The 144,179-nt window shown below is 43.8% G+C and overlaps 1 long non-coding RNA gene across 2 annotated transcripts; it reads right to left on the bottom strand.

Moving 5' to 3' along the window:
* Nucleotides 1-61,687: 61,687 nt before the first annotated feature.
* Nucleotides 61,688-126,368, bottom strand: LOC132828734 (uncharacterized). 2 transcript variants are annotated; one of them, XR_009646148.1, is made up of 8 exons: nucleotides 126,235-126,368; nucleotides 107,679-107,772; nucleotides 101,543-105,707; nucleotides 100,723-100,830; nucleotides 93,970-94,155; nucleotides 66,807-66,860; nucleotides 63,152-63,875; nucleotides 61,688-62,158 (listed from the first exon to the last, which is right to left on the bottom strand). It is a non-coding gene; the product is annotated as an uncharacterized LOC132828734 (long non-coding RNA). The 2 variants fall into 2 exon arrangements; XR_009646147.1 differs by having other exon boundaries at nucleotides 101,833-105,707.
* Nucleotides 126,369-144,179: the final 17,811 nt, after the last annotated feature.

Genomic DNA, 144,179 nt, shown 5'->3' with positions numbered 1-144,179 from the left:
ATTGACTGAGAGTACGTGATATTGTGTCACACTGTGTCACAATGTCACTCATGTTGTTCAAGCACCCTGTACTTACACTGTTAAAGATCATCTCACATCCCTGTAACAGAATTATATAAAATCGATCTTACGTTATAAAAGTTGCTAAGATTTAATATTTTGCCATGATGTTTGAATTGATTTCCAGTTTTTTCTCCTTAACCTATGAAATGCCACCCTTTCAAGTTCTCCCTAAACCACTCAATAATGCTCAATAGATTAGGCATTCTACTAACTCGGAAAGTGTGGAATTTTATTAATCATTGAGTTTTTCTTTTTGGTTTCCTGGTGGTAATTGTACATAACATCCTTAATATCCTCTATTTCCGTCTGACAGGACGTCCTGAACTTGTCAAATATATCAAAGATTAATAACCATATGCAAAAAATATCAAAGCTGTTGAATCACGATTATGAAATGATAATTTAACATGAGAAAGGGTAACAGTTGGTGATTGGACCATGCATTATTGTTTGACATGTGCAGCCCACAGGGGAAGACTGATAACTCAATTTTTAGTTTTGCTGCCTCACAGCACCAGCGACGCATTTTTCATTCCTCTGCCATGTGACTCTCTGTGTGCAGTTTGAACATTCTCCTTCTGTTGCGTGGGTTATCTCTTAGTGTTCTGGCTTATTCTCACAATCTGAAGATGTACACATTACGTGAAGTGGGTATGCTAAATTGCCCATAGTGTCCACGGATGTGCAGGATACTTGAATTAGCCAAGAGTGATGCAGGGTTCTGGGGATAGTGTAGTAGGTCTGGATGGGATTCTCTTTTGAGGTGCGTGTGACATGATGGACCGAATAGCCTGCTTGAACACTGTAGAAATTTTATGATTCTATAAAGCAGGAGCACTTTCATGAAAGATGCCAGGAATGTTTAATTCTCTGGATAATTGGAAACCTTTGGTATGTCAAATATGTCACATATATGAGGAAAGTAAGTCTCAGCATGAACCGTGTTTTACTGTTAATATATTCAGAAATGTTGATGACTTTATTTCATTCTGCCTAGTTCCTTGCAAATGTCTATTTCACAAGCAATGCACATTAAATAGCTTCTTGTTAAGACCGACGTGTCTTCTTCATTCCAGATTCAATGAATAACAGTTGTTCATACATATACGCACAGAAAAAAAAACACACCTCTTCAATTGTGACAGAATGAAGCAGGTTGATGGACTTTGCAATCAAGGTCTTCGAAGAATTCTAGATTGTAGCTGAGCAGCTCTTCTGAACCCTTGCAAATCTTTTGGTAAGATCATGGAAATCCGATGCTCAATTGTCTGTAAAACGGATGCTATTGCTTTTGGAGTTATTATTTGTTGGGAAATGTAATGGCTACGTCATTGCCACAGAACGTGAACTGCCAGGAAATGGAAACATTTCTTTCTTTGGTGGAGGCAGATCATGCGAAGTGAGCATTGATTTTTTCTTTTGTTTGTTTCCTTTTCGGTACAGGAATATATCATAAATTGTGTTGCACGATCAAGTCTATGTTTGCATGCTCAATTAATGCACAACTATCAAACGAAAATACAACAAACAAAACTAATCGTCGTTTTCGAATATTTAAGGCTGACAAGGGAGATTCAGTGACTTTTTGTTGTTTCATTGTTTGAGCAAGTTACGCATTAGAGTCAGTGGACTTTGTAACGTGGTAATTAACTGCTCCCTGAATTTACTCTGAGTCACAGCATAAATAAAAGTGTTCGTACAACAGCTCAAAAGCTGGAGCATATTTGCACATTCACGAAAAATGAACTTGGGGTCAGTGAAACCATTGATTTTATTGTCAGTTGTCAATCGGTCGTATATAAAGCGTATAATGTATGTCAGCCACAATAGGATGAAACTGCCAGAGATGGCAAAGAGTAAAACGATGGACTTTCTCCTGCTCTCAATCTCAGGATCATTTTGGCTACATTCATTTTTGTGGAAGATGAGCCTTTTTCGGGCTCTGTTGCCCGCAAGAATATGCCTGACAGTGAGAGCATTGAATAGAAGAATCAGAAGAAATGGGAGACATGGAGTTAAAATACGGTCAGCCCAATCAAATATTTTCCATGCAACTGAAGTATAACGTATATTTTTTATTCTACAATACCAGGGGACAGTTCCAATTGTGTAGATAGGTTCATGAATAAAATACCAAGGGATATCTTTTACACAACTCAGGACACAGACCATTACTATCACAAAAATTGCCATCTTTTCTACGTAATATTTTATTTTCAGCTTTTGATAACAAATTGCTATGAACCGGTCAAAACTGAAAGTGACTGTTAGCCACACAGAAGAGTCTCTGGAGGCATAAATCAATGTGGTACTCATACTGCACACAGGAGTAATAGACAGAAAACTGCCTGGAAAATAAATACCCGGAATACGATTTAATAACACAGCAGTGATAATAACCAGAAGATCTGTAATCGCCATAGATACCAGGTACTGAGTGATACATTTAGAGAGACCACATCTTCCTTGGGAGAGGATCACAATTGCGACAACATTTACTGTAATATTAAAGAGACAAACAGCTAAGAGATTTCAAGATTAAGCATTATTTGTGATCTGCATTACGTAACGTTTCAACGCATCATAATTAGCTTCATTCACTGGGGACTGAAAATAATCAACTTCTTACTTTACTATATCAGATGTTACAATAGTAGCATTAGAAACATCAGAACTACGGTGAAATTGAAACAGACTAAATAAGACAGTTCAATGAAAACCATGTTAAAACTCCTGCAGACAAGAAAATACATTATTGCATGGACATTTCAAATTATTTGAATCAATTAGTCAAGATAAGTTCAATTCAACAAATCGCTGATTATTCCCCACACAGCTAAAGAAAAGACTTGGAATCTGTATTAATATGAGACAATGGGCAAAATCTCAATATATTCGAAATCAGTTGCACTGACAGATCTCGACATAAAACTGAGTGATCCTGTTTCTTATGGCAGGCGTTCATAAATGCATTTATGAGTTGTCATAATAGACAGATTGATTACAATGCAAGGTAACACCTACAACCTTCAGTTTTAATACCACGTATGCACAATAGTAGAAATGTTTACCCTCTACAATGTCCATTGAAACAACTCACTAAGTCTCCTCAGCCTGTTCTATAAAACACAGTAAACGAGAAGAGGAAATACAATAGGTAAATGTGAAACCAGTAACTGCAAGGTCCTTCTAAAGCCACAGAAAATCCTAACATTAAACTACACGAATGTGTCGTTATAATTCGAGAAGGTATTCATGGCCGTCACTTTGGATGTATCAAAACCGCAGAGATTCCAATAGTTCAATGTAGCAGCTCAGCAACACCTACTCCAAGGCCATTAGGAAAGAGTAACAAATGGTACTCTCGCCAGTGACACGTGCATTCAAGATTTTTTAAAAAGACAATTCACAACTAATGTGCACTTGCATCCCTATATTGGAGGAAATCTATATGTCATGCTATGACATTCATTCAACTATTTTGAACACCTTGACAATTTATCTTTCCAATGCAAGACGTCCACAATTAAAGGAAATCTCACAGATGGAGTCCAACTAATAAATTATACAAGTATAGCACAACCTCAACATCTCTGTTATCTAGTCCACAGTCCTTTACCTGTTGTGTGAGCCAAGGTACTTTACCTGGGACCGCAATAGCTGCAAGCAATGTGTAAAAAATAGCATATTCGAGACCTCTTGGCGGTACATGCATTGCTCTGCCTGAGTTAGTGATGTCTGTTCCTGATTCTGCATGCAATCTATTTATAGTCTTCTTTTAATCCTCAATTATCTTTGAAGTTAACACACCAGGGCCATAATTAGGTGGCTTCACAAGTAGTTATAGTCATTGAACAAACAGATTCCATTATGTCACTGTTCCTCTTGGGCACAATTACTGTACAAAAAAAAGATTTAACTACCTCTTTTTTAACTTTGCTGTTGATCAAATTAACTCACTTAATAACTATTGATATTGACTTCAAAATTTTCAATATGCTTGGCACATCATTTCAAGTCGGACAAGAAGGTTCTGCACAGACCACATTGTTCGACTGATAATTTATACTAATAGTAATAAAAAGATAATTTCTGCACATGCCATATTGGGTGATGAATTTTATCCTAACTGTTCAATCAACTTATTTATTTTCCCGCTTTGCTGTAAATTAAATATTGCAACAATTTGTCCATATTGGACAATTATAATTGCATTCATTTAATTTCTTGATCATGTATTATTCAAAAAATTGCCAGAAACATGGTGTGTAGAGAGAAGAGGTCTGCAAGATGCAAAACCATGCAATTGATTACACATATCTGAACAGGGGTAGTCTGAAATTTATTGATAAGTTTTGCTCAAATGTTTGTATTTCTCAATAAGACAAAAGAAAACTAAAGTCCGATAGCTCAGATTACTAGACAGCTGGTTCATGCACGTCATGTCAACAATCTAAGTCCAATGCCTTCACCAGCTGAATTGCCTATAATGGACATTCCAACTCACTCTTTCCCTCGCTTGAGCTGTGACAACCTTCAACTTAAGCCACCATTGATGGTCTCCCACCTTCATTTTGCTAGGGAAAAGACAAATGTAGCATTTTCAATGATGTCAGTCGACGCTCTGGCAATGTCACTGAGACTATACCTGAGCGAAGTGTTGTGGCAGAATTGCATTTGCTGGGAACAAACAACAGGTCCAGCAACAACCGTGAATGAAAGATAAGTACTGTTTCAAGTTGAATGTCAAAGAACAAAGAAGACAACAAAGAAAATTTACAACTCATGCACAGGCCCTTCGTCCTTTGAAGCCTGAGCCGATCCAAATGTATTGGCTAAACCTGTCCGCCAATTCCGAAGCATTTGTATCCCTCTGCTCCCCACCTACTCATGCATCTGTCCAGACGCATCTTAAATGAATCTACCGTGCCTGTCTCTATCACCTCTGCTGGCAACGCGTTCCAAACGCCCACCACCCTCTGTGTGAAGTCTTTCAGGAACAGAAATCATTCAGTACCTTTTTTTTTTCAAATAAGCACATACAGTCTACAAATAGATTGAAAGCTTGAGAGGTAGATAGAAAGATAGTTGGACAGATACATAGATGGATAAATTGTGAACAGATCAATTTAAAGGAGGTGATTGCATAGATCTAAATATTCAGCTACACGCTTATCACAAGTGTCAGGACACCTTTGGGCAGACATCAATCATTGCCATTATCAGACATCATAACAAACATCAAAGCAGAAATAAAGAACCCATCACAGCAGTTCCTAAGAAAATTAAAAATCACCGACTTCAACGTATAGAAGAATTGCATTATGATTAGATTACTAACAGAATGGAAACAGGCCCTTAGGCCCAACAAATTTACACCGACCCGCCGAAGCGTAACCCACCCAGACGCATTCCCCTACATTTATCCCTTCAACTAACACTACGGACAATTTACCATGGCCAATTCACCTAACCTGCACGTGTTCGGACAGTGGGAAGAAACCCACACAGATACGGGGAGAATGTGCAAACTCCACACAGTCAGTCGCCTGAGGCGGGAATTCAACCTGGGTCTCTGGTGCTGTGAGGCAGCAGTGCTAACTGCTGTGCCACTTACAAAGGCCCTTCATCTGAGACTGTTTTGATCAGGTTCCAAGAAATATAGCTTGGTCATTGTGCTTGCTGGAGAAATTGACTGATAGAGACTGGGGAACAATTGCAAACAACCTCCTCTGGATGACTATACTGTACCGTGAGAGGTGATCCTTTTTTTTTCCCCCAGTACAAGATTATCATTCCACATGCTCCTCATCTTCCAACATCACAGATTGAGAACATCCTTAATCTGTTAATATTGTAACCTCCTAACTTGCTGCTGCTGCCCTATAGGAATAAACTTTATCTTCGCAGTATATGGTTTAAGAAGATCTTTTACTTCCTCCTGAGCCATCCTACGGCCAGCTTGTATATCCTGGTGCAGGGTTTTAATCTCCATTGTATTTTCTGTTAATACTCCAACAAAATTCACTGCCTTATCCTGTTTTCGTACATCTGGCTTTGCAGTGCTTCGCCTAACAGCCAACACTGACTTCATTTGGCCTACATTATTGCAGTGAAAATACCAGATCTTTTTAACTTCTCTTTTCCCTTCAAGCGTTTCCTTTTTACCTTGTGCAGAACCCCAAACTCACTTCTTTCACCAGCAGAAAAATCTTGGTGACTGAAAAAGCTATTGCTGTCCCAAGCACTGTTTAAACAAAACCGAATTCAACACCCAGAACAAAAGACACTAAATACATGCCAGTCGCTGCCTTGGAGTCCAACAACCGTAACCCTAATTTGGAACTACAGAACAAGTCCCGCAAAGAGCCCTCAGTCTGTTATGAAGTAAGCCAGGCCATCTCAAAACTCTTCAAGAAAGTAGCCCAGACCCTACCTTTGACAGTCATTTTAAGCAGGTGTAACACAGATAGTCCAACAGAAACACAGCTGGTCAAACCACTTAGTTTTAAACAAAACAACATTTATTTACAAGATTACAGAATGAAATACAAACAAAAGAGAACAGATTGTCGAATAACTTAACCTATCCGAAAACCCACCAGACTTTACCAGCTTAATGATGCTCTTCCAAACACTTGGAACTCTCCTGATAAACACCAATTAGCACTAAAGGGAAAATCACACCCAGGGTCTTTAAGGAGAGATGTCAGAGAGAGAGGGAGAGAGGAGGAGGATCAGCCTGCATCCTTGAGATTCAGCAACACTACTGTTCTAAAATCAAACCAGGGAAAAATCAAGCACAAATTAACCTTGCGAAAGGAGCAGCTTCGGTACAAATGTACGTTTTAATTTGGACTGATGTCCCTGTCATCTCTGTGAGCCGAAAAATATTCTGTTTGTGACCTGTGTCACTGGTATTTATTACTGTGACACTAGTTAAGTTGCCACACACCCCTGCCCTTGCACAATGTTCCCAATGCCTCTGTCCGATGAACAGCTGGTGTCCACATGGAGAGCTGCAAGGATTTGGATGTCAGGAATCACATTACTGATCACCGGCTCCGTTTTGGCTTTGAGTCATACACTTGTACAGCACAGAAACAGACCCTTCAGTCCAATCAGTCAGTCAATGCTGACCACAGCCACAATCTGGACTTACCCCAGCTGCCTGCACTTGGCCTACAACTCTCCAAACAATTCCTTAAATGTCGTTTAAACATTGTAACCGTACCCGCATCTATCACCTCCTAAGGAAATTCATTCCTCACATTCTAGAAAAAATGTCCATTATGTTTTTTTTTTATCTTTCTCCTCCCATCTGAAAAATATGCACCCTAGATTTGAAATTTCCAATTCTTAGGAAAAAGCCTTTCATCATATCTGTTCCCTCGGGATTTTATTGAACTTCTGCAAGATCATCCCTCAACTTCCTACACGCCAGAGAAAATTATATCGGCCTATCTAGCCTTCCCTTATAATTCAAACCCTCCATTCCTGACAACATTCTTCTGAACTCTGTCTGGCTTATTAATATCCAATAACAACTCGCATCGCTGCCTCACAGGGCCAGAGTAGCAGGTTCAATTCCAGCCTCGGGCGACTGTCTGTGTGGAGTTTGCACACTTTCCCAGTGTCTGCGTGGGTTTCCTCCTAGTCCTCCGCTTAACTCCCAATGTGCAAAGATGTGCAGGTCAGGTGAATTGACCATGCTAAATTGCCCATGGTGTTAGATGCATAAATCAGAGGGAAATGCGTCTGGGTGGCTTACTCTTCGGAGGGTCGGTGTGGACTTGATGTGCTGAAGGGCCTTTTCCCATAGTGTAGGGAATCTAAACAAGACAAACAGAATTGGACACAATCCTTCAGAAGAGGCCTTTTCAAATTCTTGTACAACTTGAACATAATGTCCCAACTTATATCCTCAAAGGTCTGAGCAATAAATGCACGTGAGCTAAACACTTTCGTAATACCCTGTCTATGTATGTGATGCAAACTTCAAGTAATTGTGTACGTGAATTCTGAGGTACCTCTGTTCTACAGCACTATACTATGTTCGATTTTTTAATTGTATACATCCTGTGCTTGTTTGTTTTATGAATATAGAATATCTCTCATATATGCAAATTAAAGTCCATTTGTCACTCCTCAACCCATCGACCCAATCAGTAAGAACCTCTTTGTAACTTTAGACGACCTTCCTCATTGTCTGCCAATTTTGGTGTCATCCGCAAACTTATTAACCATGCCTTCTATACTCCCATCTGAAGCATTTATATACCCGGCACCGATCTGAAACATGGCTGGTCACAGACCTCCAGCCTGAAAACAACCTTCCACCATTGCATTCTCTCACCTGCCGTTAAGCCAATGTTGTACACATTTGGCAGGATTAGCTTGATTGCCCTGTGATCTAACTTTGCAGAATAGTCTATCATAAAAAAACCTTGCTGAAGGTTTTACTAAAGTTTGAGTAAGCAATTACTAATTCAAGAAGTTCAAGGACAGACAATCTGCAACATGAGAAGATTCTTCTCATTGCCGAATCCCAATTGTGTAGTGACATGCACATTTTAAAAATAATCACTTTGGACAAGCCCTGTGTTAAGTGGAAAAAAAAATAGAAACAATTATTGTAGTTCTTTTATAACTTCACTGTGACTTGGAATCTCTGTCAAATCACGTTGTCAGTTACTTGTTTTCTTCATAAACCATTTCTTTTTAAAGTTTCATCCGCTTACGAGTGAGAGTACAAGCAAGGTGGCATGATTTACAATTGGATTAGTTTTTTTTAACTGTTTTAAATACAATGTTGCCAAGTATGATCTGAACCATACCTCAAGCTGTACAATTTTACGTTGTTTATTAAGAGTAAGGGAAGACTTCTAACCAAGCTGTTCAACAAATCAAATATCCTAATACAGATAAATGTCCATATTGAAAAACAATCTGGTGCAACTATGCATAAACCCATGGAGAAATTGAATAGAAAGGAACTAAAGGACAGTACAGATTAGGAACAGGCCTTACAGCCCACCAAGACTGCACTGACACATGATGACTCTTTACACTAGAAACCTTTTTTGCCTCTGTGCAATCCTTTTCCTTATATTCCGTGCCTATCCATACATCTCTCAAGATGCCTCTTTAACGTAACTATTGTATCCGTCTCTATCACCCTCTTTGGCAGTGCATTCCCTTCACGTATCACCCTCTGTGTGATAACTTCATCTCTCATATCTCCATTAAATGTTCTCCCTTTTTATCTTAAAGCTATGTCCTGTATTAATTGGCATTTCCTCCTTTGGAGGGGGTTGGGGGGGTGGAGAGAAAAAAGACTTTGACTGTCCATTCTATCCACGTGTCTCATCATTTTGTACATTTCTATTAGGTCACCCCTCATTCTTCAAAGTGATGTGAAAACAAATCAAATTTGCCCAACCTCTCCTCACAGCTAATGCACTCCAAAGCAGACAATGTCACAGTGAAACTATTGCTGAACCCTCTAGACAGCCCTTACATCCTCCTGGTAGTAAGGCGACCAGAACTGCAAACAATATTCCAAAGGTGCTCTAATTAAAATTTGTTACAGCTGCAACATGACTTTCCTAATCTTACAGGAGAAAGTGAGCACTGCAGATGCTGGGGATCAGAGCTGAAATTGTGTTGCTGGAAAAGTGCATCAGGTCAGGCAGCATCCAAGGAGCAGGAGAATCGACGTTTGGGGCTTAAGCCCTTCTTCAGGAATGAGGAAAGCGTGACAAGCAGGCTAAGATAAAAGGTAGGGAGGAGAGACTTGGGGGAGGGGCAATGGAAATGCGATAGGTGGAAGGAGGTTAAGGTGAGGGTGATAGGTCGGAGTGGGGGTGGGGGCGGAGAGTTCAGGAAGAAGATTGCAGGTTAGGAGGGCGGTGCTGAGTTTGAGGGTTGGGACTGAGACAAGGTGGGGGGAGAGGAAATGAGGAAACTGGAGAAATCTGAGTTCATCCCGTGTGGCTGGAGGGTTCCTAGGCAGAAGATGAGGTGCTCTTCCTCCAACCGTCGTGTTGTTATGGTCTGGCAATGGAGGAGTCAAGGGCCTGCATGTCCTCGGTGGAGTGGGAGGGGGAGTTGAAGTGTTGAGCCACGGGATTGGTTGCCTCTTCTTATACTTGATCCGCCGATAGGTGAAGGAAAGCTGACCTTATTCACTTGAGTTGGAACCGTGGACATGTCCTCCTCAGTCCCTCTGTGTTTTGCTGCTACAAAGGAGTCTGCCATTTATTTCCCTCCAGCATTAGACCTTCCAAATTGCACCACCTCACATTTGCTTAGATTAAACTCCATTTGCCATTTCTATAGCGAAACCTATCTAGTCTCCTCTGTAAATTGTCCTCACACTATGTGCAGCTTTCCCAATCATTGTGCCATCGACAGACTTACTAAATACGTCACCTACCTTCTCACGTCACACAAACACCTGGGGTCTTGGTACTGAACCCTGGAAAACGACACTCATCACAAATGAAATAAAAAAAAACCTCCTACAGCTAGTGTCTGCCTGATGTATCCATCCTAGACCTCACTGTGGATCTGATGTGATATCTGCATTTAAGTTAGTTTGCCATGAGCGGACTTGTCAAAGGCCTTGCTAAAGATCGCGAAGTCAATATCCACTGCACTGCCCTCATCATTCACTTTGTCACTTCCAGAAAAAAAACTCAATCAAGTTTGGGAGACTTGACTTTCCTTGCACAAAACAATGTTGCTTATGGCTAATAAGTCCATAATCGTGGAGTCCCTGAGTAAGACTGGAAATAATGTATTATACAATATAATATAGAATTCACTTTATTTGTACAACTTTCATCATTTAAATAGTCAAGCAGTTACAACCAGAGGCGATTTTACCCTATATAAGCTGTCCTGTCAATTTATGTTGTGTCCTGTAATAAAGGAACAGGTTGCTGCAGGAGCTCAAAAACTGAAATATATGACCGTTTTTCTTCAGACTAAATGTTAAATCACAAAAATCTGAACCTTTAAAAGAGGTTACATTCATAATTTGGATATTCAGGATCATTGCAAAGATTAATAATATAACAAGATTATACTGCCTGAAATTGCAAAGAGTGATCAAACTGACTTTTTTTCCTTTTCACCATCATCGGATTACCCCCATTCTCCCCATTGCTCAGGGCTCCCAATCTTCTGTCGGCTCCATTGGCACAAAGCTAGGACTGAATATTGGAGTATTAAGCTGTAAAATCAGAATTAATGGGGAAAAAAGTATGTTTTTTTTTACCAAAATCTAGTTATTTTCAGTCCATGCTGGTGATGTATAGTGTTTTAATTTAATCTCCAGAACCAGATTACATTGATGAAATCCCCAAAAGTGTAGAAACAGGCCATTGAGCGAAACAAGTCCACACTCACCCCTGACTAATACATCCAACACTATGCGTAATTTAGCATGGTAAAAACAATAGCTGCAGATGCTGGAAACCAGATTCTGGATTAGTGGTGCTGGAAGAGCACAGCAGTTCAGGCGGCATCCAAAGTGCAGCAAAATCGACGTTTCGGGCAAAAGCCCTTCATCAGGAATAAAGGCAGTCAGCCTGAAGTGTGGAGAGATAAGCGAGAGGAGGGTGCGGGTGGGGAGAATGTAGCATAGAGTACAATGGGTGAGTGAGGGGAAGAGCTTCAAGACAGAGGAAATGACCTGGGAATTGCAGTGGGAGAGGGACTGAGATTTTTGTAGAAAGAGGAGGAAAACTTCTTCAAGGCAGGCATCCTTGCAAGAGGATTCGCAGTAGGGTTAAAATCAACGAGGTAAAAACAATGACTGCAGATGCTGGAAACCATGGCCAATTAACCTGGCCTGCACATTTTTGGATTATGGGAGGAAACCAGAGCACCTGGAGGAAGACCACGCAGACACAGGCAGCAGTGCTAACCACTGAGCCACCATGCCACCCCTATAGAATCCTGACAGTATGGATACAGGCTATTTGGCCCATCAAGTACGCACTGACTCTCCAAGGTATAACCCACCCAGACTCATTCCCCTAACTAACCTAACCGACACAACCTTGAATACTACAGACAATTTAGCATGGCCAGTTCACCTCACTTGCATATCTTGGAACTGTGGGAGGAATCCCATACAGACATGGGGAGGGAATGAGGAGACAGTGATCTGAGGCAGGAATTGAACTTGGGTCCCGTGTGTTGTGAAGCAGCAGTACTAACCACTAAGCCATCATGCAATTTCAACATCCCATTCCTATTTTCTCTCCATATGCCTTTACCTCTTTGGCTACAAGCTCCACATCCAGCTCTTGAATCTATCAATGGACTGGCCCCAAGATCTTTCTATTGTAGAGAATTCCACAGCTTCACGTTCTACAAGTTTGGAGATATTGCATTCAATTCCTTCATCCAAATCTTAAATGTCTGTTGTGAATAGTTGGGGTCCCAGCACTTGCTGCAGTACCCCACTTTTCACTGTCTACCACTCTGAAAATGATATGCTTATTCTAACTCTCCACTTCCTGTCTGCTAACTGATCTTGCTATATCTTTCCAAATGTTCAGTTATCACATCCTTAGTAATTGATTCCAGCCTTTTCCTCACCACTGATGCCAGGCTAAAAAGGCGATCATTTCTGTTTTCTCTCTCTTTCCTTTGGTACAAAGTGGAATCACAACCTCCAGTTCACTGGAAGTCTTCAAGAGTCTATATAATGCTGGAAAATGATCAACAATGTGTCTGACATTTCTCGGGCCAATTCCTTTAGTATTCTGGATGCAGAGCATCAGACCCTGGGGACTTACTGGCTTTTAATCGCATCAATTTCCCCAAAGCCATTTCCTGACTAATAATGATTTCCTCTTTCACCCTTGACTCTCAAGCTTCTTACCATCCTCCTTGGAGATGACAAAGTGAAAGTATTTGTTCAACTGATCTGCCATCTCTTCATTGTTGGTTATGAATTTACTTGATTCTGACTGTAAGGGGCCAACATTTATCTTCAATAGGATTTTTCTCTTTACATATCTCCAGAAGCTTTTTTAAGCATTTTCTAAAAGCTTATTTTTGTATTCTATTTTCCCCTGCCAAGTTAAAATCTTTATCCCCTTCTGCTAAATTTTAAATTTCTCCCAGTCCTCCATTTTACTGGGTTTCTCTTTCTGACCAACTTATATGTCTCCTCTTTGACATTAACACTATCTCTCACTTCTTATCTTAGGCATGATTGAAACATCTTCTCTGTTCTATCATTAAGCCAGACAGTTGTTGAAGTTCACGCAATTGCTCTGCTGTTGCATATCCACCGCCAATGTCTTAAGTATCCTTGACCACCTTATTCGAGCCAGTGCATGCTTCTGTCAAATGTAGTTATCTTTATGTTCAGGATCCTAATCTCAGATTTGAGTGTGTTACTCTCCATCTTAATGAAGAATTCTACCATGTTAAAGTCACTCTTCCCCAAAAAAGCTTGTACTACCAGATTACTAATTAATCCTGTCTCATCGCGCAATAGCGTGAGACTATACTCTCTTGCATTATACAGCAGTGAAAGGCATGGCACAAAATCAACGGCACAGCGATTATAATGCTGTGTCGCAGTAATAATGTGCTAATCCATGCAACATACTATGAAGGAATCACTTTGATATAGAGAGTACAATGAAATAACTGACCCACAGGTGAAGTGTATACAGAATGTGTTTTTGAGGTGTGAGGTGCAAATAGAAAATTAAACGAAGTGTGCATATGGATGACGTTGTACTTGTGATGTGAAACATTCAGTGCTGTTTAATGTGGGAAAAAAAATAAAATCTGCATGTAATTGTGGTGAATCATATAATTACCAGCAAAATTGAAACTAAGAAAACTATTTTAATGAAATAATTCATACATAATATGGAGAACAAATTAAGAGATTCTATATAGATTTTTGGTGATAGGTTAACATCCAGTATGTACTAATCCATTTCAGTATCTTTATGGGCAGAACAAAATTCTTGAGGGCAGTCAGATTATGTTTTTGGTTAACATAATTAGTCACATTTGTTCTACACATTAACATTGAATGTTGACAAGACCAGTTCAGTATACGTAGTGTATGTGGTCTTATTCATCAGTTGGATTAGGTTTAGTCAAGCCCAGCTCAAAATAATTACATTCCACTTTCACAGTATAAGTTCAGTACAGTTATATTCTGTCTACTGTAATATGCTTTTTGTTGGCAAGATTCTATTCAGCATGATTACCTATAATGTGTATGTATGCAAGCTGAAACATCCGCTGTCAGCGTGAACAATGCGACTTCTGTGAGATTATAATTACAGTGAAATGAAAATGCAAATAATGGGAGTACTTTAATGTGTCCTCAACTATCTATAGCCATATCTGATCCTAAGCTTTCCAGGTTTTTTTGTCATTTGAGCTGTTTTTGCTTTAATATTTCAAACAATCAATGCATTATACTTTTTGTATTCAGTTGTCTTTATATTCGATAAATCTATATATCTATTTATTTCAGTTGATTGTTGTTTCTCTAATCAACCGATGAGCTTTTGTTGCATGAAATATGACCAGAACCAAACAATGTCCTTTCTTTTTCATTTGCATGTGAAACAGAAGTTATTTGTTAAGAAATAACACATTTGTTTCAAAGTCAATTCAAGACACACAACGTGTATGCGGCTTACAGCAGACAAGTGGAATTCCTTAGCAATAGTTTGTTGATTGTTGCAGTGCCATGTACACTTACGTTCTTATATCCTACCATTCATTGTTCTCCACAGACTTTCAGATTTCACGCTGCAAAGTGTGCCAATGCAAGAAATGTTTCGTAATAATTCTGTCATTAGACCATTAACTATACTCTCACATGGGTGCTCCAAGCATGTTACCGGAAAGAATTAAATAATTGATTCTTCATTCAGACAATTCTCCAAATGCACAAGTTGATGACTTTTTTTTTCATATTTCGCAGTGATTTCTGTGCAAAAATATGTCCAATGTTAGACTTACCCTACTTTCGCATTATGAAATAGATTTCAAAGGTTCTATGACATTAATTAACATGGATAACAAACATAGTTATCCAAACTCCTGAACCAGTCTTTAATATTTTGTTGAGAGAATTTAAAGCAAAATCTTCATTTTTGGTTAAAACATGGAAACGCGTCCGTATTTGGATGCGTCAGAAAGGAAAAGACACCTTCATGTTAAAAGTTCAAGCTGTTTCAGAGATAAGTAATTTTTGACTATTTGCCTTCAATTTGGAGCTTGCAGTTCTCTGTCCTGTTATGTATGAGAGGGGCTCAGGCTGCGAGGTTGGTGTGACTCCTGTGCTATTAATCTGAATCCATGTCGACCCTCGGCCCTATCTCTCTTCTGGATCAGTGGTGCTGGAAGAGCACAGCAGTTCAGGCAGCATCCAATGACCAGCGAAATCGACGTTTCGGGCAAAAGCCCTTCATCAGGAATAAAGGCAGAGAGACTGAAGCGTGGAGAGATAAGCTAGGGGAGGGTGGGGGTGGGGAGAGAGTAGCATAGAGTACAATGGGTGAGTGGGGGAGGACTTGAAGGTGATACGTCAGGGAGGAAAGGGTGGAGCGGATGGGTGGAAAAGGAGCTAGGCAGGTCGGACAAGTCGGACAAATCATGGGGACAGTGCTGAGCTGGAAGTTTGAAACTAGGATGAGGTGGGGAAACGGGAAATGAGGAAACTGTTGAAGTCCACATTGATGCCCTGGGGTTGAAGTGTTCCGAGGCGGAAGATGAGGCGTTCCTCCTCCAGGCATCTGGTGGTGAGGGAGCGGCGGTGAAGGAGGCAGGAGAGGCAGCTTCATTAAATACATAGAAGATACAGTTGGGTGGGTTTTGTATGGTAGAGGAATTAAGGATTCTGATGATCATATAGGTACGAGGAGCTGAGACAATGCATAGATCAGTCATGATCTGAATGAATGTGAAGCTGGATCAATGGGTCAAATGGTGTACTCCTGCTTCTATTACTATGATACTATGCGAAATGTGATATAACGCAGGAACACATGAAATTGTCCACTTCGGCAATAAGAATGGAAAAGTAGTTTATTTAAATGAACAGAAACTGGAAAAAGTATAAGGCTCACAGGATCTGAGTGCCTTAGTACATGCATCACAAAAACATCAGCCCAATGCCTGACAATTTTGTATCATCGTTAGACATGGGTTACCGCTCAGAAGACTGGAGGGTAGAAAATCTTCTGCCGCTATTCAAGAAGGCCTGCAAAGAAAAATTTGTGACCTTTAGATCAGTGAGGCAGCAACTTGAGAAGAATCTGAGAAATAATATATCCCTCCATCAGGGAAGACAGAGTGGTATGATGATAAGTGAGCGTGGCTTTGTGCATGGAAGAATATGCCTGATAAATTTGTCAGTGTCCTTTGATGAAGTGACTGGGAAGGTTGACGAGGGCAGGACGCTGGATGTGGTCTCCATGAATTTCAAAAGGCCTTTGATAAGGTTCCACATTGTAGAAACTCTTGAAGGTGAGATCGCCTGGAATCGTGGAGAACCGGCGAAATGGATACACAATTAGCTTGATAGTAGGAAACAGCGGGCAACATTGGAAAGATACATGCCGGACTGGAGGTCTCCAACTAGTTGAGTGTCTCAAGGGGCGGTGCTGGGCCCATTACTGTTTGTTATCCACAACGATGATTTTGATGAAAATGTAAAATGCATGATTAGTAAGTTTGCAGATGACACTAAAATATGGTGGACTGTGAGGAAGGTTATCAGAAATTGTTCAGAATCTTGATCACCTGGGGACGTGGATCGATAAATGTAAAATTGAGCTTAATATAAATACGTGCAAGGTCTTGCTTTTATTAAGTCAAATCAAAGAAGGAGTTTTGTGAATGGTAGAACATTAAACAGTGTAGTGTCCAGAGAGATCATGACGTTCAGATATACAATTCGCTGAAACTGGATTTATATGTCGACAGGACAGTGAAGAAATCTTTTGGCACATTAACTTTCATCAGTCAGATCATTGAGTATAGAAGTTGGAAATTTATGTTGCAGTTGTACAGGACTTTGGTGAGACTGCATTTGGAGTACTGTGTTCATTTTTGTTTAACTAGTTGTAAGAAGGATGGTACTAAACTGGAAAGAGTGCAGAAGAAATCTACAAAAATGTTGCCAGGACTCAACCGTTGGAGTAACAGGGAGAGTTTGGACAAGCTAGGGCTTTTCCTTTAGAGAATAGGAGTCAGAGGGGGAATCTTATGGGAGGCATAATAGTGCAGTGATAGGGCGGCACGGTGGCTCAGTGCTTAGCACTGCTGCTTCACAGCGCCAGGACGTCGGTTCACTCAGGCGACTGTCTGGGTGGAGTTTCAACATTGTCACCATGTCTGCATGGGTTTCCTCTGGGCCTCTATTTATCTCCCACAATCCAAAGATGTGCAAGTTAGGTTAATTGGCTGTGCAGTGTTCAGCGATGTGTGTGTTAGGTGCATTAGTCAGGGTAAATATAAAGTAATAGTGTAGGAAATAGGACTCGGTGTACTACTGTTCGGAGGGTTGGTGTAGGCTCATTGTGCCAAATGGCTGTTTCCACAAAGTAGGAATTCTATGAAATGAATTCTAAGAAGTGAGTTGTATAAGATCGTAACTGGCATAGATACGGTGTATCCACTCAGTATATCTCTCACGTTTTGAGAATGGAGGACTAAAGCCCGGTAAGTGGAGAAAGAGTCAAAGGGAACCTTAGGGGCAACTTTTCTTACACAGAGGGTGGAAGGCACATGGAATGAGCTGCCATGAAAGTGTTTGAGGCGGTGCATTAAAACATTTAAAAGCCATTTGGACAAATATGTGGCTAAGAATGGTTTGTTAGAATATCAGCCAATTGCAGGGAAATGGTGTAAGAGTGTATGGATGCTTAGATTGGCGTGGATATGTTTGAGCCAAAGAACCTGTTTCAGTGTTGGTGGAATCTATGACTCTATGGGTCAGCCACTTTTGCTCTGGGTGATTTCAGTCCATGAGCTTTAACGTTGCTTGCAAGTTTGGCGTGAGGGTCTATATCAGATGCCATGACTAATTCTATGTAAACTGCATCAACAGAATTGCCCTGATTAAGCATTTCCATTTGTGATTATCACCATCTCTGCAATAGCAACCAGCCTTCAGTCGTCTTTCCTAGAAGTAGTGCATCTCTGTCACTGAGTTTATTCAATGTAGCGTTCGATCACTTTTCAGTTATTAGCGCCATCAATGACTATGGTAAAAGGCAGGAAAATTAGACTGAGACCATTGAATGGTAGAGGAGGTTAAAAGGCCTAATTTCCAATAACGACGTCAGATTTTTAATTGATTGTAAGCAGTGGCTCAGACCTAAATTAACTGATTATGCGTGACCATTCTCACTCCTAATTCTCTATACTGACGGTTTTCCATTCCCCTGACATGCATTTTGCTGTGTAAGTTAAACTAGCATTGGGAAACTCCAATTACGAAAATAAGCAAACTGATACTTTTAAGAAGAGTCTCGCAGCTGTTTGTAAACGTCAAAACTTTACCATCTTAAAATAAAATGCCTTTTTTACTCTCCAAAAAATATTTAGAATCTTGACTTAAAATACTACTATCTCATTTGTTCTCCTAACTGTTTGCTATTTCCAGAGGTTATACTTTGTTGTTTGAACAAACGCGAATCAAAGTGGCCATGATTACCAATATTGTTTTGCACCTGAAGTATCAGAATTTGACTTCCTTTCTTTTGCAGCAACATCTGAATTGGTCCAAATTCCATTTAATCTAACAATTGTAAATAATTAAGCATTGGACCCATTTCTCTTGCCAATATATCTTTGTTACTTCAAGAGGCAACTATCCCCAGATGAGATACATTTAAAGAGCACTGACACATCATTTTCCAGGCATGACATATGTCAAACCATATCTGAATGCACCTACACGCAAATACAGAATATATGAATAGAGTGTAAGTAAATCAAAATATCCGCAAGTGCAATCTGTTGTATTGGGTTACATGTACAACATCATAGGAAATGAGAACGTTGGATAAGAGTCATTGTGGAAGTTGGATAACCCTCCTCTAAATAGTAGTATTCCCTCCGCGAGAAGCATTGTCCCTCGTTGGTCATTTCTCTGGTTCAAGTGAAGACCGTCCTGTTTGCACTAGTCGCACCTTCTCCAGAATGAGCCCGAATTATCCAAGTACCTGAAACCCTCCCTCCTGCACCATCTTCGTAGCCACGTGTTCAGGGCAGGGAGCAGAGGGATATGGATCTTTGCAAAATGGGAAACAGGTTTCGATGGAGGATCTGGATCAGCGCAGCCTTGGAGAGCAAAAAGGCGTGTTCCTGTGCTGTATTTTTTTTTGTTCTTTGTTCTTTTAACTGATGAAGGAGCAGTGCTCCGAAAGCTAGCATTTCCACCTAAACCTTTTGGATTCCAAACTGATGTCGTGCAATTTTTATCTTTGTCTACCTGAGTCCAAAACCAGCTGCTACACATAGTCAGCGAGAAGATCAGGCTTGTGGGAAGACGTGCCAGAGGTGGATCATATAGTTAATGACCCTGTCAAACATTTGGTGGCGAGCCCTTGTGTGAAGATGTGGTGTGACTATTCCTTGAAGAGATATGATCTGTCCTGTGTCTTTTACAGAAGCGTATTGCCACCTGGCTGGACTGGAGCGTATTTCAGGAAAGCAGAGTCAATAACGTTGCTTATCTTAGAGAAAAAAATCCGACTATGGAAGCATGGGGTGGGTGTAGTCAGGCAAAACCCAAGGGTTCTTGGGTTTTGCTTTCAGTTTGATTTTCAGTTGGTAACTGCTGGAGTAAATAGGCAGAGCTGTCTCTTCCTTCTGCTCGTGAAGAGTTAGAAAGATTTTCCTCTGAAATAACAGAAGTGACTTTGTTTCCTCAGTATTATTTTCCACCTGCCCTGGAGAAAGTCAGCACTGGAAGTAAAAACGTGATTTTCTGCATTGCCATGCCAAGGCTGTGTTTAAGGAGCAGTGTTTACATTAGAGCAGTTAATGATTGGTGGTTAAATTATATATTATATTGGTAAGTATTTCAATCAAGTTATATTTTAACTATGTTGAAAAAATAAAGTGTGTTTTGTCTGTACCTAGCGGTTTTATCGAAATCATGAACATCGAACATAGAACATAGGACATAGAACAATCCAACACAGAACAGACGCTTCAGCCTACGAGGTTGTGTTGAGCATTTTTCCTAGGCTAAGTACCTATCAGTGTACCTATCCAATTGCTGCTTAAAGGTCACCAATGGTTCTGACTCTGCCATTCCCAAAGGCAGCGCATTCCATGCCTCCACCATTCTCTGGATAAAGAACCTATCCCTGACATCCCCCCTATACCTTCCACCCTTCACCTTAAATTTATGTACCCTTTTAACACTCTATTGTACCCGGGGAAGAAGTCTCTGACTGTCTACTCAATCTATTCCCCGATCATCTTATAAACTTCTATCAGGTCACCCTCTCATCCTTCGCCGTTCCAATGAGAAAAGGCCTAGCACTCTCAACCTATCCTCGTAAGACCTATTCTCCATTCCAGGCAACATTCTGGTAAATCTCCTCTGAACCCTGTCCAAAGCTTCCACATCGTTCCTAAAATAAGGCGACCAGAACTGCACACAGTACTCCATATGTGACCTTACCGAGGTCCTGTACAGCTGCAACATCACTTCACGACTCCTGAATACAATCCCTCTGCTAATGAACGCTAATACACCAGAGGCCTTCTTACAAGCTCTATCCAACTGAGTGGCAATTTTCAAAGAGCTATGAACATAGACCCCAAGTTCCCTCTGCTCCACCACCTTACTAAGAACCCTACTGTTAACCCTGTATTCCGCATTCTTCCAGAATGGACAACCTCACACTTGACAGGGTTGAATTCCATCTGTCACTCCTCAGCCAGCTCTGCATCATATCTAAGTCCCTTTGCAGATGACAACAGCCCTCCTCACTATCCATAACTCCACCAATCTTCGTATCATCTGCAAATTTACTGACCCACCCTTCGACTCCCTCTTCCAAGTCATTAATAAAAATTACAAACAGCAGAGGACCCAGAACAGATCCCTGCAGAACTCCATTTGTAACTGGGCTCCAGGCTGAATATTTACCATCTACCACCACTCTCTGGTTTCAACCGGTTAGCCAGTTCTCTATCCAACTGGCCAAATTTCCCACTATACGGATGGAAAGGAGACGTTGCAGGAAGCAGCGTGTGAGGGTGTACTGTCAAGTTAACTGTGGGAATAAGTAGTTTTGTCTTGCCTATCGGTTACCACCCTTTTACCAGAAATGGAAATAGAGATGGTGAGGAAGGGGAGGGAGGAATCAGTGATAGACTAGTTAAAGGTGAGAGCAGGTGAAACTTGGAAGCAAGATTGTAAACTCTTTTTCCAACTGTGGGAAAGACAGGGAAGTAACACCAACAATGTCATTAATGTAGCTATGCAAGAGCTATGAAGGAGAGGGACCAGAATAGGACTGCAATAGGACAAGTATCATACAAAAAGACACTTATTACTTTGAGCCATGCGTATTCCATGTTCATATCTTTGATCTGGTAATAGTGAGAGGCATTAATGAAGAAATTGTCCAAAATGAGAGCAGTTTGGCCTGTCGGAGGAGGGCGGTAGAAAACAGGGCTGGTTCCGGCTACATTTCAACTAGTCTTCTTTCACATCACCTCTTTCGATCTTTGACAATCTGTCATCTCAATCGTGCTCATGTCTTTTCTTTTACAATTAAAGAAAAAAGAAGGAGATTCGCCAGACGTGATCCAGGTCGTTTTTTTTTCCTCATCTCATTGTTAGTTGTTCCTCTTCCACTACCATGAAGACCAATGCGAAGTGATCACTGCAGCCGAACTGCCTACCTCTACTTAGAATTGCAGACACATTGTCCAGGTCAAATCCAAAATATGTGTATGAATTACAAATGGAAATTAACATCTTGGATTTTTCACGATCACTGCAGTGTTTATTCCCTTTTTTAATTGCATACATCCAGAGGTCTCCATGTCACATTACTTAATTTCGTCAATGGCATCTGTTTTTGTCAATATTGAAGAGGTTCTGATTGACTGAGAGTACGTGATATTGTGTCACACTGTGTCACAATGTAACTCATGTTGTTCAAGCACCCTGTACTTTCACTGTGAAAGGCCATCTCACCTCCCTGTAATGGAATTATATAAAATCGATCTTACGTTATACAAGTTACTAAGATTTAATATTTTGCCATGATGTTTGAATTGATTTCCAGTTTTTTTCTCCTTAACCTATGAAATGCCACCCTTTCAAGTTCTCCCTAAACCACTCAATCATGCTCAATAGATTAAGCATTCTACTAACTCGGAAAGTGTGGAATTTGATTAATCATTGAGTTTTTCTTTTTGGTTTCCTGGTGGTAATTGTACATAACATCCTTAACATCCTCTATTTCCGTCTGACAGGACATCCTGAACTTGTCAAATATATAAAAAATTAATAACCATATGCAAAAAATGATAATTTAACATGAGAAAGGGTGATTGGACCATGCATTATTGTTTGACATGTGCAGCCCACAGGGGAAGACTGATAACTCAATTTTTAGTTTTGCTGCCTCACAGCACCAGCAACGCAGTTTTCATTCCTCTGCCATGTGACTCTCTGTGTGGAGTTTGAACATTCTCCTTCTGTCTGCGTGGGTTATCTCTTAGTGTTCTGGCTTATTCTCACAATCTGAAGATGTACGCATTACATGAAGTGGGTATGCTAAATTGCCCATAGTGTCCACGGATGTGCAGGATAGTTGAATTAGCCAAGTGTGACGCTTGATTCCGGGGGTAGAGTAGTAGGTCTGGATGGGATTCTCTTTTGAGGGGCGTTTGACATGATGGACCGAATAGCCTGCTTGAACACTGTAGGAATTTCATGATTCTCTCAAGCAGGAGCACTTACATGAAAGATGCTAGGAATGTTTAATTCTCTGGATAATTGGAAACCTTTGGTATGTCAAATATGTCACATATATAAGGAAAGTAAGTCTCAGCATGAACCGTGCTTTACTGTTAATATATTCAGAAATGTTTATGACTTTATTTCATTCTGCCTAGTTCCTTGCAAATGTCTATTTCACAAGCAATGCACATTAAATAGCTTCTAGTTAAGACCGACATATCTTCTTTATTCCAGATTCAATGAATAACAGTTGTTCATACATATACGCACAGAAAAAAAAACGCACCTCTTCAATTGTGACAGAATGAAGCAGGTTGATGGACTTTGCAATCAAGGTCTTCGAACAATTCTAGATTGTAGCTGAGCAGCTCTTCTGAACCCTTGCAAATCGTTTGGTAAGATCATGGAAATCCGATGCTCAATTGTCTGTAAAAAGGATGCTATTGCTTTTGGAGTTATTATTTGTTGGGAAATGTAATAGCTACGTCATTGCCACAGAACGTGAACTGCCAGGAAATGGAAACATTTCTTTCTCTGGTGGAGGCAGATCATGTGAAGTGAGCATTGTTTTTTTTTGTTTGTTTCCTTTTCGGTACAGGAATATTTCATAAATTGCGTTGCACGATCAAGTTTATGTTTGCATGCTCAATTAATGCACAACTATCAAACGAAAATACAACAAACAAAACTAATCGTCGTTTTCGAATATTTAAGGCTGACAAGGGAGATTCAGTGACTTTTTGTTGTTTCATTGTTTGAGCAAGTTACGCATTAGAGTCAGTGGACTTTGTAACGTGGTAATTAACTGCTCCCTGAATTTACTCTGAGTCACGGCATAAATAAAAGTGTTCGTACAACAGCTCAAAAGCTGAAGCATATTTGCACATTCACGAAAAATGAACTTGGGGTCAGTGAAACCATTGATTTTATTGTCAGTTGTCAATCGGTCGTATATAAAGCGTATAATGTATGTCAGCCACAATAGGATGAAACTGCCAGAGATGGCAAATAGTAAAACGATGGACTTTCTCCTGCTCTCAATCTCAGGATCATTTTGGCTACATTCTTTTTTGTGAATCATGAGCCTTTTTCGGGCTCTACTGGCTGCAAGAATATGCCTGACAGTGAGAGCATTGATTAGAAGAATCAGAAGAATTGGGAGACATGGAGTTAAAATACGGTCAGCCCAATCAAATATTTTCCATGCAACTGAAGTATAAAGTATATCTTTTATTCTACAATACCAGGGGACAGTTCCAATTGTGTAGATAGGTTCATGAATAAAATACCAAGGGATATTTTTTACACAACTCAGGACACAGACCATTACTATCACAAAAATTGCCATCTTTTCTACGTAATATTTTATTTTCAGCTTTTGGTAACAAATTGCTATGAACCGGTCAAAACTGAAAGTGACTGTTAGCCACACAGAAGAGTCTCTGGAGGCATAAATCAATGTGGTACTCATACTGCACACAGGAGTAATGGACAGAAAACTGCCTGGAAAATAAATACCCGGAATACGATTTAATAACACAGCAGTGATAATAACCAGAAGATCTGTAATCGCCATAGATACCAGGTACTGTGTGATCCATTTAGAGAGACCACATCTTCCTTGGGAGAGGATCACAATTGCGACAACATTTACTGTAATATTAAAGAGACAAACAGCTAAGAGATTTCAAGATTAAGCATTATTTGTGATCTGCATTATGTAACTTTCCAACGCATCATAAATAGCTTCATTCACTGGGGACTAAAAATAATCAACTTCTTACATTACTATATCAGATGTTACAATAGTAGCATTAGAAACATCAGAACTACGGTGAAATTGAAACAGACTAAATAAGACAGTTCAATGAAAACCATGTTAAAACTCCTGCAGACAAGAAAATACATTATTGCATGGACATTTCAAATGATTTGAATCAATTAGTCAAGATAAGTTCAATTCAATAAATCGCTGATTATTCCCCACACAGCTAAAGAAAAGACTTAGACCCTGTCTTAATATGAAACAATGGGCAAAATCTCAATACATTCGAAATCAGTTGCACTGACAGATCTTGACATAAAACTGAGTGATCCTGTTTCTTATGGCAGGCGTTCATAAATGCATTTATGAGTCGTCATAATAGACAGATTGATTACCATGCAAAGTAAAACCTACAATCTTCAGTTTTCCTACCACGTATGCACAATAGTAGAAATGTTTACCCTCTACAATGTCCATTGCAACAACTCATTAAGTCTCCTCAGCCTGTTCTATAAAACACAGTCAACGAGAAGAGGAAATGCAATAAGTGAATGTGAAACCAATAACTGCAAGGTCCTTTTAAAGCCACTGAAAATCCTAACATTAAACTACACGAATATGTCGTTATAGTTCGAGAAGGTATTCATGGCCGTCACTTTCGATGCATCAAAACCGCAGAGATTCCAATAGTTCAATGTAGGAGCTCAGCAACACCTACTCCAAGGCCATTAGGAAAGAGTAACAAATGGTACTCTCGCCAGTGACACGTGCATTCAAGATTTTTTAAAAAGACAATTCACAACTAATGCGCACTTGCATCCCTATATTGGAGGAAATCTATATGTCATGCTATGACATTCATTCAACTATTTTGAACACCTTGACAATTTATCTTTCCAATGCAAGACGTCCACAACTAAAGGAAATCTCACAGATGGAGTCCAACTAATAAATTATACAAGTATAACACAACCTCAAAATCTCTGTTATCTGGTCCACAGTACTTTACCTGTTGTGTGAGCCAAGGTACTTTACCTGGGACCGCAATAGCTGCAAGCACTGTGTAAAAAATAGCATATTCGAGACCTCTTGGCGGTACATGCATGTCTGTTCCTGATTCTGCATGCAATTTATTTATAGTCTTCTTTTAATCCTCAATTATCTTTGAAGTTAACACACCAGGGCCATAATTAGGTGGCTTCGCAAGTAGCTATAGTCATTGAACAAACAGATTCCATTATGTCACCGTTCCTGTTGGGCACAATTACTGTACAAAAAAGATTTAACTACCTTTTTTTAACTTTGCTGTTGATCAAATTAACGTACTTAATAACCATTGATATTGACTTCAAAATTTTCAATATGCTTGGCACATCATTTCAAGTGGGACAAGAAGGTTCTGCACAGACCACATTGTTCGACTGATAATTTATACTAATAGTAATAAAAAGATAATTTCTGCACATGCCCTATTGGGTGATGAATTTTATCCTAACTGTTCAATCAACTTATTTATTTTCCCGTTTTGCTGTAAATTAAATATTGCAACAATTTGTCCATATTGGACAATTATAATTGCATTTACTGAATTTCTTGATCATGTATTATTCAAAAAATTGCCAGAAACATGATGTGTAGAGAGAAGAGGTCTGCAAGATGCAAAACCATGCAATTGATTACACATATCTGAACAGGGGTAGTCTGAAATTTATTGATAAGTTTTGCTCAAATGTTTGTATTTCTCAATAAGACAAAAGAAAACTAAAGTCCGATAGCTCAGATTACTAGACAGCTGGTTCATGCACGTCACGTCAACAATCTAAGTCCAATGCCTTCACCAGCTGAATTGCCTATAAAGGGCATTCCAACTTACTCTTTCCCTCGCTTGAGCTGTGACAACCTTCAACTTAAGCCACCATTGATGGTCTCCCACCTTCATTTTGTTCGGGAAAAGACAAATGTAGCATTTTCAATGATGTCAGTCGATGCTCTGGCAATGTCACTGAGACTATACCTGAGCGAAGTGTTGTGGCAGAATTGCATTTGCTGGGAACAAACAACAGGTCCAGCAACAACCGTGAATGAAAGATAAGTACTGCTTCAAGTTGAAAGTCAAAGAACAAAGAAGACAACAAAGAAAATTTACAGCTCATGCACAGGCCCTTCGTCCCTTGAAGCCTGAGCTGATCCAAATGTATTGGCTAAACCTGTCGGTCAATTCTGAAGCATCTGTATCCCTCTGCTCCCCACCTACTCATGCATCTGTCCAGACGCATCATAAATGAATCTACCGTGCCTGTCTCTATCACCTCTGCTGGCAACGCGTTCCAAACGCCCACCACCCTCTGTGTGAAGTCTTTCAGGAACAGAAATCATTCAGTACCTTTTTTTTTTCAAATAAGCACATACAGTCTACAAATAGATTGAAAGTTTGAGAGGTAGATAGAAAGATAGTTGGGCAGATACATAGATGGATAAATGGCGAACAGATCAATTTAAAGGAGGTGATTGCATAGATCTAAATATTCAGTTACACGCTTATCACAACCGTCAGAACACCTTTGGGCAGACATCAAACATTGCCATTATCAGACATCATAACAAACATCAAAGCCGAAATAAAGAACCCATCACAGCAGCTCCTAAGAAAATTAGAAATCACCGACTTCAACGTATAGAAGAGTTGCATTATGATTAGATTACTAACAGCTTGGAAACAGGCCCTTCGGCCTAAAAAATTTACACCGAACTGCCGAAGCGTAACCCACCCAGATGCATTCCCCTACATTTATCCCTTTACTAACACTGCAGACAATTTACCATGGCCAATTCACCTGGACGTGCTTTGAAAATTGGGAAGACACCCTCACAGATACGGGGAGAATGTGCAAACTCCACACAGTCAGTCGCCTGAGGCGGGAATTCAACCTGGGTCTCTGGTGCTGTGAGGCAGCAGTGCTAACTGCTGTGCCACTTACAAAGGCCCTTCATCAGAGACTGCTTTGATCAGGTTCCAAGAAATATAGCTTGGTCATTGTGCTTGCTGGAGAAATTGACTGATAGAGACTGGGGAACAATTGCAAACAACCTCCTCTGGATGACTATACTGTACCGTGAGAGGTGATACTTTTTTTTCCCCCCAGTACAAGATTATCATTCCACATGCTCCTCATTTTCCAACATCACAGATTGAGAACATCCTTAATCTGTTAATATTGTAACCTCCTAACTTGCTGCTGCTGCCCTATAGGAATAAACTTTATCTTCGCAGTATATGGTTTAAGAAGATCTTTTACTTCCTCCTGAGCCATCCTACGGCCAGCTTGTATATCCTGGTGCAGGGTTTTAATCTCCATTGTATTTTCTGTTAATACTCCAACAAAATTCACTGCCTTATCCTGTTTTCGTACATCTGGCTTTGCAGTGCTTCTCCTAACAGCCAACACTGACTTCATTTGGCCTACATTATTGCAGTGAAAATACCAGATCTTTTTAACTTCTCTTTCCCCTTCAAGTGTTTCCTTTTTACCTTGTGCAAAACCCCAAACTCACTTCTTTCACCAGCAGAAAAATCTTGGTGACTGAAAGAGCTATTGCTGTCCCAAGCACTGTTTAAACAAAACCGAATTCAACACCCAGAACAAAAGACACTAAATACATGCCAGTCGCTGCCTTGGAGTCCAACAACCGTAACCCTAATTTGGAACTACAGAACAAGTCCCGCAAAGTGCCCTCAGTCTGTTATGAAGTAAGCCAGGCCATCTCAAAACTCTTCAAGAAAGTAGCCCAGACCCTACCTTTGACAGTCATTTTAAGCAGGTGTAACACAGATAGTCCAACAGAAACACAGCTGGTCAAACCACTTAGTTTTAAACAAAACAACATTTATTTACAAGATTACCGAATGAAATACAAACAAAAGAGAACAGATTGCCGAATAACTTAACCTATCCGAAAACCCACCAGACTTTACCAGCTTAATGATGCTCTTCCAAACACTTGGAACACTCCTGATAAACACCAATTAGCACTAAAGGGAAAATCACACCCAGGGTCTTAAAGGAGAGATGTCAGAGAGAGAGGGAGAGAGGAGGATCAGCCTGCATCTTTGAGATTCAGCAACACTACTGTTCTAAAATCAAACCAGGGAAAAATCAAGCACAAATTAACCTTGCTAAAGGAGCAGCTTCGGCACAAATGTACGTTTTAATTTGTACTGATGTCCCTGTCATCTCTGTGAGCCGAAAAATATTCTGTTTGTGACCTGTGTCACTGGTATTTATTACCGTGACACTAGTTAAGTTGCCACACACCCCTGCCCTTGCACAACGTTCCCAATGCCTGTGTCCGATGAACAGCTGGTGTCCACATGGAGAGCTGCAAAGATTTGGATGTCAGGAATCACATTACTGATCACCGGCTCCGTTTTGGCTTTGAGTCATACACTTGTACAGCACAGAAACAGACCCTTCAGTCCAATCAGTCAGTCAATGCTGACCACAGCCACAATCTGGACTTATCCCAGCTGCCTGCACTTGGCCTACAAATCTCCAAACAATTCCTTAAATGTCATTTAAACATTGTAACCGCACTCGCATCTATCACTTCCTAAGGAAATTCATTCCTCACATTCTAGAAAAAATGTCCATTATGTTTTTTTTTTATCTTTCTCCTCCCATCTGAAAAATATGCACCCTAGATTTGAAATTTCCAATTCTTAGGAAAAAGCCTTTCATCATATCTATTCCCTCGGGATTTTATTGAACTTCTGCAAGATCATCCCTCAACTTCCTACACGCCAGAGAAAATTATATCGGCTTATCTAGCCTTCCCTTATAATTCAAACCCTCGATTCCTGACAACATTCTTCTGAACTCTGTCTGGCTTATTAATATCCAATAACAGCTCGCATTGCTGCCTCACAGGGCCAGAGTAGCAGGTTCAATTCCAGCCTCGGGCGACTGTCTGTGTGGAGTTTGCACACTTTCCCAGTGTCTGCGTGGGTTTCCTCCGGGTGCTCCGGTTTCCTCCCACTGTCCAAAGATGTGCAGGTCAGGTGAATTGACCATGCTAAATTGCCCATGGTGTTAGATGCATAAATCAGAGGGAAATGCGTCTGGGTGGCTTACTCTTCGGAGGGTCGGTGTGGACTTGATAGGCTGAAGGGCTTTTTTCCATAGTGTAGGGAATCTAAACAAGACAAACAGAATTGGACACAATTCTTCAGAAGAGGCCTTTTCAAATTCTTGTACAACTTGAACATAATGTCCCAACTTAAATCCTCAAAGGTCTGAGCAATAAATGCACGTGAGCTAAACACTTTAGTAATACCCTGTCTATGTATGTGATGCAAACTTCAAGTAATTGTGTACGTGAATTCTGAGGTACCTCTGTTCTACAACACTATACTATGTTAGATTTTTTAATTGTATTCATCCTGTGCTTGTTTGTTTTATGAATATGGAATATCTCTCATATATGCAAATTAAAGTCCATTTGTCACTCCTCAGCCCATCGACCCAATCAGTAAGAACCTCTTTGTAATTTTAGATGACCTTCCTCATTGTCTGCCAATTTTGGTGTCATCCGCAAACTTATTAACCATGCCTCCTATACTCCCATCTGAAGCATTTACATACCCGGCACTGATCTGAAACATGGCTGGTCACAGACCTCCAACCTGAAAACAACCCTCCACCACTGCATTCTCTCACCTGCCGTTAAGCCAATGTTGTACACATTTGGCAGGATCAGCTTGATTGCCCTGTGATCTAACTTTGCTGAATAGTCTTTCATATAAAACCTTGCTGAAGGTTTTACTAAAGTTTGAGTAAACAATTACTAATTCAAGAAGTTCAAAGACAGACAATCTGCAACATGAGAAGATTCTTCTCATTGCCGCATCCCAATTGTGTAGTGACATGCACATTTTAAAAATAATCACTTTGGACAAGCTCTGTGTTAAGTGGAAAAAAAATAATTTTAGAAGCAATTATTGTAGTTCTTTTATAACTTCACTGTGACTTGGAATGTCTGTCAAATCACGTTGTCAATTACTTGTTTTCTTCATAAACCATTTCTTTTTGAAGTTTCATCCACTTACGAGTGAGAGTACAAACAAGGTGGCATGATTTACAATTGGATTAGTGTTTTTTTGTACTGTCTTAAATACAATGTTGCAAAGTATGATCTGAACCATACCTCAAGCTGTATAATTTTACGTTGTTTATTAAGAGTAAGGGAAGACTTCTAACCAAGCTGTTCAACAAATCAAATATCCTAATACAGATAAATGTCCATATTGAAAAACAATCTGGTGCAACTATGCATAAACCCATGGAGAAATTGAATAGAAAGGAACTAAAGGACAGTACAGATTAGGAACAGGCCTTTCAGCCCACCAAGACTGCACTGACACATGATGACTCTTTACACTAGAAACCTTTTTTGCCTCTGTGCAGTCCTTTTCCTTATATTCCATGCCTATCCGTACATCTCTCAAGATGCCTCTTTAACGTAACTATTGTATCCGTCTCTATCACCTCCTTTGGCAGTGCATTCCCATCACGTATCACCCTCTGTGTGATAACTTCATCTCTCATATCTCCATTAATGTTCTCCCTTTTTACCTTAAAGCTATGTCCTGCATTAATTGACATTTCCCCCTTTGGAGGTGGGGGGGGGGGGGGGGTGGGTGGGGGGCGTGGGGGTGGAGAGAGAGAGAGAGAGAGAAAAGACTTTGAATGTCCATTCTATCCACGTGTCTCATCATTTTGTATATTTCTATTAGGTCACCCCTCATTCTTCAAAGTGATGTGAAAACAAATCAAATTTGCCCAACCTCTCCTCACAGCTAATGCACTCCAAAGCAGACAATGTCACAGTGAAACTATTGCTGAACCCTCTAGACAGCCCTTACATCCTCCTGGTAGTAAGGCGACCAGAACTGCAAACAATATTCTAAACGTGCTCTAATTAAAGTTTGTTACAGCTGCAACATGATTTGCCTATTCGTATAGGAGAAAGTGAAGACTGCAGATGCTGGGGATCAGAGCTGAAAATGTGTTGCTGGAAAAGTGCATCAGGTCAGGCAGCAGTCAAGGAACAGGAGAATCGACGTTTCGGGCTTAAGCCCTTCTTCAGGAATGAGGAAAGTGTGTCCAGCAGGCTAAGATAAAAGGTAGGGAGGAGGGACTTGGGGGAGGGGCGATGGAAATGCAATAGGTGGAAGGAGGTTAAGGTGGGGGAGGGGAGCTCAGGAAGAAGATTGCAGGTTAGTAAGATGGTACTGAGTTTGAGGGTTGGGACTGAGACAAGGTGGGGGGAGAGGAAATGAGGAAACTGGAGAAATCTGAGTTCATCCCGTGTGGCTGGAGGGTTCCTAGGCGGAAGATGAGGTGCTCTTCCTCCAACCGTCGTGTTGTTATGGTCTGGAGATGGAGGAGTCAAGGGCCTGCATGACCTTGGTGGAGTGGGAGGGGGAGTTGAAGTGTTGAGCCACGGGATTGGTTGCCTCTTCTTATACTCGATCCTCCGATAGGTGAAGGAAAGCTGACCTGATTCACTTGAGTTGGAACCGTGGACATGTCCTCCTCAGTCCCTCTGTGTTTTGCTGCTACAAAGGAGTCTGCCATTTACTTCCCTCCAGCATTAGACCTTCCAAATTGCACCACCTCACATTTGCTTAGATTAAACTCCATTTGCCATTTCTATAGCGAAACCTATCTAGTCTCCTCTGTAAATTGTCCTCACACTACGTGCAGCTTGGGAGACTTGACTTTCCTTGCACAAAACAATGTTGCTTATGGCTAATAATTCCATAATAGTGGAGTCCCTGAGTAAGACTGGAAATAATGTATTATACAATATAATATAGAATTCACTTTTTATTGTACAACTTTCATCATTTAAATAGTCAAGCAGTTACAACCAGAGGCGATTTTACCCTATTTTAGCTGTCCTGTCAATTTATGTTGTGTTCTGCAATAAAGGAACAGGTTGCTGCAGGAGCTCAAAAACTGAAATATATGACCGTTTTTCTTCAGACTAAATGTTAAATCACAAAAATCTGAACCTTTAAAAGAGGTTACATTCATAATTTGGATATTCAGGATCATTGCAAAGATTAATAATATAACAAGATTATACTGCCTGAAATTGCAAAGAGTGATCAAACTGACTTTTTTTCCTTTTCACCATCATCGGATGACCCCCATTCTCCCCATTGCTCAGGGCTCCCAATCTTCTGTCGGCTCCATTGGCACAAAGCTAGGACTGAATATTGGAGTATTTAGCTGTAAAATCAGAATTAATGGGGAAAAAAGTATGTTTTTTTTACCAAAATCTAGTTATTTTCAGTCCATGCTGGTGATGTATAGTGTTTTATTTTAATCTCCAGAACCAGATTACATTGATGAAATCCCCGAAAGTGTGGAATCAGGCCATGGAGTGAAACAAGTCCACACTCACCCCTGACTAATACATCCAACACTAGCGTAATTTAGCATGGTAAAAACAATAGCTGCAGATGCTGGAAACCAGATTCTGGATTAGTGGTGCTGGAAGAGCACAGCAGTTCAGGCGGCATCCAAAGTGCAGCGAAATCGACGTTTCGGGCAAAAGCCCTTCATCAGGAATAAAGGCAGTGAGCCTGAAGCGTGGAGAGATAAGCTAGAGGAGGGTGCGGGTGGGGAGAAAGTAGCATAGAGTACAATGGGTGAGTGAGGGGAAGAGCTTCAGGGCAGAGGAAATGACCTGGGAGTTGCAGTGGGAGAGGGACTGAGATTTTTGTAGAAAGAGGAGGAAAACTTCTTCAAGGCAGGCATCCTTGCAAGAGGATTCGCAGTAGGGTTAAAATCAACGAGGTAAAAACAATGACTGCAGATGCTGGAAACCATGGCCAATTAACCTGGTCTGCACATCTTTGGATTATGGGAGGAAACCAGAGCACCTGGAGGAAGCCCATGCAGAAGTGCTAACCACTGAGCCACCATGCCACCCCTATAGAATCCTGACAGTATGGAAACAGGCTATTTGGCGCATCAAGTCCACACTGACTCTCCGAGGGATAACCCACCCAGACTCATTCCCCTAACTAACCTAACCGACACAACCTTGAATACTACAGGCAATTTAGCATGGCCAGTTCACCTCACTTGCATATCTTGGAACTGTGGGAGGAACCCCATACAGACATGGGGAGGGAATGAGGAGAGAGTGATCTGAGGCTGGAATTGAAATTGGGTCCTGTGTGCTGTGAAGCAGCAGTACTAACCACTAAGCCATCATGCAATTTCAACATCCCACTCCTATTTTCTCTCCATACGCCTTTACCTCTTTGGCTACAAGCTCCACATCCAGCTCTTGAATCTATCAATGGACTGGCCCCAAGATCTTTCTGTTGTAGAGAATTCCACAACTTCACGTTCTACAAGTTTGGAGATATTGCATTCAATTCCTTCATCCAAATCTTAAATGTCTGTTGTGAATAGTTGGGGTCCCAGCACTTGCTGCAGTACCCCACTTTTCACTGTCTACCACTCTGAAAATGATATGCTTATTCTAACTCTCCACTTCCTGTCTGCTAACTGAGCTTGCTATATCTTTCCAAATGTTCAGTTATCACATCCTTAGTAATTGATTCCAGCCTTTTCCTCACCACTGATGCCAGGCTAAAAAGGCGATCTTTTCTGTTTTCTCTCTCTTTCCTTTGGTACAAAGTGGAATCACAACCTTCAGTTCACTGGAAGTCTTCCAGAGTCTATATAATGCTGGAAAATGATCAACAATGTGTCTGACATTTCTCGGGCCAATTCCTTTAGTATTCTGGATGCAGAGCATCAGACCCTGGGGACTTACTGGCTTTTAATCGCATCAATTTCCCCAAAGCCATTTCCTGACTAATAATGATTTCCTCTTTCACCCTTGACTCTCAAGCTTCTTACCATCCTCCTTGGAGATGACAAAGTGAAAGTATTTGTTCAACTGGTCTGCCATCTCTTCATTGTTGGTTATGAATTTAGTTGATTCTGACTGTAAGGGGCCAACATTTATCTTCAATAGGATTTTTCTCTTTACATATCTCCAGAAGCTTTTTGAAACATTTTCTAAAAGCTTATTTTTGTATTCTATTTTCCCCTGCCAAGTTAAAATCTTTATCCCCTTCTGCGAAATTTTAAATTTCTCCCAGTCCTCCATTTTACTGGGAATCTCTGTCTGACCAACTTACATGTCTCCTCTTCGACATTAACACTATCTCTCACTTCTTATCTTAGGCATGATTGAAACATCTTCTCTGTTCTATCATTAAGCCAGACAGTTGTTGAAGTACATGCAATTGCTCTGCTGTTGCATATCCACCGCCAATGTCTTAAGTATCCTTGACCACCTTATTCTAGCCAGTGCATGCTTCTGTCAAATGTAGTTATCTTTATGTTCAGGATCCTAATCTCAGATTTGAGTGTGTTACTCTCCATCTTAATGAAGAATTCTACCATGTTAAAGTCACTCTTCCCCAAAAAAGCTTGTATTACCAGATTACTAATTAATCCTGTCTCATCGCGCAATAGCGTGAGACTATACTCTCTTGCATTATACAGCAGTGAAAGGCATGGCACAAAATCAATGGCACAGCGATTATAATGCTGTGTCGCAGTAATAATGTGCTAATCCATGCAACATAATATGAAGGAATCACTTTGATATAGAGAGTACAATGAAATAACTGACCCACAGGTAAAGTGTATACAGAATGTGTTTTTGAGGTGTGGGGTGCAAATAGAAAATTAAACGAAGTGTGTACAGGGATGACGTTGTACTTGTGATGTGAAACGTTCAGTGCTGTTTAATGTGCGAAAAAAAATAAAATCTGCATCTAATTGTGGTGAATCATATAATTACCAGCAAAATTGAAACTAAGAAAACTATTTTAATGAAATAATTCATACATAATATGGAGAACAAATTAAGAGATTCTATATAGATTTTTGGTGATACGTTAACATCCAGTCTGTACTAATCCATTTCAGTATCTTGATGTGCAGAACAAAATTCTTGAGGGCAGTCAGATTATGTTTTTGGTTCACATAATTAATCACATTTGTTCTACACATTAATATTGAATGTTGACAAGACCAGTTCAGTATACGTAGTGTATGTGGTCTTATTCATCAGTTGGATTAGGTTTAGTCAAGCCCAGCTCAAAATAATTACATTCCATTTTCACAGTATAAGTTCAGTACAGTTATATTCTGTCTACTGTAATATGCTTTTTGTTGGCAAGATTCTATTCAGCATGATTACCTATAATGTGTATGTATGCAGGCTGAAACATCCGCTGTCAGCGTGAACAATGCGACTTCTGTGAGATTATAATTACAGTGAAATGAAAATGTAAATAATGGGAGTACTTTAATGTGTCCTCAACTATCTATAGCCATATCTGATCCTAAGCTTTCCAGGTTTTTTTGTCATTTGAGCTGTTTTTGCTTTCATATTTCAAACAATTAATGCATTATACTTTTTGTATTCAGTTGTCTTTATATTCGATAAATCTACATATCTATTTATTTCAGTTGATTGTTGTTTCTCTAATCAACCGATGAGCTTTTGTTGCATGAAATATGAACAGAACCAAACAATGTCCTTTCTTTTTCATTTGCATGTGAAACAGAAGTTATTTGTTAAGAAATAACACATTTGTTTCAAAGTCAATTCAAGACACACAACGTGTATGCGGATTACAGCAGACAAGTGGAATTCCTTAGCAAAAGTTTGTTGATTGTTGCAGTGCCATGTACACCTACGTTCCTATATCCTACCATTCATTGTTCTCCACAGACTTTCAGATTTGTTATTTCACGCTGCAAAGTGTGCCAATGCAAGAAATGTTTCGCAATAATTCTGTCATTAGACCATTAACTATACTCTCACATGGATGCTCCAAGCATGTTACCGGAAAGAATTAAATAATTGATTCTTCATTCAGCCAATTCTCCAAATGCACAATTTGATGACTTTTTTTCATATTTCGCAGTGATTTCTGGACAAAAATATGTCCAATGTTAGACTTACCCTTCTTTCGCATTATGAAATAGATTTCAAAGGTTCTATGACATTAATTAACATGGATAACAAACATAGTTATCCAAACTCCTGAACCAGTCTTTAATATTTTGTTGAGAGAATTTAAAGCAAAATCTTCATTTTTGGTTAAAACATGCAAACGTGTCCGTATTTGGATGCGTCAGAAAGGAAAAGACACCTTCTTCATGTTAAAAGTTCAAGCTGTTTCAGAGATAAGTAGTTTTTGACTATTTGCCTTCAATTTGGAGCTTGCAGTTCTCTGTCCTGTTATGTATGAGAGGGGCTCAGGCTGCGAGGTTGGTGTGACTCCTGTGCTATTAATCTGAATCCATGTCGACCCTCGGAACTGTCTCTCTTCTGGATCAGTGGTGCTGGAAGAGCACAGCAGTTCAGGCAGCATCCAATGACCAGCGAAATCGACGTTTTCGGGCAAAAGCCCTTCATCAGGAATAAAGGCAGAGAGACTGAAGCGTGGAGAGATAAGCTAGGGGAGGGTGGGGGTGGGGAGAGAGTAACATAGAGTACAGTGGGTGAGTGGGGGAGGACTTGAAGGTGATACGTCAGGGAGGAAAGGGTGGAGCGGATGGGTGGAAAAGGAGCTAGGCAGGTCGGACAAGTCGGACAAGTCATGGGGACAGTGCTGAGCTGGAAGTTTGAAACGAGGATGAGGTGGGGGAACGGGAAATGAGGAAACTGTTGAAGTCCACATTGATGCCCTGGGGTTGAAGTGTTCCGAGGCGGAAGATGAGGCGTTCCTCCTCCAGGCGTCTGGTGGTGAGGGAGCGGCGGTGAAGGAGGCAGTAGAGGCAGCTTCATTAAATACATAGAAGATACAGTTGGGTGGGTTTTGTATGGTAGAGGAATTAAGGATTCTGATGATCATATAGGTACGAGGAGCTGAGACAATGCATAGATCAGTCATGACCTGAATGAATGTGAAGCTGGATCAATGGGTCAAATGGTGTACTCCTGCTTCTATTACTATGATACTATGCGAAATGTGATATAACGCAGGAACACATGAAATTGTCCACATCGGCAATAAGAATGGAAAAGTAGTTTATTTAAATGAACAGAAACTGGAAAAAGTATAAGGCTCACAGGATCTGAGTGCCTTAGTACATACATCACAAAAACATCAGCCCAATGCCTGACAATTTTGTATCATCGTGAGACATGGGTTACCGCTCAGAAGACTGGAGGGTAGAAAATCTTCTGCCGCTATTCAAGAAGGCCTGCAAAGAAAAATTTGGGACCTTTAGATCAGTGAGCCAGCAACTTGAGAAGAATCTGAGAAATAATATATTCCTCCATCAGGGAAGACAGAGTGGTATGATGATAAGTGAGCGTGGCTTTGTGCATGGAAGAATATGCCTGATAAATTTGTCAGTGTCCTTTGATGAAGTGACTAGGAAGGTTGACGAGGGCAGGACGCTGGATGTGGTCTCCATGAATTTCAAAAGGCCTTTGATAAGGTTCCACATTGTAGAAACTCTTGAAGGTGAGATCGCCTGGAATCGTGGAGAACCGGCGAAATGGATACACAATTAGCTTGATAGTAGGAAACAGCGGGCAACATTGGAAAGATACATGCCGGACTGGAGGTCTCCAACTAGTTGAGTGTCTCAAGGGGCGGTGCTGGGCCCATTACTGTTTGTTATCCACAACGATGATTTTGATGAAAATGTAAAATGCATGATTAGTAAGTTTGCAGATGACACTAAAATATGGTGGACTGTGAGGAAGGTTATCAGAAATTGTTCAGAATCTTGATCACCTGGGGACGTGGATCGATAAATGTAAAATTGAGCTTAATATAAATACGTGCAAGGTCTTGCTTTTATTAAGTCAAATCAAAGAAGGAGTTTTGTGAATGGTAGAACATTAAACAGTGTAGTGTCCAGAGAGATCATGACGTTCAGATATACAATTCGCTGAAACTGGATTTATATGTCGACAGGACAGTGAAGAAATCTTTTGGCACATTAACTTTCATCAGTCAGAGCATTGAGTATAGAAGTTGGAAATTTATGTTGCAGTTGTACAGGACTTTGGTGAGACTGAATTTGGAGTACTGTGTTCATTTTTGTTTAACTAGTTGTAAGAAGGATGGTACTAAACTGGAAAGAGTGCAGAAGAAATCTACAAAAATGTTGACAGGACTCAACCGTCGGAGTAACAGGGAGAGTTTGGACAAGCTAGGGCCTTTTCCTTTAGAGAATAGGAGTCAGAGGGGGAATCTTATGGGAGGCATAATAGTGCAGTGATAGGGCGGCATGGTGGCTCAGTGCTTAGCACTGCTGCTTCACAGCGCCAGGACATCGGTTCACTCAGGCGACTGTCTGGGTGGGGTTTCAGCATTGTCCCCATGTCTGTATGGGTTTCATGTGGGCCTCTATTTATCTCCCACAATCCAAAGATGTGCAAGTTAGGTTAATTGGCTGTGCAGTGTTCAGCGATGTGTGTGTTAGGTGCATTAGTCAGGGTAAATATAAAGTAATAGTGTAGGGAATAGGACTCGGTGTATTACTGTTCGGAGGGTTGGTGTAGGCTCATTGTGCCAAATGGCTGTTTCCACAAATTAGGAATTCTATGAAATGGATTCTAAGAAGTGAGTTGTATAAGATCGTAACTGGCATAGATACGGTGTATCCACTCAGTATATTTCTCAGGTTTGGAGAATGGTGTACTAAAGCCCGGTAAGTGGAGAAAGAGTCAAAGGGAACCTTAGGGGCAACTTTTCTTACACAGAGGGTGGAAGGCACACGGAATGAGCTGCCATGAAAGTGTTTGAGGCGGTGCATTAAAACATTTAAAAGCCATTTGGACAAATATGTGGATAGGAATGGTTTGTTTAGAATATCGGCCAATTGCAGGGAAATGGTGTAAGAGTGAGTGGATGCTTAGATTGGCATGGATATGTTTGAGCCAAAGAACCTGTTTCAGTGTTGCTGGAATCTATGACTCTATGGGTCAGCCACTTTTGCTCTGGGTGATTTCAGTCCATGAGCTTTAACGTTGCTTGCAAGTTTGGCGTGAGGGTCTATATCAGATGCCATGACTAATTCTATGTAAACTGCATCAACAGAATTGCCCTGATTAAGCATTTCCATTTGTGATAATCGCCATCTCTGCAATAGCAACCAGCCTTCAGTCGTCTTTCCGAGAAGTAGTGCAGTCTCTGTTATTGAGTTTGTTCAATGTCGCGTTCGATCACTTTTTAGTTATTAGCGCCATCAATGACTATGGTAAAAGGCAGGAAAATTAGACTGAGACCATTGAATGTTAGAGGAGGTTCAAAGGCCTAATTTCCAATAACGATGTCAGATTTTTAATTGATTGTAAGCAGTGGCTCAGACCTAAATTAACTGATTATGCGTGACCATTCTCACTCCTAATTCTCTATACTGACAGTTTTCCATTCCCCTGACATGCATTTTGCTGTGTAAGTTAAACTAGCGTTGGGAAACTCCAATTACGAAAATAAGCAAACTGATACTTTTAAAAAGAGTCTCGTAGCTGATTGTAAACGTCAAATCTTTACCATCTTAAAATAAAATGCCCTTTTTCCTCTCCAAAAAATAGTTAGAATCTTGACTTTAAATGCTACTACACCTATTGTTCTCGTAACTTCTTGCTATTACCAGAAGTTATACTTTGTTGTTTGAACAAATGCGAATCAAAGTGGCCATGATTACCATTATGGATTGTTTTGCACCTGAAGTATCAGAATTTGACTTCCTTTCTTTTGCAGCAACATCTGAATTGGTCCAAATTCCATTTAATCTAACAATTGTAAATAATTAAGCATTGGACACATTTCTCTTGCCAATATATCTTTGTTACTTCAATAGACAACTATCCCCAGATGAGATACATTTAAAGAGCACTGACACATCATTTTCCAGGCATGACATATGTCAAACCATATCTGAATGCACCTACACACAAATACAGAATATATGAATAGAGTGTAAGTAAATCAAAATATCCGCAAGTGCAATCTGTTCTATTGGGTTACATGTACAACATCATAGGAAATGAGAAAGTTGAATAAAAGTCATTGTGGAAGTTGGATAACCCTCCTCGAAAAAAGTAGTATTCCCTCCGCGAGAAGCATTGTCCCTCGTTGGTCATTTCTCTGGTTCAAGTGAAGACCGTCCTGTTTGCACTAGTCCCACCTTCTCCAGAATGAGCCCGAATTATCCAAGTACCTGAAACCCTCCCTCCTGCACCATCTTCGTAGCCACGTGTTCAGGGCAGGGAGCAGAGGGATATGGATCTTTGCAAAATGGGAAACAGGTTTCGATGGAGGATCTGGATCAGCGCAGCCTTGGAGATCCGAAAGGCGTGTTCCTGTGCTGTATTTTTTTTTGTTCTTTGTTTTTTTAACTGATGAAGGAGCAGTGCTCCGAAAGCTAGCATTTCCACATAATACTGTTGGATTCCAAACTGATGTCGTGCAATTTTTATCTTTGTCTACCTGAGTCCAAAACCGGCTGCTACACATAGTCAGCGAGAAGATCAGGCTTGTGGGAAGACGTGCCAGAGGTGGATCATATAGTTAATGACCCTGTCAAACATTTGGTGGCGAGCCCTTGTGTGAAGATGTGGTGTGACTATTCCTTGAAGAGATATGATCTGTCCTGTGTCTTTTACAGAAGTGTATTGCCACCTGGGTGGACTGGAGCGTATTTCAGGAAAGCAGAGTCAATAACGTTGCTTTTCTTTGAGAAAAAATCCGACTATGGAAGCATGGGTGGGTGTAGTCAGGCAAAACCCAAGGGTTCTTTGGGTTTTGCTTTCAGTTTGATTTTCAGTTGGTAACTGCTGGAGTAAATAGGCAGAGCTGTCTCTTCCTTCTGCACGTGAAGAGTTAGAAAGATTTTCCTCTGAAATAAAAGGAGTAGACTTTGTTTTCTCAGTATTATTTTCCAGCTGCCCTGGAGAAAGTCAGCACTGGAAGTAAAAACGTGATTTTCTGCATTGCCATGCCAAGGCTGTGTTTAAGGAGCAGTGTTTACATTAGATCAGTTAATGATTGGTGGTTAAATTATATATTATATTGGTAAGTATTTCAATCAAGTTATATTTTAACTGTGATGAAAAAATAGAGTGTGTTTTGTCTGTACCTAGCGGTTTTATCGAAATCATGAACATAGAACATAGAACATAGGACATAGAACAATCCAGCACAGAACAGACCCTTCGGCCCACGATGTTGTGTTGAGCATTTTTCCTAGGCTAAGTACCTATCAGTGTACCTATCCAATTGCTGCTTAAAGGTGACCAATGATTCTGACTCTGCAATTCCCACAGGCAGCGCATTCCATGCCTCCACCACTCTCTGGGTAAAGAACCTATCCCTGACATCCCCCCATACCTTCCACCCTTCACCTTAAATTTATGTCCCCTTTGAACACTCTGTTGTACCCGGCGAAGAAGTCTCTGACTGTCTACTCTATCTATTCCCCTGATCATCTTATAAACCTCTATTAAGTTACGCCTCATCCTTCGCCGTTCCAATGAGAAAAGGCCTAGCACTCTCAACCTATCTTCGTAAGACCTATTCTCCATTGCAGGCAACATCCTGGTAAATCTCCTCTGAACCCTCTCCAAAGTTTCCACATCTTTGCTAAAATATGGCGACCAGAACTGCACACACTACTCCATATGTGACCTTACCAAGGTCCTGTACAGCTGCAACATCACCTCACGACTCTTGAATTCAATCCCTCTGCTAATGAACGCTAATACACTAGAGGCCTTCTTACAAGCTCTATCCACCTGAGTGGCAACTTTCAAAGAGCTATGAACATAGACCCCAAGATCCCTCTGCTCCTCCACCTTACTAAGAACCCTACTGTTAACCCTGTATTCCTCATTCTTATTTGTCCTTCCAAAATGGACAACCTCACACTTGACAGGGTTGAATTCCATCTGTCACTCCTCAGCCAGCTCTGCATCATATCTAAGTCCCTTTGCAGCTGACAACAGCCCTCCTCACTATCCACAACTCCACCAATCTTCGTATCATCTGCAAATTTACTGACCCACCCTTCGACTCCGTCTTCCAAGTCATTAATAAAAATTACTAACAGCAGAGGACACAGAACTGATCCCTGCAGAACTCCATTTGTAACTGGGCTCCAGGCTGAATATTTACCATCTAACACCACTCTCTGGTTTCAACCGGTTAGCCAGTTCTCTATCCAACTGGCCAATTTTCCCACTATCCCATGCCTCCTGACTTTCCGCATAAGCCTACCATATGGAGCCTTATCAAATGCCTTACTAAAATCTACTTACATTACATCCACTGCTCTACCCTCATCCACATGCTTGGTCGCCTCCTCAAAGAATTCAATAAGACTTGTAAGGCAAGACCTATCCCTCACAAATCCGTGCTGGCTGTCCCTAATCAAACAGTGTTTCTCCAGATACTCATAAATCCTATCCCTCAGTACCCTTTCCATTACCTTGCCCATCACCGAAATAAGACTGACTGGCCTGTAATTCCCTCTGTTATCCCTATTCCCTTTTTTTTTAACACGGGCACAACATTTGCTACTCTCCAGTCCCCTGGCACCACCCCCTTGACAGTGAAGATGAAAAGATAATTGCCAACGGCTCTGCAATTTCCTCTCTTGCCTCCCACATAATCCTAGGATATATCCCGTCAGGCCCGGGGGACTTGTCTATCCTCACGTTTTTCTAAATGCCCAACACATCTTCCTTCCTAACAAGTATCTCTTCTAGCTTACCAGTCCGTTTCACACTCTCCTCTTCAACAATACGGTCCCTCACATTAGTAAATACTGAAGAAAAGTACTCATTCAAGACCTCTCCTATCTCTTCTAACTCAGTACACAGTCTCTCACTACTGTTCTTGATCGGACCTATCCTCATGTTCATCATTCTCATGTTTCTCACATATGCATAAAAGGCCTTGGTGTTATCCTTGATCCTAGCAGCCAAAGATTTTTCATGCCCTCTCTTAGCTCTCCGATTCCCTTTCTTCAGCTCCCTCCTGGCTATCCTGTATCCCTCCAACGCTCTGTCTGAACCTTGTTTCCTCATGGACACTCTGGAGGAAGGAAATATGTCTCCGCTGATGGGTGAGTGCCGAATCAGAGGACACAGCTTAAAAATAAGGGGTAGGCCATTTAGGACAGAGATGAGGAGAAACTTCTTCACCCAGAGAGTTGTGGCTGTGTGGAATGCTCTGCCCCAGAAGGCAGTGGAAGCCCAGTCTCTGGATTCGTTTAAGAAAGAGTTGGATAGAGCTCTCAAGGATAGTGAAATCAAGGGTTATGGAGATAAGGCAGGAACAGGATACTGATTGAGGATGATCAGCCATGATCATAATGAATGGTGGTGCAGGCTCGAAGGGCAGAATGGCCTACCCCTGCACCTATTGTCTATTGTCTATTAATTGTGGCGCCTTAAAGTCATCTTTAAATGAATATAAAGGTTTGTGTTTCGGTTGCCTCCTTATTTTATTTTATTTTTCTTTTCTGGTGTGAGGGATGTGGTGGAGTATGGTCTGATCTATAACAGGAGGAAGTTTTTTGAACGTTCTGAATGCCTCATGTAGAAGCTGGCATCATTGAACAGGTGTGATGGAGCTGAGAAACTGGAAGGATGGAAAGGAGACGTTGCAGGAAGCAGCGTGTGAGGGTGTACTGTCAAGTTAACTGTGGGAATAAGTAGTTTTGTCTTGCCTATCGGTTACCACCCTTTTAGCAGAAATGGAAATAGAGATGGTGAGGAAGGGGAGGGAGGAATCAGTGATAGACTAGTTAAAGGTGAAAGCAAGTGAAACTTGGAAGCAAGATTGTAAACTCTTTTTCCAACTGTGGGAAAGACAGGGAAGTAACACCAACAATGTCATGAATGTACCTATGCAAGAGCTATGAAGGAAAGGGACCAGAATAGGACTGCAATAGGACAAGTATCATACAAAGAGACACTTATTACTTTGAGCCATGCATATTCCATGTTCATATCTTTGATCTGGTAATAGTGAGAGGCATTAATGAAGAAATTGTCCAAAATGAGAGCGATTTGGCCTGGCGGAGGAGGGCGGTAGAAAACAGGGATGGTTCCGGCTACATTTCAACTAGTCTTCTTTCACATCACCTCTTTCGACCTTTGACAATCTGTCATCTCAATCGTGCTCATGTCTTTTCTTTTACAATTAAAGAAGAAAGAAGGAGATTCGCCAGACGTGATCCAGGTCGTTTTTTTTTCCTCATCTCATTGTTAGTTGTTCCTCTTCCACTACCATGAAGACCAATGCGAAGTGATCACCGCAGCCGAACTGCCTATCTCTACTTAGAATTGCAGACACATTGTCCAGGTCAAATCCAAAATATGTGTATGAATTACAAATGGAAATTAACATCTTGGAATTTTCACGATCACCGCAGTGTTTATTCCCTTTTTTTATTGCATACATCCAGATGTCTCCATGTCACATTACTTAATTTCGTCAATGGCATCTGTTTTTGTCAATATTGAAGAGGTTCTGATTGACTGAGAGTACGTGATATTGTGTCACACTGTGTCACAATGTAACTCATGTTGTTCAAGCACCCTGTACTTACACTGTTAAAGATCATCTCACATCCCTGTAACAGAATTATATAAAATCGATCTTACGTTATAAAAGTTGCTCAGATTTAATATTTTGCCATGATGTTTGAATTGATTTCCAGTTTTTTCTCCTTAACCTATGAAATGCCACCCTTTCAAGTTCTCCCTAAACCACTCAATAATGCTCAATAGATTAGGCATTCTACTAACTCGGAAAGTGTGGAATTTTATTAATCATTGAGTTTTTCTTTTTGGTTTCCTGGTGGTAATTGTACATAACATCCTTAATATCCTCTATTTCCGTCTGACAGGACATCCTGAACTTGTCAAATATATCTAAGATTAATAACCATATGCAAAAAATATCAAAGCTGGTGAATCACGATTATGAAATGATAATTTAACATGAGAAAGGGTAACAGTTGGTGATTGGACCATGCATTATTGTTTGACATGTGCAGCCCACAGGGGAAGACTGATAACTCAATTTTTAGTTTTGCTGCCTCACAGCACCAGCGACGCATTTTTCATTCCTCTGCCATGTGACTCTCTGTGTGCAGTTTGAACATTCTCCTTCTGTTGCGTGGGTTATCTCTTAGTGTTCTGGCTTATTCTCACAATCTGAAGATGTACACATTACGTGAAGTGGGTATGCTAAATTGCCCATAGTGTCCACGGATGTGCAGGATACTTGAATTAGCCAAGAGTGATGCAGGGTTCTGGGGATAGTGTAGTAGGTCTGGATGGGATTCTCTTTTGAGGTGCGTGTGACATGATGGACCGAATAGCCTGCTTGAACACTGTAGAAATTTTATGATTCTATAAAGCAGGAGCACTTTCATGAAAGATGCCAGGAATGTTTAATTCTCTGGATAATTGGAAACCTTTGGTATGTCACATATATGAGGAAAGTAAGTCTCAGCATGAACCGTGTTTTACTGTTAATATATTCAGAAATGTTTATGACTTTATTTCATTCTGCCTAGTTCCTTGCAAATGTCTATTTCACAAGCAATGCACATTAAATAGCTTCTAGTTAAGACCGACATATCTTCTTTATTCCAGATTCAATGAATAACAGTTGTTCATACATATACGCACAGAAAAAAAAACACACCTCTTCAATTGTGACAGAATGGAGCAGGTTGATGGACTTTGCAATCAAGGTCTTTGAAGAATTCTAGATTGTAGCTGAGCAGCTCTTCTGAACCCTTGCAAATCTTTTGGTAAGATCATGGAAATCCGATGCTCAATTGTCTGTAAAACGGGTGCTATTGCTTTTGGAGTTATTATTTGTTGGGAAATGTAATGGCTACGTCATTGCCACAGAACGTGAACTGCCAGGAAATGGAAACATTTCTTTCTTTGGTGGAGGCAGATCATGCGAAGTGAGCATTGATTTTTTTTTGTTTGTTTCCTTTTCGGTACAGGAATATATCATAAATTGTGTTGCACGATCAAGTCTATGTTTGCATGCTCAATTAATGCACAACTATCAAACGAAAATACAACAAACAAAACTAATCGTCGTTTTCGAATATTTAAGGCTGACAAGGGAGATTCAGTGACTTTTTTTTGTTTCATTGTTTGAGCAAGTTACGCATTAGAGTCAGTGGACTTTGTAACGTGTTAATTAACTGCTCCCTGAATTTACTCTGAGTCACAGCATAAATAAAAGTGTTCGTACAACAGCTCAAAAGCTGGAGCATATTTGCACATTCACGAAAAATGAACTTGGGGTCAGTGAAACCATTGATTTTATTGTCAGTTGTCAATCGGTCGTATATAAAGCGTATAATGTATGTCAGCCACAATAAGATGAAACTGCCAGAGATGGCAAAGAGTAAAACGATGGACTTTCTCCTGCTCTCAATCTCAGGATCATTTTGGCTACATTCATTTTTGTGGATGATTAGCCTTTTTCGGGCTCTGTTGCCTGCAAGAATATGCCTGACAGTGAGAGCATTGAATAGAAGAATCAGAAGAAATGGGAGACATGGAGTTAAAATACGGTCAGCCCAATCAAATATTTTCCATGCAACTGAAGTATAAAGTATATCTTTTATTCTACAATACCAGGGGACAGTTCCAATTGTGTAGATAGGTTCATGAATAAAATACCAAGGGATATTTTTTACACAACTCAGGACACAGACCATTACTATCACAAAAATTGCCATCTTTTCTACGTAATATTTTATTTTCAGCTTTTGATAACAAATTGCTATGAACCGGTCAAAACTGAAAGTGACTGTTAGCCACACAGAAGAGTCTCTGGAGGCATAAATCAATGTGGTACTCATACTGCACACAGCAGTAATGGACAGAAAACTGCCTGGAAAATAAATACCCGGAATACGATTTAATAACACAGCAGTGATAATAACCAGAAGATCTGTAATCGCCATAGATACCAGGTACTGCGTGATACATTTAGAGAGACCACATCTTCCTTGGGAGAGGATCACAATTGCGACAACATTTACTGTAATATTAAAGAGACAAACAGCTAAGAGATTTCAAGATTAAGCATTATTTGAGATCTGCATTATGTAACTTTCCAACGCATCATAAATAGCTTCATTCACTGAGGACTAAAAATAATCAACTTCTTACTTTACTATATCAGATGTTACAATAGTAGCATTAGAAACATCAGAACTACGGTGAAATTGAAACAGACTAAATAAGACAGTTCAATGAAAACCATGTTAAAACTCATGCAGACAAGAAAATACATTATTACATGGACATTTCAAATGATTTGAATCCATTAGTCAAGATAAGTTCAATTCAATAAATCGCTGATTATTCCCCACACAGCTCAAGAAAAGACCTAGAACCTGTATTAATATGAAACAATGGGCAAAATCTCAATACATTCGAAATCAGTTGCACTGACAGATCTTGACATAAAACTGAGTGATCCTGTTTCTTATGGCAGGCGTTCATAAATGCATTTATGAGTCGTCATAATAGACAGATTGATTACCATGCAAGGTAACACCTACAACCTTCAGTTTTAATACCACGTATGCACAATAGTAGAAATGTTTACCCTCTACAATGTCCATTGCAACAACTCACTAAGGCTCCTCGGCCTGTTCTATAAAACACAGTCAACGAGAAGAGGAAATGCAATAGGTGAATGTGAAACCAGTAACTGCAAGGTCCTTCTAAAGCCACTGAAAATCCTAACATTAAACTACATGAATGTGTCGTTATAGTTCGAGAAGGTATTCATGGCCGTCACTTTGGATGTATCAAAACCGCAGAGATTCCAATAGTTCAATGTAGCAGCTCAGCAACACCTACTCCAAGGCCATTAGGAAAGAGTAACAAATGGTACTCTCGCCAGTGACACGTGCATTCAAGATTTTTTAAAAAGACAATTCACAACTAATGTGCACTTGCATCCCTATATTGGAGGAAATCTATATGTCATGCTATGACATTCATTCAACTATTTTGAACACCTTGACAATTTATCTTTCCAATGCAAGACGTCCACAACTAAAGGAAATCTCACAGCTGGAGTCCAACTAATAAATTATACAAGTATAACACAACCTCAAAATCTCTGTTATCTGGTCCACAGTACTTTACCTGTTGTGTGAGCCAAGGTACTTTACCTGGGACCGCAATAGCTGCAAGCAATGTGTAAAAAATAGCATATTCGAGACCTCTTGGCGGTACATGCATTGCTCGGCCTGAGATAGTGATGTCTGTTCCTGATTCTGCATGCAATCTATTTATAGTCTTCTTTTAATCCTCAATTATCTTTGAAGTTAACACACCAGGGCCATAATTAGGTGGCTTCGCAAGTAGCTATAGTCATTGAACAAACAGATTCCATTATGTCACCGTTCCTGTTGGGCACAATTACTGTACAAAAAAGATTTAACTACCTCTTTTTTAACTTTGCTGTTGATCAAATTAACGTACTTAATAACCATTGATATTGACTTCAAAATTTTCAATATGCTTGGCACATCATTTCAAGTGGGACAAGAAGGTTCTGCACAGACCACATTGTTCGACTGATAATTTATACTAATAGTAATAAAAAGATAATTTCTGCACATGCCCTATTGGGTGATGAATTTTATCCTAACTGTTCAATCAACTTATTTATTTTCCCGTTTTGCTGTAAATTAAATATTGCAACAATTTGTCCATATTGGACAATTGTAATTGCATTTACTGAATTTCTTGATCATGTATTATTCAAAAATTGCCAGAACATGATGTGTAGAGAGAAGAGGTCTGCAAGATGCAAAACCATGCAATTGATTACACATATCTGAACAGGGGTAGTCTGAAATTTATTGATAAGTTTTGCTCAAATGTTTGTATTTCTCAATAAGACAAAAGAAAACTAAAGTCCGATAGCTCAGATTACTAGACAGCTGGTTCATGCACGTCACGTCAACAATCTAAGTCCAATGCCTTCACCAGCTGAATTGCCTATAAAGGGCATTCCAACTTACTCTTTCCCTCGCTTGAGCTGTGACAACCTTCAACTTAAGCCACCATTGATGGTCTCCCACCTTCATTTTGTTAGGGAAAAGACAAATGTAGCATTTTCAATGATGTCAGTCGATGCTCTGGCAATGTCACTGAGACTATACCTGAGCGAAGTGTTGTGGCAGAATTGCATTTGCTGGGAACAAACAACAGGTCCAGCAACAACCGTGAATGAAAGATAAGTACTGCTTCAAGTTGAAAGTCAAAGAACAAAGAAGACAACAAAGAAAATTTACAGCTCATGCACAGGCCCTTCGTCCCTTGAAGCCTGAGCTGATCCAAATGTATTGGCTAAACCTGTCGGCCAATTCCGAAGCATCTGTATCCCTCTGCTCCCCACCTACTCAAACATCTGTCCAGACGCATCTTAAATGAATCTATCGTGCCTGTCTCGATCACCTCTGCTGGCAACGCGTTCCAAACGCCCACCACCCTCTGTGTGAAGTCTTTCAGGAACAGAAATCATTCAGTACCTTTTCTTTTCAAATAAGCACATACAGTCTACAAATAGATTGAAAGTTTGAGAGGTAGATAGAAAGATAGTTGGGCACATACATAGATGGATAAATGGCGAACAGATCAATTTAAAGGAGGTGATTGCATAGATCTAAATATTCAGTTACACGCTTATCACAACCGTCAGAACACCTTTGGGCAGACATCAATCATTGCCATTATCAGACATCATAACAAACATCAAAACCGAAATAAAGAACCCATCACAGCAGCTCCTAAGAAAATTAAATATCACCGACTTCAACGTATAGAAGAATTGCATTATGATTAGATTACTAACGGAATGGAAACAGGCCCTTCGGCCCAACAAATTTACACCGACCCGCCGAAGCGTAACCCACCCAGACGCATTCCCCTACATTTATCCCTTCAACTAACACTACGGACAATTTACCATGGCCAATTCACCTAACCTGCACGTGTTTGGACAGTGGGAAGAAACCCACACAGATACGGGGAGAATGTGCAAACTCCACACAGTCAGTCGCCTGAGGCGGGAATTCAACCTGGGTCTCTGGTGCTGTGAGGCAGCAGTGCTAACTGCTGTGCCACTTACAAAGGCCCTTCATCTGAGACTGTTTTGATCAGGTTCCAAGAAATATAGCTTGGTTATTGTGCTTGCTGGAGTAATTGACTGATAGAGACTGGGGAACAATTGCAAACAACCTCCTCTGGATGACTATACTGTACCGTGAGAGGTGATCCTTTTTTCCCCCCCAGTACAAGATTATCATTCCACATGCTCCTCATCTTCCAACATCACAGATTGAGAACATCCTTAACCTGTTAATATTGTAACCTCCTAACTTGCTGCTGCTGCCCTATAGGAATAAACTTTATCTTCGCAGTATATGGTTTAAGAAGATCTTTTACTTCCTCCTGAGCCATCCTACGGCCAGCTTGTATATCCTGGTGCAGGGTTTTAATCTCCATTGTATTTTCTGTTAATACTCCAACAAAATTCACTGCCTTATCCTGTTTTCGTACATCTGGCTTTGCAGTGCTTCTCCTAACAGCCAACACTGATTTCATTTGGCCTACATTATTGCAGTGAAAATACCAGATCTTTTTAACTTCTCTTTCCCCTTCAAGTGTTTCCTTTTTACCTTGTGCAGAACCCCAAACTCACTTCTTTCACCAGCAGAAAAATCTTGGTGACTGAAAAAGCTATTGCTGTCCCAAGCACTGTTTAAACAAAACCGAATTCAACACCCAGAACAAAAGACACTAAATACATGCCAGTCGCTGCCTTGGAGTCCAACAACCGTAACCCTAATTTGGAACTACAGAACAAGTCCCGCAAAGAGCCCTCAGTCTGTTATGAAGTAAGCCAGGCCATCTCAAAACTCTTCAAGAAAGTAGCCCAGACCCTACCTTTGACAGTCATTTTAAGCAGGTGTAACACAGATAGTCCAACAGAAACACAGCTGGTCAAACCACTTAGTTTTAAACAAAACTAAGTTTAAACCCCAGCTGCCTGCACTTGGCCTACAAATCTCCAAACAATTCCTTAAATGTCGTTTATTTACAAGATTACCGAATGAAATACAAACAAAAGAGAACAGATTGCCGAATAACTTAACCTATCCGAAAACCCACCAGACTTTACCAGCTTAATGATGCTCTTCCAAACACTTGGAACACTCCTGATAAACACCAATTAGCACTAAAGGGAAAATCACACCCAGGGTCTTTAAGGAGAGATGTCAGAGAGAGAGGGAGAGAGGAGGAGGATCAGCCTGCATCCTTGAGATTCAGCAACACTACTGTTCTAAAATCAAACCAGGGAAAAATCAAGCACAAATTAACCTTGCTAAAGGAGCAGCTTCGGCACAAATGTACGTTTTAATTTTGTACTGATGTCCCTGTCATCTCTTTGAGCCGAAAAATATTTTGTTTGTGACCTGTGTCACTGGTATTTATTACTGTGACACTAGTTAAGTTGCCACACACCCCTGCCTTTGCACAATGTTCCCAATGCCTGTGTCCGATGAACAGCTGGTGTCCACATGGAGAGCTGCAAAGATTTGGATGTCAGGAATCACATTACTGATCACCGGCTCCGTTTTGGCTTTGAGTCATACACTTGTACAGCACAGAAACAGACCCTTCAGTCCAATCAGTCAGTCAATGCTGACCACAGCCACAATCTGGACTTACCCCAGCTGCCTGCACTTGGCCTACAAATCTCCAAACAATTCCTTAAATGTCGTTTAAACATTGTAACCGTACCCGCATCTATCACTTCCTAAGGAAATTCATTCCTCACATTCTAGAAAAAGATCTCCATTATGTTTTTTTTTATCTTTCTCCTCCCATCTGAAAAATATGCAGCCTAGATTTGAAATTTCCAATTCTTGGGAAAAAGCCTTTCATCATATCTATTCCCTCGGGATTTTATTGAATTTCTGCAAGATCATCCCACAACTTCCTACACGCCAGAGAAAATTATATCGGCCTATCTAGCCTTCCCTTATAATTCAAACCCTCGATTCCTGACAACATTCTTCTGAACTCTGTCTGGCTTATTAATATCCAATAACAGCTCGCATCGCTGCCTCACAGGGCCAGAGTTCCAGGTTCAATTCCAGCCTCGGGTGACTGTCTGTGTGGAGTTTGCATACTTTCCCATTGTCTGCGTGGGTTTCCTCCTAGTCCTCCGGTTTCCTCCCACTGTCCAAAGATGTGCAGGTCAGGTGAATTGACCATGCTAAATTGCCCATGGTGTTAGATGCATAAATCAGAGTGAAATGCTTCTGGGTGGCTTACTCTTCGGAGGGTCGGTGTGGACTTGATAGGCTGAAGGGCTTTTTTCCATAGTGTAGGGAATCTAAACAAGACAAACAGAATTGGACACAATTCTTCAGAAGAGGCCTTTTCAAATTCTTGTACAACTTGAACATAATGTCCCAACTTATATCCTCAAAGGTCTGAGCAATAAATGCACGTGAGCTAAACACTTTAGTAATACCCTGTCTATGTATGTGATGCAAACTTCAAGTAATTGTGTACGTGAATTCTGAGGTACCTCTGTTCTACAACACTATACTATGTTCGATTTTTTAATTGTATACATCCTGTGCTTGTTTGTTTTATGAATATGGAATATCTCTCATATATGCAAATTAAAGTCCATTTGTCACTCCTCAGCCCATCGACCCAATCAGTAAGAACCTCTTTGTAATTTTAGATGACCTTCCTCATTGCCAATTTTGGTGTCATCCGCAAACTTATTAACCATGCCTCCTATACTCCCATCTGAAGCATTTATATCCCCGGCACCGATCTGAAACATGGCTGGTCACAGACCTCCAGCCTGAAAGCAACCCTCCACCATTGCATTCTCTCACCTGCCGTTAAGCCAATGTTGTACACATTTGGCAGGATCAGCTTGATTGCCCTGTGATCTAACTTTGCTGAATAGTCTTTCATATAAAACCTTGCTGAAGGTTTTACTAAAGTTTGAGTAAACAATTACTAATTCAAAAAGTTCAAGGACAGACAATCTGCAACATGAGAAGATTCTTCTCATCGCCGCATCCCAATTGTGTAGTGACATGCACATTTTAAAAATAATCACTTTGGACAAGCTCTGTGTTAAGTGGAAAAAGAATAATTTTAAAAGCAATTATTGTAGTTCTTTTATAACTTCACTGTGACTTGGAATCTCTGTCAAATCACGTTGTCAGTTACTTGTTTTCTTCATAAACCATTTCTTTTTAAAGTTTCATCCACTTACGAGTGAGAGTACAAACAAGGTGGCATGATTTACAATTGGATTAGTGTTTTTTTTAACTGTTTTAAATACAATGTTGCAAAGTATGATCTGAACCATACCTCAAGCTGTACAATTTTACGTTGTTTATTAAGAGTAAGGGAAGACTTCTAACCAAGCTGTTCAACAAATCAAATATCCTAATACAGATAAATGTCCATATTGAAAAACAATCTGGTGCAACTATGCATAAACCCATGGAGAAATTGAATAGAAATGAACTAAAGGACAGTACAGATTAGGAACAGGCCTTACAGCCCACCAAGACTGCACTGACACATGATGACTCTTTACACTAGAAACCTTTTTTGCCTCTGTGCAGTCCTTTTCCTTATATTCCATGCCTATCCATACATCTCTCAAGATGCCTCTTTAACGTAACTATTGTATCCGTCTCTATCACCTCCTTTGGCAGTGCATTCCCATCACGTATCACCCTCTGTGTGATAACTTCATCTCTCATATCTCCATTAATGTTCTCCCTTTTTACCTTAAAGCTATGTCCTGCATTAATTGACATTTCCTCCTTTGGAGGGGGGGGGGGGGGGGGGTGTGGGGGGCGGGGGGGGTGGAGAGAGAGAGAGAGAGAGAAAAGACTTTGAATGTCCATTCTATCCACGTGTCTCATCATTTTGTATATTTCTATTAGGTCACCCCTCATTCTTCAAAGTGATGTGAAAACAAATCAAATTTGCCCAACCTCTCCTCACAGCTGATGCACTCCAAAGCAGACAATGTCACAGTGAAACTATTGCTGAACCCTCTAGACAGCCCTTACATCCTCCTGGTAGTAAGGCGACCAGAACTGCAAACAATATTCTAAACGTGCTCTAATTAAAGTTTGTTACAGCTGCAACATGATTTGCCTATTCGTATAGGAGAAAGTGAAGACTGCAGATGCTGGGGATCAGAGCTGAAAATGTGTTGCTGGAAAAGTGCATCAGGTCAGGCAGCAGTCAAGGAACAGGAGAATCGACGTTTCGGGCTTAAGCCCTTCTTCAGGAATGAGGAAAGTGTGTCCAGCAGACTAAGATAAAAGGTAGGGAGGAGGGACTTGGGGGAGGGGCGATGGAAATGCAATAGGTGGAAGGAGGTTAAGGTGGGGGAGGGGAGCTCAGGAAGAAGATTGCAGGTTAGTAAGATGGTACTGAGTTTGAGGGTTGGGACTGAGACAAGGTGGGGGGAGAGGAAATGAGGAAACTGGAGAAATCTGAGTTCATCCCGTGTGGCTGGAGGGTTCCTAGGCGGAAGATGAGGTGCTCTTCCTCCAACCGTCGTGTTGTTATGGTCTGGAGATGGAGGAGTCAAGGGCCTGCATGACCTTGGTGGAGTGGGAGGGGGAGTTGAAGTGTTGAGCCACGGGATTGGTTGCCTCTTCTTATACTCGATCCTCCGATAGGTGAAGGAAAGCTGACCTGATTCACTTGAGTTGGAACCGTGGACATGTCCTCCTCAGTCCCTCTGTGTTTTGCTGCTACAAAGGAGTCTGCCATTTACTTCCCTCCAGCATTAGACCTTCCAAATTGCACCACCTCACATTTGCTTAGATTAAACTCCATTTGCCATTTCTATAGCGAAACCTATCTAGTCTCCTCTGTAAATTGTCCTCACACTACGTGCAGCTTTCCCAATCATTGTGCCATCTACAGACTTACTAAATACGTCACCTACCTTCTCACGTCACACAAACACCCGGGGTCTTGGTACTGAACCCTGGAAAACGACACTCATCACAACTGAAATAAAGAAAAACCTCCTACAGCTAGTGTCTGCCTGCTGTATCCATCCTAGACCTCACTGTGGATCTGATGTGATATCTGCATTTAAGTTAGTTTGCCATGAGCGGACTTGTCAAAGGCCTTGCTAAAGATCGCGAAGTCAATATCCACTGCACTGCCCTCATCATTCACTTTGTCACTTCCAGAAAAAAAACTCAATCAAGTTTGGGAGACTTGACTTTCCTTGCACAAAACAATGTTGCTTATGGCTAATAAGTTCATAATCGTGGAGTCCCTGAGTAAGACTGGAAATAATGTATTATACAATATAATATAGAATTCACTTTTATTGTACAACTTTCATCATTTAAATAGTCAAGCAGTTACAACCAGAGGCGATTTTACCCTATATTAGCTGTCCTGTCAATTTATGTTGTGTCCTGTAATAAAGGAACAGGTTGCTGCAGGAGCTCAAAAACTGAAATATATGACCGTTTTTCTTCAGACTAAATGTTAAATCACAAAAATCTGAACCTTTAAAAGAGGTTACATTCATAATTTGGATATTCAGGATCATTGCAAAGATTAATAATATAACAAAATTATACTGCCTGAAATTGCAAAGAGTGATCAAACTGACTTTTTTTCCTTTTCACCATCATCGGATTACCCCCATTCTCCCCATTGCTCAGGGCTCCCAATCTTCTGTCGGCTCCATTGGCACAAAGCTAGGACTGAATATTGGAGTATTAAGCTGTAAAATCAGAATTAATGGGGAAAAAAGTATGTTTTTTTTTACCAAAATCTAGTTATTTTCAGTCCATGCTGGTGATGTATAGTGTTTTAATTTAATCTCCAGAACCAGATTACATTGATGAAATCCCCAAAAGTGTAGAAACAGGCCATTGAGCGAAACAAGTCCACACTCACCCCTGACTAATACATCCAACACTATGCGTAATTTAGCATGGTAAAAACAATAGCTGCAGATGCTGGAAACCAGATTCTGGATTAGTGGTGCTGGAAGAGCACAGCAGTTCAGGCGGCATCCAAAGTGCAGCAAAATCGATGTTTCGGGCAAAAGCCCTTCATCAGGAATAAAGGCAGTGAGCCTGAAGTGTGGAGAGATAAGCGAGAGGAGGGTGCGGGTGGGGAGAATGTAGCATAGAGTACAATGGGTGAGTGAGGGGAAGAGCTTCAAGACAGAGGAAATGACCTGGGAATTGCAGTGGGAGAGGGACTGAGATTTTTGTAGAAAGAGGAGGAAAACTTCTTCAAGGCAGGCATCCTTGCAAGAGGATTCGCAGTAGGGTTAAAATCAACGAGGTAAAAACAATGACTGCAGATGCTGGAAACCATGGCCAATTAACCTGGCCTGCACATTTTTGGATTATGGGAGGAAACCAGAGCACCTGGAGGAAGACCACGCAGACACAGGCAGCAGTGCTAACCACTGAGCCACCATGCCACCCCTTTAGAATCCTGACAGTATGGAAACAGGCTATTTGGCCCATCAAGTACACACTGACTCTCCAAGGTATAACCCACCCAGACTCATTCCCCTAACTAACCTAACCGACACAACCTTGAATACTACAGGCAATTTAGCATGGCCAGTTCACCTCACTTGCATATCTTGGAACTGTGGGAGGAACCCCATACAGACATGGGGAGGGAATGAGGAGACAGTGATCTGAGGCTGGAATTGAACTTGGGTCCCGTGTGTTGTGAAGCAGCAGTACTAACCACTAAGCCATCATGCAATTTCAACATCCCATTCCTATTTTCTCTCCATATGCCTTTACCTCTTTGGCTACAAGCTCCACATCCAGCTCTTGAATCTATCAATGGACTGGCCCCAAGATCTTTCTATTGTAGAGAATTCCACAGCTTCGCGTTCTACAAGTTTGGAGATATTGCATTCAATTCCTTCATCCAAATCTTAAATGTCTGTTGTGAATAGTTGGGGTCCCAGCACTTGCTGCAGTACCCCACTTTTCACTGTCTACCACTCTGAAAATGATATGCTTATTCTAACTCTCCACTTCCTGTCTGCTAACTGATCTTGCTATATCTTTCCAAATGTTCAGTTATCACATCCTTAGTAATTGATTCCAGCCTTTTCCTCACCACTGATGCCAGGCTAAAAAGGCGATCATTTCTGTTTTCTCTCTCTTTCCTTTGGTACAAAGTGGAATCACAACCTCCAGTTCACTGGAAGTCTTCCAGAGTCTATATAATGCTGGAAAATGATCAACAATGTGTCTGACATTTCTCGGGCCAATTCCTTTAGTATTCTGGATGCAGAGCATCAGACCCTGGGGACTTACTGGCTTTTAATCGCATCAATTTCCCCAAAGCCATTTCCTGACTAATAATGATTTCCTCTTTCACCCTTGACTCTCAAGCTTCTTACCATCCTCCTTGGAGATGACAAAGTGAAAGTATTTGTTCAACTGATCTGCCATCTCTTCATTGTTGGTTATGAATTTACTTGATTCTGACTGTAAGGGGCCAACATTTATCTTCAATAGGATTTTTCTCTTTACATATCTCCAGAAGCTTTTTTAAGCATTTTCTAAAAGCTTATTTTTGTATTCTATTTTCCCCTGCCAAGTTAAAATCTTTATCCCCTTCTGCTAAATTTTAAATTTCTCCCAGTCCTCCATTTTACTGGGTTTCTCTTTCTGACCAACTTATATGTCTCCTCTTTGACATTAACACTATCTCTCACTTCTTATCTTAGGCATGATTGAAACATCTTCTCTGTTCTATCATTAAGCCAGACAGTTGTTGAAGTTCATGCAATTGCTCTGCTGTTGCATATCCACCGCCAATGTCTTAAGTATCCTTGACCACCTTATTCTAGCCAGTGCATGCTTCTGTCAAATGTAGTTATCTTTATGTTCAGGATCCTAATCTCAGATTTGAGTGTGTTACTCTCCATCTTAATGAAGAATTCTACCGTGTTAAAGTCACTCTTCCCCAAAAAGGCTTGTACTACCATATTACTAATTAATCCTGTCTCATCGCGCAATAGCGTGAGACTATACTCTCTTGCATTATACAGCAGTGAAAGGCATGGCACAAAATCAATGGCACAGCGATTATAATGCTGTGTCGCAGTAATAATGTGCTAATCCATGCAACATAATATGAAGGAATCACTTTGATATAGAGAGTACAATGACCCACAGGTAAAGTGTATACAGAATGTGTTTTTGAGGTGTGAGGTGCAAATAGAAAATTAAACGAAGTGTGCATATGGATGACGTTGTACTTGTGATGTGAAACATTCAGTGCTGTTTAATGTGGGAAAAAAAATAAAATCTGCATGTAATTGTGGTGAATCATATAATTACCAGCAAAATTGAAACTAAGAAAACTATTTTAATGAAATAATTCATACATAATATGGAGAACAAATTAAGAGATTCTATATAGATTTTTGGTGATAGGTTAACATCCAGTATGTACTAATCCATTTCAGTATCTTTATGGGCAGAACAAAATTCTTGAGGGCAGTCAGATTATGTTTTTGGTTAACATAATTAGTCACATTTGTTCTACACATTAACATTGAATGTTGACAAGACCAGTTCAGTATACGTAGTGTATGTGGTCTTATTCATCAGTTGGATTAGGTTTAGTCAAGCCCAGCTCAAAATAATTACATTCAACTTTCACAGTATAAGTTCAGTACAGTTATATTCTGTCTACTGTAATATGCTTTTTGTTGGCAAGATTCTATTCAGCATGATTACCTATAATGTGTATGTATGCAAGCTGAAACATCCGCTGTCAGCGTGAACAGTGCGACTTCTGTGAGATTATAATTACAGTGAAATGAAAATGCAAATAATGGGAGTACTTTAATGTGTCCTCAACTATCTATAGCCATATCTGATCCTAAGCTTTCCAGGTTTTTTGTCATTTGAGCTGTTTTTGCTTTCATATTTCAAACAACCAATGCATTATACTTTTTGTATTCAGTTGTCTTTATATTCGATAAATCTATATATCTATTTATTTCAGTTGATTGTTGTTTCTCTAATCAACCGATGAGCTTTTGTTGCATGAAATATGACCAGAACCAAACAATGTCCTTTCTTTTTCATTTGCATGTGAAACAGAAGTTATTTGTTAAGAAATAACACATTTGTTTCAAAGTCAATTCAAGACACACAACGTGTATGCGGCTTACAGCAGACAAGTGGAATTCCTTAGCAAAAGTTTGTTAATTGTTGCAGTGCCATGTACACTTACGTTCCTATATCCTACCATTCATTGTTCTCCACAGACTTTCAGATTTGTTATTTCACGCTGCAAAGTGTGCCAATGCAAGAAATGTTTCGTAATAATTCTGTCATTAGACCATTAACTATACTCTCACATGGATGCTCCAAGCATGTTACCGGAAAGAATTAAATAATTGATTCTTCATTCAGCCAATTCTCCAAATGCACAATTTGATGACTTTTTTTCATATTTCGCAGTGATTTCTGGACAAAAATATGTCCAATGTTAGACTTACCCTGCTTTCGCATTATGAAATAGATTTCAAAGGTTCTATGACATTAATTAACATGGATAACAAACATAGTTATCCAAACTCCTGAACCAGTCTTTAATATTTTGTTGAGAGAATTTAAAGCACAATCTTCATTTTTGGTTAAAACATGCAAACGCGTCCGTATTTGGATGCGTCAGAAAGGAAAAGACACCTTCTTCATGTTAAAAGTTCAAGCTGTTTCAGAGTTAAGTAATTTTTGACTATTTGTCTTCAATCTGGAGCTTGCAGTTCTCTGTCCTGTTATGTATGAGAGGGGCTCAGGCTGCGAGGTTGGTGTGACTCCTGTGCTATTAATCTGAATCCATGTCGACCCTCGGCCCTGTCTCTCTTCTGGATCAGTGGTGCTGGAAGAGCACAGCAGTTCAGGCAGCATCCAATGACCAGCGAAATCGACGTTTTCGGGCAAAAGCCCTTCATCAGGAATAAAGGCAGAGAGACTGAAGCGTGGAGAGATAAGCTAGGGGAGGGTGGGGGTGGGGAGAGAGTAGCATAGAGTACAGTGGGTGAGTGGGGGAGGACTTGAAGGTGATACGTCAGGGAGGAAAGGGTGGAGCGGATGGGTGGAAAAGGAGCTAGGCAGGTCGGACAAGTCGGACAAGTCATGGGGACAGTGCTGAGCTGGAAGTTTGAAACTAGAATGAGGTGGGGGAACGGGAAATGAGGAAACTGTTGAAGTCCACATTGATGCCCTGGGGTTGAAGTGTTCCGAGGTGGAAGATGAGGCGTTCCTCCTCCAGGCGTCTGGTGGTGAGGGAGCGGCGGTGAAGGAGGCAGTAGAGGCAGCTTCATTAAATACATAGAAGATACAGTTGGGTGGGTTTTGTATGGTAGAGGAATTAAGGATTCTGATGATCATATAGGTACGAGGAGCTGAGACAATGCATAGATCAGTCATGACCTGAATGAATGTGAAGCTGGATCAATGGGTCAAATGACATACTCCTGCTTCTATTACTATGATACTATGCAAAATGTGATATAACGCAGGAACACATGAAATTGTCCACATCGGCAATAAGAATGGAAAAGTAGTTTATTTAAATGAACAGAAACTGGAAAAAGTATAAGGCTCACAGGATCTGAGTGCCTTAGTACATGCATCACAAAAACTTAAGTATAGCAAGTGCTTACAAAGAGAAATTAATTGTTCCTTATTGTAAAGGAAATCGAGTATACAAATTGTGATGTTTTGCTCCAATAGGGCAGCACGGTGGCTCGGTAGTTAGCACTGCTGCCTCACAGCACCAAGGTCCCAGGTTTGATTCCAGCCTCAGGCGACTGTCTGTGTGGAGTTTGCACATTCTCCCCGTGTCTGTGTGGGTTTCCTCCGGGTGCTCCGGTTTCCTCCCACAGTCCAAAGCTGTGCAGGTTAGGTGAATTGGCCATGCTAAATTGCCCGTAGTGTTAGATGCATTACTCAGAGGAGAAGTTGGTCTATGTGGGTTACCCTTCGGAGGGTCGGTGTGGACTGGTTGGGCTGAAGGGCCTGTTTCCACACTGCAGGGAATCTTCTATGGGAGCAGCGATCCTGGTAACAGAGGACAGTTACTACAGTTAATCCCCAATTACTACGACACTTCTCTCCCCTACACTTGACTGGCTCCCTGCACCACGGTGCTGCGGTCTGGGTTTCCCAGCAACAGCCATGGCCAGCGTCATTCAATTTCTTATGTGGCTAGGCAGCACCATGAACAATATCAGCAGACAAGGGCAAGCTGACCAATCAGCAGTTTAGTAGGAGCTGTCATGGAGAATCATCACAAATTATTGTGTGTGTGTGTGTGTGTGTGTGTGTGGTGGTGGTGGTGGTGGTGGTGGTGGGGGGGGGTGATGGAAGAGAAATAACGTGGAGAGAAAGATATGGGGTGAGGGCTCGGGTGGGGGGAGGGGGGAGGGGGGGTGGTTGGAGAGCCTGTAAGGCAGTCTAGCTGATGGATTAGTGGGAGGGACCCAGCCGAGGAAGCTGCTCGTCTTCAACTTTGTTACTAAAGATGCTCAATGATCCATTGCAGTCGTGGAAGGAGAGACGGGAAAAGGAATAGCTGCAGAATCCGGAGAGCACTTCAAAAGATAACAGATTTGTTACAAACACAGCAGCACAACACAAATTACTGTGTTTCACAAAAAAGATTTATGCAAATTGCAAACGATTTCTGACAAAGCTGTTTCAAGCTGATTGGGGCCAAGGAGTTGCGGGTAAAATCAGATGAGACCTGGCCTTATTGAGTGGCCTACTCTCGTTGTTTGTTCATATGGAGGGCTAACGGGTGAGTCTCAATAAAGTACAAAGAATGTCGTTACTTGTGAACGCATTGGTGTCGCTGCAAGGTGAATGACCGAGTGAGTCCCTTCCCACACGTGGAACAAGCGAACGGCCTCTCCCCAGTGTGAATCTGTTGGCGCGTCAGCAGGGTAGAGGATCAAGCAAATCCTTTCCCCCACACAGAGCAGGTGAACAGCCTCTCTCTTGTATGAATTCTCTGATATCTAAACAGAGAGGATGACTCAGTGAGTCTCTTACCACGTTCAGGACAGATGAATGGTCTCTCCCCAGTGAGCTGCCACTTTGATGAGCTGCCAGATCAGATGGAAAATCAAATTCCTTCGCAGAGTCCCCACACGCCCATGGTCTCTCTCCAGCAGGACTGCGTTGATGTACAGTGAGAAGGAACAATGTCATGAACCTTTTCACACAGTGAGGGCACCAGAATAGCTTCTCGTCAGTGTGAACATGTTGATGGGACTATTAGTTCCCTGGAACTTTTTAAATGCCGAGTTTGTGGGAAGTGCTGTAAAAGATCTCTCATCAATATGAACTCGCTGGTGCGTCTGCAGGTGCGATAACTGGCTGAGTCGCTTCCCACGCTCCGAGCAGCTAAATACCGGCTCGTCTCCGGTGTGAACTCGCCGGTCTGCCAGCAGACGGGATAACTGAGGGAATCCCTTTCCATAATCAGAGCATGGGAATGGTCTCCCACCCCCAGTGTGACTGCGCTGATGCCTTTCCAGGTCAGAAGGGGATCTGAATCCCTTCCCGCAGTCCCAACATTTCCAAGGTGTCTCCCCATATTCCGACCTCATTTGCGATCTGACCGGGCGAATCCTTGTCCACACACGGAACACGGGTACGGTTTCTCTCCACCAGGAAGGGTGCCTTTGGCTTCCATGTTCAAAGTCTGATGGTATTCAGGTGATGGAGACAATTCGGTCAGATTCCCGACTGAAAGCCTTTCCCCTCGATTCTCCTGTGAAATGATTAAAACAGAAAGAAAAAATGAGCGAGCAGGAACAACAAAAAGGAAAGCCAAGTTGGGAAATGGAGCTGAATGAATAGGTAATGAGATGGTCAGGCATTCGGCTATGATATCAGCTGCTGGTTTGTTCTCAAAAATGCAACAGTTTCACTGATGTCCTTCAGGGAAGGGAACCTGCCAGCTGGTCTGGACCTAGGCAAGACTTCAAGCACAGGCTGGGCAGAAACAGAAAAGGGATGAAGTCAGAGATGCAAGGAGGGTGAAAGGGTGAGATTTTATATCTCAACAGTTCAAATCAGAATTTTGACAGAGTCTCCCAAACCCGCAATGTCCAGTCTGTAAAAGGACCAGGGGAGCAGGTATATCTGCATCACATCACATCCTGACCGCTCTGACATTCAGTACTGGAGGAGCAGAAATAACCTCCAATTAAATACTGGGAGAGTGAAGCTATTGTTTGCAAACTGCATTACGACCTCCACTCCCTGCACCAACACAATCCTCTCTCTGGAACCTATCTAATGGTGACCCAGCCTGAAATCACAGAACCCCGAAAGTGCAGAAAGAGGCTGTTCTGCCCATCAAGTCTGCACTGATCCTCTGAACAGCATCCCACCTAAAGCGACCTCCCCCTCTCTATCCTGGTCACACGCCTATTTCTCGTGGCTAATCTACCTGATCTGCACATCAGTGGACACTATGAGGTGATTTAGCATGGCCAATCAGCTAACCTGCAGTGCATGAGGAAGCCAGGTCACCAGAGGACAATCACGCAGATAAGGTGAGAATATGCAAACTTCACACAGACACAATTACTCCAAACTAAAATGACCTTCGACCCACATATCTCCATCAGCAACAGCACCTATTCCAACCTCAGTAATATCACTCAACTACACCCTAGGTTCAGACCTTCTCCTGCGGAAACTCTTATCCAATCTTTGGTTACCTCTGGCCTTAACCATTTTAACACACTTCTTGCCAGTATCCCACATTCTCTCTCTCTCTATAATTTGATGCCCCCTACATCTCCACTGCACAAGATCTTGTTGACCCACACTCACTCACCTGCAAAGTCTCCTGGTCATAAAGCGTCAACATTTTAAAATTCTCACCTGTCTTTCTCCTTGATTGTGGTGGAACGCTGTCACGTTTTTACTGTAACAGTTATCAGTACAAATGACAAATAAAAGCTACTCTATTTTATCATCTCTCTATACTCTAGTTATTCCACACCTCCTTCATGATCTCTGCAAGTGATGAAATTCTTGCCTTGGCCACTGGGGATTTTGGTCACTTCAACACTGGTTGCTGGTTCTGCAGTTGCCAAAGCCATTCAGGTCAAAAATTTCCCCTCTGCATCTTCACCTCACTTTCCCCTTGTAAAAGACTCCTTCAAACCTACATAGTGGGGACAATATTTAGTCACCTTCGCAATATCACTGAATGTAGATGGGGGTCACGTGAATGTCTCTTGGTAAAATGCCTCAGATCATTGGAGAACTTCAAAAACCATGAAAATAATAACAATATCATGTTGATTTGGATGTCTCTCTCTGTTCCTTTATCATTGTTCAATAAATAACCTGGAATGTCTCTCTGAAGGTCATTGAGAAAGTACCTTCACTACAAGGACAGCAGTGGCTCAAGAAAATCAAGCACCTCATGCAAAGTAGAAACATTCGGGATTGATTGGTCCTTGGCAGCATGAGTTAGAAGTTGGGTTAAAAAACTAGGAATCATAGGGTAGGTATAGACGAGCATTTCTTAGATTGGAGTTGAGTTGAAAGTGGTGACCCCCAGGGACACGAGAGGTGCCAGAGAAATGGAGGACAGAATCTGTGGTACTAGTGTTCAAGGAGGTGTGCAGGGATAAACCAGGGAATTACGTCTGAGTGAGTCTAACAAGGAAACAGTTGGGAGACATTCTGTGGGACAGAATCATCTCCACTTGGAGAGACTAAGCTCAACCAAGTCACTCATGGCAGTATCCGGGCAAGCCACGCCTCAAAGGCTAAACTGACATTTTCCACGATGTGTGGATGAGGAGAATGTAGTGGATGTCATCTACATGGACATCAGTAAAGCATTTGCAAGATCTCACATGGCAGAATGGTCAAGTGAGTAATTGCAGATATTGTCATTAATTTGACACAACCGACAGTGCCAGGAGGCACAGCATGATGGTTGAAGGTTGCTTTTGTAATTAGAAGCTTGTGCACAACGACTGATCATGGGTTCCTTGCTATTGTAGTATACGTTGGTGATGTAGACATGAATGTAAGAACTTCAATCAGTTAGCTCACAGATAATACAGAAATGATCTGTCGAGGTAAATAACATGGTGGAGAGCCTGAGATTGCAAGCAGATTTGGACAGACTGGTCAGATGGATAGAACAGTGGAAAATTGAATTGAATCCTATCACTTTAAGGTAATGGGTCAAAGCATAACCAAAGAACTACAAATCTGTTAACTTTACACCAATAGTTGGAAACCAAAGGAGGTTGTTATACGGGAAAGGTAAATATACACAGAGAGAAAAATAAGTTCACAGTAGAAACTCCACATGGGGAGGCCATGTCTGACAAACACAAGTGAGTTTTTCTCTAAGGTGGCAGCAGCAGTGGGTGTTGTATATTTGGACTTCCAGAAAGCCACACACGTCCCAGAGCCACATGACCCCTCACATGCAAAAACAAAACAAAACAAAACCAACAGAACTCTCATATTTGAGTAGAGCATTTTTGGAACCTTTCCCGTAGCTGTATCACTATATTCTGCATACAGTTTTATTACCTTGTATACTTATATTAAAGTATGAATTGCCTACTTAGCATGCAATATGATATTTTCACGTACCTAGATGGTGAAAAGTAACAAATCAAATCAAAACTATTGAGGAATATCTAAAAATACTCACCTCTACAATTACTTTACAGTCTTCAATTTGAAAGTCTCCTGCTCCTGCCTCCAGCTGTAAAGATGTTGAAAACATGCAGTCAGAAAACTCTCTCGGATAAGGAAATGGCTGGGTAGCGAGTGGGGAGTACCGTGCATTCGTCGCTGTGTGATGACATCATATAAAGGAACACAGAGCATCTGGGTCTGTGCAAAGCAGAGATCACCACACATTGTGAAGCTTGTGAGCATCCCTGAGAAGGGACAGGGAAAGTTTAACAGAATAGTTAGAGTATTGTTAAATGTGAGTTCTCACTGGAGAGGCAGCAGCTACACTTGTTGCAGCAATGACGATCGAGAGATTATTTTTTTAAAGAGATTATTACAATTTTATGTTTGGTCATGTTAAAGTAGATAAGGAAACATTATTATATTAGGTAATCATAAAAGGACAATGCTTACAGCTAAAGACAGAAACCGAATGATCTGTCAGGTATGGGAAGATGTTTGATTCAAGCTTCCCAACTGTAAATCATCTTAGAACATTCTGTACAAGAGGTTCGCAGAATCCATAACTGTAAATTCTCAACAGGAATTGCAGACATCCTGTTTTGTTGGCTCCCCCATGCCTTTGCTGTACATTGCATCTCAATCTCATGGAGGTCCCTCAAATCCAGGAAGATTTCTACGCAAGGTCGTTATTTTCTGGCCTGGGCTTTCACGCAACTGAAGAGAGCCTCAGATCTTTGAACATAATGGAAGGCAGGATTTACTCGCTTTTCTCTCCTGCACTACCACTTTGCCTCATCAGTAAAAGATATTGGTTGTGAAAGAGTAATCCAGTTGGTACTGGATTACTAAAAGCAAGCTCTTTCCAATCACAAGTGACATTTTCCCCTTACAAAGATGGCATCTACTCATTCGAGCTGAAAATGTGTGGCTGGAAAAGCGCAGCAGATCAGGCAGCATCCAAGGAGCAGGAGAATCGATGTTTCGGGCATGAGCCCTTCTTCAGGAATCATTCCTGAACACGGGCTCATGCCCGAAAGGTCGATTCTCCTGCTCCTTGGATGCTGCCTGACCTGCTGCGCTTTTCCAGCAACACATTTTCAGCTCGGATCTCCAGCATCTGCAGTCCTCACTTTCTCCATCTACTCATTCGACCCAATAATGATGGCTACTCTCACAGAACGTTGGGGGAAGTAGACGGGGGATGGCTGCTCATAGATTCGCATCCCATTTGGTATGAAGAAGGCGACAGCGAGGTTACTATCATGATTTCTGACCATCACAAACCATTTCCGAAGCCTCATCCCCTCACCATCTATCGCTCTGTCTGCTGCTACCCGATTCTCATTACTTATGGATCCGATAAGTGAGACACTGACCATTAGCAATCTGAAGGAGGATGAAGGCTGGGCGATTCTCCAGATCAGTGTCTGTAAAGTGCTGTGTGCATGGGTCACCCAACATACTGATTATAGACAATAGGTGCAGGAGTAGGCCATTCTACTCTCTGAGCCAGCACCACCATTCATTATGATCCTGGCTGATCATCCTCAATCAGTATTCTGTTCCTGCCTTATCTCCATAACCCTTGATTCCAATATCCTTAAAAGCTCTATCCAACTCTTTCTTGAATGTATCCAGTGACTGGGCCTCCACTGCCCTCTGGGGCAGAGCATTCCATACACCCACCACTCTCTGGGTGAAGCAGTTTCTCCTCAACTCTGCTCTAAGTGGCCTACACCTTAATTTTTAAACTGTGTCCTCTGGTTCAGGACTCACCCATCAGCGGAAACATGTTTCCTGCCACCAGAGTGACCAATCCTTAAATATTGGTGGTACCTTCTGACCAATAGGGAAAGAGAGGCTGATGCGACTGGTCCTCCAACCAACAGGAGTGAATGAGGGGCACGCCTGAGCCCCGAGCTCCCTCATTGGCTGAGAGTCTGCCTCACTGTGAAGCCAGTGGGGTCCAATCATCTCTTGTTCTCCACTTGGGAGGTACTGTGAGCAGCAACCATCTTGACCATCCCAACTATTTCTCCGTTAGTGGAGAAAAATGCCACCAAACGGTTCAATCTGACAGTTGCATCACCCCTTCACCTTCTCTGCTCCAAGGAGAACAATCCAAGTGTCTGACAAGCAGAGGGCAGTGGATGGTGTCTGCATGCACTTTAGTAACGCCTTCGACAAGGTCCTACACGACAGACTAGTCATGAAGATTAGATTGCATGGGATCCCGGGACAGCTAGCTACCTGGATTCAAAATTGACAGTAGGAAGCAGAGGGTGATGGCTGAAGGCTGTTTCTTGGACTGGAGGCCTGTCATTAGTGGTGTGCCACAGGGGTTAGTGCTGGGACCTTTGTTATTTACATAAATCATCTGGATGTGAATGCATAAGGCATTATTAGTAAGTTTAGGAATGATACAAACTTAGGAGGGATCATTGCTGGCGAGGAAGGCTATCAAAAACTCCCAAGGAATCTTGGTCATCTGGGCAAGTGGGCTGAGGATTGGTAAATGCAATTAATACAGATAAGTGTGAAGGGTTGCACTTAGCAAAGTCAAACTAAAGTTGGACTTATACAGTAAATGGTAAGGTCCTGAGCAGTGTTATGGAACAGAGGGACCTAGGAGTACAAGTACATCTTTCTTCAAAAGCACCAACACCGGTAGTCAGGCTGGTGAAGAAGGCATTTAGCATGCTGGCCTTCATCAGTCCAGGTACTGAGTATAGAAGTTGGGACCTTATATTACAGTTGTATAAGTCATTGGTGAAGCCGCACTTGGGATACTGTGTGTAGTTTTGACCACCCGGTTAGAGGAAAAACAAAATTCAACTGGAAAAAGTGCAAAGATGATTAACGAGGATGTTGTCAGGACGAGTAGGCCTGAGATATACAGGCATGGGGAATTGAAAACGAGGGGGCACAGGTTTAAGGTGAGGGGGGGGGGAAAGATTTAAGGAGGACCTGCGGGGTAACATCTTCACACACAGAGTGGTGGGGACGTGGAAGGGCTGTCAGAGATGGTGGTTGAGGGAGCAACATTTAGGCAGGTAGATGGATGGGAAGGGTTTAGACGGATACGGACCAAACGCAGGCAACTGGAACTAGCTGAGCGGTCAGCATGGAGCAGTTTGAGCCGAAAGGCCTGTTTCCGTACTGTATTGCACTATAACTCTATCGGCTGCCTCTCCACTGACCTGAAGAACTGCAGCTCTGGTTCTATTCTGGCAACGTTGCTCCCACACCCTCTTCCAGGCCTTGACATCACTGTTGTAGTGCGGTGCTCAGAATGGAGTAAAATGGCCTGGTTTTGCAGGTGGCCAGATGGCCTTTATTCCTGCCCAGATGGCCTTTTATTCCTGCCCAGATGGCCTTTTATTCCCGCCCAGATGGCCTTTTATTCCCGCCCAGATGCCAAGTGCACACGGAGGACTCTGAAGAATCTCCATTGACGCAGACTCAGAACCATCTAGAAAATTGACCAATTTCACTGAACAATTTCTCTGCACTTGGAACACGGTAAAAAAAAGTGTCCTTTTTAAACAAGAGAATTTCACTAACATTAATAAATAGTTATTCACCAAAAAGTAGACTATTCGATATATTGTCTGTCTCCTGAGTAACTGTTCTACTGACCCCAAGACTATACAGAAGTAGCAACCGGAGCAGGTCATTTCGTCCGCCAAGCTCGCTCCACCATTTACAGAGGAACCTCAATGATCCGAATATCGGATTGTCTGAAGGAGATCTCAAGGTGCCGATAGAAACATTAATCAGAGGTGCGTCCAACCACTGATTGCAGCTTTAGTTTCCAACGACGAAAAACAAACTCGGCTCACTGAAATGCTGTCGACAACAGTCCTGGACATCGATGGGAGCCCAGGGCCCCCTCTCCAAATGACTAACCTCCCACCCTCGGTTCCTCCCCCTAAACTTTACCTGGAGTTCTCCACAGGGGAGTGCCCTAATCCCCGCCCCCTACCTCGCCTTTCCCGGTTACAGGACAATGTTGGAAAAGTTGAGGGCAAAGCTGGAACTCGACAAAAGGTTGCAGTAAAACATTGTGTGGGGCTGTATTGTGCATGCGTGCAACTTGGAGACTCACCCCCACCCACACCCACCCCCCCCCACACCCCCCCCCCCACCCACCCCCCCCCACACCACCCCCCCCACCCCCCCCCCCACCACCCCCCCCCCACCCCCCCCCCACCACCCACCCCCACCCACCCCCCACCCACCCCACCCCCCACCCCCCCCCCACCCCCCCCCCCCCACCCCCCCCCACACCCCCCACCCCCCCCCCCCACCCCCCACCCCCACCCCCCCCCACCCCCCCCACCCCCCCACCCCAACCCCCCCCACCCCCACCCCCCACCCCTCCCACCCCCCACCCCCACCCCCCCCCAACCCCACCCCCCCCCACCCCAACCCCACCCCACACCCCACCCCCACCCCCCACCCCCCCCCCCACCCCCCCCCAACCCCACCCCCCCTCCACCCCACCCCCCCTCCACCCCTCCACACACACACACACACACGCACACGCAGCAGCAGCAGCCTTACTGCTGGTGTCCGGTCCGGTCCAGCTGTCCTGGGTGGGTGGGGGGGAAGAGAGGAGGAGGAGGAGGGAGTGGATGGGGCGGGGGCGAGGGGCAGATTGCTCAGGCAAGAGTTGGTGGTGGAATCTGGATGGGTGGGGGTGGGGGGGTGGGGAGTTAGACAGGGTTGGACATGGGGCGTGCTGGACGGGGTTAGGGGGTCACGGTGCGGGGATGAATGGGCAGACGGGTGTGGTTGGTTGGAGGCTGGACGTGGGCACACTGGGTGCTGTTGCCTACTCTCCTGATTGGGGAGCAGACAGAGCAAGTGCTCGCTCTGTCAATCCCATTGGAGTGATTGTGTGTGTGGGTGGGGGGGGTGGGGGGGGTGGTTGGGGGGGCGGGGGGTGAGGTGGGAGAGGGGGAGAGAGAGAGGGGGGGAGAGATAGAGGGGGAGAGAGAGAGAGTGGGAGAGAGAGAGAGTGGGAGAGAGAGTGGGAGAGAGAGAGAGTGGGAGAGAGAGAGAGTGGGAGAGAGAGAGAGTTGACAATGCTACAGGTCCCTTACACACAAGTGTGTCTCTGCTCAGAAACAAACTCTGAAACAGAGAGAGGGAACAAGGAAAAAGGAAACCAGAAAACTCCGAGCCCCAGAGGAGAGGCATTGAACCGATTAGCCAAATACTCAATTATCTGAACGAAACAGTGTCCTCCCATCTTGTTCGGATAATTGAGGTTCCTGTGTTATATGATCATGGCTGATTCTCGGCTTCACTTCCTTGCCCATTCCTCATATTCCTTGACTTCCTTTCAGCCTGAAACAATCACCAATGGAACACCCACAATCCTCTTGGATAGAGAATTCTAAATATTTGCAGTCCTTTGAATGAAGGAGTACGTTTCCAAATGATCGCTCTTGTCCTGAGATAAAGTCTCCATGTTTAGGTTTCCTGACCAGTGGAATTAATCCCTCAGCACCGAACCTGTCAAACCCCTTCAGAATATTGCAGGATTCAATGCGGACACATTTCATTCGTCAAAACTCCAAGGAGTGTCAGTCTCTTATCACAGGAAACCATCCTCAAATCTAGCAACACACAACTTTCCATTCACTATCCTAATCATTTGCTGTTATGCAAATTAACTTTTTTTTTTGACTAAGGTATGAGGACTCTCAAATCCCATTTCTGCAACCTTTTTCAAAATAATACGCTACTTTTCTTCTGTCCAAACTGAACAATAACACCTTTTTCCACATTTCACTAATCTTCCATACTTTTGGCGTCTCAATTAACCTTTGACCCATGTCTGTTATGAAGATGTGGGTGTACTGGACCTTTAAGAGAGTTAAAAGCCGACAGCACCAAGTGTTGTGAAAAACAAAAGTAACGTAACATTTGGTCAAACAGCTCGATTCGATGGCTGCCTGGAGACAAAAACAAATTCAAATTTGGCAAATCCGTTTAAATTATACCCCAAAATACCCACCTCCAATCAGGATTGAATTGAGTGTACTGACAATCTTAAAAGCTAATGACACAATCCGATGCTTTGGGGAATAATACTGGGGAAAATTGAATAGTTGGAATGAGAACTGCCAAGCCACCAGCATGTAAAAGGACGGCCTGAAAAATAGCTTCCTTAAAAGGTGCCTTTATCGATCAGTAACCTGTGAGCAGAATCCCCAAGAAGAAAAAGACAGGAATACAGAGGAGAACCAAAAGCTGCCTGGTTTTGTGATAAGAAGTTTTGTTTTAGAACATAGAACAGTACAGCACAGAACAGGCCCTTCAGCCCACGATGTTGTGCTGACCATTGATCCTCATGTAAGGTAAACCTAATGTACGAACCTTCAAATGTCTGTGACCATACGCATGTCCAGCAGTCTCTTAAATATCCCCAATGACCTCGCATTCCATGCTCTCACTACTCTCTTTGTAAAGAACCCACCTCTGACCCCCCTCTATACTTTCCGCCAAACAGCTTAAAACTATGACCCCTCGTATTAACAATTTCTGTCCTGTGAAAAGGTCTCTGGATATCAACTCTATCTATGCCTCTCATTATCTTGTACACCTCAATTAGGTCCCCTCTCTTCCTTCTTTTTTCCAAGGAAAAATGTCCGAGCTCAGTCAGCCTCTCTTCATAAGATAAACCCTCCATTCCAGACAGCATTCCTGGTAAACCTCCTCTGAACCCTCTCCAAAGCATGCACATCTTTCCTATAATAGGGTGACCAGAACTGGACACAGTATTCCAAGTGCGGTCTAACCAAAGTTTTGTAGAGCTGCAACAAGATCTCACAGCTCTTAAACTCAATCCCCCTGTTAATGAAAGCCAAAACACCATATGCTTTCTTAACAACCCTGTCCACCTGGGTGGCAATTTTAAGGGATCTATGTGCCTGCACACCAAGACCCCGCTGTTTCTCCACACTGCCAAGAATCCTGTCTTTAATCCTGTCCTCAACTTTCAAATTTGACCTTCCAAAGTGCATCACCTCGCATTTATCCAGGTTGAACTCCATCTGCCACCTCTCAGCCCATCTCTGCACCCTGAACTGGGAGTTTTATCGGACTAGTGTTGTGGAAGGGGAAGGTAGTTTAGAGGAAAGAGTTGTAAGTAGTTGATAGTTAATTATTCGCTGTTATACGTTAAGAAATAAAGTTGGTACTTTTACTTTAACTAGTTCTTGGCCTCTCAAATTTTCACAGATTGCTGTACGGGATAAATCTTTTCTGTGTTGCTGGGTTAAAATAAGCAGGAAGGTTTACCACATGTCGTAACAATATCCATTTTTGCTTGCCTATCTTTGACTTTTCATCAAATTTAGCAAACATACACTCAATATAACCAATCAATTGCAAACACTTGGGGCCCCAACGCTGATATTGGTGGCACTCCCTTACTTTGATGTCAACAACCTAAGAATTACTAAACATTCCCTAGTCTCACCTCCCTATTTAACTGTTCTAGTTCCCAAGTCAATATGACAGCTCGAGATCCTCCTCGTACTTGTGGTCTCCTGCTTGTAACCTACATCTTGGCAAATTAATAGAAGAGTCCAAAAACTGGTCACATGATCATTTCTTTCCAGGCACATGCAAGGACAGCTAGTTTCGCCAACAAGAAGCTTGCCTATCTTTGACTTTTCATCAAATTTAGCAAACATACACTCAATATAACCAATCAATTGCAAACACTTGGGGCCCCAACGCTGATATTGGTGGCACTCCCTTACTTTGATGTCAACAACCTAAGAATTACTAAACATTCCCTAGTCTCACCTCCCTATTTAACTGTTCTAGTTCCCAAGTCAATATGACAGCTCGAGATCCTCCTCGTACTTGTGGTCTCCTGCTTGTAACCTACATCTTGGCAAATTAATAGAAGAGTCCAAAAACTGGTCACATGATCATTTCTTTCCAGGCACATGCAAGGACAGCTAGTTTCGCCAACAAGAAGCTTAAAACCACTCTGCTGAGAACAAACACCTCCCAGCATTAATCAAAATATTACAACGTCAAATACTGCAATTCCCACATGGCTACGTTCCCAGGTAGACATGTGCATTGCCTGGGTTTTATCCAAGGCCAGTGCACCTTACTGCACTTCCAGCCTGCATTCGTACATCAGTGCTCCTTGCCTGTTTCCATGATTAACATTCAACTCTTCAGGAACAAACGGATTTAATCCCTTCACCAGAATGTGGCACCTTATGAAATGCCGTTTGGAAATCCACATGGATCTTTTCCCTTAGTCCAGACTGATTCCTCAAAAAAAACCATGAATTAGACAAGCATAATTTACCTTGAATAAAACCATACCGATTCTGCACGAACGCATTAAGATCCCCACAGTGACCTGCTGAAACAGCCAGCTTCATTGATTTCCGCAGTGTCCCTATGATAGTTATTTGTCTAACCGAACTGTGGATTCCTGTTTTCTGTCACAGTCCTTTCTTGAACTGACAAGTTTAATCGAGTCCCACAGCATAGAGACTGGCCTTTTGGCCCAACCTTTTGGTCCACACTGACCAAAGTGTCCATCCACACTAACCCCATTTCCCTGCACTTGGCCCATATCGTTCTAATCCTTCCTATCCATGTATTTGTCTAAATGCCTTTTAAATGTTGTTAATGTACCCACCTCAACCACTTCCGCTGGCAGCTCATTCCATTTGCGTCCCACCCTCTGTGCAAAAACAAGTTGCCCCCTCAGGTTCCCTTTTATTCTTTTCCCCTCTACTCTTAAACTGATGCCCCTCTACTCCTCGATTCCCCAACCCTGGGAAAAAGACTGAGTGCATTCACCCTAACCATGCCTCTCATGGTTTCATACACTTCGATAAGATCCTCTCTCTCAATCTCCTACACTCGAAAGAAAAAAGTCCCAGCTTGTCCTTGCCCTAGAACCCAGACCATTGAGTCCTGGCAACATCCTTGTAAATTTCTTCTGCACTCTTTCCAGTTTCATAACATCCTTCCGATAGCAAAACTGAACATAATACTCCAGACTGTGGCCTCACCCACGTCCTATATAACTGCGACATAATTTCCCAACGTCTATGCTCACTGTCCTGACTGATGAAGGCCAGCGTGCCAAAAACCTCTTCACTGCCCTGTCTACCTGGGCCTCCTCTTTCAAAGAACAGTGAACCTGAACTCCAGGTTTCATTTAGGATTGTTCAATCTCATGGAGCTCTTCCAGAATTGAGAAATTCTATTATCCCCGCAGTCACTAGCTCTAAATCCTTAATATGCAGATCGTCAGGCCCTGGGACTTGTCACCTTTGGTTCAGAACGCTTTTGCTGGTGATTGTAATTCATTTTAGCTTCCTCTCTCCATTTCTACACTTGACATACAGGTGTTTCTAGGATGTATGCGCATGTGACTGGGCGTACAGGCCAAACTATCCTGTCAATGTTTCTGCCACTTCGACATTATCTATTCTAAATGTTCCTGACTCAGTCTGTAAAGGACCAATTATCATTTGACTTAGATTGTGTTTAAATACTTGTACAAATGCTCACTACCTTTATATTTCTAGGTAGCTTTTTTGTCATAGAATCAAAGAGTCATACGGCATAAAAAAAATCAACTTCACTATTCCAACCAAGTAACCCAAACTAAATTAGCTCCATCTTCCTGCATTTGGCCCATATCCCTCTAAATCTTTCCAATTCACGTATCTATCTTTTAAATTATGCAACTGTACCTGGATCTACTGCTTCTTCAAAGTTAGAACGTATTTAGCACGCTTGCCTTTACTGCTCAGACCACAGAGTAAAGGAGTTGGGACTTCATGGTGAGGTCGGAAGGACATTGGTGAGGTCAATTTTAGGTTACACTGCACAGCCCCGATTGCCCGGCTAACAGGGGGGATATTATTAAACTGAAGCTGGTTCAGAAAAGATTTACAAAGATGTTTCCAGGATTAGAGGGTTTGAGTTAGAAGGAGAGGCTGAATAGGCTGGGACTGTTTTCAATGGAATTCAGAAAGTGACATAGGAGTGATCTTACAGGTGGGGGAGTGATCCCATAGAAACATACTAACTTATGAAGGGAATAGTTAAGATAGAAGTAGAAACGATGTTTCCAATGGCACGTGAAAGTAGGAGAAGAGGGCCTAGCCTCAAAATTAGGGTGAGCAGATTTAGGGCTGAATTGAAAAGGAACTTCTTCAGCCAGAGATTTGAGAATCTGTGGACTTTCCTGTGTCCAATGTAGTAGTTAAGGCTTCCTCATTGAATGTTTTAAAGCTAAGATAGATAGAGAGGGAGGGATTGCCTTATTAGTAAGAAATGAAATTAAATCCAAAGGAAGAATCAAAGTCATGTCAGATGGTGTAGACTCTATGTGCGTAGAATTGAGGAATGCCAAAGGTAAAAACAAACCCATGGCTGCAGTTATGTCGAGGACTCTGAGCAGCAGTCAGGAGCTGGGGCGCAAGACACATCATGAGATAGAAAAGTTGGGTAGGAAAGGCGACGCTACACTGATCATGGGGGACTTCAATATGCAGGTAGATGGGAAAAATCAGGTTGGTAGTGGATGGCAAGAAAAGGAATTTGTGGAATGTCTATGAGATGGCTTTTGGAGCAGCGTGTGGTGCAGCCCACCAGGGAACGTGGACTTCGATGTTGTGGCCATTTCGGAGACATGGATAGAGCAGGGTCAGGAATGGATGTTGCAGGTTCCAGGATTTAGATGTTTCAGTAAGAACAGAGAAGATGGTAGAAGAGGAGGAGGTGGTGTGGCCTTATTGGTCAAGGACAGTATTCCAGTTGCAGAAAGGATGTAAGGGGACTCGTCAACTGAGGTAGTATGGGCTGAGGTTAGAAACAGGCAAGGAGAGGTCATCGTGTTGGGAGTTTTCCATAGGCCTCCGACTAGTTTCAGAGATGTAGAGGAAAGGATAGCAAAGATGATTCTCAAAAGGAGTGAGAGAGACAGGGTAGTTGTCATGGGGGACTTCAACTTTCCAAATATTGACTGGGAACACTATAGTACGAGTCTATAGATGGGTCAGTTTTTGTCCAGTGTGTGCAGGTGGGCTGCCTGACACAGTATGTAGACAGGCCAACAAGGGGCGAAGCCACTTCCAGGTGTTAGACTTGGAAGTAGGTGAGCACTTTGGTGATAGCAATCACAATTCTGTATTGTTTACTTTAGTGATAGAAAGGGATGGGTGTATACCACTGGGCAAGAGTTACAGCTGGGGGGAAAGGCAATTACGATGCCATTAGGCAAGGTTTAGGAAGGAAATGGGGAAGGAAACTGCAGGGGATGGGCACATTAGAAATGTGGAGCTTATTCAAGGAAAAGCTCCTGTGTGTCTTAGATAAGTATCTACCTGTCAGGCAGGGAGGAAGGCTGTGGAGCGCGGGAGCCGTGGTTTACGAAGGAAGTAGAATCTCTGGTCAAGAGGATGAAGCAGGCTTATGTTAGAATGAGATGTGAAGGCTCAGTTAGGACACTTGAGGGTTACAAGGTAGCCATGAAAGACCTAAAGAGAGAGCTCAGAAGAGCCAGGAGGAGACATGAGAAGTTGTTGGTGGATAGGATCAGGGTAAACCCTAAGGCTTTCTATAGGTATTTAAGGAATAAAAGAATGACGAGAGTAAGATTAGGGCCAATCATGGATAGTAGTGGGAAGTTGTGTGTGGAGTCAGAGGAGATAGGGGAAGCACTAAATGAACACCTTTCAACAGTATTCACTCGAGAAAATGACAATGTTGTTGAGGGGAATACGGAGATCCATGCTACTAGACTGGGTGTGATTGAGGTTCACAAGGCAGAGGTATTAGAAATCCCGCAGAGTGTGAAAATAGATAAGTCCCCTGGGCTGGATGGAACTTATCCTAGAATCATCTGGGAAGCCAGGGAGGAGATTGCCGAGCCTTTGGCATTGATCTTTAAATCGTCATTGTCTACAGAAATAGTGCCAGAAGACTGGAGGATAGCAAATGTGGTTCCCCTGTTCAAGAAGGGGAGTAGAGACAACCCTGGGAATTATAGACCAGTGAGCCTTACTTCAGTTGTTGGTAAAGTGTTGGAAAAGGTTATAAGAGATAGGATTTATAATCATCTAGAAAAGAATAATTTGATTAGGGATAGTCAGCACGGTTTTGTGAAGGGTAGGTCATGCCTCACAAACCTTATTGAGTTCTTTGAGAAGGTGACCAAACAGGTAGACGAGAGTAAACCGGTTGATGTGGTGTATATGGATTTCAGCAAGGCATTCGATAAGGTTCCCCACAGTAGGCTATTGTACAAAATGCGGAAGAATGGGATTGTGGGAGATATAGCAGTTTGGATCAGTAATTGGCTTGCTGAAGGAAGACAGAGGGTGGGGGTTGATGGGAAATATTCATCCTGGAGTCCCAGTTACCAGTGGTGTACTGCGAAGGTCGGTGTTGGGTCCACTGCTGTTCGTCATTTTTATAAATGGCCTGGATGAGGGGTGGGTTAGTAAATTTGCAGACGACACTAAGGTCGGTGGAGTTGTGGATAATGATGAAGGATGTTATAAGTTACAGAGAGACATAGATAAGCTGCAGAGCTGGGCTGAGAGGTGGCAAATGGAGTTTAATGCGGACAAGTGTGAGGTGATTCACTTTGGACGGAGTAACCGGAATGCAAAGTACTGGGCAAATGGTAAGATTCTTGGAAGTGTAGATGAGCAGAGAGATCTCGGTGTCCAGGTACACAGATCCCTGAAAGTTGCCACCCAGGTTGACAGGGTTGTTAAGAAAGCATACAGTGTTTTAGCTTTTATTAAAAAAAGAGGGATCGAGTTCTGGAACCATGAGGTTATGCTGCAGCTGTACAAGACTCTGGAGTATTGTGTACAGTTCTGGTCACTGCATTATAGGAAAGGTGTGTGGAAGCTTTGGAAAGGGTGCAGAGGAGATTTACTAGGATGTTGCCTTGTCTGGAGGGAAGGTCTTACGAGGAAAGGCTGAGGGATTTGAGGCTGTTTTCGTTAGAGAGAATAAGGTTGAGAGGTGATTTAATAGAGACATAAGATAATCAGAGGGTTAGATAGAAAAAGGATCTCCCTGTCCAACCTAAGTATGGGGACGGCAAACATGAGGGGACACAACTTTAAAGTGAGGGGGGATAGGTATAAGACAGATGCCAGAGGTAGTTACTTTACTCAGACAGTAGTAAGGGTATGGAATGCTTTGCCTGCAACGGTAGTAGATTCGCCAACTTGAAGTGCATTTAAGTCATCATTGGACAAGCATATGGACGTATGTGGAATAGTGTAGGTAGGATGGGCTTCAGATTGGTATGACAGGTCGGTGCAGCATCGAGGGCCGAAGGGCCTGTACTGCGCTGTGATGTTCTATGGTAAAAACAATGACTGCAGATGCTGGAAACCAGATTCCGGATTAGTGGTGCTGGAAGAGCACAGCAGTTCAGGCAGCATCCGAGGAGCAGTAAAATCGACATTTCGGGCAAAAGCCCTTCATCAGGAATAAAGGCAGTGAGCCTGAAGCGTGAAGGGATAAGCGAGAGGAGGTGGGGGAGAGGATGAAGGTGATAGGTCAGGGAGGAGAGGGTGGAGTGGATAGGTGGAAAAGGAGATAGGCAGGTAGGACAAGTCATGGGGACAGTGCTACTGGAACTAGGGTGAGGTGGGGGAAGGGAAAATGAGGAAACTGTTCAAGTCTACATTGATGCCCTGGGGTTGAAGTGTTCCGAGGCGGAAGATAAGGCGTTCTTCCTCCAGGCGTCTGGTGGTGAGGGAGCGGCGGTGAAAGAGGCCCAGGACCTCCATGTCCTCGGCAGAGTGGGAGGGGGAGTTGAAGTGTTGGGCCACGGGGCGGTGTGGTTGATTGGTGCGGGTGTCCCGGAGATATTCCCTAAAGCGCTCTGCTAGGAGGCGCCCAGTCTCCCCAATGTAGAGGAGACCGCATCGGGAGCAACGGATACAATAAATGATGTTAGTGGGTGTGCAGGTAAAACTTTGATGGATGTGGAAGGCTCCTTTAGGGCCTTGGATGGAGGTGAGGGAGGAGGTGTGGGCACAGGTTTTACAGTTCCTGCGGTGGCAGGGGAAGGTGCCAGGATGGGAGGGTGGGTTGTAGGGGGGCGTGGACCTGACCAAGTAGTCACGGAGGGAACGGCCTTTGCGGAAGGCAGAAAGGGGTGGGGAGGGAAATATATTCCTGGTGGTGGGGTCTTTTTGGAGGTGGCGGAAATGTCAGCGGATGATTTGGTTTATGCGAAGGTTGGTGGGGTGGAAGGTGAGCATCAGGGGTGTTCTGTCCTTGTTACGGTTGGATGGGTGGGGTCTGAGGGCGGAGGTGTGGGATGTGGACGAGATGCGTTGGAGGGCATCTTTAACCACGTGGGAAGGGAAATTGCGGTCTCTAAAGAAGGAGGCCATCTGGTGTGTTCTGTGGTGGAACTGGTCCTCCTGGGAGCAGATCCGGTGGATGCGGAGGGATTGGGAATGGCTTTTTTGCAAGAGATAGGGTGGGAAGAGGTGTAATCCAGGTAGCTGTGGGAGTCGGTGGGATTGTAAAAAATGTCAGTGTCAAGTCGGTCATCATTAATGGAGATGGAGAGGTCCAGGAAGGGGAGGGAGGTGTCAGAGATGGTCCAGGTAAATTTAAGGTCAGGGTGGAATGTGTTGGTGAAGTTGATGAATTGCTCAACCTCCTCGCGGGAGCACAAGATGGCGCCAATGCAGTCATCAATGTAGCGGAGGAAGAGGTGGGGAGTGGTGCCGGTGTAATTACGGAAGATGGACTGTTCTACGTAGCCAACAAAGAGACAGGCATAGCTGGGGCCCATAGCTATCCCTTTGGTCTGGAGGAAGTGGGAGGATTTGAAGGAGAAATTGTTAAGGCTTGTGGATCTTGGGAAGGAGGTAGAACCGGGCAGTGTGGGGTTCCCGAACAATGAGGTTGGAAGCTGTGGGTGGTCGATCTCCTGAGGTGATGAGGTTCTGTCTGGTCTGGGAGATGATGGTTTGGTGATGGGGGGTGGGGTCACGGTCGAGGGGGCGGTAGGAAGAGACGTCCTCCAGTTGGCGTTTAGCTTCAGCGGTGTCGAGGTCAGTGCGCCAGACTACCACTGCGTCCCCTTTATCCGCTGGCTTGATGGTGAGGTTGGGATTGGAGCAGCGGGATTGGAGGGCTGCGCGTTGTGAGGGTGAGAGGTTGGAGTGGGGTAGACAGGTTGAGGCGGTTAATGTCCCGGCGGCAGTTGGAAATGAAGAGGTCGAGGGCAGGTAATAGGCCAGCGCGGGGTGTCCAGGTGGATGCAGTGTGTTGGAGGTGGGCGAAGGGGTCCTCGGAAGGTGGGCGGGAATCCTGATTGTGAAAGTAAGTTCGGAGGCGGAGGAAGAACTGTTCGACGTCACGGCGTGCACTAAATTCATGGATGCGTGGACGGAGGGGGATGAAGGTGAGTCCTTTGCTGAGGACTGATCGTTCGTCCTCAGTGAGGGGAACGTTTGGAGGGATGGTGAAAACTCGGCAGGGCTGGGAGCTAGGATCTGTGTGGGTGTGGAGCTGGGAGTGGGGGCGAACCCCTTAACTGGAGTGTGATGGTGGGGGGGAATGGGGATGGAGTCATGAGCAGGGGTGGTGTTCCCCTCAGGGTTCTGGGGGGCGGGGGGATGGTGACAGTGGGTACGTTAACACCAGATTTAGCATTGCGTAATGAGGCAGACTCAACAAGGGAGCTTAAGGTGAAGGAACCCTGAGGTGGCTGTGATCATGGTACGATTCAAATTGCAGAGTAAATCCAGAGGGAGAAGACAGAGGTCACAGTGTTACAGCTGAATCAAGGTAACTACAGGGGCATGAGGAAGGAGTGGGACAGGAGGTGAGAGGGAAAGACAGTGGAAAGCAATGGCATGGGTTTCTGGGAGTTATTCAGGAGACACAGTCGAGATTCATCCCGAGGGCAAAGAAGGATAGTACAGGGAGGATGAGGCAACCATGGCTGACACGGCAAGTCAGGGATAGCATAGAAACAAAGATAAAGCATAGAATATGGCAAAGGGCAAACCAGGGAATTAGGAAACTTACAAAGACCAATAGAAAAAAATTAGGGAAAGGTTTACATATGAGAAAAAGGTAGTCAGTAATATAAAAGGAAGACTGTAAGAGTTTCTTTAGATACATAAAGGGTAAAAGTGGACATCGGGCCACTGTAAAACATTGCTGGACAGATAGTAGAGGCTGAGGAACTGAATAATTACTCTGGTGCCAGTCTTCACGGTGGAAGGCTCGAGTATTATCCCAAAAGTTCAAGAGAGTGAGGGGGCAGAGCTGGGTATGGCGGCCATTGCCAATGAGAAGGTTCTGGAAAAACGGAATGGCCTGAAGGTGATGAACCACACCCCAGAGTTCGAAGGGAGAGAGCTGAAGGGAGAGTGGCGGTGCGAGTGGTAGGCTTTCTGGAATAGCTATAGTCAGGGAGGGTCCCAGAGGGCTGGAAAGCAGCTGACGCGTCACCCCTGTTCAAAACGTCAGTAAGGCAAAAAGATGGAACATTCCAGATCAATCAGCCGAACTCCGGTCATGGGTAAGATCCAGGAATCCACTGTGAGGAATGAGATTTCTGAATACTAGGAAGTGTATGGTAAAACAGGGCAAAGTCAGCATGGTTTCGTTAAGGGGGGGGTCATGCCTGACAAACCTGCTAGAATTCTTTGAAAAGCTGGCTCAGTGGTTAGTCCTGCTGCCTCACAGCGCCAGGGACCCAGTTTCGATTCCAGCCTCAGGCAACTGTGTGGAGTTTGCACATTCTCTCCATGTCCCCCGGGTGCTCCAGTTTCCTCCCACAATCCAGACATGTGCAGGTTATAGTCACGCTATATTGCCCCATAGTGTTCAGGGATGTGTAGGTTAGGGGCAATAGTCAGGGGTAAGTATTGGCTAGGGGGAATGGGTGGGTTACTCTTCGGAGGGTCAGTGTGGACTTGCTGGGCCGAATGGCCTGTTTCCACACTGTGGGGATTCTATATATGTTACAAACATGTTAGAGCAAGGAGAGCCAATGGATATTATCTATCTCAACTTCCAAAAGGCCTTTGATAAGGTGCCATAAATGAGGCGACTGAGTTGGGGCCCATGGTGTTAGAGGCAAGACGCTAGCATGTATAGAAGCTCGAATGTCTGGCAGAAAGCAGATAATGGGGATAAAAGCGTCTTTCTCAGGACGGCAGTCGGTTGCAAGTGGCATTCTGCAACGCTCAGTGTTGGGAAACAGCTTTTCACTTAATGTCTGAGCAATCTTGGTGAAGGAACTGACGGCATTCTGGCTACAAAGGATAGAGCCAACTTAGGAGCGTGGGCAAAGAACTGGCAGATGGGAGTACGTGGGAAAGTGTGAGGTCGTGGTAGAAGAATAGAGACAGGGACTATTTTCTAAATGGGGAGAAAATTCAGAAGTCTGAAGTGCAGAGAGACTTGGGAGGTCCAGTCCAGGATTCTCTCAAGGTAAACTTGCAGGTTGAGTCAGTGGTTAGGAAGGCAAATGCAATAACGGCATTTATTTTGAGAGGACTGGAGTAGAAAAACAGAGAGGTACTTCTGAGGGACTATAAGGCTCTGGTCAGTTTTGGTGTCTTGTGTGCAGTTTTGGGCCCCATGTATCAGCAACGATGTACTGGCCTTGCAGCCTGTTCAGAGGGGATTCATGAGAATGGTCCCAGGAATGAACAGCTTAACATAGGAGGAACGTTTGAGGACACTGGGTCTATACTCGGAGATCAGAAACTGAAAGTGACAGCATACTGAACGGCCTGGACAGAACGCATGTTGGGAAAATGTTTCCATTGGGAGGAGAGACTAGGACCCGAGGGCACAGCCTTAGAGTGGAGTCATAGAGATGTACAGTACAGAAACAGACCCTTCGGTCCAACCCGTCCATGCCGACCAGATATCCCAACCCAATCTAGTCCCATCTGTCAGCACCCGGCCCTTATCCCTCCAAACCCTTCCTATTCATATACCCATCCAAATGCCTCTTAAATGTTGTCATTGTACCAGCCTCCATCACTTCCTCTGGCAGCTCATTCCATACACGTACCACCCTGTCTGAAAAACGTTTCCCCTTAGGTCTCTTTTCTATCTTTCCCCTCTCACCGTAAACCTATGCCCTCTAGTTCTGGACTCCCCCCCAACCCCAGGGAAAAGACCCAGTCTGTTTACCCTATCCATGTCCCTCATGATTTTATAAACCTCTATAAGGTCACCCTTCAGCCTCCGACGCTCCAGGGAAAACAGCTCCAGTCTATTCAACCTCTCCCTGTAGCTTAAACCCTCCAACCTTGGCAACATCCTTGTAAATCTTTTCTGACCCTTTCAAGTTTCACAACATCTTTCTGATAGGAAGGAAATCAGAATTGCATACAATATTCCAAAAGTAGCCTAACCATTATCCTGTATAGCTGCAACATGACCTCCAAACACTGACCAATAAAGGCAAGCATACCTTCTTCACTATCCTATCTACCTGCGACTCTACTTTCAAGGAGTTATGAATTGCACTCCAAGGTCTCTTTATTCAGCAACACTCCCGAGGACCTTACTATTAAGATGTATAAGTCCTGCTAAGATTTGCTTTCCCAAAATGCAGCACCTCACATTTATCTAAATTAAACTCCATCTTACACTTCTCAGCCCATTGGCCCATCTGATCAAGATCTCGTTGTAATCCAAGGTAACCTTCTTCGCTGTCCACTACACAACCAATTTTGAAGTCATCTGCAATCTTACTACATATATCTCTTAAACTCACATCCAAATCATTTATATAAATGGCTACAAGTAGTGGACCCAGCACCGATCCTTGTGGCACTCCACTGACCACAGGCCTCCAGTCTGAAAAACAACCCTCCACCACCACCCTCTGTCTTCTACCTTTGAGCCAGTTCTGTATCCAAATGGCTAGTTCTCCCTGCATTCCATGAGATCTAACCTTGCTAACCTGTTTCCCATGGAGAACCTTGTTGAATGCCTTACTGAAGTTTATATAGATCACATCTACCATTCTGCCCTCATCAATGCTCTTCATTACTTCTTTAAAAAACTCAATCAAGTTTGTGAGACATGATTTCCCACGCACAAAGCCATGTTGACTATCCCTAATCAGTCCTTGCCTTTCCAAATACATGTACATCCTGTCCCTCAGGATTCCCTCCAACAACTTGCCCACCACTGAGGTCAGGCTCACTGGCCTATAGTTCCCTGGCTTGTCCTTACCACCCTTCTTAAACAGTGGCACCACATTAGCCAACCTCCAGTCTTCCGCCACCTCACCTGTGACTATCGATAATACAAATATCTCAGCAAGGGGCCCTGCAATCCCTTCTCTAGCTTCCCACAGAGTTCTCGGGTACACCTGATCAGGTCCTAGGGATTTAACCACTTTTATACATTTCAGGACATCCAGCACTTCCTCCTCTGTAACACAGACTGAAGGGAAGACCTTGTGGCACGGAGATAAGCGGAAACGTCTTCAATGACAGAGTGATGAATCTCTGGAATGCGTTGGCACATAAGGCTGTGGAAGCCAACACAGTAAGTGTATTTAAGACTGAGACAGTTCGGTTCTTGATTGTCAAGGGAGTAAGGGTTACAGGGAGAATGAATTTAAGAAAGGCACCAGCCATGATAGACTGGCAGAGCAGACGATGGGCTGAATCGCCTCGCTTCTGCTCTTTTATCTTACGATCTTATAACTTTTTGAACAGTAAAACAGTTAAGGGTTATGGCGAGAGGGCAGGCACGTTGACCCAAGGCCACAAAAGGATCAGCCATGATCTTATTGAATGGGACGGGTGGGCCTGAAGGGCCAAATGGACTACACCTCTTCCTTTTCCGGCTTTCCCCTCTCACCTTAAAAATACATCCCCAGTTGTGAACACCCCCACCTTAAGGGAAAGGCTTCCCCTGCTCACCTTATCTACAGCCTTCATGACTTCATAAACCCCTAGCCCTAACCTAACTGCAGGTCACCCCTCAACCCCCTCCACTCCAGTGAAAACAGTCCCTGCCGACTCAGCCCCTCCTTTCACTCAAAACCCTCTCATTCCTGAAAGTCCTTGTCAATCTTTTCTGAACCCTCTCCAATTTACTAAATATCCTTTCGATAGCAGGGCAACCAGAGTGTACAGAGTACAGTGGCCTCACTAATGTCCTTACAACCTCAACATAAAGCCCCAACTCTGATACTAAATGGTCTTAGCAATGAAGGCAAGCGTGCTAAACACTTTATTTTCTAGCTTGTCTACCTATGACACAAAGAACTATGCGCCAAAACCCCCAAGTTTCTCTGCTCTACAACACTATCCAGGGCTCGACAATGAATTGGATAAGTCTTTCCTTTGCTTTACTAAGTAATGCAAAACCTCACATTTATCCTCAGCCCATTGATGACCAACCCTTTGTAATCTTCTTCACTGTTCACTCTACCCACCAATTTTGGTGCCAATGCAAACTGACCCTCCATTCCTCCTGAATTGTCATCCAAATCGTTTATATAAATGGCAATGAACAGTGGACCCAGCACGATCCCTGCGGAGAACCACTGGCCATAGACTTCTCGTCTAAAAGACAACCCTCCACCACCTCCACCACCACCACCACCACCACCCTCTGACTCCTGACATCAAACCAACTATGTATCCAACTGATAACCTCATCCTGAATCCCTCATGATTTAGCTTTACACCTCAGTCCATCATGCAGAACCTGGTCAACAGCTTTACTAAAGTTCAAGTGTGAGACAACACTATGGCTTTAAGAGGTGGTTTTGTCCTTTTTTATTATTAAAAAAAAGACGTTGTGTTACAGGTGACCAGCAGTCTGCTCCAAAGCCAATATTTAAACAGCTCGTGAGGCCTTTTTCGTTTTCACCTTGGAACAATAGATGCAGCCTGAAAGGGTGGGGTCAGGCTCCCACATAACTCGTTCTTTTTTAGATTTAGCCTTCAGTAGCAGTTGTTAGGGTCTTGTTGTGGAAGCTCTTATTCCTCTCTCTCAGTTGCAGCTAAAAGCAGAGGTTCTCTTCCTGCTGCTAGAATTACATGTAAGACTAGCTACTTTACTGAATTTGCTTTTTCCAAGGATGCACTTATGGGATGTTACTATTTTGGAGACGTTAATTAGTAGTAGTTAATACATAATTGTTAAATATGTTGATAGTTACAGTTAAGCCAAATATTTTATTTTTATTGTGCTTGTATTTTAATTGTCATGGAATCCCTACATTCTGAACGCAGGCCATTCCGCCCATCGAATCCATACCGAACCTCCGAAGAGCATCCCACCCAGACTTGTCCCACAAGCCTATCCCTGTTAATCCTGTATTTCTCAGGAGTAACCCACCTAGGCTACACATCCTTGGAGAAAGTGAGGACTGCAGATGCTAGAGATCAGAGTCGAAAAGTGTGGTGCTGGAAAAGCGCAGCAGGTCAGGCAGCATCCGAGGAGCAGGAGAATCGATGTTTCGGGCAAAAGCCCTTCATCAGGAATCGCCATTTCCACCTCATTCCTGATGAAGGGCCGAAGGCCGAAATGTCGATTCCCCTGCTCCTCGGATTTGCTTTTCCAGCACCACACTTTTCAACTACACATCCTTGGGATACTAGGAAAAATTTATCAAGACCAATCCACCTAAACTGCGTACCTTTGGACTATGGGAGGAAACCAGAGCACCCAGAGTGAACTCAAACACTGGGAGAATGTGCGAATTCCACATAGCAGTCACCAGAGGTTAGAACTGAACCCAGGTCCCTGGCACTGAGGCAGCACAGTGCTAATCACGGAGCCACTGTGGCTAGTGAAGGAATAGTGTGTTTTCTTTCAAAAGGAAAAACATTCCTTGGACTCACAAAGCTGTTTACTTTTATGGGCTTTGGAGCAGACTGCTCTGTATTGCTATTTCAATCTCTCTTCATTCAAAAAAAATGACAAAACACACCTCTTAAAGCCATGGTATCGTCATAAGACATGATTTCCCATGCATAAAGTCATGCTGATCAGTCCTTGCCTCTCTAAATGCATGAAAATTCTTCATCTCAGAATCCCCTCCATCAACTGGCACGGTGGCACAGTGGTTAGCACTGCTGTCTCACAGCACCCGAGACCCGGGTTCAGTTCCTGACTCAGGCGACTGACTGTGTGGAGTTTGTATGTTCTCCCCATGTCTGCGTGGGTTTCCTCCGGGTGCTCCGGTTTCCTCCCACAGTCCAAAGATGTGCGGGTCAGGTGAATTGGCAATGCTAAATTTCCCGTAGTGTTAGGTAAGGGGTAAATGTAGGGATATAGGTGGGTTGCGCTTCGGCGGGTCGGTGTGGACTTGTTGGGCCCAAGGGCCTGTTTCCACACTAAGTAATCTAATCTAACCTAATTAACTTACCCAGGACTGACGTCACACTCACCAGTCGATAGTTTCCAGGCTTCTCCTTACAACCTCTCTCAAAAAAAGGATGCAATAGCCACCCGCCAGTCCTCCATCACCTCACCCGGTGACAACTGACGAGACAAATATCTCTGCCAGAGGCCCTGCAACTGATACCCTCGCTTCCCAGTTTCCTGGGATACACTTCACCACATTGTGGACATTTATCCACCTTTATATCAAACAGTCATAGAGTTCCGCAGCATAGAGACAGGCCCTCTGGCCCAAACTGGTCCATGCTGACTAAAAGGTCAATCCACGCTAACCCCATTTCCCTGCACTTGGCCCATATCCTTCTAATCCTTTCCTATCCATGTATTTACCCAAATGCCTTTTAAATGCTTTTAATGGACCTGCCTCAAACTCCTTCCACTGCAGCTCGTTCCATCTGCGTAACCCTCTCTGTGTAAAAAGGTTGCCTCTTGTGTTCCCTTTTAATCTTTCCCCTCTAACCTTAAACTGATGCCCCTCTAGTCCTCGATTCCCCAACCCTGGGAAAAAAATTGAGTGCATTCACCCTAACCATGCCTCTCATGTCTCATACACTTCTGTAACTGACAGGCCATCGAGTCCAGGCAACATCCTTGTAACTTGTTCCAGCTTAACAGCATCCTTCCTTTCGCAAAGTCACCAAAACTGAGCACAAGTGTGGCCTCACCAACGTTCTGTACAACTGCATCATAACTTCCCAACTTCTATACCCAATGACCTGACTGATGAAGGCCAGTGTGCCAAAAGCCACCTTCACTGCCCTGTCTACCTGGGACTCCACTTTCAGAGAACCGTGAACCTGAACTGCAAGGTCCCTCTGTTCCACTACACTCCTTAAGACCCCACTGTTCACCATAAAACTCCTCCTTGATTTGACTTTCCAAAATACAACACCTAGACTTATCTATATTAAACTCCATTTGCCATTTCTCGTCCCACTTCCCCAGCTGATCAGGGTCCTGCTGCAAATTCTGATAACTTACCTCATGATACCATTTACTTTAGTGTCATCTGCAAATTTACGAACCTTATGAAGGGCTTACCCCCAAAACGTCGATTCTCTGGCTCATCAGATGCTGCCTGACCTGCTGTGCTCTTACAGCACCACACTCTCCAGACTTACTAATCATGCCTTCCACATTCTCATCCAAATCGCTGATATAGACAACAAACAGCAATGGGCCCCGCACTGACTCCTGAGGTACTCCACTAGTCCCAGGCCTCCAGTCCGACAAACATCCTTCCACCATTGCCCTCTGCTTCCTTCCATCAAGCCAATTGTGTATCCAATTTGCCAGCTCCTCTGGGATTCCATGTGATCTAACCTTCCAGAGCAGCCTACCGTGTGGAACTTTATCAAAGGCCTTTCTGAAATCCATATCGACGACATTTACCAACCTGCCCTCGCCAACCTTCCTGCTCCTTTCAAAGAACTTTAACAAATTTGTGAGGCATGATCTCCCACGTCTAAAGCCATGCTGACTATTTCTAATCAAACCCTGTCTTTCCAAATGCACGTATGTCTTACGCAAGAAGATTCTGAAGCAATAACTTACTTATCACAGATGTTAGGCTTACTGCTCTATTCAAAGTCTGTGAGAAGGTTTGTAGCTCGGGTGCTCGTTGTTGTGGTTCTGTTCGCCGAGCTGGGAGTTCTTGTTGCAAACGTTTCGCCCCCTGTCTAGGTGACATCTTCAGTGCTTGGGAGCCTCCTGTGAAGCGCTTCTGTGCTGATTCCTCCGGCATTTATAGCGGTTTGAATCTGCCGCTTCCAGTTGTCAGTTGCTGTCCGCTGCAGTGGCCGGTATATAGGGTCTAGGTCGATGTGTCTGTTGATTGAATTTGTGGATGAGTGCCATGCTTCTAGGAATTCCCTGGCTGTTCTCTGTTTGGCCTGCCCTATAATAGTGGTGTTGTCCCAATCTAATTCATGTTGTTTGTCATCTGAGTGTATGGCTACTCGGGATAGCTGGTCATGTCGTTTCGTGGCTAGTCAATGTTCGTGGATGCGGGTTGTTAGCTGTCTTCCTGTTTGTCCTATGTAGTGTTTTGTGCAGTCCTTGCATGGGATTTTGTACACTACATTGGTTTTGCTCATGTACACCAACGTAGTGTACAAAATACCATGCAAGGACTGCACAAAACACTACATAGGACAAACAGGAAGACAGCTAACAACCCGCATCCACGAACATTGACTAGCCACGAAATGACACGACCAGCTGTCCCTAGTAGCCATACACTCAGATGACAAACAACATGAATTCGATTGGGACAACACTACTATTATAGGGCAGGCCAAACAGAGATCAGCCAGGGAATTCCTAGAAGCATGGCACTCATCCACAAATTCTATCAACAGACACATTGACCTAGACCCTATATACCGGCCACTGCAGCGGACAGCAACTGACAACCGGAAGCGGCAGATTCAAACCACTATAAATGCCGGAGGAATCAGCACAAAAGCGCTTCACAGGAGGCTCCCGAGCACTGAAGATGTCACCTAGAAAGGGGACGAAACGTTTGCAAGAAAAACTCCCAGCTCGGCGAACAGAACCACAACAATTACTGCTCTATATTTTCCAGCCCTTCTTGAATAAGGGCACAACCCCATCTGTGGCGAACGATGATGCAAAAGGATCAGCTGGGGCCCCTACAAATTCTTCTCTAGCCTCGTGTAGTATTCTTGGATATATTTGATTAGGAGACGGAGATTTATCCACCTTCATATACTCGAATGTGTCCAAAACCTCCTCTACTGTGAAACACACCGTCCCCAAGATATTACCACTAACTTCCCAGTGTTCCCAAGTCTTCCTGTCCTTCTCCACGGTAAACACAGAGGAGAAATATTTGCTGAGGACCTCGCCCATCTCCTGTGGTTCTGCACATACATGTCCACTTTGGTTCTTGAGGGGTCCTACTCTCTCTCTATTGTTTTTCCTTTAAATATGCTTAAAGAATCTCTTTGGATCCGCCCTAATCTTCTCAGCTAAGGTTATCTCATGCCCCCTTTTCACCCTCCTGATTTCTTTCTTCAGTAAACTCCTGTATCCCCTGCATGCTTCCAGCGATTCCCTTGAACGCAGCTACCTGCACCTGAGATACACATCCTCCTTTATTCTGGTCAAAGTTTCAGTATCTCGGGTCATCCAGTTCCCTATTTCTGCCAACCTTGCCATTCACGTACACAGGAACACGTAGAACTTGAACTATGTGGAATGATATGGAACCATTGGAAAAGGTGCAGAGGAGAGTTACCAGGATGTTGCCTGGTCTGGAGTGAAGGTCTTATGAGGAAAGGCTGAGGGACTTGGGTTTGTTCTCATTGGAGAGAAAAAGGCTAAAAGGGGATTTGATAGAGGCATACAAGATGACCAGAGAATTAGACAGTGACAGTCTTTTCCCTAGGATGATGACATCAGCCTGTACGAGGGGGCATAACTATAAATTGAGGAGGAATAGATTTAAGACAGATGTCAGAGGCAGGTTCTTTACTCAGAGTGGTAAGGATGTGGAATGCCCTGCCTCCCACTGTAGTTAACTCAGTCACGTTAGGGAGCTTTAAACAATCCTTGGATAAGCACAAGGACGATGATGGGATAGTGTAGGGGGATGCACTTAGATTAGTTCACAGGTTGGTGCAACATCGTGGGCTGAAGGGTCTGTTCTGCGCTGGATTGTTCTATCCAGCTATCACCCTTTTAAAGGCCTCCTACACGCTGGAACTCACGTTGCCTGCGAGAAAAAAACTACTCCAATTAACCCCGCAAGCCCCAGTCTAGTCCCATCAAAACTCACCTTGCCCCAATTTAGAACTTGAATCAGTTTTGGACCAGTTTTATCCAGATAGTTTAAGACCTCCTCCACTGTAATGTGGACTGCTTTCAAAACATCAACGTTTATTTCTCCAATTTCCCTAGCCTCCATATCTTTCTCCACAGTAAAAGCTGATGCAAAATATTCATTTAGCATCCGTCCCATCTCCCACACAAAAACAACCGCATTGAACTTTAAGAGGCCCTGTTCTCTCCCAGTTGCTCTTTTGGTCTTAACGTACCATTGTAGAACCTCTTTGGATTATCCTTAATGTTATGTGCGATGACTGTCTAATAATCCCGACTTAGCCCTCCTGATTGTCCTCTTAAGAATGCTCCTACATGCTTCAAGAGATTCCCTTGATCCCAGCTGCCTTTACCTATCATATGCCTCTTTTTTTCTGTTTGACCAGATCCTCAATATCTTTATTCATCCATTGTTCTCGACTCTTCCCAACCTTACCCTCCACTCGAACAGCTACATAATGCCTCTGAACTTAGCATCTAACTTCTGAAAGCCTCCCACTTGCCAGCTGTCCCACGAACAGTCTACCCCAGTCAAGGTTTGGAAGTCCAGCCTTCTACCATCAAAATTTGCCTTATTCCAATTGTGAACTTTACATTTTATACAAAGCTTCTCCATAACTATTTCAAAACTAATGGAATATTGAGCGCTGATGGGCACATGGGCCAATTAGCAAGTTTCTATGTTGCAATGACTATAACTCATTGCGGCAGCCTTGTCTCATAACAATCCCGCCAATGAAGGGATCACTCTGGTGAATCTGCCCTCTGGTGTGGTCCCAGAACTGGACACTTAATCCAAGTGTGGTCTAACTTGGACTTGGCAGACCTTGCTGCTTTTCCACTCACAACCATACCTGAAATGGGTTCCCACGGGAAAGTCTCTCTTTCTTCCCTGGTCAAAGACCGTTTGATAGTCGAGAGTGTGGCGCTGAAAAAGCACAGCGGGTCAAGCAGCATCCGCAGAGCGGGAGAATCGACATTTCGGGCATAAGCCCTTCATGAGGTGAACGATGACAGTCAGATCGGCCTCGTTCAGTATACTGCAAAAAAATAGTTTACAAAATTAAATCCAGCACCGTCAATGCAAGAGAGCAATTGGAAGGGAGTCTCACACTTATCATGGTTTGAGTTTGCTCTGTGCACATGCATCCCCTTCTGACTTGCAAACAGCCGCCCCTGATGCCGGCAGGTATTTTCCCCATTTGCTGCAAATGAGAGTTTAACGTGAATCCGCAGCCTCCATCCAATATCCAGGAAACATTTCATTCACACAGTCTCCCCCCTCTGCACTCGCCTACACCTCTCAGCTCCACTGCACCTGCACAGGAGTGTGACCATGTGACTTTCCATCAGCCCCCAGCCCTGCAATTGCTCCGACTGATTGGACAACCAACCCCACGCCCCTTCACCGATTGGCCCAGAGCTGCTGTCAATCAGCCAAGCCCCCATTGTTAGCTGTATCATTGCTGGGAGAGTGGGCAGGGGTCATGCTCTCTGACTGAACATCCTGACGGCAATTTGGAGACAGCAAATCTCCCGTCGCCATCAAATCCCAGCAGGATTCACTCCGCTCCCTCGGGAAATGGAATGTGTCGCTCCTTGGGTGCATGGAAGGATTTTACTTAGCGTTTAGCCAGTTGCTATTTCACACAGGGATCAACTTCTCTCATTCAAAGGTTAAAGAAAAATCACACAGCAGGTCATTAGCCCAGCAGGTCTATTTAGAGGCACCACATAAACCTGTTGGACAATAACCTGGTGTTGTGTGATTTTTTTTCTAAACTTTGTCCAGCCCAGTCCAACGCAGCTGCTCCTCCAGATCATGTTTCTGTTATTCAATCACACATAACAATCAGGTCAAGTCAGCCCGGCTTCTCGAGGGGAAAATCATGTTGACCAAATGGACAAGAATTCTCCGAGGTGGTAATGACCAAAATAGGCAAAGTGGAAGTACGTTTGGATTTTTTTTTTAAATGCTCCATAACAAGCTGCACATGGCTATTCAGTTAGAAAGGATGCATGGTGTTGGTGGTAGTATATTATCATGGACACAGTTGGCTAAGAAATAGTAGACAGAGCTATGGGGGATGGATGGCATTTGCAGGATGGCAACGTGCAACGTGGACCGCCACAATGCGGAGGCCATCGCTACTTAGATTCATGATTTAAGTGACGAAAATGAATTCCTTGCAACCTCTTTTATGGGATGACACAGACACCAATGGACAAGCAAGTGATAAGGTTGACAAAGAGTCTCCTGAAACTAGGCAGGAAGAACACAGGACAAGAGCCAGACTGCTGCGACCACTAGGACTCATAACAGCACACAAACCAACAGCCACTCTCAGACCACAACTCACCAGGACAAAGGACCTGATATCCAGCATGAGCAAAACCAATGTAGTGTACAAAATCCCATGCAAGGACTGCACAAAACACTACATAGGACAAACAGGAAGACAGCTAACAACCCGCATCCATGAACACCAACTAGCCACGAAACGACACGACCAGCTATCCTTAGTAGCCATACACTCAGATGACAAACAACATGAATTCGATTGGGACAACACCACTATTATAGGGCAGGCCAAACAGAGAACACCCAGGGAATTCCTAGAGGCATGGCACTCATCCACAAATTCTATCAACAGACACATCGACCTAGACCCTATATACCGGCCACTGCAACGGACAGCAACTGACAACCGGAAGCAGCAGATTCAAACCAGTATAAATGCCGGAGGAATCAGCACAGAAGCGCTTCACAGGAGGCTCCAAAGCACTGAAGATGTCACCTAGAAAGGGGACGAAACGTTTGCAACAAAAACTCCCAGCTCAGCGAACAGAACCACAACAACGAGCACCCACAAACTTTGAACACAGGACAAGAAAGGTTACACCCGAACCGTCGACTTCTCCACCTCCTGACACTGCCTGGCTTGCTGTGTTCTTCCAGCCTCCTGCCAGTCTGGATTCCAGCATCTGCAATTTTGTTTTTGTCTCAAAACAAACAGTCTACACCAGGCTATCGACAGGTTAAAAAGTGAGTGGGTAACAACCAGGCAGAAGGAATAGAATACACTTCTGCAGGATGAATAAAGGAGCTGGAAACCCTTCAAATGGGGAAATCCTCCAGAAAGCTGCATCACCAAGGGATTTAGGATTGTCAGGTATAAATCACAAAAAGCGAACATTTAGCAGATAACGGAAGACAAATGCAAAGTTTGCTTTTATTTCAAAGGGAATGGGGCATAGAAACAGATTTTTTTTCAGATTAGATTAGATTCCCTACAGTGTTGAAACAGGCCCTTCAGCCCAACCAGTCCACACCGACCCTCCGAAGAGTAGCCCACCCAGACCCATTTCCCTCTCATTAATGTACCTAACACTATGGGGCAATTTAACATGGCCAATTTGCTCTGACCTGCACAACTTTGGACTGTGGGAGGAAGCCGGAGCACCCGGAGGCTGGAATCGAACCTGGGCTGCCTGCTGAAGCTAATGAGGCAGTAGGGAGACCACAGCTGGAGTGCAGTGCACGGTCTACTTCTCTTGTTTGAGATACTTTGTTGTTAAAATCACTTCAATAAGTTTACTAGCTGGGCAGTGAATTTGCTTTTGAGCTCTGCTTCGTTATTCAGTGAAGTCACGGCTGATTGGAGAATCCTCTACATCACTCTGCTGCCTTTCAGCCATAATCTCGGATTACCTTTACCGATTAAAAATCCCTCTCAGCCTTGAATATTCTCACGATTTGGAGATGCTGGTGTTGGACCGGGGTGTACAAAGTTAAAAATCACACAACACCAGGTTATAGTCCAACAGGTTTATTTGGAAGCACTAGTGTTTGGAGCGATGCTCCTTCATCAGGTGATTGTGGAGGGCTCGATCGTAACAGAATTTATAGCAAACATTTGCAGTGTGATGTAACTGAAGTTATACATTGAAAAATTGATAGTCTGTTACACCCCTCATCTGTTAGAAGTGAGACTATCACTGCATTCTTTCATGTGTAAATCACAAAACCCTTTTTTTTAAAAAGTTGCATTCTCGGGTTAGCTGTTAACAATGGGTGATAGCTAGACAATATGTTGAAGGTGTTAGCCCCCTGTGTTCTCTGTCTATGACCTGATGTTTAGATTGATTCTAATCTAAAAAGTGAGATCGCGGAGTTTTACATAAATTCATGCAGTTTTTGAGCTCAGAGTTCTACATGAATGTAGTTCCCCTTTGGGGAACACTTCAGTGGTCCACGACATTCAGCCTCGGACCTTTGGGTGACCATCCTCCAAGGTGGGCTTCGGGACAGGCAGCAGAGGAAAGTGGCCGAGCAGAGGCTGATAGCTAAGTTCGGTACCCACAGGGAGGGCCTCAACCGGGAACTTGGGTTCATGTCACATTACAGGTGACCACCCTTGCACCACACGCAGATATTCCTACACACACACACTTTCACATACACACAGACGCGCACACAGACACCCACACACACCCATAAAGACACATACACTCCCACACACACACACATGCACCCCCTCACAGACTTAAGACACTCTGCACTCACTACACACACACACACACACACACACACACACACACACACACACACACACACACACACACACTTTCTCACACTCACAACCCCCACCCCAGACAGACACACACACAGACAGACAAAGACCCACATGCACACATGTATTTTGTGGGGTGAATTTGTATTGCAGAGTTACATTGCACGTTGCTCAAAAACTGCATGAATTTATGTAACACTCTGTTATCTCACTTATTAGATTAGAATCAGTCTAAACATCAGGTCATAGACAGAGCACACAGGGGGCCAACACCTTCAACATATTGTCTAGCTATCACCATTGTTAGCAGCTAACCTGGGAATGCAACTTTAAAAAGGGCTTTGTGATTTACACATGAAAGAAGTGAAACTATCACTGTATTCTAACAGATGAAAGGCTTAACAGGCAATCAATTTTTTCAATATATAATTTCAGTTACATCACACTGTAATTTTTTGCTATAAATTCTGTGTTACGATCGTGCCCTCCACAATCACCTGATGAAGGAGCGTCGCTCCGAAAGCTAGTGTGCTTCCAATTAAACCAGTTGGACTATAACCTGGTGTTGTGTGATTTTTAACTTTGAATATACTCAATGAGGAAGCTTCAACAGCCCTTTGTGGGTAAATGATTCTACAGATTCACAATGCCCAGAGAAAAGAAATTTGTCTTCATCTCTGTCTTAACTGTAAAATGCTCAGACATGCCCTCTCATCCCAGATCCTCCAGCAAGGGAAACAAACCTTTTTACAACCAACTTGTCACGCACCCAAGAAAATTTCATGTTTCAGTCAAGTCATCTCTTATTCTGAACTCCACAGAGTACAGGCCCGAACTATTCAGTCTCTCCTCATATTAAAATAACAAGGCGTCCTGACTTTTGTACTTCATTGCATTGCGTTTGCCCTCCCTATCACCGGCACATGGATGCTCACCTTCTGTGGTTTATGTAGGACTCTGAAATCTTTCTACTCTGCAGCCTTTCTCTGATTGGCATTCAGTTCCTCTGCTTCCCCGACAAGGTGCATCACCTCACATTTTCCCACAGCATATTGTATCTGCCATTTTCTTGCCGATAACCTTAGCTGTCCACATCTCTGCAAGCTCTGTCAACCTCAGTACCGTCGGTTCTGATACAGCGTGACAGTTCTGTTCTGATTTAAACTAACGGGGCAAGAGTCGCCTTATGGCCAGGACAGGTAAGGAACGTTCACATTCTACAAAAAATAATCCAAATTCTTCAATCACATTAAAGCCAATTCGCGTTGAAGATATACACGTTACAGCAGAACCGACTGTACATGCATCCCATCTATTCTGTCTCATCCACAAACTGGACTTTGGTACAATTACTTCCCTCATCCAAGTTATTCATAGCGATTGTAAATTACTGTGGTCAGTACAGATTCCTGTGGTAATCCACTAGTTACAGGCTGCCATCCTGAAAATGGCCACGATATCCCGACTCTGTTCTGTCAGTTAGTCGCTCCTTTATCCATGCTGATATGTTACACGGGCTCTTGTCTTGTTGAATAGCCTAATGTGTAATAACTTAGCGAATAACTTCTAGAAATCCAATTATATTACGATTACTGGTGCACATTTATCTACTCTGATTGTTACTTCTTCAAATTGTAATAAATCATTCCGGTGTAATTTCCATTCATGAAGCCATACGATCTCTGCTAGATTATTGTGTGCAATGCTGGTCTCCTTCCTATTGGAAAGATGTTGTGAAACTTGAAAGGGTTCAGAAAAGATTGACAAGGATGTTGCCAGGGCTGTAGGATTTGAGCTATACGGAGAGGCTGAACAGGCTGGGGCTGTTTTCCCTGGAGCGTCAGAGGCTGGGGGGTGACCTTATAGAGGTTTATAAAATCATGAGGGGTCTGGACAGGGTAAATGGGCAAAGTCTTTTCCCTGGGGTTGGGGAGTCCAGAACTAGAGGGCACAGGTTTAGGGGGAGAGGGGAAAAATATAAAAGAGACCTAAAGGGCAACTTTTTCACCCAGAGGGTGGTACGTGTATGGAATGAGCTGCCAGAGGATGTGGTGGAGGCTGGTACAATTGCAACATTTAAGAGGCATCCGAATGGGTATATGAATAGGAAGGGATTGGAGGGATATGGGCCGGGTGCTGGCAGGTGGGACTAGATTGGGTTGGGATATCTGGTCGGCATGGACGGGTTGGGCCGAAGGGTCTGTTTCCATGCTGTACATCTCTATGACTCGACTGAGGAGGCAGGGAGGCTGCAGATGGATTTCGACAGGTTCGGAGAATGGGCAAAGATGATGGGCAGGTGGAACACAACAGGGGAAAATGAGAGGTCATGTGCATCGGTCGGATAAAGAGAGGCACAGGCTACTTTCTAAACAGGAATAAAATTCAGAAATCTGAACTGCAAAGGAGCTTGGGAGAGCCAGCCCAGGATTCTCGGGCGGTAAACTAGTAGGTTGTTGGGAAGGCGAATAAACGTTAGCATTTATTTGCAGTCGACTACAATACAAAAGCAGGATGTATTTCGGAGGCTTTACCAGGCTCTGGTCAGACACATTTAGAATATTCAGAGCAATTTTGGGTTCCTTACCTCAAAGGATTTACCAGCCCTAGAGCCGTCCCAAAGGAGGCTCACGAGAATTATCCAAGGAATAGTGGGCGGCACGGTGGCACAGTGGTTAGCACTGCTGCCTCACAGCGCCAGAGACCCGGGTTCAATTCCCGACTCAGGCGACTGACTGTGTGGAGTTTGCACGTTCTCCCCGTGTCTGCGTGGGTTTCCTCCGGGTGCTCCGGTTTCCTCCCACAGTCCAAAGATGTGCGGGTCAGGTGAATTGGCCATGCTAAATTGCCCGTAGTGTTAGGTAAGGGGTAATGTAGGGGTATGGGTGGGTTTCGCTTCGGCGGGTCGGTGTGGACTTGTTGGGCCGAAGGGCCTGTTTCCACACTGTAAGTCGAATCTAATCTAATCTACAGGGGAGAAGACAGAAAGATCTTTCTTTTACAGCAACAAAGATGCTGGAGCTCACTGCTTACCCTCCAACGTCCCGAATGTCCAGGTTCTGATGAATCGAGGAACACCGTCGGACCTCAACGTGATGATTGGTTTTGGTTCGCGAATGCAAGTCCTCCACTTGCGACGTGCTGAAAAACGAAGTTATAGCCCTCAGTCCAGGATAGAGATTCTCTCCTTTGGCAGCTGTTACGCAGAGCCCAGCTCCAGCCCACACCCCTATGTCTGCCTCCCCCTCTCCCCACCGTTTCCCCCCTTTTACAATCCCCTTCGCATCACTCACTTGCCCAGACCCCATTGGTAGCAGCACTGCTGCTACCCAGGAGCATAGTCATGCGCATATAGATTAACCCTGCCCTTTGGTCATCCCTATTGGTTGGAGAACCAACCCCACCACCCCCCCTTAGCAATATTGGTTATGTGCCACCATCAATCAGCCAGGGGTGTGGAGGGAAATACGAGCATCCCTACCGGCTGCCCTGGATGAGTTTCCTGCATAGTACAGATAGTTGTTTTATTACACGACGGTTGCATCCTTGTGCAACCCTGCGTTGTAGATAAATCGCACTGTAGAAACAGGGCTTCAACTGTTGCCGATGCAACCGAACTGCAGCCAACACACGCTTTAGAAACGGTGTCCCCAACTCGTCAATCACGGTCCAGCAAACTTGCGTTAACTAAACACGGGTTACAGCAGACGGCTCAGGGGCGAGCGGCAATTCAGTGCACCGGAGCGGTCATCTCGCAGTTGAAAAACACGGCAAATCTATTCCCACTCCTCTGCCCGTTGCTCATAGACCCCACTCCCCAAAACCTTTCCTTAAAAAAAGTTAGATTCCAAACCTCTTCTAAGAACAACTGCTGAATCTCATTCCAGGTGCCATCCAGCCCATTCTGGCTCCTCAGTACTTGCTGAGTAAAATAATCTCCACATTTTTTTACCCTGCAACATTTGTCCACTCCCTGAAAGCTGTGCTTTATGAATGTTGCCTCGATGTTAACAGCTTCTGTCTCTCGCTGAAGATGAAATATCCTGGAAACAAATCTTCATCTGACTAAAACCACAGGTTCATTTTCTCAGCTCCAAGTCAAGTATCCTAGCTTCTGCTAGGTGTCCACAAACCAGAACCTACCTTACTTCTAATATATTCATGGGATGTGGTCTCTGTTGCCCAGACCAGCAGCGAAGGAGCTGGTGTACTGCTTCTTTGTACTGCTACAGTCTAGTTGCTGAAATAACGCCCACAGTGCTGTCTGGAAGGTAGCTCTGGGATTCTGATCCAGTGACAAAGGGGTAATGGTGATAAAGTTTCAATTCAGGATGGTTTTGAGGGGGATTGCAATTAATGATAGTAAAACTAATTTGTAACATGGTGGTAATCCCACTAACTTCTCAGTTGTAGTGGGTTTGGAACGTGCTGTTGAAGGAGCCTTAGTGAGACGGTGCACTGCATCTTAGACAGTACACGCTGCCCGCTGGTCATGAAGCAAGTGCATATTGCAGCTGCTGGAAATCCTGGATGGTGCCAGTTTCTTGAGTATTGTTGGAACTGTGAACATTTTACACTTTACAGCTGACTGATACTATTCCAGCAAACATTTTCTGCACCATCTCCAAAGGCCTGGTCATGTTTTCTCCAAGTGTGGTGCTCAGAACTGAATGCGTCATTTCAGCAGAAGATGATTCAGTGAATTAGAAAGAGAGTCAGGTTAACGACTTTAACTATTGGAGCAGCGTGGTGGTTCAGTGGTTAGCACTGCCGTCTCACAGCGCCCAGGGGCCTGGGTGCGATTCCCACTTCAGGGCAACTCTGTGTGTGGAGTTTGCACGTTCTCCCGTGTCTGTGCGGGTTTCCTCCAGTTTCTTCCCGCAATCCAAAGACGTGCACATTAGGTTGGATTGCCTGTGCTAAGCTGCCCATAGTGTTCAGGGATATATAAGTTAGGTGCATTAGTCAGGGGGTAAACATCATGTAGGGGAATGGTTTTGTACGGGTTACTCTTCGGAGGGTCGGTGTGAACTTGTTGGGCCGAAGGGCCTGTTTCCACACTTCCAGGATTCTAATTTCTATTTTCTTTTGTAATTCGTCCCTCTGCAAATAAAGGGATTTTTCAATACCTTTATCAACCAGTTATATTCAATGATTTGATTTATGACCATACAGAGCCAGGGTCACCCGGTTTCAAATTGCAGCGTTCAGCTTTGCAGCATCTCCCTATCCATCCTTTCAAACCTGATCATGGATTGGGAATCACTTTGGGGGGTTAAGAGGGAGTGAAACATCGAGAGACCAAAACGAAAGTACAGATATCTCTCAGTTTGTGCAGGTAGCATTATAAATAAATTGTGACACAGATTCGGAGGTTGCAATTGCAGATGATGGGAAATGTACACATGGAGCAATTTCATATGAAACACACTTGGCCAGGAATCAGCGAGCATAGGGTTGAGAGCTTAGAAAGACCAGGAGCAACATAGCTTTTTTTTTCTGATGAATGAGAGAGACTCGCTCAGGCTGCGTTGGAAACATCAAGTCAAAAGGTAACCAAATTTTAGTTGAGTTTCAGCAACAGATGAACTGGAGCAGGGTGCGTGGAGGGAGGGGGAAAACAGGGGAGAGATGTGTTGAAATATCCACAATTAGTGCAGATGTGGTATTATTGTCACAACTCAAAAAAGGTGAGTGTTCCTCAGGGGTCAGTGCTGGGTCCACTGTGGTTTGCTTTCTATATCAATGACTCGGATGAGAATGTACAAGGTACAATCCAGTAAGTGTGTAGATGACACTAAAATAGGCAGGATTGTGGACAGTGAGGAAGGTTCTCAGAAATTACCGCAGGACCTTGATCAGCTGGGGAAGTGGGCTGGGAAACGGCAAATGGGAGTTGAATATGGATAAATGTGAGGTCTTGCATTTTGCAAAGTCAAAATCAAGCTAGGAGATTGATGGTGAACGGTGGGGCCTTAAGGAAGGTAGGGAACAGAGGGAGGTTGGAGTTCGGGTGCATAGCTCTGTAAAAGTGGAATCACAGATAAGACAGGGAAGTAAGGGAGACTTTTGGTACACTGGCCTTCATCAGTCAGGACGTCGATTATAGAAGTTGGGAAGTTAAGTTGCAGTTGTACAGGATGTTGGTGAGGCCGCACTTGGAGTTCTGTGTTCAGTTTTGGTCACCTTGCTGTAGGAAGGATGTTATTAAACTGGGAAGAGTGCAGAAGAAATTTACAAGGATGTTGCCTGGACTCAATGGTCTGAGTTATAGGGAGAGGTTGGACAAGCGAGGACTTCTTTCTTTAGAGAGTGTAGGAAAATGAGGAGGGATCTTACAGAAGTGTAAAAGATCATGAGAGGCATGGATGGGGTGACTGTGCTCAGTTTTGGGGAAATCGAGGAGTAGAGGGGCATCAGTTTAAGATTAGAGGGGAAAGAATAAAAGGGAACCTGAGGGGGCAACTTGTTTTTATATGGAGAGGGTGGGACGCATATGGAATGAGCTGCCAGCGGAAGTGGTTGAGGCGGGTACATTAACAACATTTAAAAGGCATTTGGACAAGTACATGGATAGGAAGGATTAGAAGGATATGGGCCAAGTGCAGGGAAATGGGATTGGTGTAGATGTACATTTTGGTCAGCGTGGACTAGTTTGAGCTGAAAGGGCCCGTCCCTGCTATAGGACTCGATGACACGGAGGTTGTGAACAGACGTATTCAAAATAGGTTCCTGGGGAGAGGCAGACGCTCAGTATTTACAGAACAGAATTTGTAATGGCGACTCAAGCCAGTGACTTTGGTCATCCCCATTTCAATTGGAGGGTATTTGTGTTCATCCAATACTGAACGTGACAGAAGTACTTTGGTAACTGGGTAAATCTTAACTTGGAGGAATGGAGCACTGACTTATTTGACTTCTACCCCGAAAAATCAACACTGGGCTGGAGCTGATGAACAAACAGGCCCCAGTGAACATGCTTCAGTTTTGTGTATGATGACAGAAAATCCAATCACTGTCATTACTGGTGAACTTGGCGGTGTCTCAGCAAAGCAGTTGAGTGAGTGAATCCCTTCGCACACTCCGAACAGGTGAACGGTCTCTCCCCAGTATGAACTTGCTGATGGGTCAGTAGGTTTGATGACTGAGTGAATCCCTTCCCGCATTCAGGACAGGTAAAGGGCCTCTCCTGAGTGTGTACGCGCTGGTGTACGATGAGGTGAGAGGACCACCTGAACCCAGTCCCACAGTGAGAGCACTTGAACGGTTTCTCGTCCGTGTGAACCCGCTGATGGGACATCAGTTCTCGGGAACTTTTGTAGCACTTCATGCACTCTGGGCATTTGAAAGGTCTCTCGTCGCTGTGCACGCGTCGGTGTTTCAGCAAGTTGGAGGAATCGGTGAATGACTTGCCGCACTTGGAGCAGATGAATGGTCTCTCCCCGGTGTGAACCCGCTGGTGTTTCAGCAGGTCAGATGACTGAGTAAACCCCTTGCCACACTCTGAGCAGCTGAACAGTTTGTCTTCTGTCTGACCATGTCGGGGAGACTCCAGCTCAGATGGGGATCGGACTGCTTTGCCGTGTCCCCCACATTTCAATATATTCTCCTCGGCGTGACGGCACTTGTGCCTTGAAAGGTCGGATGATCTGGTGAAACACTGTCCACACGTACAACACGTGTACGTTTCCTCCGCTCTGTGAACAGAGCTTTTATTTTCCATTGTTAAATACCCAATGATTGCAGGTTACAATAATTTTATCTGCGAGGTACTGACGTGATGATTGGTTTCAGTTGCCCGACTGCAAATCCACTTGTTCTTATAAACCAGATGATCAACTGAAGTCGCGTCTACACACAGAGGACATGCCTTCTTTCCCATCACAGGGAATGCACATTTTTTTTGTCATGCTGAAAATTTAATTACGTTCAGGTTCTGATACACTGAATATCTCTTTCAGGTTGTTGGCGTGATGTTGCGTTAGATGTTCCCACATGGAAGTCTTCCATTTCCATCCCTCGAAAAACAAATATAAAACAGAGAGAAGGCAATGAAAACGAGACCACAAAAATAAAACAGCAAGTTGTGGAATGGAGCTGGACCAATCTGGTCACTTGTGAGACCGATGCTGGGACAAAGAGACCATCAAAGTTGGACTTGTGATTAAAAACTCAACAAATTCACTAACTCCCTTCAGGGTAAGGAACCTTGTCACCCAATCTGGACCCAAACAACAAGACAGGACGTGAGAAAAGACACTGGCAAATATAATAAAGGAAAATCTAAATGCATCTTTCAAATTATTGTTAGAGACTTGGCCAGACCACTCAAAACATTCTTAAGCAGGCAGCCCTGACCGCAACTTTGCAATTTGTTTCGGGAAGTGTACAGTGAATATTACCTGGAATCAGTTAGCAGGGTCGACTACCAGGTTTTAAAACAGACAAATAAATGTATTCACAAAACTACACAATGAAACACAAAGAACAGAATAGAGGACACCCACAGAACTCAGACTATCCCAAACAAGACTTTGAAGGCCTTACGAGGAAAGGCTGAGGGATTGAGGCTGTTTTCATTAGAGAGGAGGTTGAGAGGTGATTTAATAGAGACATACAAGATAATGAGAGGGTTAGATAGGGTGGACAGGGAGAGCCTTTTTCCAAGTATGGGGACGGCAAACACGAGGGGACACAACTTTAAAGTGAGGGGAGTTAGGTATAAGACAGATGTCAGAGGGAGTTTCTTTACTCAGAGAGTAGTAAGGGTATGGAATGCTTTGCCTGCAACGGTAGTTGATTCGCCAACTTTAAGTACATTTAAGTCATCATTGGACAGGCATATGGACGTACATGGAATAGTGTAGGTTAGATGGGCTTCAGATTGGTATGACAGATTGGCGCAACATCGAGGGCTGAAGGGCCTGTACTGCGCTGTAATGTTCTATGTTCAAAGTTTGGGAGAAGATTTGTAGCTCGGGTGCTCGTTGTTGTGGTTCTGTTCGCCGAGCTGGGAGTTTTTGTTGCAAACGTTTCGTCCCCTTTCTAGGTGACATCCTCAGTGCTCGGGAGCCCCCATTTGAAGCGCTTCTGTGCTGATTCCTCCGGCATTTATAGTGGTTTGAATCTGCCGCTTCTGGTTGTCAGTTGCTGGCCGCTGCAGTGGTCGGTATATAGGGTCTAGGTCGATGTGTCTGTTGATAGAATCTCTGTGGATGAGGGCCATGCCTCCAGGAATTCCCTGGCTGTTCTATGTTTGGCTTGTCCTATAATAGTGTCGTCCCAGTCGAATTCATGTTGTTTGTCATCTGAGTGTGTGGCTACTAAGGATAGCTGGTCGTGAACACCAACTAGCCACGAAACGACACGACCAGCTATCCTTAGGAGCCACACACTCAGATGACAAACAACATGAATTCGACTGGGACAACACTATTATAGGACAAGCCAAACAGAGAACAGCCAGGGAATTCCTAGAGGCATGGCACTCATTCATAAATTCTATCAACAGACACATCGACCTAGACCCTATATACCGGCCACTGCAGCGGACAGCAACCGACAACTGGAAGCGGCAGATTCAAACCGCTATAAATGCTGGAGGAATCAGCACAGAAGCACTTCACAGGAGGCTCCCAAGCACTGAGGATGTCACCTAGACAGGGGACGAAACGTTTGCAACAAAAACTCCCAGCTCGGCAAACAGAATCACAACAATGTTCTATGTTCAATGTTAATTACGTTGTTCAGAATATACATAACAGTCCCAGTAAACAAACCCCTTAAAAATGAAACTAAGGCTTACAGGTGTAAGTTAGAAGGGCAGAAGGAGAGAGAATCTAGTAGCCTGTTTCCACACAGCCCACTGCTGAACTCCGAAATCAAGTTCTGAAATGAACTGCTCAGCTGGAGAGCTGACCAAGCCCTCACGACTTATACAGGTTAGTTCTTTTACAAAAATCATAAAAAGCTTTGGCCTAAAGACTCACCTCTTTATGTACGAGCAAAACGGCCTCTCAATACCCTTCAATCTCCGTACCAAGCCCCCAGTCGGTTTGGAACCTCGGCCTGTTTATAATCCCTCTGGAAAACAAAAGCCAAGGCCACGGTATCCATGAGAAAAAAGTTATAGTTTTTAGAAAAAAGGACCAAGTTTGGGGCAGTATATTAGGAGCAAAAGGAAAACCAGGTGTTAGCAACATAACCTGGCCAGTGCTTACCCACGGCATTAGCAGCAGAACATGGCTGACCGGAGATAAAAAGCTTGGAAAACATTCGCTTTGTGTAGCCTTCACACGAGCAATTGTAGCTTTGAGGACCCAAGGTAACAGTTCAGCCTTCAACACTATTATCCCCTTGAGACTGATTACGAAACTTAGTGATCTCGAACTAAGCCCCACTCTCTGCAACTGGATCCTCAGTTTCCTGACCCACAGGCCACAATCAGTGAAGATTGGGGTCAATATTTCTTCCTCACTGACACTCAACACTGGACCCCCACCCCCCCCGGGCGTGCGTACTCAGGCCCCTACTGTACTCACTGTATACCCATGACTGCGTCGCCAAATACCAGACTAATGCCATTTACAAGTTCACTGATGACACTACCATAGTCGGTCGAATCTCGATGGTGACAAAACAGACTACAGATGGGAGGTGGAAGACCTGGAAAAATGGTGCACTGAGAACAACCGAGCTCTCAATGCTGGCAAAACCAAGGAACTCTTTATTGACTTTAGCGGGATGTTATTCGTGCCCCCCCGACACATTAACAGCACAGAGGTGTAATGAGCGGAGAGTGTCAAGCTCTTGGGAGTGGTCATTTACAACAAACTTTCTTGGAGTTGCCATGTGGACACCCTGGTTACAAAGGCCCAACAACGTCTCTCCTTCCTCAGGCAGCTGAGGAAATTTGCCATGATGGTGAATACCCTTTTCAACTTTTATAGCTGCGCCATCGAGAGTGTTCTGTCTGGATGTATCACTCCCTGGTACGGCAACTGTACCATTCAAGATCGGAGACGGTTACAGAGAGTGGGGAACTTGGCCCAGACAATCACAAAGGTCAACCTCCCATCTACAGAATCCATCTACCAGGCCCGCTGTCAAGGAAAGGCCGCCAGCATTCTCAAAGATCCATCCCACCCTGGCAATGTTTTTCTACAACCTCTACCATCGGGGAGAAGGTACAGAAACCTGAACACACACACCAGCCGGTTTCAAAACAGTTTCTACCCAACTGCTGTTAGAATGCTGAATCGACTCACAAACTCTTAACATTCACCTGTACCTGTGTTTATGTTTTTGTCGCTGTTTCCCTAGTATTTACTATCTATGCTACTTAACTCAGTGATCTGCCTGTATTGCTCACAAGACAAAGCCACTGTGCCTCGGTACAAGTGACAATAAATTCAATTCAATAGCAGCACTGAGACGGAATATGCAGCTGCAGTTATTTATACACAAGACATTTCACACTGCATTTAATTGGTGAATCTGTCTCCAATATTAATAGTAGGTTTTAGTTAAGATCTGTCAAATAATCATCGACACATTCTGAAGTAGTTATAGATTCACCAACACTGAAGGCATTAGAGGAAAATATTCAAATAAATTATGAGGGAAAATCAGTCTCAAAGAGTAAAAGCAGCCCCAATGTACAGAAACTCGCAGACACTGGAATGTGGTTTGAATGAGAACACTGTAGGACACCCCAGGATAATGATAGGGATATCTAGTTAGAACAAAAACATGACACAGCTGGCAAATGTCCGGGAATGAATATACATGAACACAATTTCCAGCTGTGTCATGTTTTTGTTTTAACTAAATATCCCTATCTTTATCCTGGGGTGTCCTACAATGTCTATTGTATTCAGATGGCACGGTGGCTCAGTGGTAAGCACCGCTCCCTCACAGCGCCAGAGACCAGGGTTCAATTCAGGCCTCGACTGTCTGTGTGGAGGTTGCACATTCTCCCTGTGGCTGCGTGGGTTCCCTCCCACAATCCAAAGATGTGTAGGAGAGGTAAATTGCCCCTAATGTTAATTACTCCTGACTGATGGACTGATGGGGTGGGGGAATGGGTCTGGGTGGTTTCCCTTTGCAGGGTCGGTATGAACTAGTCGGGCCGAAGGGCCTGCTTCCATACTGTAGGGAATCTAATCTAATTGTAACAAGCATGACTGGTTTGTAAATGCTAAAGTGTCTGCTTTCCTTTGTTGGCTGGAGAGCTGTCTGGATTTTCAGAGGGATTCTTCCCACTAGCCTCTGGAAATGGAGTCCTGGGGGTCAACCGAAACATTTGGTCATTCCACCCCAACAATTTGGCACTGCGAGGAGGATGTGGGGAGCAGTACCACAGACAAGTGGGCAGGCAGGTTACATCAGTGTGAGATGAGACTAGATTCCCCAAGGTGTGGAAACAGGCTCTACGGCCCAACCAGTCCACCCCGACCCTCCGAAGAGTAACCCACCCCCAGATCCATTTCCCTCTGAATAATGCATCTAACACGATGGGCAACTTAGCATGTTGCCAATTCACCTAACCTGCACATCTTTGGACTGTGGGAGGAAACTGGAGCACCCACGCAGACATGGGGAGAATGTGCAAACTCCACACAGACAGTCGCCCGAGGCTGGAATCGAACCTGGGACCCTGGTGCTGTGAGGCCGCAGTGCTAATCACTGAGCCACTGTGCCCGTACTGTACCTGAAACTGAGTTCATTCAGTCTGAAAGAGTGGGGACATCAGGATAGCAAACGGGGTCGGTCACAATACCCTGTCGGGCCAGGGCTGAGGTAACGGAGGAGCACCGTGCCCTACAGAGGGGGCTGGGAGGACATTTGGCTCGGGTACTCCTGCAGGAGGACGCAGAAGTGAATCTGATGAGTGTACGTAGGCGTGGTTATTCACCGTATGATGTGGATGGAATTGATATGTAGTTTAGTATAGCACAGCAGGCAAGAATTGGACCACAGGTACATGTGTAGCGTTCAGCATGGTGTGTGTGTGTGTGTGTGTGTGTGTGTGTGTGTGTGTGTGTGTGTGTGTGTGTGTGTGTGTGTGTGTGTGTGTGTGTACGCGCACGCCTTTGTGTAAGGTACAAGGGACAGAGCCGCTCAGTGCATGTTGAGGAAGGAAGTTGAAGTCATGGCTGGAAGCAGCTTTAGGCTCCCCCTAAATGGACAACCATTAATTAAATGTGACTGGGAGAAGGTAGCCGTCCATGGATATGGCACATGGTGTAGGGGCCCAGCATTATCATTGTGTTTCCCTCCCGCCCCTGTCAACTCCAATCCTACTCCCTCTCCTCCAACCTGAGGGAATTAAAGTGCCCAATCACAACTGAGGGAACAGTCAATGGATCAGCGTTATTAAATGAAGGAGACATATCGTATTCTAATGTAAAAGATGGGATTATATCCGTTCGGATTAGTGTTTCAGGGATCCAGGTGCCGGAATATTGTTCAGATTGGTGAATGAAAACGTACACGCTGTTACCCAATGTAGTATTGTGCAAAGCTGCTGATGCCATGGGATCAACTAAATTCAGAGAACGCCATATTTTCACGAGACACAGAAGGGAGACACTGAATGGACACTGTGACGGGAGCTAATCCTGCATTTTCTGGAGGAGAAAGTGAGGGCTGGAGGTGCTGGAGATCAGAGGGGAGTGTGTGGGGAGCTGGAAAAACACAGCAGGTCAGGCAGCATCTGAGGAGCCAGATGAAGGGCTCCTGCCTGAAATGTCCATTCTCCTGCTCCTCGGACGCTGCATAACCTACTGTGCCTTCCCAGCACCACACACTCTCGACTCTGTTTTCTGTAAATATATTGGGGGTGGGGGGGGGAGGGTGGGGGGAGGAGGTGTGGTGGTGGTAGTAAATGAAAAGCTGAAAGCGATTATGAGAGAATTAACAGTGCGAGCTGAAAAAACTCAAATGGAACAAGTTAGACTGAGGAAGGAGACGGTAAAGATACAGTTGATGAAGATATTGAGACTATTTTCATCAAGGGGACACCACAACTCTTCAACAAAACCAACGATCCCACACCTATGGACATTGGATGATAGGCAAGCAAGACAACTTGAATCAAATGCACAGGGTTGAGGTACCTCATTGGGTCAATAGCACTCAATTGGCACAATTCATTCAATTTAAGGGACGTTAGGCAATTGTCCATTAAAAGGACAAACGAAAGATGGGCACCGCAGGGAGTGGAGGGTATTATTACCCCATCCAAGTCTATTTTGATTTAATCCTTGTCCTCCCCTTCACTGTTTGATCTCTCAGTGTTTCCCTCTGTGAAGGGCACTGCTTGTCACTGGCCGCTCAGGTGTTTCCTTTCTTCCTGGTGGTGAAAACGGAATAAAGATTTGTATTCCCACCGTCTTTCACTGTGTCTCACACTTGCACACGCACAACATGGGTACGCGGAAAAAAAAATGACCAGGAGATTTAGAGTCTCAAGACAAAAAGGGCAAACGAGGGTCTACCCAGTGGTCCCCGAATTGTAAGGCCGGTAATATCACAAGAGTCGGGATGGTTCCGACGATGGTTGTAATAAACCCAGGGACAGGACAGGACATTATCAGATAGAGAATGTCGGCATTGCCTGAGGAAACAACTCTCTTCAATAATATGTTGAGGACACAGATGCAATACACCAAAATAAAACACAGTGCGCACCCATCCAATAGGGGACGACAGAGAGACATCAATGAGCATCATGAGAAGTTGGCAACAGTTGTTGTGACTGATCAGCAGAGTAAGGAAGGACACAACGGCGAGCCCCAAACATTAGTGTTTCCATCCGTCCCCCTCTAACCAAGAAAAAAGAGAGACGTTGAGAGAAGTTGGGCAGTTTTGTTGTAGCCAGGAGGGTGTTTGGTCTGCTTGTAAAGATTGCACTGTAACTTGAGGAACCGGTCAGCGGGAGCGAGTTGGGATATATGTGGGCTGATTGAATACTGGGCTTCAGTGAGCAAGGAAGGTTCAGGCAAGGTGAGATTCTTTTTGTCTGTATTAGTGTACAGGAGCAGAGATGGCAGTCAGGGGCAGGAGCGTGCCCCTCCTGCTTGATGTGGGAGAGATCAGGGAACTGTCTTGTGTCCCTGACGACGATGCATGCAGCAAGGGGTGACCGACTGCAGGTCCTCACACACGGCGTTGCTCAGGCAGATACACCGAGGAGCAGGCAGGGGACAGAGTGGGTGATAGACACTAGTTACAGGAAGGTGCTCACACTGCAGCTTCAGTCAGGGAGACGGATGACCACCAGGAGAGGCGGGAAGTTAGTGCAGGAGTCTCTTGTAGTTATTCTTCCGCTGTAACAGGAATGCCATTATGGATAGGGTTGGAGGGGTGGAATGCTCTCTCAGGGGAGGGTAACAGCTGCCAGGCCCAGGCAGTACAGTTGCTCAGTGGCTAGCGCTGCTGCCTCATGGCGCCAGGGAGCCAGGTTCAATTCCGGCCTCCAGCAACTGCCTGTGTGGAGTTTGCACATTCTCCCAATGTCCGCGTGGGTTTCCTCCGGGTGCTCCGGTTTCCTCCCACAGTCCAAAGATGTGCCGGTTAGGGGGGATTGGCCGTGCTAAGTTGCCCGTAGTGTTAGGTGGATTAGTCAGGGGTAAACAGGGAGGGGTTGGTTTCTCTTCAGAGGGTCGGTGCGGGCTTGTTGGGCCGAAGGGCCTGTTTCCGTATTGTAGGGAATTTAATCTAATCTAAACTGGCCCTGCTGGAAAGCAGGGTTGGGTAAGGTCTGAGCGAGTGACCCGTGGTTGGAGATTCTGTAGTTAGGGGCACTCGGGCATTTCTGTTGTCATGTTCGAGACTCCTGTCGCCTCCCTGGTGCCAGGGTCAAGGACATCTCTGAGCAGTTGCGTGAAATTCTTAAGGGGGAGGGGGAGTAGCTAGAAGTTGTAGTACACTTTGTCCCAACTACATTGGGAGAAAGAGGGATGAGGTCCTACAGGGTGATTCGAGGGAGTTAGGAAAGAGGCTGAAGAGCAGGACCTCCAGGGTAGTAATCTCTAGGTTACTCACAGTACCACATGGTAGGGAGGCGAGGAATAGATAGATAGAACAGATGAATGCACGGCGAAGGAGCTGGTGCAAGGGTCCAGGTTATTTGGATCATTGAGAACCTCTTCTGGGGCAGGGGTGACCTGTACAAGAGCGTCAGGTTGCATCGAAATCAGAAGGCAGCCAAATCCTCACAGGGAGGTTCAGGAATGCTACTCAGGGTGGTTTTAACTCGAGTGGCAGAGGGAGGGGGGGAACCAGAGTAACAGGTCAGAGTGTGGAGGGACTGAGGGGAAGGGAGATGCTAAGGCCAGTAATTCAGAAAGAAAGGACAGGCAGACTAAGGTAAATGAAAACAATGGTACCAGCGGGCTGACATGTGGAAACAAGCGATTTGATCCAACACATTCACACCGACCCTCCCAAGAGTAACCCACCCAGTCCCATTCCCACTACCCTATTCCTCGGATTAACGCACCGAACTGACACGACGGACAATCCAGCATCGCTGGTTCACCTAACCTGCACGTCTTTGGACTGTGGGAGGAAGCCGGAGCACCCGGAGGAAACCCACACAGACACGGGGAGGATGTACAAACTCCGCACAGACAGTCACCCGAGGCTGGAATCGATCCCAGGTCCTTGGCGCTGTGAAACAGCAGGACTAACCACCGTGCCACCATCATCACAGGTCGGGCAGGTGAGCTTAGAGCCTGGAATACTACATTGGACGGTAATGTTGGGGCCATTACAGAGACTTGGTTGAGAGAGGGACAGGACCGGCTGCTGAACATTTCATTGTTTTAGCCGGGATTGAGAGGGAGGTAAAAGGGGTGGAGGAGTTGTATTACTAGTCAGCGAGGACGTCACATCTGCACTCAGAGGTGACGTACTGGAGGGCTCATCCTGTGAAGCAATCTGGGCAGAGCTGGAAAATAAGATTGGTGCAGTCACGGTGATACGGTTATACTATAATCCCTCAACAGCAGAGAGATTGTGGAACAAATATGTAGGCAAACTACGGAAAGGTGCAATAAAGAGAGTTGTCAAGTGGGTGACTTTAACTTCCCCAACATTGACTGGGGACTCTCACAGAGCAAGTGGTTTAGATGGGGCGGAATTTGTCAGGTGCAAGCAAGAGGGTTTCTCGAAACTGTACGTGGACAGTCCACTCGAGAAGGACCCACACGGGACCTTGGATTGTCTCATGAGCCTGGCCAGGTGACTGACCTTTCAGTGGGAGAGCATTTTGAAAACATTGCTCACAACCCCTGAGGTTTCTGTTTAGGACAGCTGTGAACAGGAATAAGTCTGGACCTGGCGGGATGCTACAAAATTGGGGCAGGGCAAATTACCCCGAGTATTAGGCAGGAGCTGTTATCAGGCAAGTCCACATGTGGGAACTGTTTAGGCAGTGATAGTGAATTTTGTGTGGAGCTTACTAATACGCCAGGGCACTCTGAGTTCATGAAAGAAGTGTGTCAGATCTCTTGAAGAGCATTAAGGGGTGGTTCGGTCCCCATGGCCTGAGGGTATCTACTCCAGGTTATTGAGAGGGGCATCAGAGGAGATTGCTGGGTCCTTGACCAACACCTTTGGATCCTCGCCAGCCACTGGAGATGTCCCGATGGACTGGCAAGTACCTAATGTTGAGAAGTGTTCAAGACCGGCATTGTCCAGTAAGGTGGAAGTAGAAGGACAGCAAGGTAAAGGGGCCCGTGGATAATGAGGATGCTTGGAAATCAGGCAACAAAGCAGCACATGAATGGTTTCGGAGGCTAAAACCAGACAGGGCCAATGGGAAAATTAAGGAAAGCAGCAAATTAATCAAGCTGGGAATTAGAGCAAGAAAGGGACTTGGCAAGTAGGGTTCAACAGAATTGCAAGGCTTTGAGACAGACGTGGAGAATGAGGGGTTGTTTTCCCTGGAATGTCGGAGGCTGAGGGGTGTCCTGACAAATCATAAGGGGCATGGATAGGGTAAGTAGAAAAGGTCTCTTCCCTGGGGCGGGGGAGTCCAGAACTAGAGGGCAGAGGTTCAGGGTGAGAGGGGAAAGATATAAAAAGGGTCCTAAGAGGCAATTGGTTTTCATACACAGGATGTGCGTGTGAGGAATGAGCTGCCAGAGGAAGTGGTGGAGGCTGGTACAATTGCAACCTTTAAGAGGCATTTGGATGGGTATATGAATAGGAAGGGTTTGGAGGGATATGGGCCGGGTGCTGGCAGGTGGGACTAGATGAGGCTAGGAGATTTGGTCGGCATGGACAAGTTGGACCGAAGGGTCTGTTTCCCTGCTGTACCTCTCTGTGACTCAAAGAGGATAACTCGGGATAAAGTAGGACCACTCAAGGATAAAGGAGGGCACTTGTGCTTGGAGGCAGAGAATGCATATGGAGATCCTAAATAAATATCTCACCATGGAATTAATCCAGAAAACGGATTTGAAGGATAGTGAATTTTGTGTGGAGCTTACTAATATGCCAGGGCACTTAGAGTTCATGAAAGAAGTGTGTCAGATCTCTTGAAGAGCATTAAGGGTGGATATGTCCCCATGGCCTGAGGGTATCTACCCCAGGTGATTGAGGGGGGCATCAGAGGAGATTGCTGGGTCCTTGACCAACACTTTTGTAACCTCGCCAGCCACTGGAGACATCCTGGAGGTTTGGGAAGTACCTCTGAGCAGGTTAAGTAATTCCAACTCAGTTCATGATCAGGAACAACAGGGTGTGACGGTAAGTGAGGCAGGTAGGGGAATTCAGGAGTGGAGGAGCCTCAGCCCTTACCTTGTCCAACAGGTATGAGCTTCTTGCTCGCCGTATGGATGAGGGAAAGGGCTGTGGGGAGGATGAGCCAGCTGACCACAGCACCATGATGCAGAAGGCCATTCAACAGGGGAGCAAACAGACAAGTAGTTGTTGTAGGGGATTCTATAATTAGGGGGACAGATAGTATCCTTTGAGAGCCGGATCGGGAATTCCGCACGGTGTGTTACCCGCCCGGTGCCAGGGTGCAGGACATCTCCGACCGGCTTGAAAGGGTATTGGAGCGGGAGGGAGAGGATCCAGTTGTTGTGGTCCACGTTGGCATAAATGACATAGGCAAGGCTAGGAAGGAAGACCTGTTTGGGGGATTCTCAAGCACTAGGAAGGAAATTGAAGAGCGGGTCCTCAGGGGTCATAATCTCCGGATTACTGCCCGAGCCACGTGCTAATTGGCATAGGGATAAGAAATTTAGGGAAGTAACAATGTGGCTAAGAGATTGGTGTGGGAAAGAAGGATTCCGTTGGAACCGGGGCGATCTGTACCGATGGGACGGTCTCCACCTGAACCAATCTGGAACCAGTGTTCTGGCGAAAAGGATAAACAGGGTAGTCACTAGGACTTTAAACTTGAGAGTCAGGGGAAGGGAAAGGGAAAGCAACAGGGAATATGGAGTCAAGTAGAAAGATAAGCAGCAGGTTAGCCTGTGTGCAGGGTTTCAGTTCAAGGCAGGCTAGGAATGAAGCGAAAAGGAAGGATAACTGAGGACATATTACTCGAGATGATGGAAAGGATAAGAAAATTAGCATTAAGATGCTTCATCTAAACGCTTGTAGTATTCATAGCAAAGTAGATGAATTAACGGCAGAAATCATCGTGAATGATTATGAGGTGGTAGGCATCACAGAGATGTGGTTGCAGGAGGTTCAGCACTGGCAGGTAAACATCCAAGGATTTACAACTTACCGAAAAGACGGGCAGAGGGGGCGGGATTGCCTTGTTAGTTAAAAATAAGATTAAATCTATGGCACTGAATGACATAGGGTCAGATGATGTGGGTTGAAAATGTGTTGCTGGTTAAAGCACAGCAGGTTAGGCAGCATCCAAGGAACAGGAAATTCTACTTTTCGGGCATAAGCCTGATGAAGGGCTCTGGCCTAAAACGTCGAATTTCCTATTCCTTGGATGCTGCCTAACCTGCTGTGCTTTAACCAGCAACATATTTTCAACTGTGATCTCCAGCATCTGCAGACATCAGATGATGTGGGGTCAAGGAACCACAAGGGCAAAAATTGGTAGTTACGTCCAGACCTCCCAGCAGTGGTCAGGATCAGGGACGCAAGATGTACCAGGAAATAGAGAGGGCATGTCAGAAAGGCAAGGTCCCGGTGATCATGGGGGACTTCAATATGCAGGTGGACTGGGTGAGTAATGTTGCCGGTGCATCCAAAGAAAGGGAATTCATGGATTACTTTCAGGATGACTTTTTTGGAGCAGCTTGTGATAGAGCCCACAAGGGAGCAGGTTATTCCGGACTTAGTGCTATGTAATGAGCCAGACTTTATAAAAGAGCTTAAAAGTAAGGGAACACTTAGGAGTCAGCGGCCATAATATGGTAGAGTTCAGTTTGCAGTTTGAAAGACAGAAGGCAACATCAGATGTGATGGTGTTACAGTTAAATACAGGTAATTACAGGGGTATGAGAGAGGAACTGACAAAAATGGACTGGAAGCAGAGCCGAGCGGGGAAGACAGGAGAGCAACACTGGCAGGAGTTTCTGGGTGTAATTGAAGACACAGTACAGAGGTTCATCCCCAAGAAAAGAAATGATTATCCGGGGGTGGGATTAGGTAGCCATGGCTGACAAAGGAAGTCAGGAATTGTATCATAGAAAAAGAGAGAGCCAATAAAGTGGCCAAGAGCACTGGGAAATCAGAAGATTGGGAAGACCACAAAAACAGAGGATAACAAAGAGAGAAATAAGGAAGGAGAGGATCAAATATGAAGGTAAGCTAGCCAGTAATATTAGGGATGATAGTAAATGTTTCCTTCAATACATAAGAAACAAATGAGAGGTAAAAGTAGGAATTGGGCCGCTCCAAACTCATGTAGGAAGGCTAGTGATGGGAGATAAGGAAATAGCTGAAGAACTGAACAAGTACTTTGTGTCTGTCTTCACAGTGGAAGACATGAGTAATTTCCCAACAATTAAGGAGTGTGAAGGGGCAGAATTGAGTAAGGTAGCCATTACAAAAGAGATAGTGCTAGGAAAGCTAGAAGGTCTAAAAATTGATAAATCTCTTGGCCCCGACGGGCTACGTCCAAGAGTTCTGAGGGAGGTGTCTGACGAAATAGCGGAGATTTTGCTTGTAATCTTTCAAAAATCTCTGGGGTCAGGGAAAGTCCCAGATGATTGGAAAAAATCGCTGTTGTAACCCCCTTGTTCAAGAAAGGATCAAGACAAAAGATGGAAAATTATAGGCCGATTAGTCTAACCATGCTTGTAGGTAAAATTATAGAATTAAGGAGGAGATTTCTAAATTCTTGGAAGTGCAGAGTCAGATTAGAGCTGGGTGAGTAATGTTGCCGGTGCATCCAAAGAAAGGGAATTCATGGATTACTTACAGGATGGCTGTTTTGGAGCAAGTTTAGATTAGAACAAGTCAGCATGGATTTAGTAAGGGGAGGTCACGCCTGACAAACTTGTTAGAATTCTTTGAAGAGGTAACAAGTAGGTTAGACCAGGGAAACCCAGTGGATGTTATCTATCTAGACTTCCAAAAGGCCTTTATTACTGTGCCTCACGGGAGGCTGCTGAGTTAGGTGAGGGCCCATGGTGTTCGTGGTGAGCTACTGGCATGGGATTGGGGATTGGCTGTCTGACAGAAGGCAGAGAGTTGGGATAAAAGGTTCTTTTTCGAAATGGCAGCTGATGACAAGTGGTGTCCTACAGGGTTAGCCTTTGGGGCTGCAGCTGTTCACTTTACATATTGTAAAGGGACTGAGGCATTCTGGTGAAGTTTGCCAATGGTATGGCATTAGGTGGATAGGCAGGTAGTACTTAGGAGGTGGGGAGGCTGCAGAAAGACTTAGACAGTTTAGGAGAGTGGTCCAGGAAATGCCTGATGAAATTCAATGTGAGCAAGTGTGAGGTCTTGCACTTTGGAAAATAAAGAGGCATGGACAATCTTTGAAACAGTGAGAAAGATGAGGAGACATTTCTTCAGCCAGAGAGTGGTGGGCCTGTGGAATTCATTGCCACGGAGTGCAGTGGAGGCCGGGGTGTTGGGTGCCTTCAAGGCAGAGATTGACAAAATCCTTAATCTCGCAAGGAATTAAGGGCTACGGGGAGAGTGCGGGTAAGTGGAATTGAAATGCCCATCAGCCATGACTAAATGCCGGAGTGTACAGGATGGGCCAAATGAGCTTGCTTCCACCCCTATGTCTTAAGGTCTTATGGTCTAATGTTCTGTTCAAGAAGAGATATTTGAGGAAACTTCAGATTCACAGTGGTGGTTGGGAAGCTACTGGAGAGAATTCTTAGGGATAGGATTTCTGCAGATTTGGAAACGTACGGCCTGATTAGGGACAGTTTGCATGGTTTTGTGCACGGGAGGTCATGTCTTACTAACTTGATTGACTTTTTCAAGGATGTGATGAAAGTGATGGATGATGTAGAGCAGTGCATGTTGCCTACACGGGTTTTCGTAAGGCTTTCAACAAGGTCCCTCATGATAGGCTCATCCGGAAGATTAAAATAAGTTTGATCCACGGTCACTTGGCCACACGGATTCAGAACTAGCCTGCACATAAACAACACAGGGTAGTGGGGGAAGAGTGTTTGTCCAGCTGGAGGCCCACGACTAGGGCTCCATAGAGTGTGTGTGTGTGTGTGTGTGTGTGTGTATACAAATACATAAATGGCTTGAATAAAAACATAGATGATGGATGGATTAATAAGTTTGCAGATCATACAAAGATTGGTGGAGTTGTGGATTATGTCGAAGATGTCCAAAGGATACAGCGGGGTATAGGTCACTTGCAGATCTGGGTGGAGAAACTGTACTTTCAGTTTAATCCTTGTAAGTGTGGGATGCTGCAGTTCATTAGATTGAATGTTAAGGAAAGGTTTAGAGTCAATGGCAGGACCGTGAACATTACTGACATACAGAGGGATCTTGGGGTTCAAATCCAGAGCTCCCTGAAGGTGGCCACACAAGTAGATAGGGTGGGAAAGGAGACGGACGGCATGTTCACCTTTATTGGTCAGGGAATTGAGTACAAGAGTCAGGAAGTCATGTTGCAGTTTTGCAAAACCTTGGTTAGGCCACAATTAAGAGCATCGCATTCACTTCTGGTTGCCACATTACAGGAAGGATGTGGAGGTTTTGGAGAAGTAGTAGACAAGGTTTACCGGGATGCTGCCTGGATTAGAGGCTATGAACTATAAGGAGAGGCTAGAAAAATGCAGGCAGTTTTCTCCGGAGTGATGGAGGCGGAACGGAGGCTTGATAGAAGTCTATAAAATTTGAGATGCATAGAGAGGGTTGACAGACAGAATCTTTCCGCCTGATGTCTAAAACTAGGGGACATGCCTTTAAGTGAGCAGGAGAAAATGGGATGGATATGTGACAGGCAAGATTTTTTTTAAACACAGAGTGTGGCAGGAGTGTAGAGCACACTGCCACGGGTAGTGGTGGAGGCAGATACAATGGGGCATTTCAGGGACTTTCAGCTCAGCACATGGAAATTGCAAGGAATGGAGGGATATGGACAGGCAGAAGAGATTAGTTAAATTTGGCGTCACGTTCGGCACAACATCATGGGCCAAAAGGAGAAAGGAAGGGCTGCAGATGCTGGAAAAGCGCAGCAGGTCAGGCAGCATCCGAGCAGCAGGAGAATCGATGATTCGGGCAAGATCTGTTCATCAGGAAAGTGGGCCAAAGAGCCCAATCCTGCGCAGTACAGTTCTGTGTTCTATGATCAGCATGATACACAAATTATCTGGTGCGTCACATAATGAGACAGAAAGCCTTAGACAATAGGCCGAATAGATGGGCTTGGCAGACGCTGGCAAATTGAATGTAATCCTGAAACCTTCTTTGGAGTGATGGGACCAAGGATAACCCTGGGAACTACAGACCTATCAGCTTGACATCAATAACTGAAAAACTGGTGGAGGTTATAGTCGAGAGTGTGGTGCTGGAAAAGCGCAGCAGGTCAGGCAGCATCCGAGGAGCAGGAGAATCGATGTTTCGGGCATAAGCCCTTCGCTAGGAAGCGCCATTTCCGCCTCATTCCTGATGAAGGACCGATGACCCGAAACGTCGATTCTCCTGTTCTTCGGACGTTGCCTGACCTGCTGCGCTTTTCCAGCACCACACTCGCGACTCTGATCTCTAGCATCTGCAGTCCTCACTTTCTCCTGCCTGGTGGAGGTTATGACATACACTTAGACAATAATAAGGTCATACCTCACAGTCAACGTGGCTTTATCAAGGGCTGGTCATGTCTAACAAATGTAACTGAGTGAACTGAAGCTGTACAGGCAGCTGATGAGAGTCGTGCAGTGGATGGTGTTTCTTTGAGATTTTCCAAAAGCATTTAATATGGTGCTACGTGGCAGATTGGTTACCAAATTAGAAAATGTTTGCAATTGATGGGTCCCCGGCAGCATGGATGAGAAGTTCGCTAAAAGGTAGGAAAACAGAGGGTAGGTATAGACTAGCATTTCCCAGATTGGAGATGATTTGGAAGTGGTGTTCCTGGTGTTTGGACCTTTGCTTTTTTCTAATTTGTACAAACAATTTGGAGATTAAATGTTGAGGGCAAAAAATCTCTAAATTTGCAGATGCTACTAAGCGAGGGAGAATAGTGAATACTGACGATGACGCCGAGTGACTTGAGAGAGACAGTGACAAGTCGGCCAAATGGGACAGACACCTGGCAAACAAACCGTCAATGCTGTGAAACGCGAAGTCATATTATCTTGTTCGAAGAAAGACAGAGAGACAATACAATACACGTAAAACTTTGAAGGGAGGACAGCAGCACAGGGACATTTGGGTTAATTAGAGATTGCTCTGGACTGAATTCTTTGAGGCTGTGACAAAGCACATGGATGGAGTTAGAGCAGTGGATAGATTCACAGCGTCACAGAGATGTACAGCACGGAAACAGACCCTTCAGGTCCAACCCGTCCATGCCGACCAGATATCCCAACCCAATCTTGTCCCATCTGCCAGCACCCGGCCCATATCCCTTTAAACCTTCCTATTCATATACCCATCCACATGCCTTTTAAATGTTGTAATTGTACCAGCCTCCACCACTTCCTCGGGCAGCTCATTCCATACATGTACTACCCTCTGGGTGAACAAAATACCCCTGAAGCCCCTTTTATATCTTTCCCCTCTCACCCTAAACCTCTGCCCTCTAGTTCTGGACTCCCCATCCCAGGCAAACGATCTGGTCTATTTACCCTATCCAAGCTCATGATTTTATAAACCTCTACAAGGTCACCCCATAGCTCCGATGCTCCAGGGAAAAAGCCCCAGCCTTTTCAGCTTCTCCCTATACCTCAAATCCTCCAACCCTGGCCACATCCTTGTAAATCTTCTCAAGACAAGTTTTACAATGTTCTTGAGTTCCCCACAGTTGGCTCATTCAAGAAGCATGGGATACAGGGAAATTTGGCGACCTGGATACAGAAATGGCTGGTCCATACAAGACAGAAGGTGGTAGTAAATGGAAAGCATTCAGCCTGGAGCTCAGTGGTGTTCTGCAGGGATCGGTTCTGGTACCTCTACTCTTTGTGATTTTTATAAATGACTTAGACGTGGATGTGAAAGAGTGGGTTGGTAGGTTTGCCGATGACACGAGATTTGGTGAAATGGCTCATGTGCATGATTCTCTGAAAATTTCCAGCCTAGTTGAAAAAATTATTATGAAGGTTTATAGGACTTTTGGGCTTATACTTAAAGGCATAGAGTACAAAAGGAAGGACATGGTGCTACACCTCTAAAATTCATTGGTTAGACCATTTTTGGAATATCGTATGTCATTTTAGATTAGATTAGATTACTTACAGTGTGGAAGCAGGCCCTTTGGCCCAACAAGTCTACACCGACCCGCCAAAGCACAACCCACCCAGACCCATTCCCCTACATGTACCCCTTCACCTAACACTATGGCCAATTTAGCGTGGTCAATTCACCTAACCTGCACATTTTTGGATTGTGGGAGGAAACCCGAACACCCGGAGGAAACCCACGCAGACATGGGAAGAATGTGCAAACTCGTTCTGGGAACATTATTTAAGGATATTCAAGCCCTGGAACAAAATGCAATGGAGATTTCCCAGAATGATGGATTGTAGATGCAAGGAAAAAATCAGAGAGACTGGGCTTATTCTTCTTGGAGCTGAGAAAATTAAGAGGTAACTTTTTGAGGTGTTATGAACAAAGGAGGTCCATTAGTTGGTTTGTCAGTAACTGGTAGGGTCACAATTTCAAGACTGTCAGCAAGGGAGCCATGTGAGAGATAAGGAGAAACTTTCTTTACTCAAACAGTTGGTATGATTTGGAACGAACTGCCTGGGAGAGTGGTGGAGGTGGATTCCAAAAGAGATTTCAAAAGACAGCAAGATACGTATTTGAAAGTGGTGAAGTTTTAAGGCTACAGTGACAGGAATGGAGGATGGAACTAGCTGCGTAGCTCATTCAAAGACAGATACAAACATGGGCTGACTGGCGTCTTTCTATGTTGTAAAATCCTATGATTCTATGAGACATTTTAAGAGAATTAACAAGACAAGAGAGTACATGATCAACAGACAGACCTTGGAGAGTACAGAGGATCAGAAAGAACTTGCTGGTAAAGTGTACAGATCTTTGAAGGCAGCAGAACAAGTGGATAAGGCGGTTATAAAAACTAATGGCATATTTACATTTATTAGGCATGAAGCTGTATAATACATCAGTTAAGCCACAGCTGGGAGTCGCAGTTCTGGTTGACACACAATAGAAAGGATTCAAATGCATTACAGAGAGGACAGATGGGAATGGGAGGGGTATGGAGGAGATTCATCAGGATGTTGCCTGGGATGAAGTCTTTCAGCTATGAAGGGAGACCACATAAATTACATATTTTTCATAGGCCAGAGAAAGCTTTTGGGGATGGTGAGGCTGGGGAAACACAATGGATGTGTAAAGATTATGAGGGGCAGAGTTAGGAAGCAATGTTGTCCCTTTGTAGAGAGATCAACAGCAGAGGGAAGAGAATCAGTGTAAACAGCAGAAAACATAAAGGGCATTTAAGGAAGAACATTTGCACCCAGAGTGCGGCGAGGTATCTGGAACTCACTGCCTGAAATGCAATGAGTGGAACTATGACAATGTTTTAAGTATTCAGATGACCACTTGAAGAACCAAAGCACACAGGGCTACGGGCCAGCTATTGAGAAATAGGACGAGGGTAGATAGGTGCTTGAAGATTAGAGCCAACATGATGTGTCAAAGGCGTCAATCCACGCTTTAAAGCTCTACGGTTCAATGGGAGAGAAGATGAGTTAATATTTTGTATCAAAGTTGATTCTTCTTTAGAAAACACAATAAGGTAAGGCAGTTTGTCAAAAGAAGTGGCCCAAGTGAACATATCCTGAAGGGCACAAATTGAAAGAGCAGGGCTGAGGGCTGATGCAGAAACAGACGCCCCTGCCATCTTTTTGGGGGGCAACTTGTGGCCGACGCATGCGTGCAAAACCCTTCACAAAGGTGACAGGATATACCGAGAGCAGGTTGAAAACTATTTTGGATCTTGGCTTCAGAAGCAGAGGTAATGGGAACAAACGCAGGGAAAAGTTTATAAAGCTCTGGTTTGGTCACGACTCAAGTATTGCGACCATCTCTGCTCACTCTTCACAAACAAAAGTCCTTAAGATAACAGAGCAGAAATTACCAGACGATTCCTGGGAAGAAAAAAGTTTTAGACACAAGATTTGGTTTGGAAAAGCTGGGATTATTCCCCTTCAAGAAAAGTAGTTGGGATAGTTGATAGAGTTGTACAAGATTATAAAATGCTTAAATAAAGTACCTTTTCCTCCTCAGATGGTGAAGGCGAACATGAGGGGACAGAGCTTTAAATTGAGGGGTAACAGAATTAGGACAGATATTAGGGGTAGTTTGTCATTCAGAATAGTTGGGGCATGGAACAGCCTTCCTGCGACAGTAGTAGACTCGCTGACATTAAGGGCATTTAAATGGGCATTGGATATACATATAGATAATAATGGAACAGTGTCAATTAGATGGGCATCAGATTATTTTCACAGGTCCACGCAACATCAAGAGCTGAAGGGCCTGTACTGCATTGTAACGTTCTATGTTCTGAAGTAAACAGGCAAAGTTATTTCCAGAGGGTGATGGCATCGGATTAGAGGAAAGAAACTGATAGACATAAAATGGACCAAGCTTTTCTTTTCATACAGTGACGGATAATATGCAGAATACACTGCCTGTGTGGGTGGTGGAAGTGCAGATGAATGCAAGGTAAAGGAAGTTCGATCAGCACCGAAGGTAAATAAGCATGCAGGGCTTCCAAGGTCAGAGAAGCGAACGAGATAAACTGAATTATTTTTCAGACAGCCAGTACGTACAATATGGGATCAACCTCCTGGGTATCCAGAGCTGAAGACTCCAGGAGTGGGCCTAAGCAGGATTTCCAACATCCCTGTGATTTTGCAGTCAAATCCGTACCTGAAATCCTTCCCAGATCTTTATCACTCCACGGTCAGAGGCCAGTGATATCCAACTCCTTGTGGATAGGGGAACTGTGGCAGATCTCGCTGTGCAGTTTGCTCAGAGCTTGCCGTCTGTGGATACTGCCTCTGTTATCCTGTTGAAAAAAGTGCGCACAAGATTGTACATGGTCAGCCAGGCACAGAAATGGAGAATAAACAAACATTTCTTAAATTGCAATCCGTGCATAAGCCCTCGCCTTCCAACCTCCCTGACAAAGGGAGTTTCCAAATCCCCCCCGTCTCCCGACAGAAGCACAGTGTGAATTTGCACCTCGCCTTCCGAACGTCCCCGGGAGCGCACTGCCCCGAACAAAGATGGCGGCGCGCATGCGTCGGTCACAGCTTGCCCCGAACAAAGATGGCCGGCGCGCCCGTTTCTGCAACCCCCACCCCGAGGCCGATTATCATTTGCAGCAAATGCGGGACTTGGAGCATGGAAAGCGCACGTGGCGGCGTACACCGGATGTTTCCCCAAGCTCCTATCTCAGACTGGTTCCGTTCGGCCCCCTTTACCGTCTCCGTCCGTGTCTCCTCCCACACCCTGCGATCACAACTGCACAGCGCATGCGTGGGACCTAATTTCCCTACGCAACACGCGCGCGGATTAGCCCCGCCCCACCTTCCGTCCCATTGGCTGACCCGGACCCAGCCCCGCCCCTACTTCAGTACCATTGGCCGAGCCTGTCCCGTCCCCTCCCCGCCCTCTCGATGTGAGTCAGAGAGTTACATCAACGCGGACAAAGCCCTTGGCCCCGCGCGCGGGTTTGCCCCGCCCCTGATTCAGTCCCATTGGCTGGCCCCGGCCCTGGCCCGCCCCCTCTCCGCTCATTGGTCTTTCAACTCATCGATGAGTCCGAGAGGTGGATCAGCGCGGAGAAAGCCCTTTGGCCCATCCTGTCCATGTTGTTGCTGGAGTTAGAGGGGTATGCACTGTGGTGCAGGGGTAAAAAGCCCAACAGTTCTTCATTGTCTGCGCTGGTCACACTGTTGTAAAGCACAGATACAGGCCCCATCTCTCTCCATTTTTCAATTTGCAGGAGCTGGTGTTAGATTGGGGTGGACAAAGTCAAAAATCACACAACACCAGGTTAGAGACTAACAGGTTTATTTGGAAGCTCTAAGCTATCGGAGCACTGCTCCTTCATCAGGTAGTTACAGAGCAGGACATAAAACACAGAAGTAAGAGCGAAAGATTACACCGATGCAATGATACATTGAACAAACCTAGATTGTTAAGTCTTCCATCTTTTTTATTCAAATCCATTCTAAAAGATCAAAGACTTAACAATCCATGTTCAAGGTACCAATATATCACTGTGATCTTGCTATAAATTCTGTGTCTTATGGTCCTGCTCCACAATCACCTGATGAAAAAGCAGCACTTCGAAAGCTAGCGCTTCCAAATAATCCTGTTGGATCATAACCAGGTGTTGCGTGACTTTTTAACTGTGCCCATTTCTCATATCCTTTGATTCAAGTTTTACTGTGGCATCTTTCGCTACTCCGTTTGTGGGCTGTTAGCTTTGTAAGGACTGCAACATCCATGTTGTAAATTTCTCGACACACTCATTATGGGGGTGATGATGTCCTGCTTATTCACAATACAGACTAATTCACAGACCTGCAAGGGTAGCTATGCATAAAGAACAATGAAGCAAAGACGTTATCCATTTAATGGCAATTTCCCATTTGAAGTGATTGATGGATATCAGTTTATGCCTGTTCTTGTTGATCAGGTGCAGTCCTAAAATCCAGAGCTGCAGATAGCAGCCTAGAATTATTTTGCAGGGGGAGTTGATCGGCTATCCAGCAATCCAAGAGTCATGACCCATTCCTTCTCGATAAATTTCCTTGAAATGCTGTCTGACAAATACTGCAGAAATGCAATCTCTACTTTGTGACTTTGTCAAAATAAAGTTGATGAATTCCAAGCGCACCCACGCATGTCTGTGACTATTGTTTCTAATAGGCTGAAAGCTTTACTTTTAGAGTTATTGTTTTGATATCATCAGTAAATGTTATATGAAGCCATGATTTGGAGGAGCTGGTGTTGGACTGGGGTGGACAAAGTTAAAAATCACTCAACATCAGGTTATAATCCAACAGGTTTACTTGGAAGTATAAGCTTTTGGAGCCCTATTCCCTTGCAGGTAGTCAAAGATCACTGAACAAACTTAGATTGAAGGTAGGTCATTAATCAGTTACAATGGGGATGCAGGTTTCAATTCATTAATATATTCTTTGAAGCTATATACCCAAGATAACTGAAAATTTCATGAAGAATATGACTTCTCAGCTCAGACAACGTATTAAATATATGAGGTTAGAGTCTGTCTACATCCCAACCGTTAGTCAGACTAGTTCAATTTCCAAAGTAGGGATTAATAAAATATCACATGGACTGACTGCGGACACACTGTGTGCTCTTTGAACATTCAACCTTAGTCATTCGGGTTACCATCCTTCAAGGCAGACGTCAGGACAGCAAGGCAGTGTCACAAAGCAGAGGCTTATTGCCAGGTTTAGTACCCATGGGGATGGCCTCAAATAGGATCTTGGATTCATGTTACATTACAGGTGACCACACTGCACTATACACTCACAGACACACACACACACGTTCATACACACAATCAAACTCACATTCTTTCTAATACACATACTCTCTCTCAGATATGCACACTCCAATACTCACGCGCACACACTCATAGACACATACTGCATCATACTCACCCACACTCTAACAAGCAAGTGCACACAACACTCACATACACATTGTCCCCTCCTCTCCGACACACATACACTCTCTCTCTCTCCCTCGCACACACAAGTCCACGGGGTGAATTTGCATTTGTAATACATTACATCTTATTCAAAAAGCACACAATCTGGAGACATTCAGTTCAAGTGACTTTTTTTTACCAATTCCTACTTTGGAAATAGAACTAGTCTGAGTAAAGATTGGGATACAGATAGAGTCGAACCTCACAAAGCATTGTCTGAGCTGAGATGTCAATTATTTTCTCATAAAAAAATTAAGTTATCACAGTGACTTAAAAGAAGTTCTGGGATTTACATATTAAATCAAAACCTGTATCCCCATTCTAAGTGATTAAAAACTCGATTCATTCAATACATTGCATCAGTTATATGACACTTTATTTTTTACTATTAATTCTGTGTCCTATGATCCTACCCCTCCTCCGATCTGTCGAAGGAGTAGCTCTCTGAAAGCTTATACTTACAAATAAACCTGATGGACTATAGCCACCCCTGATGTTCTGTATTTTTTTTTAACATTGCATAAAAAAAAAGAAGGCCTGAAGCAACTGCTATTTAAAAATTACAACATTTCAAATGAGTTAAAATTTAACATCTAGCAGTGTCTCCAAAGGATGGTGGGGGAGGGCAGTTACCATCATGAGAAAGCACTGCATCGCAGATCAACAACTCTCTATGAGCAACCTCTGAAGTTAACATATGACTTTACAGAATAGGGAAATTGCAATGCTTTCAAGTTGAAGGTTTTAAAGAGGCAATCTGTCCTTTTGTTAGCTTATTACACAATACTTCAACATACCAGTCCCAGCAGGCAGTATAAGAGTTTACAAGCAATGTCTGTTAGGCTGCTGATAAATCGACTAAGATGATTACAGCAAGCAGCATTGCTAGACTGTTCACAAATTGTCACTAAACCCAATTATCAGAATGTATGAAGGATCATTTTAAATCCATTGGTGACAACCTATAATAGGAAAGAATTGGAGATGCCAGTGTTGGACTGGAGTGGACAAAGTTAAAAATCACACAACATCAGGTTATAGTACAACAGGTTTGTTTGGAATCACGAGCTTTCGGAGCGCTGCTCCTTCATCAGGTGTTTGTGAAGCAGAATCATAAGACACAGGCTTTAAAGCAACAAGATTGCAGAGTCATGGAATGTAATAATAAACAAATTTAGCCTACGTCTTCCATCTTTTAAAATGATTATGTTAGTTTAGGTTCCTTCATATGTAAATCCCAGAACTTTTTCAAAGTTACATTCTCAGGACAGTTTTTAACAATCAGGGCAATCTCAGCTCAGATAATGCATTGAAGGTGTGGAGTTAAAGTCGGTCTGATTTCCAATGTTAGGTCAGATGGATTCTATTTCTAAAGTGGGAGTTACAGAACCTTACATGGATTTATGCAGTTTTTGAGCAAAATAAAATGTAATTCTTCAAGTACAAAGTCCCCCCACAAACTTGTGTGTGTGCGTGCAGGGAAAACCAAGTGAGTGTGTGCAAGTGGGGGTGTGTCTGTCTGTGAAAGAATGTGCTGGCAGACAGCAAGCTGGTTTGAAGTGTCTCAACTTCAATGTCAGGGATATCTGGAATAAGGTAGGTGAGCTTGCAGTATGGATAGGTACCCGGGACGTCGATGTTGTGGCCATTTTTGAGAAATGGATAGAGCAAGGTCTGGAATGGGCGTTGCAGGTTCCAGGGCTTAAGACTTGCATTAAGATCAACGCAGGTGGTAAAAGAGGGGGAGGTGTGGCTTTGTTACTATTGGATGGTATAATGGTGGCTGAAGACTCGTCTACTGAAGTGGTATGAGCTGAGGTTAGAAACAAGAGGGGAGAGGTCACGTTGCTGTAAGTTTTATACACCCTCTGCAGAGTTCCAGGTATGTGGAGGAAAGGATTGGCAAATCAATTCTGGGCAGGAGTGAAAGGAACAGAGTGGGCATTATGGGAGACTTTAACAAATCCCAACATTGACTGGAAATGCTATGACCCTAGTACATCAGATGGATCAGTTTTTGTCCAATGTGTGCAGGAGGGTCTCCCTGACACAGTATGTTGGATGGCGGAAAAGAGGGGAGGCCACACTGGATCTGGTACTTGTTAATGAACCAGGCCGGGTGTTTGATTAAGTTGTAGTGAGCACATTGGAGACAGCATCTATAGTTCGATTTTGTTTAGATTCGTAATGGAAAGGGATAGGCGCATGACACTGGACAAGGATTATAGATGAGTGAAGGGCAATTATAATGCGATTAGACAAGACTGAGGAGGCATAGAATTGGGCAGAAAAACATAGGGCATGGGGACAATCAAAATGTGGAGCAGATTTAAGGAATTGATATTGCTTGTCTTTGATAGATATGTCCATGTCAGGCAGGGAGGAAGTGATAAGGTAAGGGAACCATGGTTTACGACATAAATTATATCTCCTGTTAATTGGAAGAGGAAAGCTCATGTGACAATGAGGTGAGGTAGTTCAGATAGAAAGTTACAGATCAGCTGGGAAGGTTTTAAAGAGAGAGTTAGGAAGAGCAAGGAGAGGACATGAGCAGTCTTTGGCATATAGAATAAAGGAGAACCCTAAAGCTTTCTGTAGGTATGTGAGGAATACAAGGATGACTTGGGTAGGAATAGAGCCTGTCAAAGACAGAAGTGCGAAGTTGGGTGTGGATCCTGTGGAGATTGGAGGGGTGCCAAACAAATATTTCTCATCTGTTTTCACTCAGGAAAAGGAGAATATTGTAGAGAAGAAGACTGAAAGGCCATTAGACTTAAATGGATGGCGGTTAGCAAGGAGGAGGTGTTATCAGTTCTAGAAGATTTGAAAGTAGGTAAGTAGGGCTGGATGGCATTTTTCTGAGAATTCTCTGGGAATTAAGGAGGAGATGGCTGAGCCTTTGGCCTTGATCTTTGCATCATCATTGTCTACAGGTTTAGTAGCAGAGGACTGGAGGATTGCAAATGTTGTGACTGTGTTCAAGAATGGCAGTAGAAATGACCCAGGTAATTATAGACTAGTGAGTCTTATGTCTTTTGTAGGAAACACTTTGGAAAGGATAATAAGAGAGAAGATTAATAATCATCTCGCAAGCAACAATTTGATTGGAAATAGTCGATCTGGATTCGTCAAAGGCAGGCCATGTCTCTCAAAATATATTGAGTTTTTTAAGAAGGTGACCAAGCATGTGGATGATGATAGGGCAGTTGATGTGGTGTACATGGACTTCAGTAAAGCCTTTGATAAGGTTCTACATGCTAGGCCTTTGGAGAAAATGCAGAGGCACGGGATTGAAGGTAACTTAGCAGTTTGGACTAGAAGCTGGCTTTCTGTAAGAAGGCAAAGAGTGGTGGTTGATGGAAAATGTTCCGCCTGGAGTCCTGTTACTGGTGGTGTGCCACAAGTGTCTGTTTTAGGAACATTGTTGTTTGTCATTTTTATAAATGACTTGGACGCAGGCATAGGTGGATGTGTTAGTAAGTTTGCAGATGATAGTAAAAACGGTAGAGTAGTGGACAGTTTGAAAGAATGTTACAGGTTGCAGGGGAACTTGGATGAAACTACAAAATTGGGATAAAAGGTGGCAAATTGAGTTCAATACAGATAAATGCGAGGTGATTTGCTTTGGGAAGAACACCTGGAAAGCAAAATACTGGGTCAATTGAAAGATTCTTGGTAATGTGGATGTGCAGAGGGATCTTGGTGTCCATGTACACAGATTCCTGAAAGTTGCCACCCAGGTTGATAGTACTGTTAAGAAGGCATACTGTGTGTGAGGTTTCATTGGTAGAGAGATTGACTTTCAGAGCCATGATGTCATGCTGCAATTGTACAAAACACTAGTATGGCCTCACTCAGAATATTGTGTACAGTTCAGGTCGCCTCAATACAGGAAGGATGTGGAAGCATTGGAAAAGTTGCAGAGGAGATTTACCAGCATGTTGCCTGGTCTGGAGGGAAGGTCTTATCAGGAAAGGCTGAAGGACTTGGGTATGTTCTCATTGGAAAGAAGAAGGACAAGAGGGGATTTGATAGAGACATACAAGATGATCAAAGGATTAGATAGGGTCGACAGTGAAAGTATTTTTTTCCAAATATGATGACATTAGCTTGTACGAGGGGCATAGCTACAAATTGAGGGGTGATAAATTTAAGACAGATATCAGAGGCAGGTTCTTTACTCAGAGATTAGTAATTGCATGGAATGCCCTGCCTTCCAATGTAGTTAACTCAGCCACATTAGGGAGATTGAAGCAATCCTTGGATGTTGATGGGTTAGTGTAGGGGGATGGGCTTAGATTAGTTCATAGGTTGGCACAAACTCAAGGGCCAAAATGCCTGTTTAGTGCTGCATTGTTCTATGTTCTGTGATGATGGGAGGTTGTAGGGTGATAGGCTTAGATTAGTTCACAGGCCAGTGCAACATTGAGGGCAAAAAGGGTCTGTTCTGAGCTGTATTGTTCTATGTGTTATGTTATGCCAGCTCTGCTTAATTTTCCAGTAACTATCTACGTGATATTAACTCAAATTATTGTTTATACATCTCCAATTCTCTGGTATCATTGCCAAGTGTTATGGTTGACAAATATTGACAACCGCCTCTACAGTTTCCAAACTCACTTCCTTCAGTATCCTCAGATTGGCACAGTGGCTCAGTGGTTAGCGCTGTTGCCTCATAGCACCAGGGTCCCAGGTTCAATTCCAGCCTCAGGTGGTTGCCCTGTAGGGAATCTAATCTACTCCAGACCCCACGCCTCATTAACGTTAAAATCAGTCACCTCATAGCTCCTCCTTACCAATGGTAAACCACTTCAGTTGGCAAAATGCACAAACTCTGCAGTTGCTTTAAATTGTTTATGTACCTAAAGGTGGAATAACAGAGTGAACCCCTTTCCACAATGGGAAGAGGTGACTGGCTTGTCATGAGAGTGAACTTGCTGGTATGCAGTGAAGTGAGATGATCGCTTGAAACCGGACCCAGAATCAGACCATCTAAATGGTCTCTCATCGTTGCAAACACATTGATGGGACGTCAGTTCCCCAAAATCTTTAAAGTGCTTACCACAGTCTGGGAAATTAAAAGGTCTCCCTTCACTGCAAAAATGCTGGTGACTCCACAGGTCAGTGAAATTTCTACACTCAACAGGTAACTGGTCTCTCCTCTGGATGGACTTGCTGGTGTGACAGTCGACTTCATAACTAACTAAATCTTATTCCACACTCAGTCGGTAAACTGTTTCTTCCCAGTGTGGACACTGTGATGTTAGAGTGCAGGTAGAGGCTATTCAGCCCATTGAGTCTCCACTGACTCCCATCCTACCCCCATAACCCTACATTGATCAAGATTAACCAACCTAATGTGTGCATCTTTGGATGTGGAAGGAAACTGCAGCGCCTGGAGGAAACCAACACAGGTCATGGGGAGAAAGTGCAAACTCATCACAGACACTCACGGGAATGAAGCTTGGTCCCTGGCACTGTGAGGCAGCAGGGCAAACTAGTGCCACCCCACAAGGCGGGTTGACTGAGTGAACCCCTTCCCACACTCAGAACAAAAAAACGGCCTCTCTCCAGTGAACTCGTTGATGTTTCAGCAGATTGGAAGAGTGAGTGAACCCCCTTTCTACACTCAAGAGCAGGGAAATTCGCTCTCCCCCGTTTGAACACTGTTATGTTCCAGCAGGTGGGTTGATGGAGTGAACCCTCTTCCACACTTGGAGCTGGCCAGTGCTTCTTCCCAGAGTAATGGGGAAATGCCGATGCTGGACCGAGGTGGACAAAGTTGAGTATCACACAGCAACAGGTTATAGTCCAACAGCTTTATTTTAAACTACTGACTTTTGGACTTAAACTCCACACTGTTGCTCCTACATCGGGTTGTAAGTGAGGCAGGATACGTACGACACGAAATTTATAGCTCAGAGATTGTTGATATTTTATTTGTAAATCCGTGTCCTATGTATCCCGCCCCACTCACTACCTGACGAAGGAGCCGCACTGCAAAAGCCTGTATGTTCAAATAAATCTGGTGCACTATAACCTGGTATCGTGCAATTTCCGAATATGATTGCAGCAATGAATTTCCAGTTTTGAAATGGATGTAAATCCTTTCCTAGAGTCTCCACATTCCCATGGTTTCTCCCAGTGTGACTGCACATGTTTCAGCAGGCCAGGTGATTGGCCAAAGCCTCATTGGCACCCAGAATACCCTCCCATCTGTGATCAGAGATTTTTCTATCCATGTTCAACATCAAATAATATCCATATTTGACAAATTGAACAATTCTGCCAGATCTGATGATGTTTGTTTTCAGTCTTCAGAGTGTAAACTCAGTCCTTTCAAAATCCTGCGAAACCAACTTAAACAGAACAAAAGTGAGTATGAGATAGAGATGACAACAACATAGGCAGGTTGCGAGGTTGTGTTGAATGAAACTGAAATTTGAGGGGCCAGCTCTTGACAAGGTTGAAGAAGCTAACTGCTTCAGTAATGTCCATCAGGGAAAGATACGTGCTGCCAGGTCTGGCCCTACGCAAGACTCTGGCATTTACGGGAGGAGATGAAGAAATGAGGCAGGAATGAAGAAAGCGGATGGAGTTGAAGGAAGAGGGAGGAGGGAGGATTTTATGCACCTATAACTTGATCAGAACTTTGACAGAACTTTCCAACCTCTGCCATGAAAAGAATCCATCGCATAAGTGCAAGTGAACACCATCACCTTATTGTGAGTATGTCACAAGTTATATTTAATTCAACAACTTATTAAAAAATCTTACAGACAATCAAATAACTCAAATGATTATTTAAACTTTACTGCATGTAGCAACCAAAATAATACCCCTCAAAAAAGCAAGTTCAGCTTCGCAATTAAACTTGGCTATTTCCCAAATCCTGGTGGAACTTATCTACCATTCCAATCAATAGCATGCCTCTGATGTCCAGGTTTGATCGTTGTGCGGTGTTGTTCTTTGAAAGTCTGCTAAAGAGGAGTTCTGGTGTTGGATTCTAGTAGTTTTAACTTCCTTCATGTCTATGATGTGATACTATTAATGATTCTTTTAGCTTCTTTCATCCAAATTATTGACTACTCCTCTGAAACAGTCAAGGCTACAACTTGCATTCTTATCAGAATGCTTCACTGTTCCTTACTGTATTTGAATTGACTGCCTGTTTGAAGATATAGCTTTCCTGTAGCTAACTCCTTAAATTCATCTGCAGGTCAATCCTTGTGGCATAGCCATTTATCAAGCAGTACTTAAAACACAGTTTTATTCATGTAGTTTCGACTCCTTTTCCAAAACATGGCTAATTGCTTTCAATTCTTGTGCAAATGTATGCTTGCTCTTTTTTTTACTCTATTATTGTTGTTATTATTATTGCTTCATCTATGTGTAAACGTTTATATTTAATGAGTCTTTCAATCCCTGAAAAGTTATTGAAGTTCTGAAGTTTATAATATCACAAATTCCAAGTCACACACCACCCTGACTCATCTGACATCCAGTACACGTAAAGCTGAAATTTCCTCTGTTAATTACAAAGTAGACTGAATCCATCGAATTCAGTGTCCTCTCATTTGCCATGGACTGCATCCCTCTTTCAAGCAACTGTGAGGCTGAACCAGAATAGGCACAAGCATGGTGAAATACTTCACCCCAAAATGAGTTTCCAACAACATTCCCTCATCATCGTCCAGACCATGTACTTTCATTTCAGTAACGTCACTCAAATTCATCCCTATGACTCTATGACTATGACTTTAACAGTCTCAGCAGATCTGCTGCTGAAAATCTCATGTAATTGTTACCTATCGACTTCCTGATCCAAACACACTTCTAGCGGGCCTCCCACATTCAACCTCCCTGTCATGTTATGGTCATTGAAGTTTATGCTTCCAGTGCGCAGACTCACACCAAGTCAGTTCAGCCATCACCCATGCTTACTGACCTACAGAGTACACAAGAAAGAGGCTGGAAGAACACAGCAAGTGAGGCAGCATCAAGGAGTGGAGAAGTCAACATTTTGGGTGGAACCCTTCTTCCGCTTCTCCACCTCCTGATGCCCCCTGGCAACCTCCTGCTTGCCTACCCTGGATCACAGCATCTGCAGTTTATTTTTTTGTCACTTACTGACCTATAAAATCTACTATTTAAGAAGAACATTATTTTGTAAACTGATGTTTCTGACTTCCTTCGGATCATGATCATCTCTGTTTTTGTGAAAATCTCCAGTCATAAAATCTTACATATTCTTTCCACGGAAAGCAATAGGAGCTGTACCACTGAATCTATCAAGGCAGAATTCAATCGTATTTTTGTAGACATAGAAATTAACTAAGATGAAGGACAGCAGATAGGAAAGTGGGATAAAGAGCACAAAAAGACTAAGAATGATGTTACTGAAAGACAAAGTAGGTTTAATGAGCCACATTACTCGGTTTTACTGTGAAATCTTATACACCTATTCAACGGGTGACACGGTGGCTCAGTGGTTAGCACTGCTGCCTCACAGCGCCAGGGACGAGTCTAGCCTTGGGGGCGACTGTCTGTGTGGAGTTTGCACATTCTCCCTGTGTCTGCGTGAGTTATCTCCCACAATCCAAAGATATGCAGATCAGGTGAATTGACCGTGCTAAATTGTTTGTAATGTTAGGCGTGTTAGCCAGGGGTAAATCTAGGGAATGGGTCTGGGTGGGTAACTCTTCAGGGTTCCGTTTGGACTTGTTGGGCTAAATGGCCTGATTCCACGCGAATCTAATCTGAAAAAAACGGTGCAATTCAACTAATTCCAGCCCCTTCTAGCTTCTCCAATTCATTGCTATGACTATTCTGTCATCTGTCAAGGCCAATGTACGCACAATGTTCTTTTCTTCCCCCTACCTTCTTTAATATGTGTTTCTGTTCCTCAGTGTCAAACGTTTCTTTGTAACAATCGTGAAGAGTAAGAATGATAATCTAAACGGAGCAGGAATGCACGAGAAGAGGAGACAGGAAGGTTTTCGATAATGGAAGAGGGGTGATCAGAACGGGTAGGGGTGAAACACTATAAAGAATGGACATGGATTCAGACCCACAATCAAGCAGAAAGTGAGGACTGTATATGTTGGAGAGTCAGAGTCGAAAAGTGTGACACAGGAAAAGCACATCAGGTCAGGCAGCCTCCAAAGAGCAGGAGAGTTGGAGTTTCGGGCATAAGCCATTCATCAAGAATGTGGAGGGGGGAAGGAGGCTGATAGACAATAGAGGAGGGTGGGGGTGGGGAGGGGAGGGTCTAGGTGAAGGTAACTGGGAAGGCGATACGTGGGTGCAGATGGTAGGGTAATTGTGATAGATCAGTGAGGAATTTCAAGGATGGCGAGATGACTTGGGGGATGCAGTGCGAGAGAGACTTAAATTTACAAATTGAGAACGGATGGCCAAAAATACTCTGAACACTGAAACCGTTTGCAATTTTCAAACCTCCCTCTGCAGTAGACAGATATCAGAAACATAGGAGTCAGAGAGAAATCTCAGCTTTGCAAATCCCTGGGGAAATATTGACGTCACCAATGCAATCAATAACATCACACAGTGAATGCTGTTCCCTTGGGGAATAAGGCTTGTGAGGTAATAGTGGGGAAAAAAAACAGACAACATTGAATCCCGACAGTGTGGAAAGAGGCCCTTTAGCCCACAAGTCCACCGGACCTGCCAAAGAGTAACCCACCCAGACCCATTCCCTTACCTTACTGTCTTATATTTACCATGACCAATACACCTAACCTACATATCCCTGAACTCTACGGGCCATTTAGCATGGTCAACTCACATCTTTACATCGTGGGAGGAAGCCCATGCAGACAAGAGGAGAGCATGCAAACTCCACACGGACAGTCGCCCAAGTCTGGAGTCGAACCTGGATCCCTTGCGCTGTGAGTCAGCTGTGCTGAGCACTGAGTTACTGTAGACACAAAATGACAGAGACACTAAATCATCACGTTGCTTCAGTTTCCACAGTGGAGGATACTATAAGCACACCACTAAAAGGAAACACAGCTACAGAATAGAAAATTCATTACCATGAGTGAAAACGTGCTTAGCAAGGCAGTCAAGTAACCAGGGCTTGTCAGCTGTTAAAAGAGGAGGCGACAGAGAGAGTGGATCCATGGGTTATAATTGTCCAAAATTCCCTGAATGTTGGAAAGTTTCAATAGGATTGGAAATAAATGTCAATATAAAAGGGCCTTGTTCGGCAAGGGAGGCAGGCAAAAGATAGTGACCTGCAGTCTCCTCCACATTGCCTGCCCGCAGTGCGAATGTGTACACAGTATGACCAGGCAGGGAAAAAGTGAGGACTGCAGATGCTGGAGATCAGAGCTGAAAATGTGTTGCTGGAAAAGTGCAGCAGGTCAGGCAGCATCCAAAGAGCAGGAGAATCGACGTTTCAGGCATGAGCCCTTCTTCAGGAATGTGGAAAGTGTGTCCAGCAGGCTAAGATAAAAGGTAGGGAAGAGGGATTTGGGGGAGGGGCGTTGGAAATACGATAGGTGGAAGAAGGTCAAGGTGAGGGTGATAGGCCGGAGTGGCGGTGGGGGCAGAGAGGTCAGGAAGAAGATTGCAGGTTAGGAAGGTGGAGCTGAGTTCGAGGGATTTGACTGAGACAAGGTTGGGGGAGGGGAAATGAGGAAACTGGAGAAGTCTGAGTTCATCCCTTGTGGTTGGAGGGTTCCTAGGCAGAAGATGAGGTGCTCTTCCTCCAGCCATCATGTTGCTATGGTCTGGCGATGGAGGAGTCCAAGGACCTGCTTGTCCTTGGCAGAGTGGGAGGGAAGTTGAAGTGTTGAGCCACAGGGTGGTGGGGTGGTTGGTCCGGGTGTCCCAGAGGTGTTCCCTGACATGTTCTACAAGTATGCGGCCTGTCTCCCCAATACAGAGGAGGCCATATCGGGTGCAGCGGATGCAGTAAATGATGTGTGTGGAGGTGCAGGTGAATTTGTGGCGGATATGGAAGGATCCCTTGGGACCTTGGAGGGAAGTAAGCGAGGAGGTGTGGGCACAAGTTTTGCATTTCTTGCGGTTGCAAGGGAAGGTGCCGGGAGTGAAGGTCGGGTTGGTGGAGGGTGTGGACCTGACAAATGAGTCACGAAGTGAGTGGTCTTTTCGGAATGCTGATAGGGGAGGGGAGGGAAATGCATCTCTGGTGGTGGGGTCCGTTTGGAGGTGGCGGAAATGACAACGGATTATACGATGTATGTGGAGGTTGGTGGGGTGGTAGGTGAGCACCAGTGGGGTTCTGTCCTGGTGGCGATTGGAGGGGTGGGGCTTAAGGGCGGAGGAGTAGGAAGTGGAGGAGATGCGGTGAAGAGCATCGTCGAACACGTCTGGGGGGAAATTGCGGTCTTTGAGGAAGGAGGCCATTTGGGTTGTACGTCATTGGAACTGGTCCTCCTGGGATCAGATGCAGCGGAGCCGAAGGAATTGGGAATATGGGATGGCGTTTTTAAAGGGGGCAGGGTGGGAGGAGGTGTAGTCTAGGTCACTGTGGGAGTTGGTCGGTTTGTAGCAAATGTCTGTGTTGATTTGGTCGCCCGAGATAGAAATAGAAAGGTCTAGGAAGGGGAGGGAGGAGTCTGAGATGGTCCAGGTAAATTTGAGATCAGGGTGGAAGGTGTTGGTAAAGTGGATGAACTGTTCAACCTCCTCGTGGGAGCACGAGGCAGCGCCGATACAGTCATCGATGTAGCGGAGGAAAAGGTGGGGGGTGGTGCCAGTGTAGCTGTGGAAGATGGACTGTTCCACATATCCTACGAAGGGCAGGCATAGCTGGGGCCCACGTGGGTGCCCATGGCTACTCCTTTGGTTTGGAGGAAGTAGGAGAATTCGAAAGAGAAGTTGTTCAGGGTGAGGACCAGTTCAGTCAGTCGAAGGAGGGTGTCAGTGGAAGGGTACTGGTTGGTTCAGCTGGAAAGGAAGAAGCGGAGGGCTTTGAATCCCTCGTGATGGGGGATGGAGGTGTACAGGGACTGGATATCCATAGTGAAGATAAGGTGTTGGGGACTACGGAAGCGAAAATCATGGAGGAGGTGGAGGGCGTGGGTGGTGTCTCGAACGTAGGTGGTGAGTTCTTGGACTAAGGGGTCAGGACCGTGACGAGGTATGCAGAGATGAGTTCTGTGGGGCAGGAGCAGGCTGAGACAATGTGACCAGGCAGGGAAAGAGTTAAGTTCTGAGTTTTGTGAAGCAAGCTGAGCATGACTCAGATCAGATAAGAACTTCCAGTTAGCAATGGGGTGCTGGAGGCATAGTAATGGGTTAAAAAAGTGGAAAAGCAGTCTTTATGTAGAGCCATTTCACAATATTGCAAGCATTCAGTGTGTGAGGTCATTTCAACAAGCCGAAAAATATTCAGTATATGAAGCCAGTTATTCATTGTGGCTTAATCTTAACTATTGTGACTCGCTGATTGTAATGGTCACCCAATTAATATGTAACTGCCTGACCTGTGTGCTCCTCCATGTAAAATGACTATATAAGTTCTTTGACAAACTGCTGTATCAGAGATGATCGTGAACTCATGTCTCCCTGTGCACATGGGCGATCATTCTCTCCCTCTAGGGCTGGAATAAAGATGAAGTAGGTAAAACCAAATTGTATCTCTGAGCGTTTTGCTTCGACTGCAGGGGGGAACAGGACGACAGCCGTGCGCACTCCTCCACATTTGCTGCTCACAGTGCACTCTCGTCTACAATGGGGTAAGTAAGCATAGATTGAATGACCACTTCGCAGAACACCTACAATCTGTCGGCAAAATAAAGACTTTGAACTTCTAATTGCCTGCCATATCAACATATCACTCTGTTCCCTTGCCAACATCTGTGCATCAGGCTTGTTGAAGAGCTCCAGTGAAGCTCAGCAAGCTGAAAGGACAGCTGCCTGCTGCATTCTGGATTGGATATAGAGTTCAGCTACCTTTGGTCTTGAGCTCTCCCATGTTCTTATCCCAATATCCATGACCAGCTCATGTTATCACATAGTCTGCTATTGCACACAACCCATTGTTAGGCACCAAAAGTCCCTATTAATCGCTAATCTCATGTAATACAGGGAGAAGAAGCCACTTGGATACTGACCTGGCTCAAAAGGTAGAAGACAGAGGGTGGTGATGGAGGGTTGCTTTTTTTTTCATACTGGACGCCTGTGACCAGTGGAGTGTCACAAAAGATCGCTGCTGGGCCCTCTACTTTTCGTCATTTATATAAATTACTTGGATGTGAGCTTAAAAGGCAAAGTTAGTAAGTTTGCAGATGACACCAAAATTGGAAGCATTGTGAACTCCCCCTCCCACTCCACCGAGGACATGCAGGTCCTTGGACTCCTCCACCGGCAGAACACAACTACATGACGGCTGGAGGAGGAGCGCCTCATCTTCCGCCTGGGAACCCTCCAACCACAAGGTATGAATTCAGATTTCTCCAGCTTCCTCATTTCCCCTCCCCCCACCTTGTCTCAGTCGGTTCCCTCAACTCAGCACCGCCCTCCTAACCTGCAATCCTCTTCCTGACCTCTCCGCCCCCACCCCACTCCGGCCTATCACCCTCACCTTGACCTCCTTCCACCTATCCCACCTCCATCGCCCCTCCCCCTAGTCCCTCCTCCCTACCTTTTATCTTAGCCTGCTTGGCAAACTCTCTCTCATTCCTGATGAAGGGCTTATGCTCGAAACGTCGAATTCTCTATTCCTGAGATGCTGCCTAACCTGCTGTGCTTTGACCAGCAACACATTTGCAGCATTGTGAACAGCAAAGAAGGTTACCTCGGATTACATTGGGATCTTAAACAAACGGGACAATGGCTGAGGAGTGGCGGGTGGAGTTTAATTTAGCTAAATATGAGGTGTGCAGTTTGGGAAAGCAAACATTAGCAGTGCTGATACACTTAATGGTAAGGTCCTAGAGAGTGTTGCTGAATGAAGAGACCTTGGAATGCAGGTTCATAGTTCCTTCAAAGTATAGTCACAGGTAGAAATGATAGTTAAGAAGGCCTTTGGTATGCCTTCCGTTATTGGTGAGTGTATTGAGTACAGGAGTTGGGAGGCTATGTTGCAGATGTACAGTACATTGGTTTGGCCACTTCTGGAATATTTGCAATTCTGGACTCTTCCTATCGGAAGGATGTTGTGAAACCTGAAATGGTTCAGAAAAGATTTACGAGAATGTTTTTAGGGTTGGAAGGTTTGAGCTATAGGGAGAGGCTGAATAGGCTGGGGCTGTTTTCGCTGTAGCGTCAGAGGCTCAGGGGTGATCTTGTAGAGGTTCATAAAATCATGAGGGGCATCGATAGCGTAAATAGCCAAGGTCTTTTTCCCTGGGATGGGGGAATCCACAACTAGAGGGCGTAGGTTTAGGGTGAGAAGGAAAACATATAGAAGACTCCTAAGGGGCAGCTTTTTCATGCAGAGGGTGGTATGTGTATGGAATGAGCTGCCGACTTGTCTGTTGTAACTGGAGTCAGAGGTTGAGATACTTGCTTCAGGGATCCTGCCCTCTGGCTTGCCCTGCAGTTAGAGTATTTGTTTGGTTAAGAAATAGTTATGTCGATGTTAAAGCTTTAGATTTCTCCCACTATAATTTATTCTCAGAACGACTGAGTTTTTCCAACATTTTTTTAATTTCAGATTTACAGCATTCTATTCCCTTCCCAGTAGTATACGTAGTCCAGTCTTATCGCCAAACAACTAGAAGTCCATACGAAAGATTTTTGGCGTGTTTATCAAACAAAAAGTCATTGCAAAGTATGTGCCTCGCTTTCACCTTAAGACAGATGGAAGTAGGATTATAGCCGATCAGTAATGTTATGATGGAATGTATTCTTTCTCTGCATCTGGCCTCTGTTGAGATGCACTGGAGGAATCTTTTGCTGCCAAGATATTAAACTGAGATTAAAATTCACGCATATTCATACATCTGTGATTGGCCAGGGGAAAACACCATTGCTTCAGCTATGAAGTTAGAAAAAGATTATGAATTTTAATAATGAAAGGCACAATTAAGACATTCTATGGTGGCGATAAATCAGAATTAACATTTCCAGTCCAATTGTGGGTAATGGCTCACTGGACCCAAAACGTGAATTTTGATAT

The sequence above is a fragment of the Hemiscyllium ocellatum genome, chromosome 27 (assembly GCF_020745735.1).
Source record: "Hemiscyllium ocellatum isolate sHemOce1 chromosome 27, sHemOce1.pat.X.cur, whole genome shotgun sequence".
Taxonomy (NCBI): domain Eukaryota; kingdom Metazoa; phylum Chordata; class Chondrichthyes; order Orectolobiformes; family Hemiscylliidae; genus Hemiscyllium; species Hemiscyllium ocellatum.
The sequence above is the reverse complement of the archived record's forward strand: the minus strand, read 5'-3'. Positions and strand labels throughout refer to the sequence as shown.